The following is a 144179-nucleotide window of genomic DNA, read 5'->3' on the forward strand; positions in this document are numbered from 1 at the left end:
TTTTGGAATCTGGCACACTTCTGTCGGTTATGACAATGGAATTATAGCTCAAGACTTTTTGGTCATGCCTATTGGAACTATGGAGGGTAATATAAACCTAGGACGCACGTGGATGATAGCCACCAAATGCACTATTGATTGGGGGATTGGGGGTGTCACAACGCAAAAACCAACTCTTATCCCTACCACTCAAGCCATAGTCCCTGAGATATTGCCTAAGGAAATAAAACCCAAGACATTGCATGTCCAGGAGGTTGAACCATACGTCCCCATAGCCCAACTCTCTAGATCTTCAACTGATGTAGTTGAAAGAAAGCTTGAGACACACAAGAACCATCCTAATATAACAAAGAAAGCATACAAGTGGGTCCCTAAAGCTTCTTTAGTAACCATGGCTGATGCTAAAAAACGGAAGCCTCGTAAGAAACGTCCCACTCGCTCCAAGAAATGTAAGAAAACGTGGCGCTGGATTCCTAAACGACTATTAAAAGCCCAAGGATACTATGATGGAAATGAGCAAATTTGGGTACCTAAAAGTAAAATGTGTCCTTCCCTATCGACAACAAACCCATATGAGTCAAACAGTGTAACGCTAAAGCCAATGGCAGACCGTGGGAAGGGAAAGATCACAGAATGCTACACACCTAGTCCAGAGCTAGTTTGGGCTCCAAGGCAAACCCAATTTATTCCACCTAGCTCAGAAAGGGGGGAGTTCCATGAAGCTTCTAGCTCCTCATGTAATACATCCATAGAGGTAAAAGCTTCTACACAGCCTCCATCTATAGTAATGGACCTCAATGAAGCTACAAAAGAATCCACACCTCCCAGTGTTCAAGAATCACCTGATAAACCACTTCAAGTTCGATCCTGGGAGAGTACCTTACCACCCTTGCAACTTGACGAGGCACCTAGGGTAATAGAAAACTACTGGCAAAAATCCTCACCTATTACCAACTGGAACAATTGGTTTCAAAGGGTGACAAGCTCATTTCAAACGGTATGATCTACCCAAGGAAGGGGGGAGTGTTTGTGGACATCCATCATTCACTTGCTTCCCTCTCAACCTTTCTCCCTGACCTCTTAATCTCCGATCTTAGGGAATGTATATATAAAGCCTTATACTCACAAAAACAAGATAAAAAAGTAAAAGAGCAAGATCCATCACACAAATTATGCACAAGAACACGACCCTTGTAATATTTGCACTCTAACCATCATCTATTTGCGTGTACAGATATGGCTAGTACGCTAGAGTCATCCACTCCTGCCTTGGGTGAGAGGTACCCTCGTTACTTTTCACAAATATTTCACATGGTCTTTCCAGTGCTTGCATGTGAATGGGATTTGATAGGTACGCTAGCATGTGAGAGGAATTTTGAGGAGTTAGAATGGCTGATACGTCTCTTGACCACGTCTGATCCATACTTAGTAGAGAGCGTTTCTCCCATTGCACAAGCCTACCCTTTTGACCAAGATGACTATAGGCGTCTAGTGACCTTCTTAGTAAACATGGGCACCTATGATGAAGAAGAAAATTTACATGACTACACGGATGGCACATATGGTCTCATGGATGATGAATTTGTTTATCTCGACGACGAGGATAGGGGTTTAGCCTTAGGGTTTCCCCCCAACCTCTACAATATCCTATTCCCTTGACTCTTTAGAGGGAGTGCAAATAATTAGGTTAGGGTTCCTTATGTTTTTTGTTGTGTTTAATAAGTGTTGGTACCTTTTCCCACTAATGTGCCTCCTGGAGGTATTCCTTTTGTTCCCTAGTGTGTACAGGAGTGTGTTAATGTTGATAGGATTTGGACCTTCATGGAACCTTTCTCTCGTTCACACTTCAAATCAAGCGCGACCATCAACACAAACAGGTGTTTTATGTCCATTAACATTGCCCTTATCTTTTTGCATCCATGTTTGTTTGCTTTGATTGTGATTGGTAGCATAATATTCAGCGCATTTGCTTAATATCAAACATTTAATTCAATGTAATGTTTTGTCATAATCACTTGTCTAGGTTTAAAAATCAAGCAGTCCGACTAAGCTAGTTTGACCAAGCTAGGTATTAGAAATCTTCTCTTAATACCATGGGGAATGCCTTCCTAATACGCAATGGTTACTTAGGTTCTTAATCCGATTTAAGCAGCATTGTGTGAAATGTACTAGGGCTTTCTAGTGGGCTTAACCCTATTGACCTTTAGCTTAAGTATTATAAAGGGAGTTTACTAATGTGATGAGCCTGGGGAGGGTAACAGTGTTATATGACCCCCCAAAGTTACAAAATTAAAATGTTGAAAATGAACAAACAAAAAATCAAAGTGCCACAATATAAAATTTCAAGCTGGAAGAGAAATCCCTGCTTAAATTGATACTTCACTCACATGTATCGCCTATGGTACTAGAGCCCTAGAGGTTCCCAGTGTGGGCGCTTTTCCTTGAAAAGCAAAAAACCCAAGGCATACAAAATAAGCACACACATCAAAATTGAATCAATGTGAAAAGACTTTGGGGGGTCAAAGAAAAGGTAATCAGTCAGGCGATGATTTCATGAGAAATTCCTTTTATCGTAGCTTAACTACAAGGTCTTCTAGGTATAGCCTCTAGTCAACCCTCGAACATCAAATACTTGGCTCTCGCGATTAAACAACTTAATTGACCAGAAAAAATTAGTAAGTTACCCATGGTATTAATAGTCGAGCTCTAGTGCCTTTTGACCGTTAAATTAGCGACCCCGGACTTGTTTAATTTTTTACCTTTACATCTGTTTATGCATTTGATTATATTGCAATTTAATGTTTATTGCTGACAAATTGTCTAAAATTCTGTTACCAATCAATTTGTCGGTCTAAAATTGCATATGATTTTTAATTGTATATGAGAATGCAATTACTGTGGCAATGTTGTTTGATTTTGCAGTGATTGAAGAAGGCTATGCACATCCATGTCGACTGCTCTTCCATCTCGACGAACGAGCTTCAACTGGATAGCTTCCGAGGACGGAATCTACATCAGGAAGGGGGGCATGTTAACCCTCACGGCACACGGACACCCTATGATCTATAAACGTTGTATTGTTTAGAGTCAGGTACCGGGCTTGTCGGGCCAATAGGAACAGGGTAAGCATGATCACCGATGACAGGCACACTCTAACTGGAATATTCAAGGAGTTAGTTGGCTAAGTATGGGCGCCCAAGTGTGAATGGGGTGAGCTCATATAAAAGCCACTAAACCTAATATTTACTCATTCTCTCATTGTGTAATAGAAGCCGCTCTTGCTCCATCTCCACCTTCTCCTTCACCATCTCCTTGTGTGTGTGTGTGTGTGTGTGTGTGTGTGTGTGTGTACGTGTGAGAGAGAGAGTGTGAGAGTGTGTGTGTGATCGAGCGTTGCGGCGGCATGACGGCGGCGAGGCGGTTGAGCGCGGCGTAGCAGCGTCTCCCTCTTCTTCGCGGCACGGGAATCCTTCATTCGCAACTACGCAGGAAGGTGAGTGACACACCATTCTTCCTTGTGAGCTTGTCTGTTGTATGACTGTGTGCTAGGAGCCTTTGTGGCTCGCACACGGTGCGTAGCAAGTCCCTAGCCGTGATAATAAGGCTCTCAAATGTATTTTTGTTGGTTATAGTGCTGAAAGAAAAGGTTACAGGTTATATCATCTGCAAACAAAGCGTATTCTGGTTTCACGAGATGTAGTGTTTGTGGAAGATTCTGTTCAGCCCTTGCTGTCATGTACTAGAGATAGTACTATAAGCTCACATAACATTTATGACACTTTGTTGCCTCTTTTCAGTGGTGGAAATACGAATGTAAGTTCCAATGAGGCAAATGTACAGCCTATGGGGGTTTTTGAAAATGTTATAGATCAGCCTATTTCTGATGCAGATGTACATGATGAGGAAAGGGTTGAAAATGAGCAGGCTAGAGGTATGCCAAAATGGCTGGTGCACACATTGCGTGACAGTAAATTGGATGCACCTTTGTCTAGTCGTACTCGTTCAGGCTCTCGCCATGCATCTTATGCATCAGATCAGATTGTTATGCTTTTGTTGTGTCTAGCTTACATGATGTTGAGGAGCCTTTGTCTTTTGATGAAGCACAGAATTCAGAAAATTGGATGGCTTCCATGCAATCAGAATATGATGCACTTATAGAAAATGACACGTGGACTTTATGTGATTTGCCTCCTGGCAAAAAGGCCATTGGTACGAAGTGGGTTTACAAGTTGAAACGCAAGCCCGATGGTAAGATCGATCGCCATAAGGCTCGACTTGTTGCAAAGGGTTATGCACAGCAAAAAGGCATAGATTATGAAGAGACTTTTTCTCCCACTTTTCGTATGACTACTGTGCATTTTCTATGTGCATTGGCAACTCATTTTGGTTGGCATGTACATCAATCAGACATTGTTACTGCTTTCTTGAATGGTGACATATTTGAGGAAGTTTATGTAACGCAGCCTAGCGGTTTTGTCATAAAGGACAAGAGGACAATGTGCAGATGTAAGAAGGCTTTGTATGGGTTGAAGCAATCTCCTCGTTCTTGGTATGAGAAAGTTGACACTCATTTGGTCAAATGAGGCTTTCGTAACAGTCCAACAGAAAGCACATTGTATGTAAAGCGTGAGGGTGATGTACTTCTCATTGTGGTTCTTTATGTCGATGATTTGTTGATCACTGGACCAATTGAGAGACATATTGCTGAATTTAAGGATGATTTGAATGCTACTTTCAAGATGAAAGATTTGGGACTGTTGCATCATTACTTGGGTATACAGTTTAAGCAGTGTGATGGTGGTATTGCCTTGTGTCAGAAAAGTTACATAGAGACACATGCTATGTAAGTTTGGACTTGAGGATTGCAAACCTATTGCCACTCCCATAGAAACAGGTTTGAAGTTGAGTCTACATGATGCTGGCGATCCTGCTGATGTCACTCTTTACCAAACTGCTATTGGCTGCCTCATTTATGTATGCAACACGACGCCAGATATTCAGTTTGCAGTCTCACAGGTCAGCAGATTTATGCATAGCCCAGGGTCTAAGCATTGGCAGGGTGTCAAGAGGATTTTCCGCTACCTTAGTGGCACTTTACATCTTGGCTTGTTTTATCCCAAGGGGGGATCATTGCCGCCAGACTTACATGCTTTTTCGGACTCAGATTGGGCTGGTTGTTTTGACACGCGATTGTCCACACGTGGTTTTTGTTTCATACTTGGCAGTTCATGTATATCATGGTTGAGTAAGAAGCAACCTACTGTGGCCACTTCGAGTTGTGAGGTTGAGTACAAGGCAGTCTTCACAGCTACGGTTGAGTGTGTATGGCTCAGACGCCTTATGGCTGATTTGGGTGTTGGACAGGACACTGCCAACACTATCTACACTGACAGTCAGAGCGCATTGGCAGTTGCGAGGAACCCAGTTTTTCATGCTCGCACAAAGCACAATGAGGTGCATTACCACTATGTCAGGGAGAGGCTCTCAGCAGGAGAGATCAGCTTGGCTTATGTGCCAACACAGGACAACCTTGTAGATCTTTTCACAAAGGCATTGTCTCGTGAGAAGCTTGAAGCTTTCCGCAAAGCTTTGGGCTTACTCCCCTTTGTGGACTGATCATGTCCTCAGGGCATGGCACTTCCCTTTACTCATGTGCCAGCTCTCGTTCACCTCATCACTCCAAGGGGGATTTATTACCATATACATGTGGTAGTGATGTGTGTGAACACACTAGGACCGTAGGGGCATTTTTTCGCTCTTTAAGAGATTTTCCCCCGAGCATTGAATATACGCCCATCACTCTAGGGCTATTTTTGCATACTAAGTAACACACTCTCTATTGTGTGCCTTGAGCTTCCTTCGTCTTCTCCAAGCTGTGTGCGTTTCTCTGCAATCCTAATTCCAACATATATGTATGCGCTTGTCTTTGAAAGCTCATTCAATGGAGTCACAATAAAAAAGAATTGGAGTTATTTGTTTTTTGGCAATCACGTAGCCTTCTAACATAGGCCATATTGCTATATTACACATGCAATTTGATATTGACCTTCAATGCATATGGTTTTCCACCTTGCCCTTAACAATGATGCTCTCTCTCTCTCTCTCTCTCTCTCTCTCTCTCTCTCTCTCCTCAATGCATCCTCAAAGCTTTCCAAAGTGTTCTATGTTACCACCGTGATTCTTATGTAAAAAAACATATGCGACAAAAATTGCGAGAGTTGGCCAAAAAAAGAACAGGTTTTGGCTTTTAAGTGTATTATTTGATTCATTGTTAGAATCTACACCTTTCATATGTTGAATCAAAGTTAAGAACGAGCTGAACAATTGTAGACAAGCAAACAAGATGAGGGTCTTCCAAAGGGGTAAGCAAATGCAACACACACAAAAAATTCACGAGGGGTTTGTACATTGCAAATGGTAATAGGGTGTGAATCAACGGTTATCATAGAGTTGTCGTATGAACTCCTAGTATCACCATCTATAGGAAGCACCCCCATCATGAGGAAGGAACATCTTAAAGAGCACCTTGAGATGGATGTGCATGCACCATTTAAAAGAAAAACTGATTGGAAATAACATAAAATAGTGTCACAACTCAACTATTTAACAATCTGTACACAAGTTGCTGGGTCCAGAGTTATCCCTTTGCATGATATGAGAATGAAATGCTTGTGGTAAGGATGGCAAGGAAATCTTCTTTTTTGGTGATGGAGTAGCCCTTTTTCCCCTTTTGTACATTCCTTTAGACATTGAAAGGAAGAGGCTCATGTAGGATTGTATAACAAAACTCTAATGCTCACTTCACTCAATTGTAGGATTGTGGGCAGTAATTTACTTAAGCTTTTTCAACACCTTTTTGAATTGTAGAATGGGTGGTCCTCGTTCACCTTCTTTATGCATAGGAACACTCTTTAAACTATTAGGTGCCCATTTGAACTTCTATTGTCCATAAGGCTAGAGCTCCTTATTCCACATTTGAAAGCACATGAGGTACATCCTCAAGCACATCGAACATATAGGTGCGTACCTAGGAGCTCACGCATTTCTGTATAGTGATCTTAGAGTCGCTATTCCACATTTGGCCTAGAGATCATTTATAATTGGAGGATATATATCTTTTTTTCTCCGACAGTGCGAATGCATCAATTTGAAAAAATTGTGGACAAATGTGGCAAGAGATCTTGGCACGCTTTTGGGAATTACTTTCTAAGGTAAGGAAAAAAAAAAGAAAAAGAGGACAAAGGGGACGTGTGCTGACTCACTGAGTTTTGAGTGTGGTCAGGTTGCGTGTGTAGAGTCAAGAATGTTTTGTGCTTATATCAATTTCAACTAATGTTTTGTGCTTTTAACAATTTCTGTGTTTTTTGCAAGTATTGTGTTTGTGGCACGTTGCAAAGCATTGAGCCTTTGCTACAATCAAACTTTATAAGCCTAACATTGCTTTGAAGGCGTGTCCGCTGAGACTACTTAGCTCTTGAGACTTATGAGTTGTGCTAATGAGACTTGTTTTGCAATCTGATGCTTCGCATCAACTAGTTTTTATGGGATTGTGCCCACACATTCACACTCGCATGCCGCAGGGGTTGAACCATAGCAGGCACGCTTAAAGCCCTTGATCTTTATTGCTAGGTCAAGTCCCCTTGCCTCGAGGATGTATATCTTGAGAGATGGAATAAAGAGTTGAAATAGGATGTGTGAACACCCACTGGATTGAGGTAGCTTTGGCAGCTTTCAATGTGCTATGCTTTGACTCCTATCCCATCCTATTGGATTTATATGCTTAGCATATGATGTGGAGTAATAGCAAAGAGGTCCCATCACATGTTCATCAACAAGCTTCTCTTGTAAAGTTGTTGAGAACACACACACACACTTGCTGAGGTTTGTTGAGACAAAGGCAAAACTCAGTTTAATGTAATCATGGGATTAATTGGTGTAAGGTGGATAATTTACATGCTTTTCTACTTGTCAACAATTGTTCTGTTTGACAAAGTTGGGTTGATCCCAATCTGCCATTGATTGGGGTCCAACCTCTTCCTCGCTCCAAACTTCTCCGTGCTACATTTCAACACTCTCTCTCTCTCTCTCTCCCGCCCCCCCTCAGCCCCCCCCCCCCCCCCCATTTGGCATGCCACAGTGGCACCCTCATCTCTATCCTCTCTCTTGACTGCTTTTCACCATCGCCCTCATCTCGTCCCGGCACGCCTGCTACACTCTCACATGACTTGTTCCTACTGGGATTCGCTGTGTACACGACCCGAAGCCTAACGCTGTGCGCTCGTGGGAGCGTGCTGTCTGTGTGTGTGTGTGTGTGTGTGTGTGAGTGAGAGAGAGAGAGAGAGACAGAGACTCTGTGCTCAGCTAAAGGTAGGGGCAAAGCTTCATTGTCATGCGACCCAATTGTAGAAACCTGGCTGCAGCATAGGTTTTCTTGGCCTTCAAGTATCTCAGATGGCCTGCACAATTGTGTGGTTTCGGAGAGATCTAAGGGTGGAGGACAACCCAGCACTGGTTGCGGCGGTGCGGGCAGGCACCGTGGTGCCCCTCTTCATATGGACGCCTGAGGAGGAAGGACAGTTTTTACCAGGTCGTGTCTCTCGATGGTGGCTCAAACAGAGTCTTATTCAGCTGCATCAGTCCCTCACCAGCCTTGGAAGCCCCCTTATCATGCGTCGCGCCCAGAGTGCCATTTCTGTCCTCTCGCAGATTATCAAGCAGACAGGTGCTACCCAGGTCTTCTTCAACCACCTCTATGGTAGGTACCCCTTACTTGCTCTGATTCCCTTGAAAAGTTTTGACGTGCCATTGTAGCTCTGCAAAGTAGAGCGATATATGCCTATGAGCTTTCTAAACGTGAACGTTAGGGCCAAGATCGATATAGAATGGCTGAAAGTCCTGGAATCTTAACAACAATGAGTCTAGTAGGTCAGCTAAACAGCTTCTATGGGTACTACAAGTAGATTTGAGATCTCACACTGGTCAATGCTTCTGACATGACATGTTTGCGTAGAACTCTCCAAGTTTTGGGTTTGATGCAGTCTATGGCATGTAAATGAGCCGTTTCCCTGTGTGACATATGTGGATGCTGACACAATTATGAACATTTCAACTCTGATGAAGCTGTTTGTAATCATGCTTGAATATGGGTAGCAGCATTCTCTAACACTGGTTACCATATCAATCTAGTGTCTAAACGCATGATTTCACCAGTGTTTGGAGCCCAGGTTGGTCCTTGGTCGATTTTTCTGCCTTGCATTTTGTTTGAGCATCTTCTTTTGTTTTGTTGCTCCTTGTAGCGTGCTAAATATTTGTTGTCTCATTTGAGCAACATCTTTTCTTGACTGAGCAACTAAAAATGCTTAATTTTTTATTTCCAACTGCAGATCCAGTATCTCTTGTGCGCGATCACAAAGTGAAGCAAGAACTTCTGCAAGCAGGAGTGACCGTGACTACTTTCAATGCCGACCTTCTTTATGAGCCATGGGAAATCAATGATGAGCAGGGTCGCCCTTTCACCACATTTGCAGGGTTTTGGTCACTATGCATGGATATGGCGATAGAGCCAGAGGCCCCCCTTTTACCCCCAAAGAGGATCACCAAGTGGCCAGGTATTCCCTCAGTTTTGTGAAAGACTTCTGTTGTGTCGTGTCTCGTAAAAGCTGCAGTCTCACTTTTTTTTTGCCTTATAAACTGCCAGGGATCGCAGCCACTTCACCTATCGAGGATCTTGAGCTCGAGAACGAGTCTGAAAAGGGCAGCAATGATTTGTTAGCAAGAGCATGGGCTCCTGGATGGGCAAATGCAGATAGGGCTTTAGAGGCCTTTGTTAGTGGACCTTTGATGGAGTATGCAAGTAACAGGCAGAAAGTTGACAGTGCTACAACGTCTCTGCTTTCTCCCCACTTGCACTATGGTGAGCTCAGTGTTCGAAAAGTCTTTCACTCTGTAAGGATGAAGCAAGTGTTATGGGTGAAGGAGGGTAACGCCGATGCTGAAGAATCTGTCAATCTCTTTCTTAGATCTATTGGCTTGAGAGAATACTCAAGATATCTCTGTTTTAATTTCCCATTTACACATGAACGATCTCTGCTATCAAATTTGAAGTTTTTTCCTTGGCGAAACGATGAAGGCTACTTTAAAGTGTGGAGGCAAGGGAGAACCGGGTATCCTCTGGTGGATGCTGGGATGAGAGAACTTTGGGCCACAGGATGGCTGCACAATCGAATTCGTGTGATAGTCTCAAGTTTTTTTGTGAAGTTTCTTCAGCTACCATGGCGCTGGGGAATGAAATATTTCTGGGATACACTTTTGGATGCTGATCTAGAGAGTGATGTTCTAGGATGGCAATACATCTCTGGAAGCTTGCCAGATGGTCATGAGCTCTATCGCATTGACAACCCTCAAGTAAAACTTGGGCCTTTATTTTCTACTTTTTTCTTGTTTTTTGGGACTTGGTTGCTTATGGAGCTGATCTGATTCTGTGTTTTGGCCAGTTGGAGGGTTATAGATATGACCCTTGTGGAGAGTACGTTCGTCGTTGGCTGCCTGAACTCTCTCGCTTGCCCTCTGAATGGATACACCATCCTTGGGATGCACCTCCTAATGTACTTCGTGCAGCTGGAATTGAGCTTGGATCCAATTACCCGAGGCCCATAGTAGAGGTTGCGGCAGCGAGAGAACGCCTTGAGCAGGCACTTGCAGAGATGATGGAAAAGGAGGCAGCTGCGACGAGAGCAGCCTTTGAAGGAAGTTTGCAAGGTGTAGGACTAGAGCCTTCGCAGGCAGATAACATGGACATAGACAGGGGTCCTAGTGATGCCCCTGGAAGGAACTTGTCAGACAGATCACCACATGATCAGATGGTTCCTAGCATGTTTATGGAAACAGGAAGACCAGCGGCAGATGGGGTTGGTAGTCATGCATCAGAGAGAGGCGCTAATGTGCAAGAGGCTCATGACAATGGGAGTGCCCCTGTTGCCTCAAGAGAGGGAGGCAGGCTGCCGCCGCAATTGGCAGCCGTTCAAGGTGGGAACAGTGACACCGACTCTACTGCGGAGTCATCATCTGCGCACAGGGATCACCCTCAGTCTACCGCTGCAGGTCTACCAACTTGGTCGCGCTATAGGTCATCTCATTCAGCTATGCATCAGGATGACTCTCAGGTACCTTTAGTACCAGAGTTGCGCCATGGAGTCTTGTCCAGATGATGGGAAGTACACAGGGTTCATATGAGTCTGCCATCAGGTGAGGCTTTCCCAGCAGGCTTGAACTGTGAGCATGGGCATCATGTGATTGATGTTGTATCATTTTGAGTGTATGAGAGAGGAGTGCGTGTGTGCTTGCCGCAGACTCAACTCGCTCTTGGTTTTTTAGGTGCAGAAAAGCTCTGTGTGGGGTGGATTTGCATGGGATAGGCTTGGCAACGTACTCCAGTTCGTATGCAAGCTCAAAGAGGGACTCGGGCATAAATTCTGGAGAATGTGGCGGTTGGTTGGTTCTCTTTTGTGCCAGTCTTTTCCCCTGTATCATAAGATAGGTTTGAGATTGTCTCAGAAACTCAAGGCACATTGTCGTGTATGATGACTTAGCAGCCATTCAGGTTTATCATACATGTACTGTCTTCCCAAATTAACACATTGTATGATTATACACGTAGGGGCATAACATGGTGGTATTCATTGGATGATGTCCGTCAGATAGTGTAAATATGGCAGCTGTTTGGATTGTCAACATTAAGTTTGTCTTTGTATCATCCACTTATGACCTTTTATTGTGTATATGTTTGACTGTATTTGTTACGGACAACACCGATGTTGTGCACCATATGTAATGAGTGATCTGTGTAGGGTTTTGGTGGAATTGAAGATATAATCAGTCAGATCTGGTTGATGGCTTGTTCCGGGAAAACATTAGTGGTATACCACAGGTGACTTGCATCTTTCATATGTAAGATTCCTCTTTTCTTGTTTCAGCCTCTCAGGAGCTTAATTTATTGCCTTTGTGATTTCTTCTGGATCAGTAAGAATATATGTGAGTGATGAGTGTAGCTGGTTATGGACTATTTATCAGAGCCAATGAATGGCACTAACCAAAACATGGCATCAAGTGCCCAATAAGTCTATTTTGTCAGTGTATGACAGTTTCTCAGAAAGGCATAGATAAGAATGGGTTAATTTTACGCCTTTTTAAATGCCCTTCTACTACTCCATTCGTGCCTTGTTTAAAACCCGCCCAGATATTCTGATTCTTTGAGTTAGTGCATTGATGCTTTGATAAGTGGAAATATGAAGGAAAAGGACTCCCAGGATATGGCTCTCAACACTTATTTATTGTGGTCATAACATTGGGCCGGCCTCATAGACCCTCCACTGCAGAACTCTCAAGGCTACAGTGAAACCCTTGTGCCATTGGGATATGTTGATGTGAATGTTCTGGTTGGGCTCTTAAGGAAGGTGGCACTTTCTCATCTTGAGATAAGACAATGAAAATGCAGCCTATGAGAGGAGGTATAGATACTTTTTCTATTTGTTTAGATTGCTGTCAGGTCGACATCTCATAAAAAATCCCCTTAGATACATGGTGGAGATCGTTGGCTGGCAATCTCAAAGTTATGACCATAATCCTGCACCATTGGGAGATATTGACTCAGGTGTCCTTTTGGGTATATAAATAGCATTGAGATCCTTGTTTAATGAAGAGAGAACTGAAAGATCCCTCTTCCCAAACTGGCGCTTTGTAGGATTTGTCCATGCCCCCACTAGAGAGTAAAATGCTAATTACGGGGAGTACGTGCCAATATTCAAAACTCGTCTTGTTTCATCCCACGATGTAGCATGTAAGCAGGTATTTACCTTCCAAGTAGGTCTCTGTCTTGATAACTTCATCCATGAAGGGCTTTTCCTACATTTTGATGATTTCCAACTTTGCAGTCTCATGTAGAACCTTTATATTTGCTGTCGTAACTAAATCACTGTGTTACAATGTAGTTCTTTTTGGGAGTTTTCAAATTATCCTCCCATGGTACTGATTTTTACAATCATATGCAGAGCAAATCACAACACAGGGCTGGGCAATTTTGCAAATTATGATTCGACCTATCGAAGTGCAATGAGTAGTGCTGTAATAAGTAGCTGGCCCATGTACACCACACCCCATTGCATTCTGAAGGAGAGTTCCTAGCGAGCTGTGTTTTTTGTTGTTAGACTCTAGTTGCTAAGCCCAGTGTGATGGTCACTTTTCTATTGCCGAGGTGGAGGGAAAGGTATAGAGGCAAATTGGCAAGTTGTGAACCCTAACCTATAGGTAGCTCGTCAAGGTCGAGGGTCCTGGGGTATGCCATCTCGGCCGTTCCATGTCGTACCTATTATAGACTGTAAATTTGTATGTCAGACAAGTCAGCACACGTAATGTGCATGGCAATGATTGTCAATTATTGTGCGACACCTGAGCACACAAATCATTGCGTGTACTTGCACTGCAGGATTGCACATCCTTTGTGGTCATACACCAGTGCTTGGCCCCCCTCCCCTGAAACCTTGACGGCCGGGAAACGTCTTTACTGACCTTTCCGTCCGTAAAAACAGCTGCTCTTGGCTCCCCTCCGGTCACCATGGGGTTGCAGTTTTTACGGGGAAAGGACGAAGGTCAGTAAAAGACCGTTCCCTACCCCTTAGCCTTTTGGAACAAGTGATAAGAAGGAAAATCTGTCGTTTTCAAGTTGCAATTCTGAAGCAAGTTGTTGCTATTTCAGAAGAGGATTTTGCAACTCTACGAACTCATCACGACAATGAGTCGTCTTGGCTAATGCCGTTGTATATCAAGCAAGTAGCTATGAAGCAAAGGGATGGATTGCAAGGATTTTAGACTCCCAATTGTTTGTGTGGAGAATGTGATCCATTTGTGCACGAGCATTGTGTATGTTAAACAAGTAATTTTGAAGATTACAGATTATATCCGAGTATGCCCACCTTGCATTTACTTGTTCTGCTGATTGTAAAGGAGGATGGTTTGCACATCTTCAAGTCTGAAAGTGTAGACCCGCCTTGGTTTGTTCTACATTTTTCATGCATTTGCATGTTTTATGGAAGGGCATAAGAACAATTTCATCAAGGCAACAAGATGGGATATAGATCATGGTGGAAGGCAAAAAAGTACCCTTTTCATATTGTCAATCCATTTTTTTCTTATTTCTAGGCATTGATAGAGAGAGAAAGCAAACGGTTGGTATCAACATATAATGAGTTAGAATCAGGGTGGTCCATTGCGTGGATATGTGGTATGATCAAAAAATTCATGGCCTATATGGTATGTTGGGGCAAACGATGAAGAATGTAGCAACAGTTATTTGTGATCACTCAATAAGGCCAATGTGCACATATTGACCTCCTGTGCATTTAACAAATTTGGATGGAGAAACAAAAGCAACGGAAGTCACCTTGTCTATTATCGAGTAGGGGGCCTAATCTCCTCTCTATGCAAACCTATATAGGTGTTGTTTTCAAACCTATAATCAATTTTCCTATCATAAGAGATGGTGCACAGACTAAGCAACGCGTCCACCACTCTGAATCCACCTTGACTTTATAGCCACCTATTATTGTTGTCAAGCAAGATACAACAATGGACCTTACCAACAATTACTCAAATTGCTTAACCACAAAGTCGAATGGCTATACAAAGAAGTTCAGTTGCTTGCACAATTGAGGTGAATGGGTGTAAGCTAAACTAATAGGGGGGGGCGTGTGATAATGTCAAAGCTGTGTACAACCAAACTTAATACTCCACATAGACTAAGCAAGCACAAGAGCTCATCAACAAGTCACATTATGAAACATGCTTCTAGAAAATCTGCAATGACCAAAAATATGAACCTCACCTTGTTTTGCAATATAAAAATTATGCAGACATAATTGTCTCTCACATCCTAGCAAAGGTATGCTTTAGAAAACCTGAGACAGAACCAAATGCTTAAACTTCAAACACAATGACAATTACCATCAAAGTATTTATCCATGTTTCATTGGTCAAATTGCCTATAGTTTTTGTTTCGTTTGATGGCGACTGTTCCTCTTTTGCTGCTAAAATTGGCTACTTGTTAAAGTGAGCTAAATTGAAATAGCAAAAGTTCATCTCTTATGGTAGATGAAAAGAAAGCTATGGTGACAATATTGAAAACAAGAAGGGGATTTCCTATTAAAAAAATTTGTTGAAGAGAAAGTTGTTCTTTAGAAAACATTGATTGTATTTGGTTCAAATGCAAAACCGAATGGGCAACATTCCAAGCTCAATAGGCATTTAAATGTGCATGACCCAAGTGAATGCATACTACTATGGCATTTTAACACCTGCTAACCCAAGCTTCAAATGAACAAGAGAAAACGTATTTGTGATCGAGCCTACTCTTGTTCATAAAGTAGTTGAATACAGTGAGAACAGGAGTGAGGCTATCATTTCGACAACCCTGTATATCGCTATTTATAGCTTATGCAAGCAAAGCTCCGTGTTTACCATATATATCGCTATTAATAAGCTTGTGTAATCAAAACTTACATCTTTAAATGAATTTTTGAAGAACCTAACATTATCCAATCTTTTCCCATCTTATGTTTCCTAGTATCCAAATTTCCTTAGCTCCAATTCAATCTTTTCCAGATTGTTTATTTTTTTCATAAAAGGACGACCATGAAAAGCGTGGATTGATCAGAAAGAGCAAAGAATTCCATCAAGTGACCCAAGAAATGGGTTCAGAGAAGTATAGATTTTCCGGGTACCCAAATTCTATTTATAGCACGGAATGATGTTTTGGAGCATTTCATAACATGCTTCTAAGTCTATTACAACTCATGACTGCATGTGAAAATGTGGGTAGCAACCTTGTCTCTCTAGACAATCTAGCAAAACCTGTGTGTGTGTGTGTGAGAGAGAGAGAGAGAGAGAACGTCGAGCCATCTGAACCATCCCAAGACAACTTAGAGAGAGATTTGTGTGCACTTCACAATGCATTCAAAAGGATTACAGTTGTATAGAGATTATATTTGGACCATACATATCCAGAAAAAGTTCGCATTAAGCTACGTTACAAAACGTTCCCAATGAGAAGTGACTTGCCTACCTTCAGCCAACCTGTCTTTCATGAGCTACCTAGCCTTTTCACTGAGGGTCTTGTAGAAAATTTAGCAAAATTTGTTGCTGCTATTTCTACTCTGCCAATCAAAGGGAGACATTTAGTGTAATTAGTTTAGAAATATGCTAAGGTATGACCACCTCAATCCATGACAGAGGAATCGGTAAGAACTACAAAAAATGGGTCCGCCTAGTACAACATTTGTGGGAGCAAACAAAAAAGGCTCATTTCTGTCAAGGGCATCTGTGTTCCTCTAAACAGATATACGGAGCTGCAGAGCCAAAAACAAGATTTGACTATTTGTTACGCTCAAGCAACAAACCATCGAATGCTCTCCAATGAGGAAGTAGCAACCACTCACACAAAATGCTCTAAAGGACACACCTGTATCTGATCAGATTGATTATTATTCATTTCACGCTTCGGCACCCATCGACTCCTTCAAGGTTACTCTCATGAGCCCCGCCAGTTTATTGCATGCATCCAGACACAACTTCAACCCCTGCAAGAATATTCAGGGTAAGTAAATCATTCTCAACTCGCTCTTTACCTTAATTGAACCCAAACCTCGATATGAAGCAAAGCATCCTTAACTCACTTCATTACATCCCATATAATAAAGCTCCCCATTACATCACTTCATTACATCCCATACAATAAAGCTCCCCATTCATTTATATATGGACATCGAATTCACCTATGAAGGAAAGTGCAGCTAGTTTTCTTTTATGCAACCATGGCATACAAAATGTAAGCTCCTGCATAACTCTGCTGAAACACAAGTAACAAATGCAGTCACAAGGTGGTGGAGTTAACGCTTAATTCACTTGGATCCAAGCACATTTGATAAGAGATGACAGAGTTGGTTGATAGCGAATATACCATAACAGGTGCATCATGTCACCAAGACATCTGCTACCTCTAGACATAGCATCCAAATAAAGAAAAAAGAAGAAAAGGGGCTTTGGAGGAGTGAACCTAAGGGCTGAATTCACAGACTGGGGGCAGATCACACCAAATAGGTGTCGCTTTTGCTGAGGCCTGCCACCGAGAGGGCCGAGTTCCAAAAAACACTAGGGCTGAACCTGAAAAACGCTGAAGGGTATACCAAATCTAGCTCAGATTTGCAGTTCCAACAGTTGCTCTAGGTGAGGAGGGGCTGCCCTGCAAATATTCAGGAAGGGAACTCGAGTTTCCCACGGCAGAGAACCTTTAAATGGTAGGAAAAACGCAGTGTGCGGCTGCAAAACACAGACTTGACGCAATTTCCCGTGACAAAATTCCACAAATTACACCTCCAAGGAAGAAGGCTGCAAGTAAAGGTGAGAGATCCCGCCAAGACATGTGCAAAATACAAAGTTTTTCGCAACAGAATCTGCAACATCATTATAGAAAAATGACAAAGTGGCATAAAAAGCTAAAATTTGAGCCACCTTTACTTAAACACTTGCTACATCACGTAAAAAGCTACTAAATGGCCAAGAAAAATGGGCTAAAATGCATATGCAGGGCCATTGTGGCCATACAAACATGTTGTGCAACCTGGAAGGCCACCATCTGGTAATGACATATCTCCAACAGGAAAATCAGAGTCTACATTCTTTCTTGTCTACATCAGAGTTTTCCCCGACAAGCGGATGACATAGGACTACTTCGGTTACTTGATGCGGTAGCGACCGTAGCGGTAAGTTATGGGTAACGAGGGCTTTGCAGCAAAAATTGTTGACAGTGTCATAATTTAACCTTTGTTGGCACACGGGTGTTGAGGCCATGCTCAATGCCACACAGAGTTACTTTTATTGGCATGGGATCAAGGAAGATGTCAATGCTTTTGTGTGGACTCGTATGGTATGTTAGAAGATGAAGTATACATGCACAAAGCGCGAGGAATCCTACAACTTTTACCGATACTAGAGCGACTGCGGGGGAGTATTGCTATGGATTCTTTGATCTCCCTAAGACTTGGACTGGCATTGATGGCATCTGAACAATAGTGGATAGATTCAGCAAGCAGGCTCACTTTGTACTAGTGAAGAAGTCAATCACATGCCTACATTGCTCATTGCCTATCTTGTGCACCAAGAACAAGATCGTTGAGGCAGCGCCTTGGCTGCACTAGATCTTAAATCATTTTGATTGCACTTGATTCCCTCCCATCTTCATCTACTCGGATTCCCAAAATGCTATTGCATACAATCCAGTTGCTCGTGGACAATCTGTTCATTATTCTTTTGTTCATAATTGATTTGAAGAAGGCCATGCTTGCATGGGAGTATTTTTCTACCAAAGACGATGTTGCACATCTTTTTACCAAGCCATTTCCTCGACCTCTCCTGAACTCATCTAGGCAGATTCCGAAAAAGCTTCTTCTTCAGCATAACAATCAAATTATTCGTGGATAAGCTATCTATTACTATTTTGTTCGTGATTGGATTGAAGAAGCCCATGCATGCCTGGAGCATTATTCTACCAAAGACAATGTTGCACATCTTTTTACTAAGCCTCTTCCTTGACTTACTTTGAATCATCTTATTCAGCGTGTTGGTATCGGACCCACAATTAGTGCTAAGAGGTCATAGAGAGGGCTTCATAACCAGATGGTAACACTTGGGAGTGCATTGTATGCCTGTATTGCCCTGTGTGCCACTGCATATGCACTCTAGATGTTTAGCCCATAGGAGATGATTATCATTAACTTTGAGCATCCCCTTTTTTGGGCCATCCTCAAGTTTTGTAGTCAGCCTGCTAAATAAGTGACTGATTATTCTCAGCCTTTCATGCTCTCTTTGTTTTAGATGCAGTCATTGTCTGTGTGCCTCTACTTTGAAAGATAGAGCGTCACGATTGATAAAAGTCAAGTTGCGTTGTCATTGAAGATAAAACTGAACTTAAATTTATACACTACTGCTAACAGGCTACTCAATAAAATAAAATTCATTTGACAAATTAGAAATTATTAATGTCAACTAGAATGTTGAAGCTTCAGCAGAAATGGTTATGGGAATTCTTGTGTGACCAGTATTTTAGCCAAAAGATAATCCATTGCAGATGTATAAAGGGTCTATACGAGCACTAAAAAGGTACTGATACTGTAATTCTAAACGTTTTTAAATTTTTCCACATGGATCTCTCTCAATTGGCCTAACAGATGTCAAACTTTCAGGAGCTTAGAGAACAGGCATTTAAAAAAAACTCTTTCACAAATTTAAATTTTAGACAACTGATGCTTTCAGGATAACAATGAGCAATATGGTTCATCAGCAATACCTCAGAAAGCTTCCCTTGAGGCCACTCCCCTGATAACGATAGCTGAGTGATTTCATTTCGAGACGTCATGCACGCTAGCATCAAGCTTCCATCCTGGCTATTCTCTTCATCCAATGTTGCATCCAGAAGCAGCTTTGTGTCAAAAGAGCTCTGCATTTACTAACAACAAAATAAGTAAGATATTGGTACATATAATGACCGTAAAAGAAAGTAATTCCTCAGCACTCCACCCTTTGCCCTGCTCCTCTCAACTTCCCCATTCCCTAATTGATAGCTTCCAACACACCCATATTTCATGAGTAATGTACATAGTATTTTGGTCAAAAATATGTGCAAATTTTCATCCACACCCCTCTATTTAAATGAAGAGAAGAGGTGATGCTCATACAGATGCAAGAGAGCCATCCTACTTGAAAAGAGAAGCAACTTACTCTCAATAAGAGCTTTCAATGAGAAAAAGACTGTGACACTAACCAAGGAGACAGCTGAAACCAGGTCATACATAACAATTCCCGCATCAGCAAGAGCAAGTGATGCACACGTTATGACAACAGGAAGATCTCCTGTACAAAATTTTCAAAAGGAAAAAGCTGAAAGACCATATATCAAATCATGCACAACAAAAACATGATAGATGCAGTCTTGGCAAGAATGTAGCTTTTTTTGCGATGACCATTCACACGTTAAAAAATCAGTAAACAAGCGTACAGACCTATCTAGGAATAAACAGCAGGTCACAAATTCAGCTCTGCTTCCGATACAAGAAGACAGATGCGCCGCAAAAAGAGTTTTAACAATGATGAACCTACCGCCACCAGATTGCAAGACAAGTGCAAATACGTCCACAGTCGTCTTTGGAAAAGTGTGCAATGTGACGGCACCCTCTAGTGCTTTATATAGCATTTGCGAGTACTCTTTTTCCTCCACACCCTGTGAGTCCATCAATCAGACGATTCATACGAACAATATCAGCAACATGAAAAGCCCCAGTGAAGCACAAACAAGAACTGATGAGTTACAATCTACCTGGCCTGCCCTCCCCCGTACAGAACCAGCGAATGTTGCAAAACTCACATTGCAATTCAGGCGACCAATATCACTGTAGGCCTGTGCTTTCTTGCTTTCCCTAGGACCAAACCTGAAAAAGTACTCAACCCCAGTTTAGAGCAAACTGTGACATATAGAAAATGGAAGTGTAAAACAATATCAGACAATTAATCGCTTAGAAGCCAAACAGAGAGACCTGCGCTTTCTTGCTCTCCCTAGGACCAAACTACTCAACTCCAGTTTAGAGTAAACTGTGACATATAGAAAGTGGAAGTGTAAAACAATAGCAGACAATCAATCGCTTAGAAGCCAAACAGAGAGTGAAGAAGAGAAGTTTTGACATTGTCGGAACAATCCCGACCTCAAATATCTATCCAATAAGTCTTGAGCAGCAGAGAGATCTACCGAATGAGCCTTGAGAGACAGAGAGGCAGAGATGAGCGGATAGAGGTAGAGATGTTATGTCCCTAGACATCAGGATGGGCGCCTGCAATATGTCCAGCTAGTGTGAACGGCCCTTCGTGCCTAGCCGCCTCAAGGGGAAACTTTCCAAGAAACTTCTTGCAGGGAAGCTTCACTGCCCTTGGTGCTTGGCCGCCTCAAAGGGAAACTTCCCAAGAAACTTCCTGCGGGGAAGCGTAGTCGCCGTTGGTGCGTAGCCACCTCAAAGGGGAACTTCCGAAAAAATTGCCCCATTATGGCACAAAAAGCATCTCTCTCTCGTCCCCTATTCTTCATTAATAGCCTGCAAAATAAACATACTCTAGATTGTGAAATCCCTCTTATCATGACATACACAAACGGTAGCCGAGAGATAAGCTAAAACTTGAGACACACACCCAGCAACCATGTGATTGTCGCTAGCATCAACCTCCACACACAAGAATCCATGTGCAAGGAGGTTAAGAAATCCTATAAATATGACCGAGGTTGTCACAAGGCGGGCACCGCGTGCCAATAGAAAAGAACAGACTGAACAAACTCTTCGCACTTCAATAACAATTGAACTGAGAGAGAGAGAGAGAGAGAGAGAGAGAGAGAGAGAGAGAGACGACATGCGACACGGAGTGGCGGAATTCCACCCCAGAGAGTATTGGCCCCAAACCTTGCCCCCCTTTCGGTATTTCTTTATATTGCATCATCAAAGTACAAGCCGGTACTCCAGACTCTGCATCTTCTCCAGGAAGCATGCCAGAGAATGAGCCCTAGCCTCATATTTAAAGGCCCTTGGCCTAAAAAGTAGTTTACATGAAAAGCTTTCAAACTCAAAAGCTTCTGGTCCAAAAAGCAGTTTACATGAAAAGCTTTCAAACTCAAAAGCTTCTCGTCCAAAAAGCGATGCCAAAAGCTGCCAGCGTAAAACATTGAAATCCGTACAGACTGCCACGTCATCAGCCAGAGCAAAACGCAGAAATCTGCCCTTAGGGTTAGGGTTAGGGTTTTTGCAGTTTTAGGGTTTCTGGCACAGCAGAATTAGGGTTTGCAGGTTTTAGGGTTAGGGTTTCCAGAATTAGGGTTTCAGCAGTTAGGGTTTCTGGCAGAAATTAGGGTTTGCAGGTTTTAGGGTTAGGGTTTTCAGAATTAGGGTTTCAGCAGTTAGGGTTTTTGGCAGAAATTAGGGTTAGGGTTTTTGCTCTCGGGCAACCACGTCATCACTTCGTGACACTTCTTCGGGGCCCCATCGGATGAGGTCCCCATAAGTTGGTAGGACTTCTTCTTCTGTTACTTGTTCTTCTTAGGGTTTAGGCCCCTCGGCCGTGATCTGAAAGTTGGCTCTGCTCTTTACTCACTTGACACAACAATTTGTGACATCCCTCCTTCTTGAAAGAGAGTAATTGTCCAGGATTGCAGCATATCTGCAAAACAACTCAAGTTAGCTTTAAAAAATATACGAGGGTCATTCCGAGGGACAATCAGTTTGCTATTTTTTTGTTAAAGAGTTTGCTTCTCCTTTCGTCCAGTTCGGAACTCTTGATATGCTAGCGTAGTAAAATTAGCCATCACACTTAGACCGCACTGATCTTCCGCAAGTCTTGATGCACTAAAATTACATACCATACCCAGGCAATCTCATCCAATTAGGAATATTCAGTGGTTGGCACATCACAATGCAACACAAATGCTCACATATTCATGTTACAAGACATAGAAACATAAAGCCGCCGATGAACCCTCCCCCCGCAAATAACCATCCAGGTCCGGGCCATGAGCTGTTCAACGACTCCCTCATCACTCCTCCCGCAAATAACCTAAAAAGGTCCGGGCCATGAGATATAGAGGCCTTTTACAACCAAACGCCCCCCAAACCGCAGTCTGCGTCGTTTGGAGGTGCTGAGAGTAACCAATGCTCAGACTTCTTAATACTCCCCTTGTAAATAACCATGCAGGTCCGGGCCATGAGTATGTGTAACCGGCCCGTAGGGCGGTAGGCGTTGGCTTTCACCCGAAATTCTTTACTTTATACACACACACAGAGCACTTTGCAAAGAGAACCTGCTATGGGAATTAATACTTAATCACACACACAGCTCGGAAGCTAGAATGCTCCGAGCAGACGCCGACAACCTGTAGGCCCCAAAATTGGCGCCCCTTTCGGTATTTCTTTATTCTTTAGGAGGGTAAATTACAAGGTAAGGTCCTGGGAATCCTTCACGTGTATCCACCTAGATACCATTTGATTTGGCAAAATTTCGGCAGCATAACAGCCCCAAAACTTGCGCGAAACTAATTCCCCTGCTGGAACTCGCTTGCACTGTCGTATACCCTCTGATTCCTGTCCAAAAACAGTAAATTCAGCACGCTGTATTTACTGGTTTTTGCCCTGTTTTCAGCCCCAAACAGTCCCCTAACTGTCCTTTGCCAGTGGGGCACGATTCCCAATGATCCTGGCGTCCGTATGGCTGAAAAACAGTCAAATTACAGCGCATACACAGCGCTGATTTTACACCTGTACGGTGAGGTTATGACCCTCACCAGTGCCTGCTTTGGAGCAGCAGTTAGCTACCCCTGTTCCTGCTCAAGGAGGCTCTTGCCTCAGCACAAAAGCATGAACCCACACAACTGTACATCAGTCAAATGAGTAGCCCTCTTGTGGGGCATCACATAACTGCACGTAGGGGAGAAAGAGAGCAGTATGTAGCGTGCGGGGCATCACTCCCGTCACCATACTGTGCATAGAGGGCAAGGTAAGCATTCCATAGCTTCTGTACCTGTTGCAATCCGCCTGTGGCTGAAAATGGCGCCCCCTTTGATGATATGCAGCTCGTTTTTGCCTCCCAGAGTGGCAGAATCGCTCACAAGCTGACACATCGCCCAGTTTCCGAGTTTGGGCTTTCCCTGCTAAAAATATCTCAACTGGTGCGTCAGTTGACTTCGCGGCAGAGTTATAAAGTGTTCCCCTAGTCATACCGAAGGTAATGACGCGAACACATCTCGTGGCCCAAAATAGCAGTTCCCTAAATTTTAGGAGATGCTTCCGTTGGGCTCCCACTGGTCTTCTGACCATCTATCCTCATTGGGACCGCATCCAAAAATGCAATGTGGCCCAACTGTCGGATACTTTTTGTTGGAAGTCCCACCTTGACTTTACGCCTTAATTGAGTTCACTTCCTAGTATCCACCAACTTGCTAAGTGCGACGGGGGGACCTATATGATCTTGCTCTGAGCCTAGACATCCTCTTACCATACGAATTCCAGTGCCGACCACTTCCCGTATGCGGGTGAATCTACCGTTCACATTGGCCATACAATGTCCGACCGTTTGCTACTTCAAGAAGAGGGTCTTAAACAAATAAAATAAACCCCATTGGAAAGAAACCAACAACCAAGGTTAGCAGTTGCCACATCTCTGTGACATGGTTAATAACTGCCACGTCCTCGTGACATACCCCCCTCTTGAAATCGCAAACGTCCTCGATTGCATACCATAAATACATGCCACTGATGATCTTGTGCTATTAACACTCTTTTATCATCGCATGTATCCGCAAGAAAGGTCGTAACATACATAGATACAAATGACTTAATGAGGCCTTCATACTTTTTCCATCTATGGCACTGAATTCATATGTACATTTGATGTACTAGCTCTATCATTACCCCTCCTTTGCACACGTTGGGTTGGGGCATAAGTAGGCTGTAACCCAAAGGCTTCAAGGTAAAGCTGCAATACATTTGGTGACTCTGACAGTTCATGCTCTTCCATCCACTTTGCATCCATAGGCGGATAGTTCTTAAACTTTACCAAATAGCGTCTTGCAACTTGTCCTTTAACTTTTCTGTCCTTATGTGCCAAAACTTGCTCAGGTACCAAGATCTCATCAAGTTCTTCAACTTCTGGCTGATCCTCAACTGGCATATCTTTTGGCACATCACCCACGAAGGGTCTTAGAAGACTCACGTGAAACGCATTATGAATCTTCCACGCATCAGGCAATTTCAGCCTGTAAGCCACATCGCTGATCTTGTCAAGCACTTGAAAAGGCCCATAGTAACGCATGCTGAGCTTAGGAAACAGCCGTTCCTTACCCTTCATCTTCTTTAACCTTGCCTTTTCGAACCTTAAAAGAACCCAATCACCAGGTGATAGTAGCAATTCACGACGGTGACGATCAGCAGCCTTTTTCTGTTTTGCCTGAGTCTTCTCCAAGGCAACTTTAATCTTCTTATACATCTCATCCAAGTTCTCAACATATCGATCTGCCTCAAAGATCTTGTCCTTTGTATGCAAAATGGGAGGAACCTTTTTGCCGCCTTCAACAATTTCAAAAGGTGCTTTGCCAGTAGACGAATGCACCGTATTATTGTACGCATACTCAAGCATAGGCAAATACTGTTCCCACTTGCCCTTATTATCTGACACAGCATTTCAGCAGCTCTAAGACAGTAGAATTGGCCTCTTCTGACTGTCCATCAGTTTGTGGATGAAACGAAGACGAGAACTTGAGCGTAGTACCCATGTTCTCAAACAATCCTCTCCAGAACAAACTGGTCATGCGAGGATCACGATCACTGATAATCGATTGTGGCATACCATGGTACTTAAACACATTGTACATGAACAAGCGTGCCATCTGATCAGATTTTATCTTCTTCCTGACAGGGATAAAATGGGCCTGCTTGCTGAACCTGCAGATAATGGTCCATATACCATCATTCCCTGTTGGTGTCCTTGGAAGATCAAAGATAAAGTCCATAGCAATGCTTTCCCATGGCTTATCCGGAATCGGCAGTGGTTGTAACAACCCTGGTGCCTTTTGCCTGTCAAACTTGACCTTTTGGCAAACTATGCATGCTCGCACAAAGGCATCCACATCTCTCCTCAAGGTAGGCCAATAGAAGAACGTCTCTACCGCTTTAACTGTTGCATCAATGCCACGATGCCCTGCATACGGTGGGACATGACTCTCTTCCATGACCTTATGTCGCAGTGGCCTAGTGACACAAAAGTCTGCCATGCATCATCATAAAACCATCTCTGAGGAGGTAGTGCTCGTGATGTTGCCCCTCTTGTAACTATTCAAAGATCCTTGCAAAATCTTCATCAGCAATATACTGTTCCTTCATGTCATCTAACTCATGATGATAAGGAATTGACACAGCTGAAATTTGTGGCTTTCTTGATAACGCATCAGCCACAACATTCTTCTTGCCTTCCACATGCATAATCTGGAAGTGGAACATGGAAAGAATGTTTGCCCATCGCATATGCTTTTCGGATAACTTTGACTGTGTCAAGAAGTATCGCAAGGTCTGATGATCTGTTTGGACAACAAAATCAGCACCTAAGAGGTAGTGCTTCCAACTAGAAAGCGCATGAATCACGGCCAAGAGCTCTTTCTCATAGACTTGCATAGTCCTCTCTGGCCCTTGCAAAATTCGGCTTTCATATGCTACTACCCGTCCATCTTGCATTAGCACTGCTCCGATGCTACTGCCACACGCGTCACACTGGACCACAAATGACTTCCTAAGATCTGGCAAAACAATAACTGGATCTGAAGTCAACTTTTCCTTTAAGAGACTAAAAGCTGAAATCTCTTTTTGGGTCCATCTGAAAGTGACCTCTTTCTTTTGCAATGCGTGAAGAGGCGATGCTATCTCTGCAAAATTTCTGATAAACCTTCTATAGTAGGAACACAATCCCAAGAAGCTTCTGACATCGTGCACAGTCTTCAAGTCTGGCCATGTCTTGATAGCTTCGACCTTTGCGGGATCCATTCTAACACCATCCTTTGAGACTATGTGGCCCAGAAAGTGGATCTCTTCGAGGAAGAATTCACTTTTCTTAGGATTGACAAGTAACCTGTGACTGCGCAGCTCTTCAAACACAATGGTCAAGTGACCCTATGCTCCTCTTCATTCTTCGAATACACAATCATGTCATCGAAGAATGTTCCAACAAACTGTTGATGCGAGCGGAAAATCCGGTCCATCATTCTGTTGAACGTGGCAGGAGCATTTGTTAGCCCAAACGGCATCACTAGAAACTCATAAAGACCAAATGTCGTTCTAAACGCAGTCTTGTGCACATCCTCTGGGCTTATACGAATCTGATGGTACCCACTCTTCAGGTCTATCCTGCTGAAAATTACAGCACCCTCTAAACGATCGAGAATATCATCAATGCGAGGAATAGGAAACCTATTCTTGATGGTATTCTTATTCAACGCACGGTAATCAATACACATGCGCCATGAGCCGTCCTTCTTCTGCACTAGGAGCACTGGGGAGCAAAAGGGTGAAGAACTAGGCTGAATCAGCCCCTTCTCTAATAACTCCTCAACCTGGCCCATAATCTCTTTCTGCTGCGCCGCACTAACCCTGTAGGGAGGTCTATTTGGTGGGCTACACCCTGGCACCAAATCTATCCGATGGTCCTCAGGTCTCTCTGGCGGCAATTGCGACGGTAATGAATCAGAAAAACAGTCACTAAACTTTTGCAAAAATGCTGACCTTTCTTTATCTAACACAGATAAATTTGACTGATCCCTATCTGAGACATCACGTGCAAAAATCAAGTACACAGAAAGATGATTCTTTATTACAGAAGTGATAGCAGAAGCAGATACAATAGGGACTGACTCTCCTTTAAGCTTTACATCCAAGATGTGAGTTTTGCCCCTATGCTGTACAGTGATCTTTTTGTTGTAGGCATCCAAGACTCCATGCACTCGGAACATCCACGGGATCCCCAACAAGGCGTCACAACCTTCCAGCGGCATGATGTAAAACTCTTCAGTGTCCACATACGACTGAATATGCAGACGCAGTTTTCCAATGATAGGAGTAACACACTCTGAGTGGCCAGGACATGCCAACCCTGCCTCTACTGTGTACCCCATCTCTTCAGCTTTGATGCCGAGCTTCATAGCTAACTCTGGTGAGATAAAGTTGGCTTTGGCACCTGGATCAAAGAAGATGAGTGCCGTCTGATCCCTAACTTTACCCCATGCCCTGCATAACTCAGTGGCATCTGTGCTGGGCCTGTCACCCACCATGTCTGGCACTAAACCTGCCGTGGGTTTAGGCTTCTTGCCTTTCTGGTCTTCTTTATCCTCAGAGTCAGTTGGCCTTTTCCTTTGTGGACAATTGATAGAAATATGACCAGGCTGCTCGCATATAAAGCATTTGTTCTCAGCCATTAGGTCCTTCTTTTCCTTGAGCGACTTGCGCACAAAAGGCTTTCTTTTTTGTTTCTTTGCTTGCGCTCCAGAAGTCCCAGCTGAATCTTTGTCTTTGGTGGCCTGTTCTGACCCCTGTGATGCATCAGGAGCCGTTTTCACAAAGGGCTTCTTCGCTGAATTTTTCTTTTGCTGCCCTCCTTTATCACTGCTCGGAAATCCACTGTCCTCTCCTTTCAACAGGGCAAGACCAGTGTTCGCAACTTCCATAAGCTGAGTAAGGGTAGCCACTCTGTTCTTTGTACAGTAATCACGAAGCCCTTTAGGCAGCCCACAACAATACTTCTCTATCTGCTCTGTCAGTGGCACAAATCTGTAGGAGGTCACTGAGAGTAACGCTTTACAAAACCTCCTATTGTACTCCAGCAAGCTCTTGCACGAAGCTGAAGTAAGCTGGTGCCAATCTGTCAGGACATCGGCTTCAAATTCATTTGATAGCCAAGCAGATGCAAACATTTGCTTGAAGTAAACCCAAGTGGCGGGTGCCTGTCCTTGCATTAACAATGTCGTCCACCATGTAAGCGCATTGTCCTTTAAGAAAGTGGCAGCTTTCCTGACCTTCGAGGCCTCTGTAAAATTCCCTCCCACATAAGCTGTATCAAACTGCTGGAGGAAAGTGAGTGCCTTTGTCTTGTCCTCGAAACCACTGAAGGTACTGAACTTTACTGCTGCACCACCCTCTTTGTAAGCCTTCGGCTTCTCTAGTGCCCCCAAATTGTCATACGGAATGGTCTGCAACATGGGCACTGTACTAGGCATGATCGGCACGTGTTGGCCATTCACATTTTGCGTCAGAGGTGCGATATCTGGCTGCTGTCCAGAAAAACCAGCCATGCCAAAATGAGCCTGTGGCACCCCAAACTGGCCCTGGTTGCCGTGGAAACCTTGCTGCATGCCGATAGTACCATACATGGGGTTTGGCATGATGCCTTGCATACCCCCGAACACTGTTCCTGGCATGTACGGCTGACTTCCAGACGCATAACCAGCCATACTTTGGAACACTGATCCACCCCCGAAATACCCAGGATGTACCGTGGGTGGTGGAAAAACTGAGTGCATAGCCTGGTATCCAGCTCCCTGTCCATTCAAGACAGCATGCTGGCTCTGAAAGGTGGCGGGCTGAACTGGCATAACCTGTGGAATAGGCGTTCTAGCCACCTGTTCAAGCACGGGAGGAACCTGCTTTGGAGCCCCCGACTCCGCAACATGCGAGTGTTCCCTTTCCTCCTGCGCCTCATGAAGTACCTGGGCTTGAGCTTCAACAAGCTCCGTACGCGGCGTAGGTTGTCTATTTTGCTGTTGCACTGGTGGCGCTTGCAAGAATTCCATAAACCTCGGATTCTGCACCAGCTGCGAAAAGACATTCACCGCGGCAACTAACTGAGTCTTAAACGCATCATCCTCGAGTTGCCCTGTCATAAAGCCCTGTACTACTGGAGGGACATTCACATTGACAGGAGGTACAGACTGACGTGGCCGTGAGCTCTCGCCAATCTCAAAAACCATAGGAATCTCCTGCCTGTCCTTTGGAGAGGAACCCTCTTCCATAATTCCCTTCCCCTTGTCGGCCATAGTGTAATCCCCGCGTTCTTGCACTGTGTCTTTACCCTGAACAATCCAGGCTCACTCTTTGAGGAAAAAGTGATTGATATCCCGGCAACGGAACCATGTAACCGGCCCGTAGGGCGGTAGGCGTTGGCTTTCACCCGAAATTCTTTACTTTATACACACACACAGAGCACTTTGCAAAGAGAACCTGCTATGGGAATTAACACTTAATCACACACACAGCTAGGAAGCTAGAATGCTCCGAGCAGACGCCGACAACCTGTAGGTAGGCCCCAAAATTGGCGCCCCTTTCGGTATTTCTTTATTCTTTAGGAGGGTAAATTACAAGGTAAGGTCCTGGGAATCCTTCACGTGTATCCACCTAGATACCATTTGATTTGGCCAAATTTCGGCAGCATAACAACCCCAAAACTTGCGCGAAACCAATTCCCCTGCTGGAACTCGCTTGCACTGTCGTATACCCTCTGATTCCTGTCCAAAAACAGTAAATTCAGCACGCTGTATTTACTGGTTTTTGCCTTGTTTTCAGCCCCAAACAGTCCCCTAACTGTCCTTTGCCAGTGGGGCATGATTCCCAATGATCCTGGCGTCCGTATGGCTGAAAATCAGTCAAATTACAGCGCATACACAGCGCTGATTTTGCACCTGTACGGTGAGGTTATGACCCTCACCAGTGCCTGCTTTGGAGCAGCAGTTAGCTACCCCTGTTCCTGCTCAAGGAGGCTCTTGCCTCAGCACAAAAGCATGAACCCACACAACTGTACATCAGTCAAATGAGTAGCCCTCTTGTGGGGCATCACATAACTGCACGTTGGGGAGAAAGAGAGCAGTATGTAACGTGCGGGGCATCACTCCCGTCACCATACTGTGCATAGAGGGCAAGGTAAGCATTCCATAGCTTCTGTACTTGTTGCAATCCGCCTGTGGCTGAAAATGGCGCCCCCTTTGATGATATGCAGCTCGTTTTTGCCTCCCAGAGTGGCAGAATCGCTCACAAGCTGACACGTCGCCCAGTTTCCGAGTTTGGGCTTTCCCTGCTAAAAATATCTCAACTGGTGCGTCAGTTGACTTCGCGGCAGAGTTATAAAGTGTTCCCCTAGTCATACCGAAGGTAATGACGCGAACACATTTCGTGGCCCAAAATAGCAGTTCCCTAAATTTTAGGAGATGCTTCCGTTGGGCTCCCATTGGTCTTCTGACCATCTATCCTCATTGGGACCGCATCCAAAAATGCAATGTGGCCCAACTGTCGGATACTTTTTGTTGGAAGTCCCACCTTGACTTTACGCCTTAATTGAGTTCACTTCCTAGTATCCACCAACTTGCTAAGTGCGACGGGGGGACCTATATGATCTTGCTCTGAGCCTAGACATCCTCTTACCATACGAATTCCAATGCCGACCACTTCCCGTCTGCGGGTGAATCTACCGTTCACATTGGCCATACAATGTCCGACCGTTTGCTACTTCAAGAAGAGGGTCTTAAACAAATAAAATAAACCCCATTGGAAAGAAACCAACAACCAAGGTTAGCAGTTGCCACATCTCTCTGACATGGTTAATAACTGCCACGTCCTCGTGACAGTATGAATGAGCAAGCATTCTCAAACATCATTTGTCACTACTCCACTAGGGAGTAAAATCACCAATCAATGAAACCAGTATTAAAACCAGAGTCAAACATTTCAAATCGGCACCAAATAGATTCAAAACAGATACCATCCATTTCAAACAAATTCCAAACAGGATCATCAAACAAGTTCTCAAACAGATTTCAAACTTAAAAAGCAATCTCGACATAAGCAGAGCTCGAAAAGTAGACTGACTTTCCATCTTGAAACCTACACCAAAAATTAGGGTTAGATTCCTTTCATAAGGTCGTAGCCGACCATAGCATGGTCCACAACTCTTGGACAGACAGTGTTCCTGTGGCATTGATGGTAGTCCCAAGACATAGCAGTCACACCGGACCTCCGAGGTTATCAACAAGAGACACATGCTGAGAGATGTCTAGAAATTTCAAGTTATAATCTGCTAGGGTTTCCATGGCAAGCATTTCAGGATACCCCACTCTGCCAGAAGTTGCACTCCGAAGGAAGATGTCAGAAACCATATAACTTCGAGCAAAAATTTTCTAGAAAGCTTGCCAAGTACTTGGAGTGTGCTGCTTGGTAGCTATAGACATCAACATCTGCATGGCACTGATTTTGAGAAAACCAGTGACTTGAAACAAATCTTGGATCCTTCTCTTGCAAGTGATCTTTTTGGCTTATGCCCTGTAAGACATGAGCGGTGAAGACGGGAGCGCACCCAATGCGCGATGTATGAAGGGTGGGAGTGGCTAATCGATCCAGGGTCGGGACTCGAAGATACTTCAAATAAAACTCCAGTAGACTTTTGGAAGCGCCGGTTTGCTCTGTCTGCTCTTTGGTAGGATCGATATGCTTTTAGAAAAGCGCACGCCTGATGCTCTGATACCATTGTCACAAGACGGGCACCACGTGCCAATAGAAAAGAACACATTGAACAGACTTTTAGCACTTCAAATAACAACTCAATTGAGAGAGAGAGAGAGAGAGAGAGAGAGAGAGAGAGAGAGAGAGCGCACGCGACACGCAGTGGCGGAATTCCACCTCTGAGAGCATTGGCCCCAAACCTTATCCCCTTTCGGTATTCCTTTATATTGCATCATCAAAGTACAAGCAAGTACTCCATCCTCTGTACCTTCGTCGAAAAGCATGCCCAAGAATGAGCCCATGGCCTCATATTAAAGGCCCTAGGCCCCAGAAGCAGTTTACATGAAAAGCCTTCAAACTCAAAAGCTTCTGGTCCAAAAGCAATGCCAAAAAGCTGCCAATGTAAATCACGGAATTCCGTACAATTGCCACGTCAGCAGCCAACCCAAAACGTGGAGCGTCCGTACAGCTTCCACGTCATCAGTTTTTGCGGAAGTCTTGCTGTGTGTGTGTGGGTCCTGCTTTATTTTAATTCCTTTATGTCATTGGGGCCCCATCGAACGGGATCCCCCTAAGTTGGTAGGACTTCTTCTTCTGTTACTTGTTCTTCTTAGGGTTTAGGCCCCTCAGACGTGATCTGAAAGTTGGCTCTGCTCTTTACTCACTTGACACGTCAGTAGTTCGTGACACTGCGGCATGTGAGTGATTCCACCTCACTGCTAGTTCCCTTGGCCAGCTGCCCCCATTGCCACTTGTCACATTTGCCCTCCCGCTCCTTGTAGTCAACAGCCTTCATCCATGTAGTAGCAAACCACTCACTGTCACGTGTGCACTGCACTCTTGCCATGTCGACAAGCTTCTACTGCAGTCTAGCGCCAGTCTTAGCTTAGGACCTAGCGTGGCGCCCTTGTGAGCCTCTAGCAATACGTGCATGTCCACTGTCCAAGACGGTCATAGTTGCATACCCTCTCTTGCACAATACAACATTCCGGCATATATGCATTTTACCGCAAGTAAACCACCTCTTGTCAGGAAATAGTACGCATGTCTTTCTTAGGCTTTACATGAGGTAATCGTGTATGGATGGATACATTTTTCCCGCAAGCATAGTGTAATTTTGTGGAATATTAACGGTGTGAAGATTTGGATTCGTGTCGATTATTCATATGTCAACAACGGTAATTCTATTACCATTAATATCTATCTTTTATGGTGCGTCTGGGAGATCATCATCTACACCAGTAGCCTTTTCGCCATGTAGTAATCGGGAAAGGTGGTCTGCTCTTTGATGAGTTTTTCCTTTCTTTACTACTACCGTAAAATCAAACTCAGCAACACAATAAACCATTTTACACATTGTCCCGTGTTACAAGGTTTGTTTACTAAGTACAAAAGTGTCTGATGATCCACAAAAAATGTGAATTTGTTCGCAAGCAATAATGATGAAATTTCTTCACCGCGTATATCATACCCAATCCTTCTCTTTCAGTGGTGGTATAATTCTTCTCTGCACTGTTGAGTTGTCTACTAGCATAACTGATGGAAAATCTGTATACCCTCCCCTGGTTGTGCTAATATACAGCGTATTGCAAATGCCAAAGCATCTACATGTACATGGAAAATCTTTGACCAATCTGGTGCTTTTAGAATTGGTGCAGATACCAGTGCCTCTTTTAATTTCTGGAATGACTCCTCACATTCGTCGGTCCATATGAAAATCGTGATCAGACTATACAAGGGTTTTGCTATTACAGCATACATGTAGATAAAACATCGGTAGTATCCACAATGTCCCATAAACGATTGTACCTCTCGTACAGTGTTTGGTCTTGGCAATTCTATGATCACCTTTACCTTGTCTTCATCAATGGTAAGTCCATTAGCCGATACTATGTGGCCTAGGATCTTACCTTGCCGTACCATGAATACACATTTTTCTGGGTTGAGGCAAATCCTATACGTTCTACATTTTTTGAATACCTTTCTAAGATGATCTATATGGTCTTCTCTCAATAGAGAATAGACACACAAGTCATCCATGTAAATATCCAAAAATATCCTCAAGTATTCTTTAAAAGCATGTGTCATTAATCTCTGAAATGTGGCTGGCGCATTGGTCAAGCCAAATGGCATTACCCTAAACGCAATATATGCCCCTTTCTGTTGCAAACGCTGTTTTGTATTGATCTTCTACTTTGACCCCGAATTGGTTATAACCAGAGAATCCATCCATAAAGCTATAGGCCTGCTTGCCTGCTACTCATTCCAAGACGTGTTCCGTGATATGGAGAGGATAATTGTCCCTTATTGTTGCTCCATTTACCTTCTTGAGATTCGCACACACTCTTAATTTCCCGTTTTCCTTAGGTACCACCATGATCGGTGACACCCACTCTTTAGTGTGCTCTATCTCATAAATAAATTCAACATCCATAAGTTTGTCTATCTCATCCTTGATCCTTTTGGCGAATGTCCATTCTACGTGTATGGACGTTGTTTGCTTGGCTTTGTATCCGACTTCAGAGGGATCGAATGTTCACAAATGTTAGGATCCACCCCCTTCAAATCTTTGTATGACTAGGCAAATACATCACTAAATTCTTTAAGTGTTTTGATCAGTAAGTCCTCTTCTTCCTGGCTTAGATCTGTGGCAATGTAAGTAGGTCGAGGACTTTCTCCCGGCTCTACTAGGTCTATTTTCTTGGCGTTCTCTGGCCCATCATAGGACTCGTTGGATTCAGGCACTCTCATCGGTTGCTCGACCACCAATTTTCTCTCCTGAATGGTGTACTTACAATAGTGAGGAGGGACATCTATCTTTTTACTCCCATCACTAGCGTTCGATCCATGGCTGCTTTCCATTTCCGTTGTCCATACATTTTTCAGTTTTTGTTTCAAATCATTGTATTTCTTTTTCCGCTCAACTTTCATGATAATTGGATCTCCAAAGACATCCAATATTTCCCTTGCAACTCTTTTTTTTGCCTTGCTGGTTTTCTTAAGTTTTACCAGTCTTGCCTTAAAACCTGGATCTTCAGCAACCTTAAGAAATCTTCCTGACACTTTATCCTTAGCACAATCAATAGCATGAATGTTCATAAGGAAATGTGTTTTGCTCCTGAACTCAGGCATAGGTCTAAGCCTAGTTGGTCGACTGTTATGGTGTCGCCTACTCTTGTATCTTTTTTGGCGTCTTACACTTTGGTTCGAGAAGTTGTAAAAGACGTCATTGTCCTAATCCTGATGGTCGTCTTCCTCCGTATTTTCCGACTTCTCGTCATCCGCATTATCTTCGTTTTCACATTGATCAGAAGAATCATAAAATTCTTCTCCATCCTACTTAATGTTTTTAGTGGGGATGTCCACATAACCCACTATCTTAATATCAAGTTTTGTTTCCATTTGATTGACCCTCGTATTTTCGGTGTCTCCTTCGTTCTTGTCTTCCTCCACAATTTTGCTCAACATGTAGTATGGTACGATATCGTAGCCATTCTCATCACAAAATTTTGTGGGAGTGACTTCATTGACGCATACATTCAATGTAGCCAAAATTTGAGACCATTCTAGGGGTTCGAGCTTCTCTTCAGGGAAGGGTTCTCGTATATAGGTATCGTCCTCCAACACCCTCTCTAGTGTCCTTTCATTGTGGTCGAATTCACTACATTGAAATGCTCCGCACATCCATATCTCTTTTTTCTTACAGAACCATGCTGGGACTTCTGATCCACTAATGGTGTAATCTGAAAATCTGGGCCATCTATCAATCTCGCTAAGTGATCCGGCTTGAATGTTTTTCTTCACTGGAATGAAATGAGCCTGTTTGATATATCTGTTAATAACAGTCCAGATTACCATCGTGACCATTCTGTGTTCTCGGGAGATCAAAAATGAAATCCATCGCTATACTTTCCCAGGGGCGGGTGGGTATGGGTAAAGGCTGTAACAATCCCTGTGCTTTATGCCTGTTAAACTTGACCTTCTGGCATACCAAGCAACTGCGCACAAACTCTTCCACATCTTTCTTGGGTCTCGGCCACGGTAGTTTTCGTACGACGTACGGAACGTCTCGTTCCGTACTGCGGGTCACGTACCGTCCCATACGTTTCATACGTTTTGTACGTTTTTTTTTTTTTTTTTTTTTTCTTGTGGGGCAAAATTCACAATTGTGAATGGATTACATTGAGCAGCCCAACTCTCTCTCTCTCATGCTCTAGCCTCTTCCTATTTAAGCAATGCCTCTCCATCTTGTTCTCCAACACTTCCAAGCTCTCAATGCTCATTGCTCTCAAGCTCTCAATGCTCTCAATGCTCATTGCTCTCAATGCTCTCACTACTCAATGCTCCCATGTTCTAGCTCTCAAGTGACAAGCTCTAGAGACTAGAGTCTTGCCTCTCCATCTTCTCTCCATTGGGTCTCTCCCTCTCAAGCTCCCATTAAAGATCTCATAATGTCAAGTTTCTTTAAGTGTAAAGTTTAAACCCAAGGGCCTGAGCCTTAGACGTAAGAATTCTTTGTTTTTTTATTTTGAACGTACGTAACGTCATCGTACATCTTAATATTTTTTAGTTCGTTTAGTACCGCACATCATCGTACGTGTACAAAACGTACGGGACCGTACGAGACCACTATGGTCTCGGCCAAAAGAAATATCTCTCTACCCCTTTCATGGTGGTAGCAATGCCGCGGTGACCCGTAAAAGGTGGACAATGGCATTCAGTCATAACCTTTTCCCTCAACGGCTGTGTAACGCACAACATAGTCTTTTTCATCAAGTAGCCTTCCCGAAGGGAGTATCCAGCTACTATCTCCCCATCCCATATCCGTGTGAAAATATCTGCAAAATCTGTATCTGTGGCATACTGATCGACCATATCCTCGAAGCTCCTATGATGTATCGCGGAAATAGCTAGAACCAACGGTTTCCGAGACAAAGCATCTGCCACCACATTCTTCTGTCCCTGCACATGGACAATCTGGAAGTGGAACTGTGACAAGATGTTCGCCCACCGCATCTGTTTTTCCGAAAGCTGCTTCTGTGACAAGAAGTAGCGCAAACTCTGATGGTCTGTAAAGACAGTAAAATCCGCTCCGAGTAGGTAATGCCGCCACTGAGTAAGAGCATGGATAACCGCCAAAAGCTCTTTCTCATAGATCTGTGCTGTCATCTCCGGCCTAGAGAACAAACGGCTCTCGTAAGCTATGACATGGCCTTCTTGCATCAAGACCGCACCCAGACTACGACCACAAGCATCACAAAATACTTCAAATGACTTCTGCAAGTCCGGCAAAGTCAAAATAGGTCTCGTAGTCAATTTCTCTTTCAACGTCTGAAAGGCAGTCACCTCTGGGGGTCCCCACGAAAAAGGTACTCCTTTCTGTGTAAAGATATGCAAAGGGGAAGCAACCTCTGCAAACTTTCGTATGAACCGCCTGTAGTACGAACACAGTCCCAAGAAGCTTTTAACTTGATGGACATTCTTCAAGTCGGGCCAATTACGGATAGTCTCTATCTTGGCCGGATCCATTTGCACTCCTGCGGCTGACACAATGTGTCCCAAAAAGTGTATCTCTGGTAGGAAAAACTCACTTTTCTTTGCATTAATCACTAACTTGTGATCTCGTAATGCCCGAAAGACCTGAAGCAGTTGATCTCTGTGTTCTGCCTCATTCTCGGAGAAAACAATGATGTCGTCAAAGAAAGTGCCAACAACTAGCCTGTACTCTCGAAAAATCCTATCCATCATCCGGTTAAATGTCGCAGGAGCATTGGTTAAGCCAAAAGGCATCACCAAAAACTCAAATAACCCAAAAGTCGTCCGAAAAGCTGTCTTGTAGACGTCTCCCGGTGCTATTCTGATCTGATGATATCCACTCTTCAAGTCGATCCTGCTAAAACATGAGGATCCCTGTAACCTATCGAGTATATCATCGATCCTAGGAATCGGAAATCTGTTCTTGATGGTGATTTTGTTGAGAGCTCTATAATCGATGCACATTCTACAAGATCCGTCTTTCTTCAAAACCAACAACACTGGAGAGCAATACGGTGAAGTACTAGGCTAGACAAGACCCTTTTCCAAGAGGTCTTTCACTTGGTTCATAATCTCTTCATTCTGTGCTCGGCTCACACGGTAGGGTGGCCGGTTCGGTGGTGTACTACCAGGTATCAGATCAATGGTATGATCTTCAGGACGAGCAGGTGGTAACTCTCCTGGCAGGCCTTCTGAGAAGCAATCGGCGTGAGTGTAAAAAATCTTGGCGTTCTTTATCAAGTTTAGACATATTTGTCCTATCATCATCACTCAACTCTTTCATAAAGATCGAGTAAACAAACAGACTGGATTTCATTAATTTTGAAATGGCCAAAGCCGATATAATAGGGACAGACTCGCCCTTCAGTTTAATATCAAGTACAATTGTTCTGCCCTTTTCTGTAGTCAAAGTCGCTTTTCTCGCCCGATAATCGACCACGGCGTTGTTCTTGTGGTACCAGGGAATCCCTAAGAGAACATCACAACCCTCCAAAGGCATTATGAAGAAGTCCTCATGCCCCAAATACCCCTGACAATGCAACCGAAGTTTGCCAATGACAGGTGTAATGGCTACGTCCCTGCCGGGTGCCGCTAGAACTGCCTCTGCAAGTGGTCCCATCCGATCGGGAGTAATCTCGAGCCGCGCCGCCAATTCCGGTGAAATGAAGTTGGCCTTGGCTCCTCCATCAAAGAAAATCAGGGCCTCTTGATCTTTCACTTTGCCCCAAGCTCGGCAAAGTTCTGTACTCTCATCCATGGTGTCGGGATCAGTACCCACACAATTTGGAACCAATCCTGTTTTCATCTTGCCTTTTCGTACACAGTCCTCAGATGCTCTCGAACTCTCAGGCCTTTCGTCGTCCTTGTCATTCTATTCTTTCTGTGCCTTTTTAGGGCACTTCGCGGAGATATGTCCAGTTTCCCCGCATCCAAAGCACTTCCCCTCCCTGATGTAGCGAGTCCGCTCCTGAGGAGTAAGTCTGGGTCGCGCATCCTTTTTCTCTGGGTTGCTCTTTCTTTTTCTACTTTCATTCCCAGAAGTCTGTCCGGTTCGTTGTGTCGTGACCTCATCTGTGGGGTAGGTCAGACTGCCAGAGTGAATTGCAAAGCCCCGCTTCGCATGACTCATCAACTCCTGAATAGAAGCTGACTTCTGTTCCAAGCAGTGGTCTCGGATCTCTGTAGGTAGACCCAATGTAAACCGCTCAATCTGTTCTCTGAACGAGATCTTCTTGAATGAAGAGGCAGGTAGAAAAGAGTTCCAAAATCTTTCACAGTAAGAATTCACTGTATCGCTCTTGGTCATCCGGAGATGGTTCCAAGCAGCTCGTATATCTCGCTCAAACTCCTGAGTCAACCAAGAAGAAATAAAAAGCCTCTTGAATTTCAGCCATGTAATTGGCACAGTCTTGCTTAATAGAAGCGTGGACCACCAAGTGCGAGCATTCCCCTTAAAATAAGAGGCAGCTCTCCGAATCTTGGAGTGCTCTGAATAGCGTCCTCCCGCGAAAGCGATGTCAAACTGCTGTATAAAAGACACAGCCTTTGAAGCATCGGAGTATCCCGAAAAAGTATCAAACTTAAGTGCTTGGCCACCTTCCTTAAACTCTCAGACTTTCTTGCTTTTATCTTCGAGAAAGTCATACTGGTTGGCTTTGTAAAAATTCCTCTTGTTTGCATAAAAGTTTCCGTTGTCAGAGTCTGAACTGTCCGTAGACGAGTCCTCTGTAGAAGTGTCACTCACTGGGCGAGACCTAGATTTCCTTGCCTTTTTCTTGCCCTTTCCGAAGCATTGTTTCTTGCTTCGCTTTTTGCTTTTCCTGTCTTCTTTGCTCGAGTCTGAAGAGCTAGAAGAACTGTCAGAAGAAGAAGAAGAACTGGGTAGGCCTTCAAACTTGACGCGCTTCTTCAGTTTCTTTGCTTTGTCGAATGTCGACTGACGACCCAAATATCCCGGGAAGTCTGTACCTTTGTTCTGCTTTTTGCCGTGCTTTTTGCCTTTCTTTTGCACGTCGAAAAGCTGAGCAATCCGTGCATCAACCACGTTCTTCAGTTCCTTCTCCGTATATTTCTTGGAGGCAGAAGGTTTCTTGAGAGCGGGTTTCGGGAGTGGTGTTGTGGTTCTCTGCCACTCCCTCTGTACCTCTCCCAAAGAGGTCTCGTTCATATATTTTGCCATCTTCGGGTCCTTGGCAAAATTGAGCATCATCTTTGTTGCATCACCAATCAATTGACGACGCTCCATCTCTCTTTGCTCCGCCTGAGTAGGCCAAGGCGGGCCATACTCTCTGTTTGAATCTTCGTTGTGATCCCAGCCCGCATCTCCAGATGCAGAGGGAGTTGACTGATCATTGCCTGAAGCCATAGGTGCCGCGGAAAAAAAATTCGAGGATCGGATTTCCCGTAGCAGAGAAATCGGCCGTGCTCTGATACCACTGTAACAAACTTGGACACTCCAAGTCAAGAATCAACCGCGACAGCACCAAATAACCACTTCAAAACAATTTACAGATCACAATAGATTTGCACTGGCCCGGCGGAGTTCCGTGCCTAGAGATATTGGCCCCAAAGACTGGCGCCCCTTTCGGTATTTCTTTTTGTATTAATCAATCATCAAAGTACAAGAGAGCGGTTAGGGTTTCACTCTCAGACTCTGCGTCCAGTTGCCCTGAGAAGTGAGGCCCTCACCACTAATTTAAAGGTTACAAGGGATGCCCAAGAGCAGAGCCCCAAAAGCTTCAAATCAAAAGCAATTGCTCTCTCTCTCTCACAGACAGTCAAAACATGAAAACAAAAGCATTCCCTCTCTCTTTCTCATTTAAGTAGAGAAAAAGCGAAATTTGCGTCGCTCATCATTTTTCCCAAAAAAAAATAAAAAAATCCGCCTTTGCGATTTCCGAAAATTAGGGTTTCTGTTGTCTGCCACGTCATCACTTTGTGACATGGGCACAATTTTGGAAATTCTATTTGAAGAATCTTCCTGGCCCGACCATGGACTTATTAGCCACTCTCACCCTTACTTCATCGCGCATCGGGCGGGCTCCCGTCTTCATCGCTCTATCTTAAAGGGCACAAGCCATAGAGAATCCCAGATTACACATGGGTTCTCGTGGAGAATCTGACAAGATAACACCTCTCAACGGAAAGGCAAAGAAAAGTTGAAATCCAACATGGGAACTGAAGAAAAGAATGAAGATTTGGGCAATTTTTTTCGATAGAGAAATTTGCCAGACCAAAGTACAAGCATTAATTGCATGTTGACACGTGTGTGAAAAGGTTGATCAAGTACTCCAAAGACCTGAGAACATGTGAAATCAATGATAATGGATGATGAATTGGGAGCAATGATTGCTCCAAAATGAACCCGATAAGTAACATGAATTTTGAATGAAACTAATGTTTTATGGAAGATCCTGCTATTTGTGAACAGATAACAGGATTAAAAATGAGATAATAATGACTTTGGAGCAGTGACAACTCTCGAATGAACCTGAAGTGCAAGAGAACAAGGAGATACTTGTTCCGGAACAGATACTCGAAAAGAAAGAGAAAGGTAAAGTGAACGGTGGTTCTTAGTTAAGAACCATGCGGCATTGAATGCGAATGGATGGAGGAGGACCTAGCAAATACTCCTCAAATTTGGAACTTTACCTTGACGCTTTTGGTCTAGCATTGGCTATTCCAAGAGTTCCCGGAGATCATCGAGTTGAATCTGGTGCAGGTGGGATTGCACAAGAGGGGAGTTACTACCCTCCTTTGTCACAGAGTACCTGGATGGAATAAAGTCGTTGATTTCCCTTTGGACTTCAGGGATATTAATATGCAGACAGTATTCTACTGGATGACTTTATGAAAGAAGTACTTCGAAATGGGATTCCCGAAAATGATTACTCGCACACGACAGTGCTTGAGTGGAATGATTGACGAAATGATTGCAACATTTCGGTCTTGAAAATCTCTATACACATGATCGCAATAAGGATTAGTTAATTCGACATCAGTGAGGTCCGACAAGATGGATCTAGATGCAATTACTAAATACATTGTTGGCAATCATGGTCTGAGATTTACAATAAATTTTTTGGTGATTGATTTGATATGTCATGTGATGTGATGTGATATGATGTGATGTGATGTGATGTGATGACGTGACTGTCGTCCGTCTTTGTACAAGTACTGGATTTGTGTCGTCCAGTGCATCAGTACTTAGAGTCGGTGTCTACTGAACTGGTTAATGGTTTATGTCTGATTTTGCAGGCGTAATCAAGGGCGATTACAATTCTTTCAAGAGGGGGGTATGTCACAAAATAGTTACGTGGCATGACCACCTGCTGCCGTGGACAGACAATACGGACAGGATGACGCAGCAGTAGATGACGTGGTAGCTGTACGGACCTCCAAAATTCGCGTTGACATGCCACATGGACCAACAATACGGATTTCCGCTTTTAGAGCTAACATGCGGACGTGGCATACTGTCAGAATTCCGAAAATTACAATGGCTACTTTTTGGCAGTTTTTGAGAACCAACTACTTTCGGGGCTCTACTTTTGAGTTTAACTGCTTTTTGGGCTCTACTTTTGGCATCCCTTGTGAGAATAAAAAGGACCCAAGGGCCTCAATTTTCAGGGCATCTGGACGCAGAGTCTAAGAGCCGAGGACCACTACGGAAGTTGTATTTTGATCAAGCATTAATATAAAAGAAATACCGAAAGGGGCGCCAGTCTTTGGGGCCAATCTCTCTTGGCACGGAACTACGCCGGGCCGTGTCGACCAAATTGAACTGTGATTTTGAAGTTGTGAAGTATTTTAAGTGATTCTCTCATGTGTCGTGCCAGATTCCCGACTTGGGGTGCCCAAGTTATGTGACAAAAAGCCAGTGTTTCTCCCATCAATCACCAGCGTTTTCAGCCACCAAACGCCAGCAACCCCTCAGCGTTTTTGGTCAGTTTTCAGCCCTTTCGTCATCGCCAGTAGTTCCCCCATCGCAGCAGATTTCAGCCTTCAGCCCATTAGTATCACCAATGATTTCAGTTTTCAGCCCATCGCCATCCCCGGCGATAGCAGATCAGCCCACAACCTCGTCGTCGTCATCATAGACCTGTGTGAAGCAACAAAGTAGTGTAAATCTAACACCCCCTCTCAGCACCTGATGTTGAACAAACAGCATGAAGCCGAAGATGTGAGGCAAATGATGAAGTGGTTTGCTGCGATGTCTGCAACAGTCTGGGGTGTCCCACCTCCGAGAGATCTCCATGCCACATGGTAAATACTAAAGTACCGTCACAAGCAATGTAGCAAACTGTTGTACTCTGCCAATACAAGGTAAAGATACTGCGTGAAGGTCCCGAATTGAGTGTAAAAACAACTCCTTGTCGTAAAAGAAGTGCCAATAGACCTGCAAGTGTCTTGCCCAATAGGATCCATGGTGTTTGTAGTCAAACCAGTCTCGAGAAAATGGAGAAGCCAAAGAACCGTCATGACCATGACCGGAAGCTTGTCAATGCATGAACCTACAACCCAAGGTGGCCAGGTGGCTAAGCTGTGAAAACCTCCAGGAAGGCGAGATGTAGCACTAAACGTCCTCCGAAACAAAAAAGCCAGACTAAACAGTCTGCACTGTAGAAGCTACCGTAAGCTACAACAGTCACCGAGAGACTGCACGGACCACCACCATATGGTGTCCTGTCAATAGGTAGGGTAATCCAAAAGTCAGACTCAACAAGCTGCACTGTGAAGGGCCTCTAAGAAGAGGTGTGGTCAGACCAACTTGTCTGCACCGTAATCCTTCTGTATGAAGAAGGGAAGCCAGACTAAGCAGTCTGCATTGTGAAGAGCCTCTGAGAAGAGGAAAGGCCAGACTAATATGTCTGCGTCGGCTTGCCTGTATCTCCTGCCTCCAATCCTCCAGTGTCAACCAAAACATAATCCACGCCAACAACGTCACCAAACCGCGACTTGGTGTGGCTCTCAATGTGAATGAGTTGGGAGTGGCCTACTACCCAGGTCAAGGATAAGTCTGTTGTCACAAGACGGGGACCACGTGCCGATAGAAAAGAACAGATTGAACAGACTTTTAGCACGTCAATAACAACTAAACTGAGAGAGAGAGAGAGAGAGAGAGAGAGAGAGAGACGACACACGACACGAAGTGGCGGAATTCCACCCCAGAGAGTATTGGCCCCAAATCTTGGCACCCCTTTCGGTATTTCTTTATATTGCATCAACACAGTACAAGCCAGTACTCCAGACTCTACACCTTCTCCAAGAAGCATGCCAGAGAAGAGTCCATGGCCTCATATTTAAAGGCCCTAGGCCCAAAAGCAGTGTACATGAAAAGCCTTGAAACTCAAAAGCATCTGGTCCAAAAGTAATGCCCAAAAATCTACCAACACGTTTTGCATAAATCCGTACAACTGCCACGTCAGCACTGTCAACATGTTTTGCGAAAATCTGTACAGTTCTGCCACATCAGCAATCAACGAAAATCCGGGCTGTGTCTGTGTGTGGGTCTTGCTTTATTTTAATCCTTTAAGTCACTTGGGCCCCATCGAAAAAGGTTCCATAAGTTCTTCTTCTGTTACTTGTTCTTCTTAGGGTTTAGGTCCCTCGGCCAGGATCTGCAAGTTGGTTCCATTCTTCAGGGCTTTGACACGTCAGCAATTTGTGACATCCCCCATTCTTGAAAGAAAGTAATCGCCCGCGATTACAGCATATCTGCAAAACAACTCAGGTTAGCTCAAAAATTGAACACTCAATTCGCTCTTTTTGTAGAAGAGTGAGCTTCTCCTTTCGGCTCTTTTGATCAAGGAGTTGGCTTCTCCTTTCGTCCAGATCGGAACTCTTGATATCCCGGCGAAGTAAAATTAGCCATCACACCCAGACCGCATTGATCTTTCACAGGTGTCTTGATGCACTAATTAGGAATATTTCAATGGTTGGCACATCACAATGCAACACAAATGCTCATATATGCATGTTACAAGACATAGGAACATAAAGTCGCCGATGAACACTCCTTCTGAAACCGGCCTCTTAACTTCAAAAAGGGCGGTAGACTTTAGACTTAAACCTTATTTGCTTTCACCCATTTAATTCGTCGCCCACTTTACCTGTACTTTCAAGACACAACAAAGGCGAGAGGGATACAGGCTGCTAGATTGCACCTGTATGAGAACCGACACCAAATTGGCCCCTAACTTAGGCGCCCCTTTCGGTATTTCTTTATTGTTTAAAAGAGGGAATAAACGATGTGGTTCCCTACAAGCTGCCCCGCACAAGCTTGGCTGAATTTCAACTGTTCCGGCCCGATTTCGGCAGCATAACTATACTAGGACCCTTCACAATCAGTATTCCCACGCATTGAATGACTTTCCCGACACATACGGGCACTTTGCAAAACCTGGCGAGAATCTCCAGCACGCTGAATTCTCTGTTTTCAGCCCCGAAAATCGCCAGATCACCTGTACAACGGTCCCTTCGCGTCCCCGAACCTCATGGGGGTATTAGGGACTGTTTAGGGCCAAAACCCTAAACCTGCAAAAATACACAGCAGGCTGTAATTTACTGTTTCGGGCTCCGTTTCGCGTGCCGGTCGCATCCGTAGCAAGTCCTCCAGCTCCTGCATCTGTAGGGCTACTTGCCCTTTGAATCGGACGAGATTTCTGGCGTGAAACCTCTCCAAATTAAACTGTACCTGCGGGGGATTAGCCGCTAGCTAATCCAGTACCTGTGCAAGAGGCTCTTGCCTCGGCAATCGCGCATGAACCCACACAACTGTACATTGGTCAATTGAAAAGCCCACTAGAGGGGCATAACATACTGCCATAGAGGAGAGAGAGGGCAGTGCGTAGCGTGCAGGGCATCACTCCTGGCACCGCACTGTACATAGGAGGGAAAGGAAGCACTCCATAGCTCTTATCCTGTGACAAAATCTGCAAATGAGCCCCTCCTCCCTTCAAATTCAGCACCACTTCTTCATGCATGAGGAAAGTGCACAAAAATGTGCCACTTGGCACATTTACAGCCTATTTCCCGTTTCCGGGTTGACGCCTAAAAATCTCCCAACCGGTTGCCCAGTTCACTTCACGGCAGAGTAAGAAAATGTTCCCCTTGTCATTCCGGAGGTAATGACGCAAACACATTTTCAGGTCCCAAAATAGCAGTTCCCTAAATTTTAGGAGATGCTGCCATTGTATCTTTCTAGGTCATCTAACCCCCTTTGTACACTGCAGCCACACCCAGAACTGAAATGTAGCCTATGTAGCAAAGGATTCCACTTTGGCTAGTCAATGACCCCACTTTGGCTAACCATAGTCCTTGTCCAACCTTAGTGCTCTCTTGCCCCCAAGCCTGGACTCCCTCTGGACAGTTCCACACTAGCTATGCAATGCAAGGCAGTTAGATTTCCCGAGGGGTGTTTCCGAAAAGTGAAAGTAAATAAATAATAAGAAAGAAATCAACAAAAAGGATAGATAGTAGTCACACGCTGGTGACATACCCTCCTCTTGAAATCTCAAACGTCCTCGTTTGCATCTATGTCGTACATGCTCACAGTCAACACTGATGTATTCAACACCTGTCGACATATGTACGACACATACATGCTCATTGTCAACCTTGGTGTATTCAACACCTCGTCGACACATGTATTGCTTGCGTGTGAACCCTGTCCCAATGACATGGTGGTAGCTTCACACTCTGCCATTGATTTGAGTCACTAACTTTCCAATGACAAAATGGTAGGCACACATTTTGCCACTGTCTTATAGTACACGTTGGGCCCAGTAACACTTTCGAGCATACCCAAACCGACAGTTTAAGAATGCAGTTACACATGTACCCTTTAATAGAAGCAATTACTGTATCCTTGACAAACTGACAAGAAATACTCACTTCTATAGCACTAACCAAACTTTTGGACATTCCATAAGAGCAATTGCCAAACTGACAATCTGTACAGCTCTAAGATTCATGTAACAGGTATTTCATTTGAGCTCACTTTGAATACCATGTACATCATTTCTTTCAGAAGCCATTGTCACACTGACAATCCATGTAGCTTTGAAAGTCAAGGGGTCAAGGTAGGTTGCAAATCGAAGGCTTCAAGGTAAAGTGCTAGCACAGTTGGTGACTCTACAAGTTCACCTTCTTCCATCCACTTAGCATCCATTGGTGGATAGTTTCTGAACTTTACCAAGTAACGCCTAGCAACCTTGCCTTTCACTTTTCTTTCTTTATGTGCCAAAATCTGTTCCGGGACCAAGATCTCGTTAAGTTCCTCGACTTCCGGTTGATCTTCAGCTGGCATATCTTCTGGCACATCACCCACATAGGGTCTGAGAAGACTCACATGAAACGCATTGTGAATCTTCCAATTGTCAGGCAATTTCAGCCTATATGCAACATCACTGATTATGTCCACAACTGAAAAGGCCCATAGTACGCATGTTGAGCTTTGAAAACAATCTTTCCTTGCCCTTCATCTTCTTTAACCTTGCCTTTTCAAAGCGTAGAAGCACCCAATCACCAAGTGAAAATACCACTTCAAGTGATTTTTTTGGCTTATGCCCTGTAAGACATGAGCGGTGAAGAAGGGAGCGCGTCGGATGCGCGATGTATGAAGGGTGGGAGTGACTAATAAGTCCGGCGGCGAGACACGAAGATTCCAAATTTGTGCCCAAGTGATTTGTTTGCTCTTTAGTAAGACCTGTATGCTTTGACAAATGGAGCCGAGAGACAAAGATTCCAAATTTGTGCCCAAGTGATATGTCTGCTCTTTAGTAGGACCGGTGTGCTTTGAGAAAAGCACACGCTTGATGCTCCGATACCACTGTCACAAGACGGGGACCACGTGCCAATAGAAAAGAACAGACTAAACAGACTTTTAGCACTTCAATAACAACTGAACTGAGAGAGAGAGAGAGAGAGAGAGAGAGAGAGGACACGCGACACGGAGTGGCAGAATTCCACCCCAAAGAGTATTGGCGCCAAGGTTTCAGTGTTTCTTTATATTGCATCAACACAATACAAGAGAAGAGAAGCATGCCAAAGAGGAGCCCATGGCCTCATATTTAAAGGCCCTAGGCCCAAAAGCAGTTTACATGAAAAGCCTTGAAACTCAAAAGCATTTGGTCTAAAAGCAATGCCCAAAAATCTGTCAGCGCGTTTTGCAGAAATCCGTACAACTGCCACGTCAGCACTGTCAGCACGTTTTGCAAAAATCTGCCACGTCAGCACTGTCAACGTGTTTTGCGGAAATCCGTACAGTTCTGCTGCATCAGCAGTCAGCGGAAAATTTTGGTTGTTTAAGTGTGGGTTCTGCTGTATTTTAATTCTTTATGTCACTTGGGCCCCATCGGACGGGGTCCCATAAGTTGGTAGGACTTCTTCTTCTGTTACTTGTTCTTCTTAGGGTTTAGGCCCCTGGGCCAGGATATGCAAGTTGGCTCCATTCTTCAGGGCCTTGACACGTAAGCAGTTTGTGACATCTGTTGTAAGGTTACCGAGGGTGAGTGTTAGCAACTCTGAAGGTAGCAATCCAAATGATCAAGAGTGTAGAAGAGCAATTGCACTACTATCCAAGCCAAGCTCCGGGTGAAACCGAATGTAGTCGCGTAATGATGCCTGATCTCCAGCATCTCGCAGGTAAACTCTCCAAGAGAGTCTAAAGAACGGAAGTCCCACTCCAGTCTGTAGATCCAAGCAATGAACCTTTCTAAGAAGAGAACCAAGATCCTCTCCCTAAGCCCATGTAGATACTCCTGTGTAAGCAAGTGATTTGACGTGTCGAGGTCAAGTGGTAAGTGTGTCCACCCAAGATGGTGGTGTCTTCTCTAGGAATGTCAAAATCCCAGCCATGAGCATGGCCATATCTCGTGTAAACTCCTCTGATTAGTGCATAGGTGTGTCCATAGCAAACCACAAGTCACCACCCCCTCTGGAGTTTGCAACCTCCGAATGATGGCTGGAATGAATGAATCTCCCAAGGATCGTACGCCCGTAGATGATCAACCCGATGTCAAAGATACCATGTACTGCAACAATCACCAAGAGATCGCATGGACCACCATCGGATGGTGTCCTAGCAGGAGGTAACTTCATCCTCTATGAAAAACATAATCCATGTGGCTGTTGTCCACCCAAAAACGCAACTGCAAGGTGATGAAAATGCTGCTTTTCAGCGATTTTCAGCGTGCTCGTACGCTCCAAGTAGGGTCCGGAGCGATGCAGAGGGTTTCCGAGGGTGGTGAATCAAAGTCACAACCCCTGGTGGGCTGAAAAGAGAAAAGACAGCAGGTATGTATGGCTGAAATCTGATAATATGAAGAGGATTGTCGCCGGCAAAGCATTGGATGCAAAACCGGGAAGAAAGGCAAGATCCGAATGAGTATGGCTAGCGCTCCCCCTCTGTTACAAAAAAACTACCCTGCTGTCCTGAAAACGTAGATCTGGCTGTTCAAAAACGCAGGTGGAGCAAAGGGTTTTCCGGTGACGGAAATGTCCCAGAAGTGTAGCGCTGGCAACTAGGAACTAATCGCCAGGTGGAGGAGGTCCTCCACAATGAAAACTCTCCAAGTTCCATCACTTGTCTGGCTTTTGCAAAACGCTGGCAGATCTTCTTCCTGGTAATACGACACCAGAATGTTGTCACCCTCCTCCGAAGGCCCCCCACTCTCTATGGCGAGAGCGGTCTACTATTGATTGCACAAATCTCTACAATGCAATGGACTTGCTGATGATGTCAACGACAATGAGAACGACGACGAGACGGGCTGAAATATGAAAACGCTAAGGACTGAAATCTGCAAATCTTTATCTGTTGAATTCTGACTCTATGTCGATGACGACGGCAAGGCAACGACGACGTAGTGAAAACACAGATGCTGAAATCTGCGTTTTCCGGGCTGAAACTGTAAACGCTCGTTGATCTTGTAACAAACTTGGACACTGTAACAAACTTGGACACTCCAAGTCAAGAATCAACCGCGACAGCACCAAATAACCACTTCAAAACAATTCACAGATCACAATAGATTTGCACTGGCACGGCGGAGTTCCGTGCCTAGAGATATTGGCCCCAAAGACTGGCGCCCCTTTCGGTATTTCTTTTTGTATTAATCAATCATCAAAGTACAAGAGAGCGGTTAGGGTTTCACTCTCAGACTCTGCGTCCAGATGCTCTGAGAAGTGAGGCCCTCACCACTAATTTAAAGGTTACAAGGGATGCCCAAAAACAGAGCCCCAAAAGCTTTTAAAATCAAAAGCATCAGTTCTCTCTCTCTCTTAGAGAGTCTTTTCTCTTTTTTTTTTTTTAAAAGCAAAAGCAAAATTCGCATCGCTCATCATTTTCCAAAAATATATATATATATATATATATATATATATAAAATAATAATAATCCGCCTCCGCGATTTCCGGAATTTAGGGTTTTTGGCAAAAATTAGGGTTTGCAGGAATTTTAGGGTTTCTGCTGTCCGCCACGTCATCACTTTGTGACATACCCCCCTCTTGAAAGCATTGTAATCGACCGCAATTACGCCTGCAAAACCGACAAAAGCCATAAACCGTCTTAGCAGACACTGACTGTTAGTACCTACGTACTAGGAACGCACATCTAGCACATGTACAAAATCGACAGTCACATCACACGACATCACAGGACATCACCAGACATCACATGACATTCAACATTCATTCGGATCTTAGACCATGATTTATCGGCAATGTAGCTAGCAATCACATCTAGGTCCAATCGGGACCTCATCGATGTCCGATTGACTAACCCCTATTGCAACCATGTCTATTCGAGATCAATCAGACCAAAATGCTGCAGTCATTTCGTCTATCAGTTCCTGTACTCACAAGAAGTCAAGAACAAATCAGTATCATAATCAGGAATTCCATTTCATAAGTCATCCAGCAGAATACTGTCAGCTCTCAGTATCCCTGAAGCTCAAAGAGACATCAGTGACTTTAGTATCAAAATCGAGGCATCTGTTGACAAAGGAGTGGAGTAACTCCCCTCTTGTGCATCCCACTGCACCAGATCTTCGGCCAAGCTGAGTTTCTGGGTTCCGTTTGGAGTAGACTATGCTAAACCAAAACATCGAGGTAAAGTTTCACAATCCGAGGAGTATCTGCTAGGTCCTCCTCCTCCATCCACTTCGCATCAAATGCAGGAAAGTTCTTGAACTTAACCAAGAACCGCCTTCGGACTTTACCTTTCTTCGTATCATTTTGTGCCAAAATCTGTTTAGGAACAAGGATCTCCTCGTTTTCTTCCACTTTGGGTTGCTCATCAGGCTCCCCATCATCAGGCACATCACCCTTAACAGGTTTCAAGAGACTCACATGCAATGCATTGTGAATCCTCCAAGTATCTGGCAGTTTCAATCGGAAGGAGACATCATTTATCTTGTCAGTAATCTGGAAAGGTCCGTAGTATCACATACTAAGCTTTGGAAAAAACCTCTCCTTTCCCTGTTTCTTTCTTAGGCGTGCCTTCTCAAAAGTAAGAGCACCCAATCATCCTCCTTCAGTTTCCAGTCGCGACGATAGCGATCCGCTGCCTTTTTTCTGTCGTTCTTGAGACTCCTGCAAAGTCTCGCGAACCTTGGCAAAAGCCGTATCCAAATCTCGCGAATATTCATCCGCTTCAAATTTCTAATTTTTCGTGCTCAGGAAGGATGGAACCTTCGCAGCAGTTTCAACAATCTCACATGGCATCTTCCCCGTCGAAGATTGTATCGTGTTATTGTAGGCAAATTCCACCAAAGGTAAGTTCTTTTCCCATTGAGTCTTCTGATGCGAGATACAAGACTTCAATAAATCTAAAATCACTGAATTGGCAATCTCAAATTGCCCGTCAGTCTGCAAGTGGAACGATGACGAGAACTGCAACCGCGTCCCAATGTTCTCCCAAATTGCCTTCCAAAACAAACTCATAAATCTGGGGTCTCTGTCGGAGACAATCGTCTCAGGCGTGCCATGTAATCGGAAAATCATCGTGATCATTCTGTATTCTCGGGAGATCAAAAAAAATGAAATCCATTTCAATACTTTCCCAGGGGCGGGTGGGTATGGGTAAAGGCTGTAACAATCCCTGTGCTTTATGCCTGTCAAACTTGACCTTCTGGCATACCAAGCAACTGCGCACAAACTCTTCCACATCCTTCTTCAGTCTCCACCAAAAGAAATCTCTCTCTACCCCTTTCATGGTGGTAGCAATGCCGCGGTGACCCGTAAAAGGTGGACAGTGGCAATCAGTCATAACCTTTTCCCTCAACGGCTGTGTAACGCACAACATAGTCTTTTTCATCAAGTAGCCTTCCCGAAGGGAGTATCCCGCTACTGTCTCCCCATCTCGTATCCGTGTGAAAATATCTACAAAATCTGTATCTGTGGCATACTGATCGACCATATCCTCGAAGCTCCTATGATGTATCGCGGAAATAGCTAGAACCAACGGTTTCCGAGACAAAGCATCTGCCACCACATTCTTCTGTCCCTGCACATGGACAATCTAGAAGTGGAACTGTGACAAGATGTTCACCCACCGCATCTGCTTTTCCGAAAGCTGCTTCTGTGGCAAGAAGTAGCGCAAACTCTGATGGTCTGTAAAGACAGTAAAATCCGCTTCGAGTAGGTAATGCCGCCACTGAGTAAGAGCGTGGATAACCGCCAAAAGCTCTTTCCCATAGATCTGTGCTGTCATCTCAGGCCTATAGAACAAACGGCTCTCGTAAGCTATGACATGGCCTTCTTGCATCAAGACCGCACCCAGACTACGACCACAAGCATCACAAAATACTTCAAATGACTTCTGCAAGTCCGGCAAAGTCAAATCTGGTCCTGTAGTGAATTTCTCTTTCACTGTCTGAAAGGCAGTCACCTCTGTGGGTCCCCACGAAAAAGGTACTCCTTTCTGTGTCAAGATATGCAAAGGGGAAGCAACCTCTGCAAACTTTCGTATGAACCGCCTATAGTACGAACACAGTCCCAAGAAGCTTCTAACTTCATGGACATTCCTCAAATCGGGCCAATCACGGATAGTCTCTATCTTGGCCGGGTCCATTCGCACTCCTGCTGTGCTGCTGACACAATGTGTCCCAAAAAGTGTATCCATGGTAGGAAAAAAATTCACTTTTCTTTGCATTAATCACTAGCGTGTGATCTCGTAATGCCTAAAAGACTTGAAGCAGATGATCTCTGTGTTCTGCCTCATTCTTCGAGAAAACAATGATGTCGTCAAAGAAAGTGCCAACAAATAGCCTGTACTCTCGAAAAATCCAGTCCATCATCCGGTTAAATGTCGCAGGAGCATTGGTTAAGCCAAAAGGCATCACCAAAAACTCAAATAACCCAAAAGTCGTCCGAAAAGCTGTCGTGTAGACATCTCCTGGTGCTATCCTGATGTGATGATATCCACTCTTCAAGTCAATCCTGCTAAAGCACGAGGATCCCTGTAACCTGTCGAGTATATCATCGATCCTAGGAATCGGAAATCTGTTCTTGATGGTGATTTTGTTGAGAGTGCTATAATCGATGCACATTCTCCAAGATCTGTCTTTCTTCAAAACCAACAATACTGGAGAGCAATACGGTGAAGTACTAGGCTGGACAAGACCCTTTTCCAAGAGGTCTTTCACTGAGTTCATAATCTTTTCATTTTGTACTCAGCTCACACGATAAGGTGGCCGATTCGGCGGCGTGCTTCCAGATATCAGATCAATGGTATGATCTTCAGGCCCTCTCAAAAGCAATCGGCATGAGCGTGGAGAAAAAAAAATCTTGGCGTTCTTTTCTTCAGGTCAAAACATATTCAACTTTTATCCATCGTTCAGTTCTCCCAAAAGAATGAGTAAGAAAACTGAAGTTCATCAAGTACAATCTCTAAGCCCTTCATTTATCAAAGTCGCTTTCTCGGCCCGGTAGTCAACCACGGCGTAGTTCTTGTGGTACCAAGGGATCCCGAGTAGAACGTCACTCACGTGCCCTGAACACCCCTGTCATTGCAAACGAAGTTTGCCAATGCTCGGTGTAATGGCAACATCCCATCCGGGTGCCAGTCGAACTACCTCCGCCTGTGGCGTCAGTCTGTCGGGCGTAGTTCCAAATCGAGCCGCCAATTCCAAGTGAAAAGAAGTTGGCCTTGGCTCCTTCAAAAGAGCTTCCTGATCCTTCACTTTGCCCCAAAAAAAAACGGCAAAGTTTGTACTTTCATTCATTTGATTCGGTGCAAGTCCCACGCCATGTGGTACCAGTTCTACTTTTCTATCTGCCTTTTCTGCCACATTCCTCAGCTGCTCTCGAACTCTCAGACCTGTCGTCGTCTTTATCATTCTCTTCTTTCTGTGCCTTATCAGGGCACTTCGCGGAAATATGTCCATGTTCCCCGCATCCAAAGCACTTCCCCTCTCTGATGAAGCGAGCTCTCTCCTCAGGAGTAAGCTTGGGTCGTGCATCCTTTTTTTTTCTTTGGGTTGCTCTTTTTCATTCTACTTTCATTCCCAGAAGTCTGTTCGGCTCGTTGTGTCATGGCCTCATCTGTGGGGTAGGTCAAATTGCCAGAGTGAATTGCAAAGCCCCGCTTCGCATGACTCATCAACTCCTGAATAGAAGTTGACTTCTGTTCCAAGCAGTGGTCTCGGATCTCTGTAGGTAGACCCAAGGTAAACCGCTCAATCTGTTCTCTGAATGAGATCTTCTTGAATGAAGATGCGGGTAGAAAAGAGCTCTAGAATCTTTCACAATAAGAATTCACTGTATCGCTCTTGGTCATCCGGAGATGGTTCCAAGCAGCTCGTATATCTCGCTCAAACTCTTGAGTCAACCAAGAAGAAATAAAAAGCCTCTTGAATTTCAGCCATGTAACTGGCACAATCTTGCTTAATAGAAGCGTGGACCACCAAGTACGGGCATTCCCCTTAAAGTAAGAGGCAGCTCTCCGAATCTTGGAGTGCTCTGAATAGCGTCCTCCCGCAAAAGCGATGTCAAACTGCTGTATAAAAGACAAAGCCTTCGAAGCATCTGAGTATCCTGAAAAGGTATCAAACATGATCGAGTGGCCACCTTCCTTAAACTCTCGGACTTTCTTGCTTTTATCTTCGAGAAAGTCATACTGGTTTGCTTTGTAAAAATTCTTCTTGTTCGCATAAAACTTTCCATCATCGGAATCTGAGCTTTCTGTAGACAAGTACTCAGTAGAACTGTCAGTCTCTGGGCGAGATGTAGCCTTCTTTGCCTTTTTCTTGCCCGTTCCGAAGCTTTGTGTCTTGCTTCGCTTTTTGCTTTTTTTTCTGTCTTCTTCACTCTAATCCGAGGAGCTAGAAGAACTGTCAGAAGAAGAAGAAGAAGAACTAGGTACTCCTTCAAATCGAACACGCTTCTTCCGTTTCTTTGCTTTGTCGAATGTCGATTGACGACCCAAATATCCCGGGAAGTCAGTACCTTTGTTCTGCTTTTTGCTGTGCTTTTTGCCTTTCTTTTGCACGTCGAAAAGCTGAGCAATCCGTGCATCAACCACGTTCTCCAGTTCCTTCTTCGTAGATTTCTTGGAGGCAGAAGGTTTCTTGAGAGCGGGTTTCGGGAGTGGTGTTGTGGTTCTCTGCCACTCCATCTGTAGCTCTTTCAAAGAGGTCTGGTTCATATATTTTGCCATCTTCGGGTCCTTGGCAAAATTGAGCATCATCATTGTTGCCTCGCTGATCAACTGGCGACGCTCTATCTCTCGCCGCTCCGCCTAAGTAGGCCAAGGCGGGCCATACTCTCTGCCTGAATCTTCGTTGTGATCCCAGCCCGCATCTCCAGATGCAGAGGGAGTCGACTGATCATTGCCTGAAGCCATAGGTGCCGCGGAAAAAAAATTCGGGGATCGGATTTCCCGTAGAAGAGAAATCGGCCGTGCTCTGATACCACTGTAACAAACTTGGACACTGTAACAAACTTGGACACTCCAAGTCAAGAATCAACCGCGACAGCACCAAATAACCACTTCAAAACAATTCACAGATCACAATAGATTTGCACTGGCACGGCGGAGTTCCGTGCCTAGAGATATTGGCCCCAAAGACTGGCGCCCCTTTCGGTATTTCTTTTTGTATTAATCAATCATCAAAGTACAAGAGAGCGGTTAGGGTTTCACTCTCAGACTCTGCGTCCAGATGCTCTGAGAAGTGAGGCCCTCACCACTAATTTAAAGGTTACAAGGGATGCCCAAAAACAGAGCCCCAAAAGCTTTTAAAATCAAAAGCATCAGTTCTCTCTCTCTCTTAGAGAGTCTTTTCTCTTTTTTTTTTTTTAAAAAGCAAAAGCAAAATTCGCGTCGCTCATCATTTTCCAAAAAAAAAAAATAGAAAAAATATAAAAAATAATAATAATCCGCCTCCGCGATTTCCGGAATTTAGGGTTTTTGGCAAAAATTAGGGTTTGCAGGAATTTTAGGGTTTCTGGCAGAAATTAGGGTTTCTGCTGTCCGCCACGTCATCACTTTGTGACAGATCTGACCGTGGGGCGAGGATCTGCTGCTGCGGGAAGGTGAGATCTGCGAGCTTTGGGGGTTCTACTGCGGAATCTTGATGCTGAAAACTGAAAACGTTGATGCTATTCTGGGTTCTGTCGCGAAGGAACTGCAAAACGCTGGGCTGATGTGCTGCTCCAAAAACGCTAGGGATGATCTGATACCCGGTGCAAAAATGTTATGGATCTGCTGTGTGCTAATGCCGGGGCTGATCTTGCTGAAAGACGTTAGTTGTGTTGATGCAGAAAACGCTAGGGGTCATCTGTTGCAAAAACGTTAGGTGTCTTGTTGGGGTCTTGCTGAGAAGGTGCCTGTTGAACAAAGTGTTCCTGCTGCCTCTTCTGCCAAAAAGTGCTAGCGCTAGGTTTCTTATGTACTTGATTATCAAAATTGCCCTACCCAGTTTCCCAACAAAAGTCACTTAAAAATAATAAGTGAAAATTGGCTAAAATAGGGAAAATAGGTCTATGCACTGTAAAAATGCTCCTGATGGAATCTGATGATCATGTTGTGTGCAACCAGAGGATATGCATCTATTCTAAGTATCTGGACATGCACGGTCTGCGAACAGACTCACAAAAGTGCCAGAACACTTCCTAATCTAGTCCGACTGAACTGAACTGAACCCATGTCATAAAGTAGCTTGTCCACGTACACATAGGGTTAGATGTGCACGTCACAAGTGTACTGTAAGGTGCAACGGAAGTGAATGTTGAACTTTGCTCAAGATCAGTACTCCGAACTGTGCTCAAGGTTCCTTTTACTTACAGAAGGGGGAGCCTTCTGTTCCTTTAGTGAGAGCGTGCAAGTGGACACAAACAAAGTGGATGAAAATTGTGAATGAAGGTGCATGACACTGAGAGATAGAGAGAGAAGAATACGACACCAGAATGTTGTCAAACCCTCCTCCGAAGGCCCCAATCTCTATGGCGAGAGCGGTCTACTTATGATTGCACAAATCTCTACAATGCTTAGACTTGCCGACGATGTCGACGACGATGAGAGCGACGACGAGACGGGCTGAATCTGAAAATGTAAGGGGCTGAAATCTGCAAATCTTTATCTGCTGAATTCAAACTCTATGTCGGTGACAATGTTGATGGCAACAATGCGACGACGACGCGCTGAAAACGCAGATGCTGAAATCTGTGTTTTCCGGGCTGAAACTGCAAACTGCGCTAGATTTGACCATGTGGCGAGGATTTGCTGCAGGAATGTGATATCTGCGAAGTTCGGGTGTTCTACTGCGGTGTCTGACTGCTGAAAACTGAAAACGCTGATGCTTCTTGGGGTTCCGTCACGATGAATCTGCAAAACGCTGAAGGGTTATGTTGATGCAAAAACGCTAGGGCTGAAAACTGTTCTGCTGTGGGAAATCTGCTAACGCTAGGGCTGATCTGCTGCCTTATGCCAAAACGCTAGGGAGTCTGCTGTCCTGCTGTCGCCAGGTGGTATCTGCAATGCAAAACGCTGGAAGGTTTGCAAGGCTGAAAACGCTAGGCTTGGTCCTTAGCTGAAAACGCTAGGTTTACCGCCGATGGGGGGTCTTGTTGAGAAGATGCCTGTTGAACGCGAAGTTCCTGCTGCCTCTTCTGCCCATAAGTGCTAGCACTAGGTTTCTTTATGTACTTGCTTGCTAAAATTGCCCTACCTAGTTCCCAACAAAAGTCACTTAAAAATAATAAGTGAAAAATGTCAAAAATAGGAAAAATAGGTCTATGCACTATAAAAATGCTCCTAATGGGTTCTGATGGAAATCTGATAATCATGTTGTGTGTAACCAGAGGATATGCATCTAATCTAAGTGTCTGGACATGCACGGTCTGCGAACAGACTCACAAAAGTGCCAGATCACTTCCTAATCTAGACTGACTGAACTGAACTGAACTGAACCAATATCACGAAGTAGCTTGTCCACGTACACATAGGGTTAGATGTGCACATGACATCCCCTCCTTTTCAAAGTGAGGTACTGGTACCCAACTGTATGGCGTCGAGGGAGATCGCCAACAACGTCTGGAATCCTGGGAAGGACTCTTCGCCGGCCCACTCTAATGTATGGGTCATGCGATACTTGAACTTCATAAAGGTCTGCAACGCTTGCTTCTTTGGGCCGCGTCGAAAGCGACACAAAGTCTTATGTGGCTCCTTCAATGCTTCATCTTCATCTATGATCATGCGTCTACCTTCTTCAAGAATCTCAGAGGATGAAAATTCCTGAAACCACTTCCAACACAAAAACATGAACATACCTATTCTATGTAAAGTGACTGGAAAAAAGACTATTCTGTCGAACAAACTGTGCATGTAATGCAGATGAACGAAGTGACGGACTACCAAACCGTTCATCAAGCATACGCAAACAATGGGGCCGAATCTTGACTTTCCAATCTAAATCAATCAACTGTGGCAAATCACAATGAAAACGCCTATGCTTGATGCTCAATCTTTCTTGTGATCTTTCGGATACTGTGCCATGCCAAGGAAGAGACATGGAATGTGAATTCCTTGAATGCAAACATTTCATCTTTTCATGAGTAATCCGCATGCATCCGTGCTCATTCATGAGTGAATCGTGTTCAACGTACAATATGTCCTACCTATGAAAAGGGATCACAAAAGGACGGTGACGAAAATACACGAAAGCATCACGAATGAAACACTTGAACAATGCGTGCTGACTAATCATTTTAACACATAATACTTCCTGGGGGGGTTCTTTGGACTTAGGCTTGAGAGCCAAGATCGGTTCTTCCTGAGGGGGTTCTTTGGACCTAGGCTCGAGAGCCAAGATCAGTCCTTCCTGAGGGGGTTCTTTGGACGTAGGCTCGAAAGCCAAGATCGGTTCTTCGTGATTGATAGAATTTGCAATGAGGTTAGCTTCACTACAAAAAGTGTCAATGAAACCATCATCCTTGTGAACAATCACATCATCTTCCTGCAAATCATCATGCTTGTGAGAAATCACATCTTTTTCCTGCAAATCATCATGCTTATCGTCTCGCTTATCATTATCATGCAAATCCTGTGTGTCATGCTTTGGAAAAGAAGAAACTGAGAGAGTCTCCTTTTCTTGATCCTTTGCAATTTGTGCCTGCATACTAAAAAAGAGTCGCAACAACTCTTGCATATGTGGGCTCTCTGTTCGGCCGCCAAGCGCAATTACTCATGCTCACGCTCCAAGGCTACCCTTCTATCTTCGGCCTCGCCAAGCGCACTTGCTCGTGCTCGCGCTCAAAGGCTAACCGTCTTTCTTCGCACTCGCGAGCCAATTCTGCTTTTTTGTCTTGGTGCTCGCGATCCATTTCTGCTCGTATTTCTGCGGCCACCAAGCGTGCTTACTCGCACTCACGTGTTATGGCTGTCATTCTTTCGTTGTGTTCTGCCTTTGTTTCTGCTTTTCTTGCTTCCCGTTCTAACTTCCTGTCCATCATCGTCTTGTCGAAAGCCTCCATAGGAATTAGTGCAATCTTTGGCGTAGATGGGGAAGGGGGAGGGTCAAAAAAACCTCCTGGTGAGAAAAATTCTTCTTCGCCACTGCCATGCTCATCACCTCCATGCAAAGTATCCATTCCACTTCGGGTAATGACCATACACTGAAGTCATGGGTTCTTAAGTTCACGAGGAACTTGGATTCTTGAGATTCTTATGGTTCTTGGGGTTCTTCTTTAGGGTCTTGATGGTTCTTGAGGTTTTTCTTTCCCTTGCAATCTGTGTTAGAGAAGGATCTTCTCTTTACTCGAGCTCTTCTCTTTCACGCGGACGCACCCCTTGGCGGCCTTGCGCTCACACCAAGGTTGCTTTTTCCCACCTCATGTCGATTGGCCGGCCGCTAAGTGCACGGTCCGCTCTCAATGAGTGAAAAGAGAAACAAGGGGAGGTTGGACAAGCCCTTCTTTCTTGGGTTTCCTGTCACTCTTCAAAAACACGAATAAGAATCGACACGACCAAGAGGACCGGGGTTACGTGCGACCGCAACAAGCAAAAGAAAAAAAAAATTATGTGGTTCTTGTGGTTCTTTCCTTGAGTAGTATAGAACATTGCCAAAGCTCTAATACCAATGTAAGGTGCAGAGGAAGTGAATGTTGAACTTTGCTCAAGATAGAGCTCCAAACTGTGCTCAAGGTTCCTTTTACCTACGGAAGGGGAAGCCTTCCGTTCCTTTAGTGAGAGAGTGCAATGGACACAAACAAAGTGGATGCACACTATGAATGAAGGTGCATGAGACTGAGAGATAGAGAGAGAAGAATATGACACCAAAATGTTGTCAAACCCTCCTCCGAAGACCCCACTCTCTATGGCAAGAGCGGTCTACTTATGATTGCACAAATCTCTACAATGCTTGGACTTGCCGACGATGTTGATGACGATGAGGACGACGACGAGACGGGCTGAACCTGAAAATGCTAAGGGGCTGAAATCTGCAAATCTTTATCTACTGAATTCTGACTCTATGTCGGTGACGATGTCGATGGCGACGATGCGACGACGACACGCTGAAAATGCAGATGCTGAAATCTGCATTTTCCGGGCTGAAACTGCAAACTGCGTTGTATCTGACCGTGCGGCGAGGATCTGCTGCGGGAATGTGAGATCTGTGAAGTTCAGGTGTTCTAACGCAGTGTCTGACTGCTGAAAACTGAAAATGCTGATGCTTCTTGGGGTTCCGTCGCGGTGAATCTGCCAAAACGCTAGGGCTGAAAACTGTTCTCAGTGGAAATCTGCTCACGCTAGGGCTGATCTGCTATCTTATGCCAAAACGCTAGGGAGTCTGTTGTCCTGCTGTCGCCAGGTGGTATCTACAATGCAAAATGCTGGAAGGTCTGCAAGGCTGAAAACACTAGGCTTGATCCTTGACTGAAAACGCTAGGTTTACCGCCGGTGGGGGGTCTTGTTGAGAAGATGCCTGTTGAACGCGAAGGTCCTGCTACCTCTTCTGCCCATAAGTGCTAGCGCTAGGTTTCTTTACGTACTTGCTTGCTAAAATTGCCCTACCTAGTTACCAACAAAAGTCACTTAAAAATCATAAGTGAAAAATGTCAAAAATAGAGAAAATAGGTCTATGCACTATAAAAATGCTCCTGATGGTTCTGATGGAAATCTGATGATCATGTTGTGTGCAACCAGAGGATATGCATCTAATCTAAGTGTCTGGACATGCACGGTCTGCGAACAGATTCACAAAAGTGCCAGATCACTTCCTAATCTAGATTGACTGAACTGAACTGAACCCCTATCATGAAGTAGCTTGTCCACGTACACATAGGGTTAGATGTGCACGTGACATGTACCCCCCTTGCCACATATATATGAGTGCCCAAGGTGGGTACCCAGCTCAAGTGGGCGGTCGGCCCTAAACTCGGGCAGCCGGACAAGGTTACAACCTATGCTATGGGTGGCCAGCCCGAAGACACTAGTCGTACAAGGAAGTGCCCTAGAGTTGTCTGAAGCAGCAAAGTGGTGTAAATCTAACACACGTGAGAGTTGGGAAATAATACAAATACTAGTAGTTTGTGTCTTCATCCTTAGTTTTAATGGATTTACTTGGAGCGGTCAGCAACAGTGTCTTCTAGAAATGCTAGTTGTGCAACAAGTGAGTTGGTTGAGTTGACGAGATTCTTGATAGAGATAGATTTACTTTCAACGGACAACATTTTACTTCCCAGACGTCTTTCGCGGCTAGTGGTTAGATGGTACACTGGCCACGTATTGTTTGACTTCGGAGTCTTGTTGCAAATATCCTCGTCCACGAAACCCTCTCTGTCAAGTTGCAAATTTCTCACTCCAGCTTCCTAGTCTGTCTTCCTTTCCAGGAGCTAAGAGGGGGTGTTAAGAGTTATGGCGTCTCTCTTGATTCGTCTACTCGGTCTTGGTTGCTCCCAAGGACGTGTAACACAAAGTGAGGACCATTTTGTGGCCGTGCCCTGCGAATTTGAGGTAGTTCTCTCATGCTAGGATCTTCCATCCATGTGTAGCCTTGGGTTTTGGCTCTATTCCATGGCCGTGTAGTCTCCTCCAAGCCCTGTGTCTTTCTCCCTACCTTTTTGTCAAAAGTCGACGATGCGGAAGCGGGGAGCCAAGAGAGAAGCGAGAGAGAGAGTTGAACCAACCAACTCGGCAATGAAATAGATGATAATACAATGAGGTCTCGGTGTTTCTTATATACCAACTTGGGGGCCTTGAGCGCTCCCCCCCCCCCCCCCCCCCCCATAAGAGAATTGCCCTACCCGAAATCTTGTCAAACATGTAATATAAATACCTAAAAACAAAATAACTTTGGGATCACATTGGGCTATTCACTTGAGATGCCATAGCTTTAACACCCTCACTATAACTCGTAGTGGACTTATGTAGGAAGACCAAGTCAATGAAGGAGCTACCATGGACACCCTAGCAGAGGTCCGAGGATCAATCCACTGGATACAACTCGGCTATGGAACCACCAACTTGTTCCTGAGAAGAATTCCATCTTGAGCACCAATTGCCTCACAAAAATTTGAATTGTAGACCACAGTACGTCCAAGAATCCCTGTTCGTAAACTGTGAACACACCACCTCCATACTTTCCTAGTAAACAATGAGCTTTTGGAAGACGCCTGTTCATAATCCGGCTAGTAACAATGGATTTTGCGAACATCTATAGTTTTTGGTATACATCGTGTTGGTTCCTTGCCAGATGCATGTGCCTTGAACACAAACCCACAAGTTCAAACACCGATAACTTGAACTCCAACACATGGGTCCAAATCATGTATAGGGAGCTCCTTTTGCCCCCCTCTGCCACTCACAAGCCTCTTGTAAGGTGCAACGGAAGTGAATGATGATATTGCTCAAGATGAGAGCTTCGAACTGTGCTCAAGGGTTCCTTTTACTTACGGAAGGGAGAGCCTTTCGTTCCTTTAGAGAGAGAATGCAATGATCACAAACAAAGTGAATGCTATTGTGAATGAAGGTGTTGAGATTGAGAGAGAGAAAGAAAGATTTTTAACGTCTATGTCAAGCCGAAATCGGCCTATGAGACAAATCAAATGTACATGGTGTGTATGTCATCCGTCTATCGGAAAGACAAATGAAACAAAACTGATACAAAACTGAACTGAATGTAGGTAGTGGAGTATCTGAGGAGGGATGGAGCTCTATCTCTAGGGGTATATGCATGTCTATATGCTCAAGGTAGTACAATCATGAGAATGCATCAAGCTATCTAGCTCCATCCTCTACTAATGGGGGGATGTAAGATGTGGTACATGGGCGGGTCTGGTGCCAAGGCTACCCGGATGAAAGCTGTCGGGTCGGCCCTCATCTGAGCCACTCGCTCCTCAGTGGCACGGCGCTCCCGGGCTCGGATCTCCTCGATCTGTCGGTGGTGGGAGCTCGCGCCCCTGTAGCCTGTGACTCGTGGTCGTCGTCTAGCTCGGCTCACCTCCGCCTGTGGGAGTGTCACTCCCCTCTGAGTGTCTGGTGAGGGAGGGGCGGCAATCCTCTGAAAGAAGTCTGTGAGCTGCGACTGTCTCCCCTCTGTCTGTGTAGCTGTGTGTGACTGTAGTAGTGTGTCCCGATGGCTCTGTATCTCTAGTAAGAAACGTCCGAGCTGTCTCTGATCTCGAGAGTCCATGATCTCTCGGAGAGTGGGCTGTCCTCTGAATAAGGCCTCATACCTGCCTCTGATCTCAGTGTATGCTCTGCATCTACATACAAAGTGCTCCTCACTCTCCACCTCCTCTGTGCAGGCTCTGCAGACTCGCTCCTCCCTGGGAACACCAGTATGTCTCCCGATCTCAATCTCTAACCTATGTGAAGCCACTCTCAGCTGACCAATCGCCACCCGTGAGCTATGTGGCATATATGTGTCCATGTAGCGTGGTCTCTGTATGAACCCCCCAGACAATATGGTGAGAAACTGGTCTCTGTAATCTGACATCCTCGTCCCCAAGCCAGGTGACTCCCAAACTCTCCTAGTGTATAGCTGCCACAGATCCTGTCTCAGTACCAAGTTCCTCTCACTGCGAGAGAGGTGAACATATGGAGAGTGGGGGTCGTACTGGAATGGTGGTAGGCTCTCCATGTCAAGACCGTGTCCCTCAAACCATGCTCTGACCTGTGAGTACCATGCTCTCTCATGCCCACTCTCTGATAGCTGTATAGCTGCCTCAAATGCTCTACGAGTAAGTCTGTCAAGAGGTAGCTCTCTCATCCTCTGGATGAAGCAGACTGTCTGGAATAGTGCCTCTACAACCATAGGTGGTGTGGTGAGCTCGGCTCTAATAATGTCATGTGGCACTGTCTTCTTGCTGCGGAGCAAGCGTGAGATCATACATACCTGTGGCCTCTCAAGTTGTGTCCACTGGTCAGCTGTCAATCCTGGTGCGAGAGAGAGAGAGAGAGAGAGAGAGAGAGAGAGAGAGAGAAGAATACGACACCAGACGGTTCTCAAACCCTCCTCCAAAAGCCCCCCTCTCTATGGCGAGAGAGGTCTATGCTATAGATTGCACAAATCTGGTACAATGGTCTAAATGCAATGGACTTGCCGACGAGGTCGACGACAACGAGGACGGGCTGAAAACTGAAAACGCTAGGGCTGAAATACTGAACTCTGCAAATTGTTGACTTTCTGTTGAACTCTGACACTGTGTTGGCGAGGATGGCGATGACGACGACTCGACGACGATCGGCTGAAAACGCAGAAACTGAAAACTGAAAACAGCGAGCTAAAGCTGTAAATGTTGGCTGACTCAACGGTACGTTAAGGATCTGTTGCAAGTAGGTGAGATCTGCGAGGCTAGGGGCTGGATCTGCAAAGGCTAAGTACTGCAATCTAAAAACGCTAATGGTCTTGGCTGATCTGGCACCAGAAACTGCAAACGCGAGGCTTGATCTGGAAACTGGAAACGCCAGGCTGGATCTGCTGCAGAAAACGCTAGAGGGACTCGCCTCCAAAAACGTTGGCTGCTGCTGTTGGCTGAAAACGCTAGGTTGTCTTTTGTCAGTCTTGCTGAGGAGAGAACACTGCAAGTTGCTGGAACTTCTTCTATCTCTTCTGCTAAACTGGGTGCCCCTTGTCTGCTTATAAAGATGTAAAAAGCTGGGTAGAGCAGTCTTCCCAACAGCCCATGACCCTGGAAATTGATACATTAAATTAATAAAAATGCCAAACTGCCTGGAAAATGTATTGTCCCAAAACTGGCCAGGAATCGGACCTGCTTGGACAATGTATATGTTGGGTGGTACTGGGTGTGCAATCAGAGGATATGCAACTGCCTGGACATGCTCGGCCTGCTCACAGGCTCACAAAGGTGCCAAAACACTTCTTAAGCTGACATGAACCCTAGACCTGAGATAGCTTGTCCACATGCCCATAGGGTTTGATATGCACGTGACATCCCCTCCTTTTTAAAGTGAGGTACTTGTACCGAGCTGCATGGCTTCCTTGTAGTCTGCCAACAACTCTGGATAATCTCCGAAAAATTCTTCATCAACCCACACTGCCTCGTGGGTTCCTCGATCCTTTAACTTCAAAAAGTATTGTCTGACTTGCTTCGTAGCCATGGCGAAACCGATGCAGCAACACTTGCTCCGGCTTCATGACTTCAACTTCATCGATGATCTCGGGCTCTTCTTCTTCGGAAATGTCCTTTGGAGGTGTACCCTGAAACACTTTCAACCAAGAAACATGGAAAATGTTGTGCTTTGACCATAAGTTAGGTAATTGTAATTTCATAGAAACCTCGTTGATCTTTTTAATGACAGGAAATGGACCATACATTCTGCAAGACAATTTAGGACACTTCTTTCCGACTTGCTTAAGACGTTGCTTCATGATCCTTAAATAAACCCAATCCCCTTTCTTGATAGAAACATCCTGACGATGCTTGTTAGCGTGTCATGAGTAAGATTCCTGAGCCTTGCTTAGCCAAAGCTTGACACTCTCAGAAATCTCATCCAACGACTGACTTTCAGCATTGGCATCAAGCATTTGTCTGACCGAGCGAGTCAAGGGTTACTCGAACAGACGGCCAAAAGCTGCCTCATACGAATTTCTACCAATGACCAAGGCATAAGAGTCATTTAAAATTGCTCGGACTAGAGCTTCCAATGAGACTGTTGATCATGCACATATGACTTCAAAACATCAAAAACCAACTTATTGTAAATTTATGTTTAACCATCTAACTGTGGATGAAAAGCCGATGAGAAATTCAACTTAGTGCCAAAATTTTCAAAGAGAGCGCGCCAAAAATTGGATGTGAACTTAACATCCCGATCTGAAACGACTGACTTTGGCAAACCACAGAGGGGATACCAATGCTTTATAAACAACCGTGCTACATCTTGTGCAGTGACTGTGGAATCAACATGCAAAATTTACTGAAACGATCAATAATTGTCAAACATTGAGTGTTTCTTGAATGCAAACTAGGTGAAAGGTTAGTCACAAAATCCATAGAAATATCTTGTATAGGCCGGTCGGGAATAGGCAGCAAGAGGCCTTGCTGCTTACCCTGAGGAGCTTTTACCTATTGACAAATGGTGCACTGTGTGACATAACAAAACACATCTTTTCGCATTTTAGGCTAATAAAAGAAACTTTCTATTTTTCCCAAAGTGGTGTTCATTCCCCTATGCCCACCCGTGAGAGAGTCATGAGCATCATGCAATATGGCTGTCCTGAGAGAGGGCAACACACATAGACGGTGACGAAAATATAACAAACCTTCACGAATGAGATAGTTGTTGTATCCTTGGGAAGCAAGAGCATGCAACCAATGCTTACCAAACTTGGAATCTGAATACTAGTTCTTTATGTTGTTGAATGACACACCCTTAATAGAAATTGTGAATCTTGACTCGAGCTAGGATCTGTCCTTTGCGACGTTACACATCTGCGACAGGGTTAGCTTTACCAGGCATGTACTCAATCAAACCACCAAATTGCTCAAAAAATTGTGACCACGTGATCACTCCAATGTGCACTAGGCATAGACTGAAGCTGCTTGAGGGCTTGGTGATCTATGCGAATTGTGAACTCTCTCCATATAGAAAATGCTTCCAATGCTTGAGAGAGTGAATGACAGACAAAAGTTATTTGTCATAACCTGAATAGTTCTTTTTTGCACTATTTAACTTCCGACTAAGGAATGCAATTGGACGACCATGCTGTTGGAGCACACCTCCTATGGCAACAATTGCTCGCATCCGTCCATACCTCAAAGGGGTCGTCCCAAGAGGCAAAGATGAGACACGGCGCTTAGGCCACCATAGCCTTGAGAGCTGCGAAAGCCTCAATGGCTGCTTCGGGCAAATCCACGCGCTGTCGGTGAGTTTTTACCCGTTTCAAAACATCTGTCATGGGTGCAGCAATGCATGCAAAATTCTCTATGTGCGAACTATATGCTTGACATAAATCAAGAAAAGAACGCACATCATATGCAGTTTTGGGCAAATCCCAATCACGAACCTGTTCTACCTTCGTAGGATTGAGCTTGACGCCTTCTGCAGAAATGATCTAACCCAAATGAGTAACTTCAGTGAGAAAAAACTCAAATTTCTTAGCTACAATGTACAACTGACACACAACCAAACGGGCTAAAACCCTAGAAATGACAGATAAAGAATGCAGACCCTCTTCACCACGAATCATCATGGGAGTCACTTTTGGCATTTAGAAAGAGCGTATTGTCGGCCCAATCAATGAGAGGGTTCTGCTCACGAAACCATGTAATGTCCAAAATCATCACATCCTGAGTCAGGAGACATGACAAATTTTCAACAGAAGGAAGCTTGTTGAACAGTGAATAACACATCAAGGCACTCTTACGTAATAAGAGAATCCATATCGGGAGCGAAGCCCGACACCTCGAGAGAAGTTGTCTGGCTAACCTCTAAGCGGGGACTCTCTCTACAAGAGAGTCACCAATCACATCATGCATACTGTCTGAATCAAACAATATGACAAAACGCTGACCCTTCACATGAGCATAATATTTAAAGAGAGACTCATCAATGTGTGTGTCAGAAACATGTGGAGACTCAGATTGGTTAACTAAAGTGCTTGTGGTAGCTGTCGATGCTTTGGGTTCTTTAGGTGGTATTGTTTTAGGACAAGCCTTCTTAATATAACCCTTGATGTGACATTGATAACATCGACCTTCCTTAGAATAAATGACTTGTTCTTCTTGCGTATGCATCCTCCTATGATTCCTTGTGCAGCTTTTTCATCAGGGGTTAGCTTAGGTTTAGCAGGTGTTTTAGCTTTACCCTTAATTTCATTTTGAGAGTTCTTTTCTGAAGGATTAGAGGAAGATTGGCTAGAAGAGTTACCGTTCTTACCGTTCTGAGGCTTCAGAGGAGTCTGAGAGGTACTGTGAGAAGACTTGTTCTCCTTAGGCTTTCCTTTGTTGTGCTTCATCTCCTGTGCAAGAGCAATCGCTACCACCTTGTTGAGATCCACGGGGTCGAGTACTTCGACATCAAACTTGATATACTCATCCAACCCAAAAAGGAATGCTTCTTTGCGCTCATCATCCGATTTGCGTAATTCTTCCTTCAACCGCGCTAAGTACTGAGGTGGCATAAACCGCGCCTTGAGCTCGTCTTGCAAGTCGGCCCAATTGCAAGAAAGGGGCATGCCTTCCTCGGCTTCCTCTAGGTGTGCGGCCAATTGTGCCTCTTGCCATGCGCGATACCAATAAATGGCATCATCAGCAAGATACATGGCTGCCATTACAACTTTGTTATTTCCTGTTTTCTTAGTTGTCGCAAAGTAAGCATTAAATTGATGAAACCAAGAATAAATAACATTAGCATTCATCTTACCGTCATACTTACTCTGTGTCAACTTCCCAGTAACTCGATTGGTGGAGTCCGCATCTCTACTTGTGCTACCTGATGAACTGCCCACATCTTTGAACGGCTCCGATTTCGAGGTGAGTACTTGTAGGACCAACTCTTGCATGTTTTGGTCTCTCTGTGCCTCACGCTCTAACTCCAAGGCCGCTCACCTTTTTTCGGCCGCTATGCGTTGAGCTTCACCTGCTTGCTCACGCTCAAGCTTCATAGCTGCCCTTCTTTCTTCGTGCTCGCAATCCATGGTGGCGCGTTGCGCCTCTTGTTGTAGCATCATGTCCATCATCGACTTGACCAAAGCCTCCATAGGATTTGGTGCAACTCGTGGCGTAGATGGGAATGGGGGAGGATGGGAAAAAAGTCCTCCTTGTGGGGAAACTTCTTCGTCACCAACTCCATTGTCATCACCTTCACGTAAAGTATCCATTCCGCTTCGGGTGATGACCATACATTGAGATCTTGGGTACTTAAGTTCTCGAGGAACTTGGGTTCTTAAGGTTCTTGAGTTTTTGAGTTCTTGAAGTTCTTGAGTTCTTTAGCTTGCAATCGGTGTTTGAGAAGGCTTTTCTCTTACCCGAGCTCGACTCTGCCCTACGGGCGCACCCCTTGGCGGCCTTGCGCTCACACCAAAGTTGCTTTTTCCCACCTCACCTTGATTGGCCGGTTGCTAAGTGCACGGTCCGCTCACAATGAGTGGAAAGAGGAACAAGGGGAGGCTCGACAAGCCCTTCTTTCTTGGGTTACCTGTCACTCTTCAAAAACACGATTAGGAATTGACACGCCCAAGTGGACTTGGGTTACGCGCGACCGCAAGAAGCAAAAAATTTCTTGTGATTCTTTCCTTGAGTAATACAAAACACTGCCAAAGCTCTGATACCAATGTAAGGTGCAGCAGAAGTGAATGATGATATTACTCAAGATGAGTGCTCCGAACTGTGCTCAAGGGTTCCGTTTACTTACGGAAGGGAGAGCCTTCCGTTTCTTTAGAGAGAGAATGCAATGATCACAAACAAAGTGAATGCTACTATGAATGAAGGTGCTGAGACTGAGAGAGAGAGAGAGAGAGAGAGAGAGAGAGAGAAGAATACGACACCATACGGTTCTCAAACCCTCCTCCAAGGGCCCTTCTCTCTATGGCGAGAGAGGTCTCTCCTATAGATTGAAGTGTGCACAAATCCGGTACAATGGTCTAGATGCAATGGACTTGCCGACGAGGTCGACGACAATCGACGAAGAGGACGGGCCGAATACTGAAAACGCTAGGGCTGAAATGCTGAAATCTGCAAATTGCTGACTTTCTGTTAACTCTGATATTGTGTCAGCGAGGATGGCGATGACGATGACTCGACGACGATGCGCTGAAAACGCAGATGCTGAAAACTGAAAATAGCGGGCTGAAACTGTAAACGCTGGCTGACTCGACGGTACGGCGATGATCTACTGCGTGCAAGTGAGATCTACAAGGCTAGGGCTGGATCTGCAAAAGCTAAGTGCTGAAATCTGAAAACGCTAATGGTCTTGGCTAATCTAGCGCCGGAAACTGCAAACGCTAGGCTTGATCTGGAAACTAGAAACGCCAAGCTGGATCTGCTACAGAAAACGCTAGAGGGATTGGCCTCCAAAAACGTTGGCTACTGTTGTTGGCTCAAAACGCTAGGTTGTCTTCTGCCAGTCTTGCTAAGGAGAGAACACTGCAAGTTGCTTGAACTTCTTCTGTCTCTTTTGCTAAAACGCGGTGCCCCCTATCTGCTTATATAGCGGTAAAAAGCTGCGTCGAGCAGTCTTCCCTTCAGCCCACAACCTTGGAAATTGGTAAATTAAATTAATAAAAATGCCAACCTGCCTGGGAAATGTATTGTCCCAAAATTGGCTGGGAATCAGACCTTCTGCTTGGACAATGCATATGTTGGGTGGTATTGGGTGTGCAATCAGAGGATATGCAACTACTCTTAAGTGCCTGGACATGCACGGCCTGCTCACAGGCTCACAAAGGTACCAGAACACTTCCTAAGCTGACCTACTTTTCTTTGCATTAATCACTAACTTGTGATCTCGTAATGCCTGAAAGACCTGAAGCAGATGATCTCTGTGTTCTGCTTCATTCTTGGAGAAAAGGATGATATAGTCAAAGAAAGTGCCAACAAATAGCCTGTACTCTCAAAAAATCATGTCCATCATCCGGTTAAATGTCGCAGGAGCATTGGTTAAGCAAAAAGGCATCACCAAAAACTCAAATAACCCAAAAGTCGTCCGAAAGGCTGTCTTGTAGACGTCTCTCGGCGCGATTCGGATCTAATGATATCCACTCTTCAGATCAATCATGCTAAAACACGACGATCCCTGTAATCTGTCGAGTATATCATCTATCCTAGGAATCGGAAATCATATAATCGATGCACGTTCTCCAAGATCCGTCTTTCTTCAAAACCAACAACACTGGAGAGCAATACGGTGAAGTACTAGGTTGGACAAGACCCTTTTCCAAGAGGTCTTTCACTTGGTTCATAATCTCTTTGTTCTGGGCTCGGCTCACATGGTAAGGTGGCCGGTTCGGTGGTGTGCTTCCTGGTATCAAATCAATAGTATGATCTTGAGGACGAGCGGGTGGTAACTCGCCTGACAGGCCCTCTTAAAAGCAATCGGCATGAGTGTAGAGAAAATCTTGGCGTTCTTTTGTTCAGGTCAAAAACATATTCGACCTTAATCCATCGTTCAGTTCTCTCCCGAAAAAGTGAGTAAAAAAACTGAAATTCATGAAGTACTGAGCCCTTCATTTGTCAAAGTCGCATTCTCGGCCCCATAGTCAACCACGGCGTTGTTCTTGTGGTACCAAGGGATTTCAAGTAGAACGTCACAACCTTCCAAGGCAATCACGTAAAAATCCGCGTGCCCTAAACACCCCTGTCATTGCAAACGAAGTTTGCCAATGCTCGGTGTAATGGCAACATCCCGTCCGGGTGCCACTTGAACTACCTCCGCGTGTGGCCTCAGCCTGTCGGACGTAATTCCAAATCGAGCCGCCAATTCAAGAAGTTAGCCTTGGCTCCTTCAAAAGAGCTTCCTGATCTTTCATTTTTGCCCTAAAAACGACAAAGTTTGTACTTTCATTCATTTGATTCGGTTCAGGCTTCACACAATGTGGTACCAGTTCTGCTTTTTATCTGCCTTTTCTGCCACGTTCCTCAGCTGCTCTCGAACTCTCAGGCCTTTCGTCGTCCTTGTCGTTCTGTTCTTTTTGTGCCTTTGTAGGGCACTTCGTGGAGATATGCCCAGTTTCCCCGCATTCGAAGCACTTCCCCGACTTTAAGTAGCGAGCTCTCTCATGAGGAGTAAGCTTGGGTCGTGCATCCTTCTTTTCTGGGTTGCTCTTTCTCTTTCTACTTTCATTTGTCGAAGTCTGTTCGGCTCTTTGTGTCATGATCTCATCAGTGGGGTAGGTCAAACTGCCAGAGTGAATGGCAAAACCCCGTTTCGCATGACTCATCAACTCCTAAATAGAAGCTGACTTCTATTCCAAGCAGTGATCATGGATCTCTGTAGGGTAAACCACTCAATCTGTTCTCTGAACAAGATCTTGAATGAAGAGGCGGGTAGAAAAGAGCTCCAGAATCTCTCGCAATAAGCCTCCACTGTATCTTTCTTGGTCATCCGAAGATGGTTCCAAGCAGCTCGTATATCGCGTTCATACTCTCGAGTCAGCCAAGAAGAAATAAAAAGCTTCTTAAATTTCAGTCATTTAACTAGCCAATCCTGTTTAAAAGAAGCGTGGACCACCAAGTTCGAGCATTCCCCTTAAAGTAAGAAGCCGCTCTCCGAATCTTAGTGCTCTGAGTAGCGCCCTCCCGCGAAAGCGATATCAAACTGTTGTACAAAGACAAAGCCTTCGAAGCATCTCTATATCCCAAAAACGTGTCAGATTTAATTGACTGTCCATCTTCCTTAAACTCTCTGACTTTCTTGCTTTTATCTTCCAGAAAGTCATATTGGTTGGCTTTATAAAAATTCTTCTTCTTTGCATAAAAGTTTTTGTCGTCAGAGTCTGAACTGTCTGTAGACGAGTCCTCAGTAGAACTGTCTCTCACTGGGCGAGATTTAGACTTCTTTGCCATTTTCTTGTCCTATCTGAATCGTTGTTTCTTGCTTCGCTTTTTGCCTTTGCGGTCTTCTTCGCTTGAGTCAAATGAGCTAGAAGAACTGTCAGAAGAAGAAGAAGAATTGGGTACTCCTTCAAATCGAACACGCTTCTTCTGTTTCTTTGCCTTTTCAAGTGTCGATTGACAACCCAAATAGCCCAGGAAGTCAGTGTCTTTATTATGCTTTTTGCCGTGCTTTTTGGCTTTGTTCTGCGCGTCAAACAGGTGAGCAATTCGCGCATCAACCACCTCTTCTAATTCCTTCTCTAAATATTTCTTGTGAGCAGAAGGTTTCTTGGAGCGGGTTTTGGGGGTGGTGGTGTAGTTTTCTGCCACTGCGCATGCACTTCCTGAAAAGAAGTCTCGCTCATATATTTTGCAAATTTTGGGTCCTTCGCAAAATTGAGCATCATCTTTGTTGCGTCGCCGATCAGTTGTTGACGCTCCATCTCTCGATGCCCGAGGCAAGCCATACTCCTTAACGGAATCTTCGTTGTGATCCCTTGTCGCATCTCCGGATGCAGAGGGAGTCAACTGATCCTTGCCTGAAGCCATAGGTGCCGCGGAAAAAAATTTAGGGATTGGATTTCCTGTAGAAGAGAAATCGGCCGTGCTCTAATACCACTGTCTGTAACAGACTTGGACACTCCAAGTCAAGAATCTACCGCGACAGCACCAAATAACCACTTCAAAACAGTTCACAGTTCACAATTTATTCACACTGGCCCGGCGGAGTTGCGTGCCTAGAGTTATTTGGCCCCAAAGACTGGCGCCCCTTTCGGTATTTCTTTTTGTATTAATATGAGTTCAAAGTACAAGAGTGCGGGCAGGCGCTCACACTCACTCTGCGTCCAGATGCCCTGAGTTGTGAGAGGCCTGCTCACATTATTAAAGTTACAAGGGATCCTAAAGCAGAGCCCCAAAAGCAGAAAATCAAAAGCTTTCCAATAAAGCAAAGGCTCTTTCTCTCTCTTGCTTATAAAAATAAAGCAAGTGCCAAAAAGCTGTCCATGTTTAGCTTTTAAAAATAAAGCAGAAAAAGCTATCTCTCTCTCTCTCTCTCTCTCTCTCTCTCTCTCTCTCTCTCTCTCTCTCTCTCTCTCTCTCTCAACTTGCGTAGAAAAGCAAGTCCAGCAGCTGCCGCAAATCACGGAGGTCCGTACAGCTTGCCACGTGGCAGCTTTTCCGCGTTTACGCTGCAACCAACCAATCAGCAAATAAGGGCTAGGGTTAGGGTTAGGGTTTCAACAGAATTAAGGTTTTTGAATTTAGGGTTAGGGTTTTAGCAAAATTAGGGTTTTTGATTGTAGGGTTAGGGTTTCAACCAAATTAGGATTTCTGATTTTAGGGTTAGGGTTTCAACAGAATAAGGGTTTCGGACAGCCACGTCATCACTTTGTGACACTCTAACATGCTTCCTGGAGACGATGCAGAGTCTGGAGTTCCGGCTTGTACTATGTTGATGCAATATAAAGAAATACCCAAAGGGGCGCAAGGTTTGGGGTCAATACTCACTTTCAGTTCAGTTGTTACTTGAAGTGCTTAAAGTTGTTCAGTCCGTTCTTTTCTATTGGTACGTGGTGCAGTCTTGTGACGTGGTAGTTGAACGGAATTCCATGATTTGCGCTGGCAGCTTTTTGGCATTGCTTTTGCACAAGAAACTTTTGAGTTTGAAGGCTTTTCATGTAAACTGCTTTTCATAGGCCAAGGGCCTTTAAATATGTGTACTAAGGGCTCATTCTCTGACATGCTTCCTGGAGAAGGTGCAAAGTCTGAAGTTCCGGCTTGTACTGTGTTGATGCAATATAAAGAAATACCGAAAGGGGCGCCAAGATTTGGGGCCAATACTCTCTGGGGTGGAATTTTGACACTCCATGTCGCGTGTTGTTATTTGAAGTGCTTAAAGTTGTTCAATCTGTTCTTTTCTATTGGCACATGGTGCCCGTCTTGTGACATGATGACGTGGCATTTTTATAGGGGGCCCCATTATTATGGATCAAGGGGACGAGCAGAGTTACAAGGTCCCTATAAAGACACTCACGCTCCCATTATATTAAGCATCTTGAGTCACTTCCAGATTGCCAAAATTTTCATTTACACTAGTGTTTTCTCTTGCTCCTCTCTCTCTCTCCTTGTTAGTTGCAACGCAATTGAAATGGTGACAAGATCTAGACTTTACACTTTCCCAAATCTTTACTTCTTTCCTTGCTTGAATGTGTGCTACTTAGCACGAGAGATGGTTCCTTTTATTTCCTTGCATAGAGAGAATGAGAAGAGAGAGAGAGAGAGAGAGAGAGAGAGAGAGAGCACAATGACACCCGATGGGGTCACAACCAACCCTTTGCCGATGTGGTATTTGCTTTTGATTGCATAAATGGAAAGTACACACATGCAATACCTCAAGTGTAGACTCTATTGACTCGAATGGGGAATGTCGCCTCAGTACTAGGTAGGGCAAAACTAGAAGACAGTTAAAAAATAGATCAATAAAATTATTTATTAAATAAACTTGACTTCAATAAAGTTTTTGGGTGATATTGTGGCACATCTGCCCACCCGAGAATCCGATTGATGCGGGGAATGGCTCATTGGATTCCTCTAACCTAAAACTACATGCCCGTCGTGCCAAATGCCTACCTAGTGTAATAACATCTGTTAAAACACGTGCACAAACCATTTATGCAAGAGGGTTCTAAAACTGGAAAATTGAGAGAAAGGCTCCCTTGGGTGATGTAGAAATGTCCAAACACAAGGATGGTGATGATGCATCCACTTACAAACAATGGACTACCTCGTGGATCAAGAATGCCTCTATTGGTCAACGGCCAACAATAATCTTTGTTACCCCAACTCACATGGTGTGAATCAAACTGCAAACCAGATGGATGCCGTCGAGTGAATGGCGGGATATGCAAATGCCGATGTCCACGAAGGTTACCACCCAGCCTATGCTACCCCTACGCAGGAAGATTGGCAAGAACAACGCCAACGTGGAGATGAAGATGGATATGTCCTTTGGAATGTCCACAAACCATGGCAAGTCCTTTGTATGATGTCGCATGAAACCGCCAAATAACTCCTCAACGATAGAGGCTCCTCTTGGGGCTTCCACTAGACTGCCATATGATGGAAGCTCTAGATGAATCCTCGTCTCTGCAATGGATGTGGCTACGAATGTAGGCTCACGATGCTTGCGAACTCCTGCGGTGTTGCCTCGATTTGGAACCCTTTGGCTTTGGATTGAAGGATACCAATTACTAAGAGATGCAGATGGTGTGGACTTGATGTGTTGCCAAAGATGTGTACAGATGAATGATGAACAATGCCTCTTCTAGAATGATGGAATTCTCCAAGCAGACGGGAGAGACGGTTGTTTAAACAATGCCAAGACTTCAAAGCTAATAGGCTGATCTAGATGGCACCTTCCTTTGTCATCATAGGCCGCTAACAAATCCTGATATTCGCAATCAACATCTTCATGTTTCCAATGCATGTGCTCATTGATGTGAACTCTCATGTCAAAGAAGTTACGACTGCAAATATCCATGCTAGGATTCCTTTATATCAAGGTGGTTGAGCGCGCACACTAAGTCTACCCTCTCGCAGATTTCCTACGCTCAAGGCACACGGTCCTACACGTAATGGCAGGTCCTGCAATTCCTTGAGTGAGAGAAGCATCCTTGGGCGGAACGCTACAACACACACTCAATGCTCAGACAATAGAGAGAGAAAAAATTCAAAGCTCTTGGTCCATCGCCCCATGTCTAGTCCATACCCACCAATCTAGCCTAATGCTTTAGCCTTTTGCCTATAGTCTTTTAGTGCTTCCAAGCAAACAATTGTCCATTTCAACTGTATGTACATTCTGCTATAACTACTGTTGATTTCGAAGCTCAAGTTCTAGTTTTTAGCTGCCAACTCCATTATGTACATATCAAGTATTTTCTTTAAACGAAAAATTTATATAAAGGATAAAAACAAAAAAAAAAAAAACAACCTATCTACTTCTTTTGCCCACTCACCCTCGATAGCCCACTCACTCCCCCCTTGCCCACTCGCCCTCCTCTTGCCCACTCACCCCCTCCCCTTTAAAATTGCCTTCACTATCCACTCATCTCGTCACCTACACAATCACCCCCTCGCCCCCTAATATCCAATCATCCCACTTGCTTGCCCCCTCAGCCCACTCGCTCTCTCACTCCATTACTTTGCCCTCTCCTCCTCAACTCCCTACTGGTCTTTGCTGCCTACTCAGACCTCACATGCGTGCTCACCCCACAATCATGCGCCCCTCATCCAATGCTACCTACCAGCTGTTCAATAAAATACCAACACTGACCACCAGCGCCTCATATATTTACTCAACAAGCCTCATAAGGTGGGATTCATAGATGATTATTGTTGTTCCATAACTTTCATTAGATGTTATACTAACTCCAGGTAAATAACATGTCATGGCTGATCATTTGTCCACAATTGAGTGAAACAGATTGGCAACTGGAACTTGCAACCTCCTCCCAAACAACGCACCAGAGTGGTGCACAAATATTCTTCATTTTCTGTCCAATAGATCCTTCCACCTGACTTTTCCCCATTGGACAAATGTGCCTATTTCTCAAGAGCAAAATCTTTTTGGTCCTAGGTGGCCACTTGTACATAGCTGGCCTGGATGGTTCTCCGATGTTGAGTCAACCCTCAATGAAGTATGTTCCCATCTAAAGGCCATCCTCATTAACAAATATCCTATAAGAAGCTCACAGTGGTCCTCCTGGAAAATCATTATCACTGCCATGTCACTATTCAAGTTTTGAACGGGCATCTCTTTGGTTTATGTCCAGATCTAGGGAGTGAGGGTTTCTTCATGGTTGTGCCCAGCCTTACAGACTAATCTCTCTTATTTTGATCCCAGGCATGTCCCCATATTCAGTCTAGTTACAGTCACTTTCAAAGAGGGCGAACACTTATGGGATAGTGACTCTTCATATTCCATTACTTTGGGGTAGTCGGTGACAATAGGAGAGTCGAATGACCAAGTCGCTTGTTCCAACTATGGGAGAGGATTTCCCTCATCTGCCTCACCAGTGCAAGTATCTGACTACACGTTGCACCCAAGGAAGGCTTCAGGGGTGAGGATTGCTACTTGAGGAATAATGACCTGGATTGATGGCACAGGACGATGCTGCAGTCCAGAGACTTGGGGGTTTTCCACGGTCGTTTGTATCTTCGTTTGGAGCTTGTAGAAGGCTCGTTGTATGCATTGAGCCTTACAATGAGCCTTCCTCGTTGCATGCATTGGACCTTCCTCCAACAAGGAGACGCTGCCAACCATATTCACCCATTTTGCAGTAAAATCAATGTGACTTCAGGTTCCTCTTAGGCAGGAGAGTAACAATGTTTTGAATTTTTTAGATCCCGGGTAAGACTTCATTTTTTCACACTACATGCAGGCAGTCTACAGTGGGCACTACCCAGCCAGTCTCTCTTTAAACTCACTCCTCTTAGGAAGAAGAGTATCCCTTGTACATGCCTTGATTTTGTTTTCAAATAGTAGACGAATAGCAGAAGAGAAGCAGTGCTTACACTGAAACAATTACTTTGGTCTGACCAAATTCGGCATACGCTGATCCTGCTGCTGCATTAACTGCGCCAGTCTGCAAGACTGTCCAAAAGAGGACTCTCTCTCTCTCTCTCTCTCTCTCTCTCTCTCTCTCACACACACACACACACACACACAAAAAAAACGCGCATACATGCAGCCCTGCACTCGTGTAGAGTGCGTCCATCTTCTCGAGTGCCATGGGGAGAGATGAGAGAAGCAGAGGAGCCTCTAGCAAGAGAGACCCGCTGTGATTCCAAGGAATAGCTGGAGACTCTCGACTGAGCCATCTCCCTCCAGTTGCTCTTTGAAAATACTTCGCATGCTACAGAGGCCAAGGTTGAGTGTGAGACAGAGAGAGATGTTTTGGCCCCTTTCTTTTTAAACAACTGAAAGGGTCACGACGGCTTTCAAAGATAAGAAAGTGATAAAATTGTTACGTTAAATTAAACTAGTATCAATGTTTGGGAAAGGATTGCCTCAGCTTAATCTTGAGCCGATTGAAAATCAAGACTAGCTAACTGCAAACCATGGTAAACGGAAGAAAATCGATGAAATATGTGAAAAAATCGTCCATAAATTTTACAAATCTCAAAAATTTTGCTAGTATTTCTTATTTTCTTCTTTGTGAGGAAGAAACTTGATCAGCAGCCGCTTAATAAAAGAGACTTTCTCGAGCGTTAACACTGACTAGAATCAAGCTATAAAATGCAAAAAATGTAAAGCCATGTGAAGTTGTGAAATGAAAGGTGAAATAAAAAGAACTAATTAATATATGTGTGTGTGTATAGAATTTATTAGAATTATGCAAAGTGAAGCTTCACTTTAGCATTCTAAAACAGTAAAATGAAAAAAAAAATGTGTGTGTGTGTGTGTGTGAGTGTAAAATTTACTAAAATTTATGCAAGGTGAAGCTTCACTTTAGCATCTAAAACAATAGAATTCAACAAAAGTAAAGACATGTGAAGCTGGGAAATGAAAGATAAGTCTCCATCATGACAGGATGTGAAATGAAAGGAGTCTCCCTAACCCAACACAACACTAAGGGTTTCTTTTAGAAATCCAAAAAACATGCGAGAACTATATTAGAAAGAGGTCAAAATTACAATTTTCACGAGGCATAGCGTGATAAAAAAGGGGATACATAGGGCGAAACATTGAAGGTACATTTACTAGTCAGCTTTAACGCTTTCAAAGAGATGGGCATACATATTAGTGAGATGATCTTGGATGACATTCATCTCACTTAACATAGCCTCGACAGCTCTCCTTCCCACTTCAGAACAAGCCAACAAGGGTGCCTTCACATTTCTTTTCTTTAGAAACCACATATCTTTCAAGATGGTGTATATGTACCACTGTCTAGCTGCACAATTGACTTTTAGCTTCACAGGCCTGTGAAATAGCGCTAGGAATCCAATCATTGCCAACGAGTTGTAAGTGAGGAAAAATAGAATTACATCTTTTGATAAAGCGCTCTAATGGTGTTCCACATGACCAAAGGAAAGCCCATGAAATCTCCTAGTAGATTTGTTGCCAAGACAAGTTAGTGCATTTAATGTTACAAAATTGAGCTAAAATAAAGAAAACTTTTATGTTTTCTCTGTAGTTAATAAATAGGTGAAAAATATCTTTCTGGCGCCCAATTGCATGTGGGACAAATGCCATTCCCTAGCCCACATTTATGAGCATGTACTGCCATCCACGCAATTGTGTGGAGAATAAGCAAAGAAGTGCCAATTTTTTTGGCATGAGGGGTTTCACCCATAACCGAGAGAAGAGCCAACACCATTGCCGCATATCGTTAAAGATCGACCACCTTTTGTTGAGTTTATTGTGCAGCAGAATAGAGGTAGGCTGGTGGAGTCGAGGATTTTATGGAGAGTTGCCATCCTGGACATTCTAATTGCATCAGATCCAATTGGCCTCTGCATCCAATTTTCCATCTATGTCCATCAGGAAATAGGAAGGCGCGTTGGGTAAGGAATAGGGCATCTTTGGTTGGGATGCCAAAAGATGTAAGTTCTTCGGCTGTACAGAATCTCATTCTGTTTATTTCATCAAAAGACAATTGTCATTGAAGTTTTCATCAAAACACCTTGCTGAAACATTGGGAACCCTTAAACGCAAAGCTTTATTTTGTGAAACTCTCTCTCTCTCTCTCTCTCTCTCTCTCTCTCTCTCTCTCTCTCTCTCTCTCTCTCTCTCTCTCACACACACACACACACACACACAAAAGGACAAGGACAAACCCAAATCATTTAAGACTAAGATTATTTTTCACAATAGGAGAAAGTTAAAGGTTCTAAAATCAAAAACTATTCGAGCCAACTTTGACAATTTCAATACATTACAAAAAAAAGAGACAAAACTTTCCTATCATTGGGCTTCACTTTAGGTTTGGATATGTGCATTCATGGCCAAGACCACTATAGAGATCTGCTTTGCCTGGCACTTGTTGATGGATGAACATGTTTTCATTTTGGCTCGATCCGAACACTCTCAAGAAGATGAGTACAAGTGCTTGCACGTCAAATAGGATTTTTTCTTACTTTCTTTGTTAGTAAAATTGGGGCATGTGTAGTAGGCTCATCCTTGGATGTGCACCTCATGCACCCCACCATGTCCGTCTCTTGTATGCGATTTCACCTTGAAGACTTCATGTACATTGTCTGAGATGCATTTGTCTTCAATCAATCTGCGTTTCAAATTAAGAGCCAAACCAATTTTCTTTGCTGGCTCTTTTGAAATGGAAGCAGGAAATTCAACTCTTATGACAGGTCTTAATATCGAAACACTATTTTACCTTTGTCGAAACAAAAGAGGAATCGATTCCCACCCTTGGAGGAGTCCGCATTGTAGTTGTATCCATTTGATCTATCCAAGCTATCTCCACTTGAAATCTTCCTTCAAGTGATGCATCAACTTTTTCATCTCTGAGATTTGTAGGTGGAGGAGCCAGTTTTGGTTCTATGTTATGGTCCACCACATCACAATGAATTACATGTTTGGGAAATACCGACACCATTGCTTAGGTAGCCCATTTGGATATTTTCTACAACACTCAAATGATGGTACATAAGCCCCTTTGTTGCATGCCACAATACTTTGTCTTCTTCCACCATTGGGTGTGCCACTACATGTCACACGGCTATTGAGCGGTGTTCTTTGAATTGCACAATGGCTTCATTGACCTTCCATTCCAAAATACAAAGTTTCCCCTTCACCTTGGAATTCTTACTCCCATCTCCAATGCTTGAATCCTCCTTTAAATTTTTTTCTCATTGGCCTCCCTAAAAATGTATGATCACTTTTTTTTGCATCGTAATTGAGTCTATGAATGGAGTCATGATCAACATCAATCACAATTGATGGCCCTCGCTTTTGTAGAACGATTTTTCTCCTGACATGCTTCACACTTGTACATGCTTGTATGTATTAGTTTTTTTATGGAAACTTAGGGACACATTGGCCTTTAAGTGGAAGGTTGTTGGGATAAAGGCCACTATGGCCGGACAATCAGACATGGATTGCCCATCCTCGTACTAACACCCATCGCTAACACATTTTTCCATACTTTGTGGATAATAGAGAATAAGGAGACGCACAAATGTTGTGCTTGTGCTCAACCAGATCTCTCTCTCTCTCTCTCTCTCTCTCTCTCTCTCTCTCTCTCTCTCTCTCTCTCTCTCTCTCTCTCTCCATACAATCGTTCCTTTCATGTGCCTCATTGGCCATGAACTCGTAGAAATTTTTGTTATCACATCTATGCCCCTCCATGACTTGATTGATGCACTCCCAAAAAAGGATTTGGACTACCATTGTACTCTTCATTCATCTCACAAGTTGCAATAGTGAGTAGGTCCTAAATGTTGGAAAGAGAGACTCGTATTAGTATATATTAAAAAATATATATATATTGATGATGTACCAAGCTTGGGAAAAAAAGAACTTGGGATCATAGACATGGCAGGACATGGTCACCCAGTCTGCCAATCGGATGAGTGTGATCAAATTGCACCCACGCATGCGAAGATCTCGCAGTCCACTACTACTTATCTGATTGATCAAATTCATTCTACAAGCACGGCCAATTGTAGATATTTTGAATGCAAAGAATCACTCTCTTTTTGTTGCTTGCCTTGTAAATATGCTCCTATGGAGAAAATTATATGTGCAATCTTTTTTTAGTTGTTGTAGGGAATCAACATCAAAGTTGTCCTTTGTTGGGCTACTTTTGCTACAACCATGGACCTATAAAGGGTTCAATACCTTGTAAAGAAGAACCACATATACAAGTGACAAACAATTATCCTCACCAATTGTCCTCCATTAGGGGACCCATTTCTTTGGCAACGCTTTCATGCCCTCAAAGTTTTGCTTGCATTTTTTAATTTTGACAAATCTATTATCTATGTTAGAATTTCTTAAGGCATCAAATTGATAGAAATGTTGAAGATGTTAGAAGTGAAGGTTTCTTTGCTCAAGGATGTAGAGCTTGAAGTGCTAAGAAAGCTGGTCCAGACGGCTCATCAAATAGAGCTATGGAGTGACAGATATGGATGTTTGAATATGGAGGTGTTTACAGATCTCAGATGAGCAGAGCAGATGATGACAAGTGGTTGAACATGGTTTCAATTGATGGATTTGAAGTGCTTATGATGTGGATCATGTCGGTCTTTGAGATCGACAATCAGAGTCTTGGGGGCCAAGTTATAGAGGTTTGACGAGGGCCGGTTCTGAGCCGATTTGCCTGCTTTGGAAAATGTGCCATCTGATGGTTTTTTGGAGCTCAACAAGATTTGTGGGGCTAGTGCTTAGCATGAGGCGTTAGCAAAAAGTGAATGCTTGTGAAATGGATACCTAAATAGCTAGAAATTGCAAGTTGAGGTTGGTGCCAAAGAGCAGATAGTACGGTGCCATATGGTTTTTTCAAGTTTTGATTGCATTGTTTGGAGTGCTCGACAAAGTCAAAAGGCGGCGAGATCGGCACATGTTGGAGCCAAGAACCAAGGCTTCCACTAGGGTTTGACGGCTTGGCAAAGGGAGCCCTGAGCACCCGATGAAAATTCAGCAAATTGGGGAAAAAAGCTTGTTCAAGTAAATGTTTGGTGGAGTTTGGAGGCCATTGGGATGCAGTGTTTCTGGGCATGCCACGTGGGGCTCATAATTTCCCACATGCGGAGTTTTAAGGCCAAAAGTTGCACTATATGAGCCAAAGCGTGGCCATAACGGGGTATGCAAGGGGGAGAGAGAGCTCTCTCTGCTCCATGGTGATGGCAATGAGCCTTGGACATTGTGTGTAGGTGGGGGTGGCGGCCCGTAGGGCGCTTGAGGTGGTTTTGGTGTGAGTGGTGGTTGCGGCAATGCCCATCGTTGATGACGGCCGTCGAACGGCGGCTATGCGAAGTGGATGACATGGTAGGCAGTTGTGCTCGCGCCCGGTAGGGGCCCATATTTTGGGAGTCCCCACTAGCACTAACGCTAGTGCAGGGGGCCTTTCGTACGCGCGCGAGAGGGAGAGGAGGGGGGGAGAGAGAGAGAGAGAGAGAGAGAGAGAGAGAGAGAGAGAGAGAGAGAGAGAGAGAGAGAGAGAGAGAGAGAGAGAGAGAGAGAGAGAAGCCATTTAAGTGGCAGTTCACATGCAAACCTACCGAAAGAACTCGGACAAGTGTCCGGTGCTCAAGTACTTACTAAGCACAACCGAAGTAGTTATATAAATACCACTTTTTGGTCATTTTTGGGGGTTCTTTTTTCCGGTTTTTTTCTAGGGAGCAGTTTGTGAGTATCATTTGGAGGTTTAAAGGGGCATCAAGATCACCAAGGGACTCATTGGTGGCTCATTTGTCGGGAGGTTTCTGATCCGAGGGTTGCAATTCAAAGGGCATACCGAAGCGGGCGTATGCAACAGGATTGTAAAAGAGAAATAAATAATACAAAGTCGTATCACTTGTTAGTTGACAGCATCTCTTGTGACTTGGTTATATGCTTACCGCTTTAACAGTTAATATCGTTCTTATTTGCAGTCTTTTCTCTTAAAATCTCTCTAATCACCAGTAATACTTGTATTAAACATTAATTAAGTCTACAGGCACTCATTTATCCTAGTTTGAATGTTTGTTAAGCTCCGATCTACAACCAAAAGCCCGGTGCTTTCGCGGTCGACCCTCGAGAACGGCGCTCTCTGACAACACTTAGAATTTCTTTCTCGCCAAGGACATGGTATGAGCTCCCATCTTGTATCAAAGTTGTCATGATATTCTCCTTCACCATACACATTTATACCTTTCGTGCACCCGCTTGCATGTCTACATTGAGGACTCATTCAACCATTTCTTTGGTTTTATCAATGAGTCTTTTCAATGTTCCATCCCTCATGTTGTGTTGGCGACTTCCTTGATGCACCACCAACCTAGTCATGGATTCATCCTTTGGAATGACATAATAAATGAAGCAATCACATGCAAACAAGCCAGTGGATGGTTGTCCACAATATTGATAAGTAAGCTTGTCCCCAACACCATCACACAACTCACCCATAGATGGCAATTTAGGCATGCTATCATTGGAGTTTGTGTTGTTTGATTGACCAAATTTTACTAATTCTAAGAATCCTTCATTGAGACCACCTACATAGTGGCTTTTGCAACACATGCCAAAAAATGCAACGTTGGATGTTTGTGGTATGGTCCACTACTATGGGCCGCACTTGTGTTCCATATCATGCATTGGATGAGTCTTATCTAAAGTCGGTGGAAACTCAAACACTATGCTACCATTGTACTCTTTTGGGACTTGGTTGATCTTTAGTATCTTTGAGAGAAGCTTTGTTAAGGTGCTTGGCTTCATTATTGTACTTAAAAATATAAAATACTATTTCTTTCTCTAATTTTATCAAAGTTCTCCAATGCTTACCCCCCAAAACATTGTTCCTTCATTGGGCTTGTAAGGCCTATGCAGGGAGCATCTAACGAAGAAGAAGCCATCCCACTAAAATTTGAATCAATTTCATATTTTGACCACCACTACAAAGTTTGTAGAGAGAGACTCGTCTGCAATACAGAACTCCTCACCCAAATGATTATTATTCCTCTCTAGTGGCAATGGCGGTTCTTCGCTCCCGTCAGTAACAATGGCATGGAAAGCTCTCAATTTGAATGGTGCAACGTGTTCTTATAGTTACCTGATCCCCAACATAATCTTCTTGCTTGCAAAGGGAAAAACTCTCTCTTCAAGAGAGTTTAAGGGAATTGTGAGTAAATTATGCTAACCCTATAACTTATTTGCTTTTTTAAATAATTAAAATCCAAATCATCATTTTTAGGTTTTTAAATTTAAATAATTTGATTTTTATAAGTGAGAGGGTGTTTAGGATGCTTGATCACATTGTGGACCAGGATGTGCTAGTGATTAGTGTGCCATGGTGTTCATATGTTCGAATCCTCTCAAGTATACTACATTGCTATTGCCTTCTTATGCTCCTCCCTACTCAATTCTTTCATGTGGACAGTGTATAGTGATGACATGGGCTAAATGCCTATAGCTTGGCCCCTATGGTAGATTGATTAGAGAGACTTAATCACATCCAATGACTCATGGGATCTTAGACCAAGTAGCTAGGATGGACAATAGGGTAAATGGTGCTTTACTTGGGTTTCTTTTCCATGGTAGAGGCTAAATTGTAGTCTGAGCAACTCATTGTCGACCAGGATGTGTAGTGATTAGTGGGCAAAGCGTTCATTTATTCAAATAGCCTCTTGCATACTACATTGATATTGCTCTATTATGCTTTTCGGTAGGACATATGGGTCAAAGGGAATGAAAGTTTTGCAACGTTCTGGTTATATCCCTGTGTTAGATTACAACTTCTCTTTATGTGAGCATTGCATCTATGGCAAACAGACTAGGTTGACATCAGCACCTTTGGACAAGGAGTCCTCTAGATCTCATTTCATAGTGACTTGTGCGGACCTATGCCAGTCAAGTCTCTTGGGGGAGTGTCATACTTCCTAACATTCATAGACGACACTACTAGAAAGGTGTGGGTTTATCTCTTGACGCAGAATAGCGACGCTTTAGTGTCTTTCAAAAGTTCTTGGCATTGGTAGAGAACCGATCGGGTAGAAATCTTAAAGCTTTGCGCAGTGATAATGGAGGCGAGTACATCTCCTCTGAGTTCAAGTATTTTTACAATAAAAAAGGCATTAGAAGATAGTTTACCACTCCTTACTTGCCCACCCAAAATGGTGTGGCTGAGAGGATGAATAGAACCATTTAAGAACGGGTCACTTCTATGTTGTCTCTACGACCAACTTACCTCAAGAATTTTGGGGAGAAGCTGTTACGACGGCTGCTTATTTGATCAATTGGTCACCTAGTACACAACTAAAGTACAAGGTTTTGCAGGAGATGTGGACGAGCAAAGAGCCCAATTATGACAGAATACATGTATTTCGGTGTGAGGCATTCTCACATGTGCCAAAAGTACTGTGCGCTCCTTGCCGCACTGTCGAAGCAAGGGACTTGCCGATACACCGTATGCGAGCCACAAATGGCTCCAAGCACACAACAAGCCTAAACTAGCAAGCTCAAGAGAGCAAAGGGTGTGTCACTCACCGCTCTACGCTCGCCTTCGTGGTGGATTCCTCGCCGCGATGAAGAAGAAGCTGCAGTCGTGCCGCGCTCAACCGCTTCGCCGTCGTCGTGCCTTCGTAATGCTCGATCGCACACACACTCTCCCTCTCTCTCTCTCTCTCACACACACACACACACACACACACAAGGAGGTGAAGAAGAAGAAGATGGAGATGGAGCAAGAGCACTCTTCTATTGCACAAATGAGAGAATGAGTAAAATTAGGTTTAGTTGGCTTTTATATGAGTTCACCCCATTCACACTTGGGCGCCCATGCTTAGCCAACTAATCCCTTGAATGTCCCAGTTAGAGTGCGCCTCTCATCGGCGATCACTCTACCTTTTCCTATTGGTCCGACAAGCCCGGTACCTGACTCTAAATAATACAACGTTTATAGATCATAGGGTGTCCGTGTGCCGTGAGGGTTAACATGCCCCCCTTCCTGATGTAGATTCCGTCCTCGGAAGCTATTGAGTTGAAGCTGGGTCGTCGAGGTGGAAGAGCATTTGAGATGAATGTCCTTAGTCTTCTTTAGTCACTGCAAAATCAAACAACATTGGCACAGTAATTGCATTCTCTTAAAAAGCATATGCAGTTTTAGGTAGACACATTGATTGGTCAAAGAATTTCAAACAATTTGGTAGCAATGAACATTAAATTGCAATGTAATCAAATGCATAAACAGATGTAAAGGTAGAAAATTAAACAAGTCTGGGGTCGCTAATTTGACGGTCGAAAGGCACTAGAGATCGAATATTAATACCATGGGTAAGCTTCTTAATTATCTGTGGTCAATTAAGTTGTTTAATCGCGAGAGCCAAGTATTCATGTTCGAGGGCTGACTAGAGGCTATATCTAGAAAACCTTGTAGTTAAGCTACCATAAAAGGAATTTCTCATGAAATCATCGCCTGACTGATTACTTTTTCTTTGACCCCCCAAAGGCTTTTCACATTGATTCAATTTTGATGCGTGTGCTTATTTTGTATGCCTTGGGTTTTTTGCTTTTCAAGGAAAAGCGCCCACACTGGGAACCTCTAGGGCTCTAGTACCATAGGCAATACATGTGAGTGAAGTACCAATTTAAGCAGGGATTTCTCTTCCAGCTTAAAATTTTACATTGTGGCACTTTGATTTTTTGTTTGTTCATTTTCAGCATTTTAATTTTGTAACTTTGGGGGGTCATATAACACTGGTACCCTCCCCAGGCTCATCACATTAGTAAACTCCCTTTATAATACTTAAGCTAAAGGTCACTAGGGTTAAGCCCACTAGAAAGCCCTAGTACATTTCATACAATGCTGCCTAAATCGGATTAAGAACCTAAGTAACCATTGCTTATTAGGAAGGCATTCCCCATGGTATCAAGAGAAGATTTCTAATACCTAGCTTGGTCAAACTAGCTTAGTCGGACTGCTTGATTTTTAAACCTAGACAAGTGACTATGACAAAACACTACATTGAATTAAATGTTTGATACTAAGCCAATGCGCTGAATATTATGCTACCAATCACAATCAAAGCAGACAAACATGGATGCAAAAAGATAAGGGCAATGCTAATGGACAAGAAACACCTGTTTGTGTCGATGGTCGCGCTTGATTTGAAGTGTGAACGAGAGAAAGGTTCCATGAAGGTCCAAATCCTATCAATAGCAACACGCTCCTGTACACACTAGGAAACAAAAGGAATACCTCCAGGAGGCACATTAGTGGGAAAAGATAACTTCGCTAATCTCTCAACTCTAAAACAGAAACACTCCTATCGTACTAATCTTACCTACCCTCCATCACTCAAGTGATGAGGATCAAAGGTGTTTCATGGCATAGGTTTCTGTTTCACTGTACCAGATGTGACATGTGTAGGTCTGAGTCAATGTTTTGACTTTTATTGTGCATACTCGTTTGCTAATTGCTCTTGCTCTTTATTTTTATTTTTTTGTGAGTATAAAGCTTTATATGTACATTCCCTAAGATTGGTGATTGAGAGGTCAGGGAAAAAGGTTGAGAGGGAAACAAATGAATGAGGACTGTCAGCAAACACTCCCCCCTTCCTTGGGTAGATCATACCGTTTGAAATGAGCTTGTCACCCTTTGAAACCAATTGTTCCAGTTGGTAATAGGTGAGGATTTTTGCCATTAGTTTTCTATTACCCTAGGTGCCTCGTCAAGTTGCAAGGGTGGTAAGGTACTCTCCCAGGATTGAACTTGAAGTGGTTCATCAGGTGATTCTTGAACATTGGGAGGTGTGGATTCTTTTGTAGCTTCATGGAGGTCCACTACTATAGATGGAGGCTGTGTAGAAGCTTTTACCTCTATGGATGTATTACATGAGGAGCTAGAAGCTTCATGGGACTCCCCCATTCATGAGCTAGGTGGAACAAATCGTTCTTTCTTTGGTACCCAAACTAGCTCGGGAGCGGGTGTGTAGCATTCTGTGATTTTTTTCTTTCCACGATCATTGATTCGTTTTGGAGATACGGGATTGGGCTCACTTGGGTCAGGTGATAGGTAAGAGCACAATCTACGTTTTGGCACCCAGATTTGATCATTTCCTTGATAGTAGCCTTGGGCTTCCAATAGTCGTTTAGGGATCCATCGCAACATTTTCTTACTTTTCTTGGAGCGAGTGGTACGTTTCTTACAAGGCTTCTGTCTTTTAGCACTAGCTATGGTCACTAAAGAAGCTTTAGGGACCCACTTGCATGTTTTCTTCGTGACATTAGGATGAGTCTTGTCGGAAGCGATATGCATTGCTTGTAGCATATTTAAGGGTATAGGCATTTCATCCCCCTCAGGTGTTACCCAGGTCGTCCCCCTATTTCCCCAAGTGTCTATGGTTGATGCTAGGTGGACCCAATCCACATTGTCTGATTCCGTCATACCCGGTAACACATCCATATAAGGAGAATCTTGGCCAATGTCTGTATCCTTCTTACAAGTGTAACAATATTGTAGTGGGGCCGAGTGAACTGTGGTGTCAGAGCGATGATCAATAATGGTTTTACTCCCTAAGGGGTGTACCTTACCAGTCACCAAATCCACTCTAAGGACAGAGTCTTGGAATTGCAAAAAGACATGATTTTTAGACCAATCATGAACCATTTGTGCTTCCCTCATGAATGGTCGTCCTAAAATCATTTCATATGACATAAGGTGTTTAGAGAAATCCATTACAATGAACGTATGTCGTACCTTGTGTCCTAGAACTTTGATCTTAAGATCCTTGAGCATCCCCATAGGTTTGGCTATGGTACCATTTGCCATCTTTACCACAATGTTAGTAACACTGAGGCGGGGTTTTCCCATGGATCCCCAACAATCTTTTGTAACGATGCTAACTCCTGCACCACCATCAAGAATTCCCTTTATAGTTAATCCCTTGGTAGTGATGGGTAGGGTCTCATTAGACTCGTCGCCTTCAAAATACTGCCCTAATTCGTTAATGGGTACCTCGATCACAGACTCGTGTCCATCTAAGTCAAGTGATTGCACATGATTTTCCTCATCAATCATAATCGAGTCAGGCCTATTTGGTTGCGCAAACTGTGGTAATCCCATTCGTAGCTCTCCGTTAAGGAATGCTCGAAGTGCAAGGAATAACTCAGGATCTCCATACAGCTTTGCTATGATCGTGGTTCGGACCTCAGAAGACATGAAGTCCACTAGTTTGGCAACATTCATTGGCGTTTTGCAGGGTGTAGGTCCTTGACTAAGAACTGGTGAGGATGGAATCTCGTATTCCTCAATGGGATCAGGTATTCCTTCGTTAAACAACCTTTCCAACAAGAAAGGTGTATGCTCACTTTCTGATGTCCCGTCCTCACTCCCTTCTTGGATGATACTAGATATGGCTAACGGTCTATGGTTCATGTGGGGTGGATGAACTTGCGTGGGAAACACTGTGTCATGAATTTTGACATGCATGGGTTCTGGTTCTAGTTTCCTTTGAGTCTCCTCCACTAAACCTCTTAGATGTTTCACCTGCTTAATCTCGTCTACTGGGTTTGGGTACGTCCCAATCTTCTTTTACGATTTTTCCCTTTTTGCCCTTGCGGTTTATCTTGGGGGTCTTGGATTGGATTTGGAAACACTTGTGGTGTTTTCAGAGGCTCTTTATGATTTTCTCTTATTCGGTTTTCATTTGGTTCCATGTTACGGTTTTCTTTGTCGGTCTTTCTCTTTGTGGTATTGGTTCTAGTCCCCATTGTCTCGACTGAATCTGAATCATCCTCGAGGTCATTCATATACACGGGGTCATCTCCTGTTCCTATGTTTGTTTTGGAACTTGGCTTTGAATTTTCCGTATTCTGCGACTTCTTCCTTCGTGTCTTCTTTTTCTTTGCTTGGATAACTGAAATGGTATCCCTCTCTTCGAGGATATGGGCTGGCCCTTGAAGCATGGACCGTGTAATCGCATAAGCGGGTGCGACGGGTGGTATTGGCGATGTCACACTAGCAATTTCGACCAAATTTAGGGGTGTGATTTTAGGCGCATTTGGGTTATAGAGGCATTGGGCAATCAAGTGATCTATGCCACAACGATTACATGTGAGTATTGGCATTGCAGACGTGCTCCCTTGATTCATTTGCATCTGTGCAACATTCTTTTGCAGCCTAATAGGGCACTCCGCTGCTCGATGTGGTCCACCACACTCGTAGCATTGAAGAGGTGGCCTCCTAGCCTGGGTGTTGATATTTTGACCTCTGGATGCGAGAGCAGCAGCTTGATAAACCGGCTTGACTTGCCCCCAACAATCTTCCATGTAGTATATAGGACACTCTTCCAATGTATCAAGTCCGTAGGCAATACTAGTGTCTATTTCCTCCTCACAGCCATCTGGATAAGCATTTGATGGCTCGCAACCCACTTGGTTCATAGGGGCGACTCTTGGATGCGGGGGCTGCGGTCCTAGCACAGGAGGTGGTAGCGGTGTAGCTTGTACAACATTTTGAGGTCTACGGACCATGTGTTGCGGTAGTTGCTCAACAGGTGGAGCAGGCATCAATACAGGAGCTTGAGGTGCATCCGTCTAGGCTACAGGTGGTCTATTTGCCATCATACGTTTGATCATTAAACAATCCTTAGCTTGGTGACCATACCTACCACATGCGTTGCAAGTTCCATTAAATTTTACTCTAAACGTAGGGCACTCACTAGTGCTATGTGGACCTAAGCAAATGGAACACCATTGTTGCTCCCTTCTTGGATACATGTGACTATTTTGAGGGGGTCGATTATCCTTAAGAGACTCTTGGATTGCCTTGGTGAGGTTTGTCAAGAAGGTCTCAAATACCTTTGGCTCATTGGCAATGGGCTTTACAGTCATGGGTTCATACTCAATGGCTTGTGAGCTAGTGGATCTCGTGTCAGTAGACACCCTCATGCCTGCTATCATCAAGTTGTCCTCTAATTGGATTGCATTGGCAGTGACATCTTCCCAGGTTGTGATACCTCTAATCACTAGTCCATTATAGATTCCTTCATTCCTCAACCCTCGAATGAATCGATCAAGCAGTTGGTTATTGTTGAAGCGCTCATTTACAGGGCAGCGAGAGTTTAAGTGCTTTAGACGACTAATGAAGTCCTTACTGACTCTCCTTCCTTACGTTCGGCCTTCTGTAGCTGAGATGCTACACCCCAAAGCACACCTTCTCGTATGTACTCCTTTAGAAACAACCTTCGAAGGGTAGGGTAGATTGTTTGCTCGTCCACCCTTAGGGTTCTATACCAATCTCCAGCCTTCCCACTTAATGTCAAGCTTAAGGCATTGCACTTATGTAGTTCGTTGCGTTCCCCTAAGGAATCACATACTTGTTCAAACACTTCAATGTGTTTCCTAGCATCTTCATCCCCATTGAATTTTTGCGTGAGTTTGGCAATTTGTACTGCCTTACTTCTAGGCTCTCTATCAGATGCATGACGCATATTTTCCGCGATAGATCGACCTATGGTTTGAGCAAACGCTGCCAAGTCACCTATGTGAGGAGGTAGGGCCGGTGGAGGTACTCTTGGAATCATATGTGGGAGAGGGACGGGTACCGGTCTTGGCATATGTGTGGATGATGCAGGATATGGAACATAACCGGGCATAGGTCCACTCGGATAAGAGCTAGGGAACGACACTCGAGGAGCATAAGCAAGTAGTACAATTGGAGGTGTGGGGGCCATGTGTGCATAAGGGGCTAGAGGCACATACGGTCGAGGCCCCATATTAGGTACTACGACACTAGGTAGTGGCACTGCGCTAACCGTAGATGTCATCGGTACATTCTCTGTCAGGCTTATCCCTGGAGTGAGCACTGTGTTTTCCTTAATAGAGGGTTGAGCCAAGTTAGGGAAGCTAAAGTTTTCGCTCGGAGGCTCAGATTGCATAGAGACCCCAGGTGAAATGACGTAAGATGGGTCCATGGGGCTCATTAGAGGAGTCTTCATTTGTGATAGAGTAGGCTGTTGAGCCTTGCTCGTATCCAAAAATCTCATGGGGCCAGTTGAGAGTATATTTACCCCTCGGTTTTGCCTTTCTGATTGAATAATGCCATGGATAACATTACAGATCATTTTCTGTTGATCTCCGATGCTCGTGGCACTAGAGGTGGATTGTACAATCTCTATCCATCCTACATGGTAGGCGTGGCCAGAGTGTAGATCCGTCAACACCTCAGTGTGGAGGTCGTATGTCCAATGGTCATTAATGAACAATCCTTCTAGAGTCGACATGTTAACGGTTTCTTGTGAGGTAGAAGCAATGTTGCTCCCCGTGGTTTTACTTGTCACCAACGGTACTCTAGAGGGAACTTCTGAAGGAGGCAGCTCAACAAGGCCTTCTTGGTAAGAAGTTGGCAGGATATCCACATGGACACTCTTTGGGGGTGTGGGGTCCACGTGCGATGTGAAAGGAGAGTCCACTTCCCCACCCCCTTCGTGTGCTTCATTTGCATCAGGTTCCGAGCGAGTAGCTCTACCTAATGTTTCCATGAAACGGCTAAACATACTAGTACTAGGCTGTGGAGCTTCGGGAGGTGCATGGCCTTCTCTCTCAGTGTTTTGGGTAGAGTATGCTTCCATGATTTCTGAGTCGGAGGAGGAATCACTAGCGGCTATTTTAGGGTCTTGGGTGGTGCTACCTTGTGTCCCCGCTGAGGGTCTAGAGCTTATCGTGGATGGGTAATGGGTGTCCGTATGAACAGAGGCACCCTCAATATGCTCGTGTTCTAGCACCTGCCCAGAGCGTAAGTGCATGTGCTTTTGATACCCTAAGGTGTCAAAAGCTGCTCTAGGAGGCCTTGTGACTAGTTTTTAGCGTGTTTTTTGTTTGTTTTTTTGTTAGATTTTTTAGAGCGTATCGTGGAATGGGCCGTGTGATAGCTCGAAATGAGCGTATCGCTAGGAGGGACGCGCCGTGCTTTACAGCCCTCCGTTTGGTCACTCTATGCCCTCGGAATCCCTAAAACTGTCAATTTCCAGTAGGGAACTAGGCCCAAACTAGAAAGTCTAAGGGTGCAAGTGGGAAGAGAAAGGAGGAGAGTGGAGGACTTGTCCCACATGCTCTCATTCTCTCTTGAGGGAGTAGGGTATATATATAAGAGTGAGTCTAGTATATATCATAAGACTGAGGACTGGGCATGGGCCTGGGCTTGGGCTTGGGCTTGGGAAATGATCCCGATCTATCTTTTATACAAACCAGCCCATCCGTTTTAAGAGTCACGTTTTTTATTTTCGAAAAATTTCACCGCCCGCTCACTCGCGTTTTTATTTTTCGATTTTATTTTATTTGGATTTTTTTTCAAAAAAAATATATATATATATATATATATATATATTATAATGCAGAAAACGCAGAAAACACAGAAAATTGAAACCGCACAGAAATTGCAGGAATTGAAATGCAGAAAACGTAGAAATTGCAGAAATTGAAATGCAAGAAATGCAGAAAATTGAAAACGCACAGAAATTGCAGAAATTGAAAAAACGCAAGAAATGCAGAAAATTGAAAAAACACAGAAAATGCAGAAATTGCAGAAATTGGAACTTGACAGAAAATTTAACACAGAAAATTGCAGAAATTGAAACTTGACAGAAAATGCAGAAAATGCAAAAACGCAAGAAATGCTAACTGTGCAGTGCAAACCAGAAAACGTAGAAAACGCAAAAAACAGAAATCTCCACACAACTACACACCCTCATTCCCTGCCTTTCCTATGATAGAGATTGCACCACAAAAAAGCGTAAAGTGCTAACCGAGCTTAGTGTAGGGCATATCCCCGGCAGCGGCGCCAAAAATGTGCGCTCCTTGCCGCACTGTCGAAGCAAGGGACTTGCCGATACACCGTATGCGAGCCACAAATGGCTCCAAGCACACAACAAGCCTAAACTAGCAAGCTCAAGAGAGCAAAGGGTGTGTCACTCACCGCTCTACGCTCGCCTTCGTGGTGGATTCCTCGCCGCGATGAAGAAGAAGCTGCAGTCGTGCCGCGCTCAACCGCTTCGCCGTCGTCGTGCCTTCGTAATGCTCGATCGCACACACACTCTCCCTCTCTCTCTCTCTCTCTCTCTCTCTCACACACACACACACACACACAAGGAGGTGAAGAAGAAGAAGATGGAGATGGAGCAAGAGCACTATTCTATTGCACAAATGAGAGAATGAGTAAAAATTAGGTTTAGTTGGCTTTTATATGAGTTCACCCCATTCACACTTGGGCGCCCATGCTTAGCCAACTAATCCCTTGAATGTCCCAGTTAGAGTGCGCCTCTCATCGGCGATCACTCTACCTTTTCCTATTGGTCCGACAAGCCCGGTACCTGACTCTAAATAATACAACGTTTATAGATCATAGGGTATCCGTGTGCCGTGAGGGTTAACAAGTACTTAGACAAAAGCTAGACCCCAAATCACACAAGTGCATTTGCATTGGATATGGTGTAGACGGAGAGATGGGATATCGTCTCTAGAACCCGGAATCAAAGAAGATTATACGCACTTCACAGGTGATATTCAACGAGTCTAAGATGCATAAAAAGCTAGTGAAAGACATTGAGTATCGTAGAGTATGGTTTGAGGACATTTCCTCACCGCTAGTTACACGAATGTTGGACGTGCTAGTGATTCACCTTCCACTAGTACAGACACACATGTTGCTCCAAAGAGAGTGGAATCCAATAGTTAGGCACTTCAAAGATCTACTCGTACATCTCATGCACCTGAGAGTTTTGATCCACGATTAGACTACTTGCTAGTTCACTAATTTGCGGTGAACCCACTTGCTACAAAGAGGCCATTCAAATGGATGATAGCATGAAGTGGGAAGAGGCTATGCCAATCTGAGTATAACTCAATTTTAGCAAATGAAACTTGGGATTTGACAGGTAAGCATGCATTTCCATGCAAATGGGTGTACAAGAAAAAGTATATCACAGATCATCCAGAGCCTAAGTATAAGGCAAGATTGGTTGCAAAAGGGTTCAAACAAACGAAAGGCGGGGGTTTTGATGAAATCTTTTCTCCAGTGGTCAAGATGACTACATTGCATCTTGTGCTTGTTCTAGTAGCCATTAAGGACTTGGCATTGGTCCAAATGGATGTGAAGACAGTGTTTCTTCATGGGTATCTTGAAGAGGATGTTTTACATGAAACAGCCAGAAGGTTTTGCGATAGAGACTGAGAGGCCAACACGGCCAAAACTGGTGTGTAGACTCGAGAAAACTTTGTATGGATTAAAACAAGGCTCAAGGTAATGATACATCAAGTTTGATAAGTACAATCAGTCCCAGGGTTACGTAAGGAGCCAAGAGGATCACTACTTGTACACAAAGAGGTTGAACGGTGATTCCCTCATCATTCTGATTTTGTATGTGGATGGTATGCTCATAGCCAGGAAGTCAAAAGATGAGATTGCACTTCTCAAGGATGTCTTAAACAAATAGTTTTCTATGAAAGATTTGGGCTATGCACATCACTTTCTTGGTACGCATATCAAGAGAGATCACAAACATGGTATACGTGAACTTTCGCAGGAAGAGTATATTCACAAGGTCTTGCAACGTTTCAATATGTAGGAGGGGAAAGCATTGAGTACCCCAATGGCAGCATACAAAAAACTTATCAAGCATGATTGTCCCAAATCGGAAGTTGAAAAGGCAGAGATGGAAAAGGTGTCGTAGTTGACAGTCTCATGTTTAGCACACGGCCAGACACTGCATATGCAGTGGGAGTGGTCAGCAGGTTTATGGAAAATCTAGGCAGAAAGCATTGGGAAGCAATCAAGCACATCTTGAGATACGTCAAGGGCTCAATTAGCAAGTGCTTACGCTTTGGGAATAGTGATTTGGATTATGTGGGTTGTGTGGACACTAGGCAATCCACATCTGGCTACGTTTTCTTGTTCGCTGGAGCGGCAATTTTTTGGAGATCATGTATCCAAAATTGCACTTTGTCTTCCGCCACTCAGGTAGAGTATGTTGCAGTTTCTAGTTCCAGTAAGGAAGCTATGTGATTATCTCGTCTAGTGGGAGACTTTGGTATAACACCAGACTCCAGTGCTACATTGTGACAGTGGGAGTGCGATTGCGTTAGCAAAGAACCTCGTGTTTCACTCCAAGTTGAAACACATAGAGGTCAGGTATCATGTGGTACAAGATATTTTGGCTAGCAAACACATTGAGTTAGTCAAAGTTCACACGAATGAAAACCCAACAAATGCTCTCACTAAGATCTGAGTGATTCGCACATTGCATAGAGATGATGAGCGTAGGGTGAATCTAGGGTCATGCTTTACGTTTTGTACATTTGTACATAGTAGCCCCTACATTCTTTAGCCACTTGAGCCACGTTCCCGCCCACTTCTCTTGTATTCTTTGTTCATAAGGATAATAAGGAGGAAGAGAGTGGTCACTTTCTAGAGCTCCATCAAAACACAATGTCTCTTGCTTCCCCTTTCCCTTCCCCGTCTCTCCATCCCTTCTCTTGCTCACCGCACAGCTTCCACATGGCCAACATGACACTAGTTTTCATTTGCATTAAAATAATTTGGTTTATTGTGTGGTGGCAGTGCACAAGAGGTGTAAATTATAGCCATATGCAAGATGAAAGAGAAAGACAACACATCCCAAGTCATGTTTTTGAAAATGATGAATGACGTGATGTTAAATGATGGCCATCCTCCAACCAGTTTTTGTAAATTCATGGCAAACAAAGTTGCAACAAATTGGAGAGCAATTTGAATTGTTTTCAATGGAGGCCACGCAATGTTATGTGTGGGTTAGAGAAATCTTATTTGTTTCACTAGGAACAAAGCCTCCTTATTCACACTATTCAGTCTGTAAATAAAATCTCTTAGGATGAATGCACTCTTCATATACTCCTTGTGGAAATTCACCTCTTTTGTGTGAAGCGCCTTCAATGGCTTACCCACATTTGGGTGAGAAAATAAAAAATGATTGAGGGAATAATTATCTTTTGTCCTTTGCAACCACCCACCACACAAACTAATCTATGGAACTCTTTATTGGCAATCTATGTTCTTCTTACAATTAAGAATCAACTAATTGAACACATGCGCTCCATACATGTTTCCTACACTTAGTGTGATATAGATTGCAATGAAATACCTTCTATGATCACTCTTTATTGGCAATCTATGTGCTTCTTATTTAAGTATGTAGTATGGAACATTCAGTTTGTAATCTTGCCATAACTAGATTGAGGAATCACCAAGCATTGGTGGGCAATGAGCAATACATCATCCACATATAAGCCAACAATGAGGACTACATCATCCCCACCTTTCACAAATTCAAGGGTTATGCATCCGAGTTTCATGTGCATTTGAGTAGGCCTTTCTATTATCATACCAAACATCTACTACTTGCTACATATACAAAGCTACTTGTGCACTTTGTTTCTTGCTTCAAAATGTTATGAAATGTAATCATATGACAAGTGGAAGCAAAGTGTCATCAAAATCAATCTTCTTCTCATGGCATAACCTTTCACAACTCAACAAGACCATCAAACCAATGCTTGAAAGTGTAAGTAGTGCCTTTTTCCTTGAAAGAAAATCACATTACCATCTTCCTTTTTTAAAAAAAATGGTATCATAAAAAAAAAACCTTCATGAAAACCTATAAATTGCCTAATGCCCATTTTTCCTAGAGCTAGATCATAAAAGTACCATGTGCCATTTTTTTTTGGATTTTTGCACCATAGGTCCCTTTTTAATATAGATGCTAAACTAGTATGGGGCTAGGGAAAGGTGAAGAAGATAAAGAAGATAAAAGAGAAAATAGTTAGTTAATGCACACATGTTTGTATTTAGTAACTTGAGAGTTCTATTAAAATATATGGAGGATATGAAAGATAAGAAGAAGACAACTACGAGACTAATTCTACATATGAATCTAATAACAATGGATATGAGAAAAATAATTGGTAGCTTATTTTCCAATGAGCTTTCCTACTCGTTGCAAGTAGTAATATCTAGATTGGTATTGTGGCGTTACCCTTTCATTGTTGTAACCTTCCATTGCATCATTGGATTTTTGAATGTAGTGTGCCTCATGCATATTGGCTTTTGTCCTTGTTGATAAGTGTTGGAAATATTAAAGTCTCAAAGTTCTCTAAAAAATTTTGTACATGCAAGAGGGTTAGTATTGTGCATTTGTAGGTGCCTTTCTATGTAATTAGCTTGTCCAACATAACGCTTCTCGTTGTGAATGCATTGAATCTTGTAGTTTGATATCGTCTCACTTGGATGGATGTTATTATTTTTTCCCAGTTTCTTGTTTTGGTGTGAAGCTAGTATGCTCCTTGACTATTGATGGTATTTCTTTTTCCCTTGATCTAGTGCATGCTAGGCTTGAGGTAGGATAGGGGATACAATGCTCTAACCTACATATGCATGGTTAAGGGGACTCTTAAAATAGAAACCAAAGGTCTATATAGGGGTAATGATGGGCGGAGATGAGCATGTGGTAGTTCTCCTATCCTTTCACTGGTATTAGAGCTTGGGGCTCTTGCTCTCTCTTACCTTGAGGAAGGAGAAGAGGGTCGAGTGGAGCCTAGGCATGGGTGTTGTGGAACTCTCTCTCTCTCTCTCTCTCTCTCTCTCTCTCTCTCTCTCTCTCTCTCTCTCTCTCTCTCTCTCTCTCTCTCTGTCTCTGCTTCCCATGACGGGTCTGACGAATAACGGAGCCGCGTGGGAATACTTTTTGCATGGAGGAAGTGGGCATAGGGACCGTACAAAAATGCATAGGATAGGGTCCAAAGGTGGTCGCCTTGCTTTGTCACATCATTTTCATCTCTGCATGGAGGCCATCGATGGCACAGTGTGATCGCTACGAATGACTTTTTTCCTCCCGTGTCTTGTGTGTTGCTACAACATGATTGCAAGAAGATTCAAAGGGTTTTTTTAAAACTTTAGGGCACCCTCATCCATTAAGGACAAAAGCCCACATACTATACTCCCTTGAGCATGGCCCTCCTATGCAAAGCATCTTCACTCCTATGTGAAGCTATGCCAAACTAGGAAACCACAAAATTAGGGCATGACATACAAGCTTCCAATAGTATTGTACTTGCACTAGCTGCCATGTCTTGGAGGTAGCTTCTTGGACCAATAAGGCAAGCCACACAAAGGATTCCGCATCCATGGCTCTCAACAACACAAGCATGCAAGTCATGGATGGTCCAAAAAGCCATGTAAAGCATTCTAAGAAGCCATGGTAATCACGAGAATAATGCATTGAGTATGGAGTTCAAAAAGAGTGTCCTTTCTTCTACACAAAGGCTTATGTATAATAAGGGTCATCAAGGAAAAGTCCAACGTAGGCGGTGATATGTGTCTCGATGCCAAGGGCGGTGATTCAAGCCATGGTAATCACAGCATGCAAGGATGCTCCTGGAGTAATGCAAGCATCCAAAATACTCAAAGAGGGTTTTTTAGAGTCGATATTCTTTATACTTCCACTATGGAATATAACTTGACAAGATTGATTAGTTGTTGATAAGGTTTCTTTTGTCCTCACTCTGCCAGTTATCCATTGTTATGGTGAAGTAAGGCTCAATTGTCAAGCAAGGCTCAACAATAGAACATAAGAAAATGACAAGGTACATTGTAGTTTCTGCATTCTATTTAAAATTTTGGATTTACAGTAGTGTGCTTTCAAGATAGCTCTCACAGCTTGGACCTCGAAGAGTTTTATCATGCATGACATGTGAGAACTCAAAAGGATCCTAGCACAAAATCTTGACATGTTTTTATTATTGAGATGTCCTTATTTGAAGCAAGGCTTCGATTTTTAAATATGGCTTGCTTGCGTTTAGACTTTGTGATATGCTATTGAGGTGGTCCGGAGCGGGCAACAAGAGAAGCGACCTCTAAATACTCCTCAAGGATCCGAGGTTGCTTAATTAGGGATGGAGGAAACAAAAGCATTAAAAAAATTTAAACCCACATCCAAACCCAAACAAGAAAAGGGGCACCACCTAGTTATGGATGCAAACTAGGACATAAGAGAGTTTTTCTATGACCAAGAGGAGGCACAACAAAACACACACAAACATCCTTACGCAAACACACGCATCAAGTGGAATGCAAAAGATGTAGAGAAAATGGAAGAGAGAGTAATGGAGCTTGTACATTATTTGGTTTGCAACTTGTGTGAGGGGTTGACTATTCATAAGGGTATTCATGTGGGAAGAAGCCTAGGGATATGGAAAGTCACATGGAAGTCATGCGATTTGGGAAGTTGCAAATTCCTAAGAAGTGAGTCCCTTGTTGCCATGAAAACTCAGCAATGGTGACCTCTAGTTCCTAAGAAGAGGCTTGTTGCCATGAAAACTCATCAATGGTGACCTCTAGTTCATTCTATACAAGTGGATCTTCCACAATAGACAAAATTATCGCAACAAAAGGTGCAGCCAAAGTTGCGATCTGAATTTTAGACAACCAATGGCTTTTGTAGCAACAGGAATCATAGAAGGACGAAGGGCGAGAATCACATAAGGGAGTACGGGTGGAAGCATAAAAGGGAGCAAGGGAGATTGAAGTAGAAACAAGCTGGGATTTGTGTGTCAAGAAGCATAGATTTGAGGCTGGAGAGAGACGAAGCTAAACAACATATGGGAGGCGTCGTTCCCCTCAAATCACAAACAAAGAAATTTGAGCTTGAAAGGGAAGGGCAATGCTCTTAAAAAAGGCATTTTCTAGATGGGAGTGTGCAAGAAAGTCGATAGCTCTTGACAACTCAACATTGCAGGCAAATTTATCTATGCATTTAAGAGGTCATTCATACACAACAGAGCATCACATAATGGTCGGCGATTTTGGGGGTGGAAATTTTCATTGCATGACACAATTGTCGGGGGAGCCTCAATTTTTGAGGGGTAATCAATTATTTGGAGCAAATTTGAAAGTGGTAGCAAATTCAACATGTTGGAGTTTCATGATGGAAAGCGGATAATCCGGCATATCAAACCAAACAAATTCAAGGACGGTACCTTTTACTAAATTTTCCAATCACATAAAATACATCATTAAACTAAACAACGAATTACATGAACCCTTCGAATCTCGGTATAACATCCGTGGCTCTTTATTTAGCAAGTTTAATTGGTCTCGAATTGGTGTGGTGCACTAATCTTGAGGGCTGAACATGGTTGTTGTATTTTAATTGAAGTGTTTGTGATGGAGGGTAAAAAGAAAAAGAAGAAATGTGAGGTTTGCACGAGTTGGAAGCATGAGGTGGAGGATTGTCCATGTGTACTTGATGAGTGCTCAAAAAGGAAGATGCATGTAGGAAGTAATGCATGGTTGATTTGTGTGCAAAGTTTCATAAAAGCACTGGGAAGTTGCATGGAGCATCATGCTTGTAGGAAGATGGAAAGAGCTTTAGAGAAGTTAGATGAGGACGACTTTGAGAATGCATATGAATGGCTAGATGATCACAAAGGGGAGAGGAGGAAATCATGTCCTAGCAAAAAGAAGGTTTGCATTTTGCAAAAACCATGTGAGAAGTTGAGGGATGCATATGAGGATGAGTTCAAAGGGGAGTCGAGTGATGATGATGATGGCGGATGGGTTTTTATGTTGCTACTAAGCCATGAAATGGGGATAGCAAAGATGGAGAAGTAGTAGGTGCAAAAGGAGGTTAACCAAAAGAGCTATAAGAGCCCCAAAATACCCCTACCTTGCCGCTAGAGTATGCTCGTAAAGTGGAAGTGGAACATCCATTGACCAAATTAATGAGGGTCATGTCGTTTTCATATGGGAAAAGTAACCTTGTTTGTCAGGAGAAGCAAATCATACATAACAATGATGTTTTTCATGGTATTCAAAGCCCATTTGGAGAGGCAGATAGTGAGATGAATAAAGAGGAGGATGTGATTGAGTTGTTTTTATGTTCCATGGATGATGAATACAAAATTAAGGATAAAGAATCAAATAACTAAAAATAAAGAATCAAATAAGGAGAAATTCTCTAAAATCAACTTTGTTCAAGAGGAATTTCCATCAGAAAGATGCACAGGAGGAATTTCTTGAAGTGAGATCCACACAGGAGGATATGCAGCCAAAGGATGTTGTAGAGATTGTATCTAAACCATATAAACAAAAGTTGAAATAAAAATAACAAAAAGAGGAAAATCAGCAACAGCATGTGGACAATAAAAAAAAGCAACATGTGGAAGACCAGAAAAAACAACAGGTGGAAGATCAATAGGTGGGTTGATTGAAACCAATGATAGAATTTCAGCAATGAATAAAATGGAGTTAGAAGAGTTTGTTGAAATGCATTTAGATGGGTTACGGATTCAAGCGAAAAGCTAGACCATTATGTCTGATATTGCGGATGACAAGGAGGATGGAAACTTTGATTCTGAACATGTTGAGGAGTATATTTGGATGTTAGAGGTTGATTATGAGGAAGGAGAACATTCTGTTGTGGAGAATTTAACCAAGTGATTGATTTATGGTTAAATTTTGATGAGAATGGATCAGGCACAATCCTCACTGAGAGCAGTCAATGAGTGGATTGCCAAGTGCAAGTATTTGAGGAGTATGAAACATGTTTAACAGGTTTTGTGGAGCAACCAAAGTGTTTGAAATGTAGAACGATGAAACTTCAAGTTTAAGTTCAATAGTTATGCTTTCTAAATTGATGTGGGACAATAGGTTTTCAATCCAAACATATTTTTGTAAGAAGATGTGTGTTTTAAAGCTGACAAGACAGTAGAAGTGGATTCTTATAGGATGGACTATTAGATGTGGATGGTGGATTATCAGAATTCGGATTTTCATGTGTTGCAAATTTTGGACTTGCTAATTTTTGAAAGAGGAAGGTGTTCCAACGTACATAATGATCATGATTTATTGTTTATAGATCAGATTACAATTGAATAGGTTCAAAGGATCTCTGTGGATCATAAGCAACTTATTTACTTGATTTTTGTGGATCCACAGAATATTTAGGCGGACTTGATAAATAGATTAGGTGGAATGTGCCTTACACAGGAGGATAATCAGATTTTTAAAAGGTGGAGTTGAAAAATTTCAATGGATGTGTGAATAGTCTGCAGTGTGGAAAGTCATCATGCATTGGATCTATCAAAAATTTGTCGTTCAGTATTTTACAGATGGAAAGTCAGCGAATATGCAAAATTTCAAAGAGGATGTTCTGATGGAGTTTGTGTGGAATTGTTTCACCAAGGCAGAATGTTTGCCTTCACTTTATTTTTGGAGTAGAGAACTCCTGATTAAGTTTTGGTTCCATAAGTTTCTTTTGTATGAGCTGATTTGGATGTATTTGTGTATGAGAGGTTCCTACCCTTGGCATGCTTTCATAAAATGGAGTACTTTTATTTCACATTTGAGTGTGAGGAGATGCACTATATGAGATTGCACATCTATGGGACTTGATGGACCTAGGAGGTGTATTTGTGAATCTTGGATTAAGTTCTAGGCACTTTGCTTTGTACACTCTAGCCTATCTAGTTTGATTATGAATCGAGGGATTGTGGGAATCGAGTCAATTTTTGAGAAATTTCAAGCCACCAAGCAGTGCTTGTGTTAGGGTTGATTATTCGGAAGTTTATTCATGTAGAAATGTGGGCTTAGAAGCCTAGGGATATGGAAAGTCACATGGAAGTCATGGGATTTGGGAAGTTGCAAATTCCTAGGAAGTGAGTCTTTGCTTATTAAAAGAACCTTTGTATCTCACATTTATGAATCAAGCAATGCAACACATGACAGTTGGAAGGTGTGTGTGTCTCTCTTTCTCCATGTGTGTGCAAGGCTCAACAACTTGCAAAGTGACGTTGTCTGTTATGACACTATCACAGATCTTGCATAAAACTAAACCTGAATGATGCTAAATATTGCCATCACACATGCATTGTCTTAGGGTTATCGGAAACCTTTCACCACAATACCCTCTTACAATGGACAAGAATTAAGCAATGAAAACACACTAAAATGCTTTCACAACAAGCTCAAGTGACACAACTTAAAAGGTACAAATCACTTTGAATTCAGCAAACCGTGTTGCACAAGTGAATGGAGAGATATTTGAAAGCTAAATCATGCTTTTGAAGCACCAAACCTCAATTTTTATTGATGATGGAAGAGCATGTACAATAGTGATTGTAAGAAGTGGCACTCACTCTATTTCACTTGCAATGTGTAGCATCAGAAGCCATAGCGTACGAATATGTGAAACTCACAATATGGTGACCACACCTAGTCTCTCCTCCATGGATATAGTGTTGGTGTGCTATGTGATAGATGTTTACATGGAAGGAGAGGGATCTATTTATACGTTGGAGACTCATCATTAAGATTATTGATAAGCCTATTTTATAAACTAATAAACCAAGATTAGAACTTTTTGGAATATCAAAACATGGCGGGCCTCCCTTGTCTACTTGACTCATGGATGTGGGCTCAAGAGAAGGGCATTATTGATGGTAGAAGAAAATATAATTTGAAGCTAAAGTGGAGAGAGAGAGAGAGAGAGAGAGAGAGAGAGAGAGAGAGAGAGAGAGAGAGATTTTTCACTATGTACATATCTTGAGGTGAAGTGCCTTTTAGGGTTATGTCAATGGATATTTGTGTTAGTAGGTTAGTAACTTGAGAGATGAATAAGTTATGCACACAAGGTGCATTACATAAGAATTTTACAACGGGTAGGTTCTCAAGAGGGATGGACAATCACATGGAGTGTGTGAAAACTATAAAAGACTGAGAAACTTTACCTATGTACACCAATGGATGAAGCGGTTATTAAATCTAATACTCCTTGTTTCTTGTGGTTGCTGGAAAAGTTGCGTTGAAGTAGAAAACGTCAAAAACTTGATCCTAAAACTATCCCATTTGTAGAGGTTAAACTTGAGATTTTTTGGTAATTTTAAATGAGTTTGAAAAGGATGAGGAGCAATTGGAAAGATGGGAGTGATTTAGAGAGAGACATGGAGTTACATGTGTGTAGAGACATTGATTTGAAGCTTTAGAAGTGTGGAGGGAGGGGAATGGTAAGGAAGATGAGAGAGAAGATAGAATTTGCACGTTTGAGTGAGGGATGGATATGATGAGTGGGGACATGCAATTCTCAAGTGATCATGAACACGTGTATGGAGAAGGATTATTCTCAAATATGATATATATACATGATGGGATTAAAAAATCTAGTGCATAAAATTTTCATGTAATTCATCTTTTGAATGAATGAAATAAGCTCCTTGAAACTGTTGGGGGACGGTAACTCAATAAGAGCCTTTGCCTTTGAAGGATCCTCATGTTTGTAGCATTGGTATTAAAGTTGTGGTTGTGCTCCAATCAACCTCACATGGAGAAGAATACATACGCAAAGATAAGTGTATTCTATGCATCTCAATCATTTACAATTAGCTTGACTAATTGTGATTAATTAGCAATAAACCATGTTAAAAGACCCTCAATTATGATTATGACCATGTTAATCACGAACGTTGTGACTAGCAGGAAGAGGAGAAGCCTTGATGTGCATGATGACAAGGAGGCATGTGACATGAAGAGTAGACATGCATGCATCACGAGGACACAACCGGTGATCGTATACCTCATGCATGCAACACACGCCACAACGTGCACATTCCATGCAAGGAAGAAATCACATGTATACAGGGGAAGATGAGTTGCAACGCGTAGGATACTACGCATGCAAAGCTAAGCAAAAATTTGAAGCTTAATTATATAGCACATTTATGAGTAAAATTTTGTTGGTTTATGAACGACAATATGGCAAATTGATCAATCCCCTTCAATGAAATTATTTACGTTTATGCATCTCTTAACCCCAATGGGATTTGAATCCATATCTCCCTGTACAACACAAGAGCACTACCATTTGTGCTACGGAGTTTCAAGCCTAGAAACCAAGTAACTTAGCATGAGGAGGCACATGCATGCAAAAGCGGCCGATTAACACTCTCTACATAACACTAGATTTCTTGAGGCTCCGTGAAAATAGAGGGGTGGATAACGCAAGGGGGTGATGGAATCACCCACCCTCGACCCCCACACCAGCGCCCTGCTCCTTCTTCTCCCTCGCATGGCATGCCACCCCATATGATATGCAAAGCCGCCTCAGCAAGGGACCTGGCGACCCATGCTGCAGGCACGACCAGAACCCTCCCCACCCTCCTACGACGAGTGGACAACCACCTCACCCACCACCCCCTTGGTGACTTCGCATGCACCTCAGCATGTTCACTTCTGATGACATTGGTCACGCACGGTTGCAACCAACCACCCTCATCGTCTGTAGTGCCTGTGCATACAGGTGCCATGCACCACACTCTCCCCTATTTTTTCCCTAGATATGTACCCCCCCCCCCCCCCCTCCCCCATCCCAGAACTACTTTCAACAGTCGCCACCAGTTCACTGTCCCTCTTTTGTGCCTGCGAGTGCATCCCTTATTGGCTTTTGAGGGTCCTTTCCACAGAGCGGTGGGCTCATCAATCAGTCAGTTCTTTGTGCCCCTTTGGCCCGTTACCGGATATCGACAACCGTAGAAATCTCCTCATTCTACTTCTAGACCTATTCAACATTGGAGGTATAAAAATTTGATTTCCAAGTGCCAACATCAGTAGGGTTTATCATTGACCACAACCAAGACATCAACACAAAGCGCTTGCACATAAGGCTACGTTGACGGCAAAGGAACAATACATACACCATGGCAATGATCGATATGATCATAGAAGTGTGTACTATCACTCAAAGTCATGTCATTGGGCAGTCGAAACACCAGGACCCACAATGGATGCTACAAACAATACCTTTAATGAGCAATAGTCACAACAACGGTAATCGCTCAAGTGGTGATGATGAAAATCCAAGTATTTGTTGGGGTGTAGGCCAAGTGGCCGTGGGAAACTTCCCTTACTTACCTTCTTTCCCTTTAATCAATATAGGGAGAGAAAGTGAGAGAGTTGACTCACTCTCTCACTTTCCTCTCTACTAACCCAATTCCCCGTGCAGCTTCTCCTTCATCCCCTTCCCCCCTACTCCTTCCCTCTTTTGCACACTTGACACTGCTTATCAATTGGTATCAGAGCCCAGGCGTCCCGTCCTGAGCCTCGGCTACCCCACGTGTGTAGCCACCCTAAATGAGGAGGGGAATTTTGCGAGATAGAGAGCTATGCAAAAGGTCTTGAGCAAAGCTTGGAAATCGGGGAGCGACAGTAGGTGGAGAGTATGTGTGTATGTATGCACACACACCAGACAAGAGTTTTGCAATCAAGCAAATAGGGTGCAGCAGGAGAAGTCGTGAGCTCTCTCTCTCTCTCCATGTCTGACACACACACACACACACACAAGAGAGGAGAACCGGGCTGCAGAGGAGAGTCGGGTTTTCGTTGAGTTTGTTGAGCAAAGAAGAGCAAGGTCAACATCACATCTGAGGCCAAGCACGGAATAGGCACTGCAATTGAGCAGGCAAATTTGCAGAAAGCAATAGGGCAAAATCAGGGCATAGTCGGCAAACTTGAGAGCGGGCAACAGAGCTTGAGAACGTTCGGCAAAAGGCGATTGGCAAGCTTGTCAAGCTGGGAGGGAAATCAAATAGGAGCACCCAAGATCTTGCGGGGCATCGACATGTGCAGGGGGAGCAATCAATCAAGTCGACGGAGATTGGGGATTTGCTTGAGCAAAGTCAGCAGGTGCAGAGCTATGAGCTGTAGACAGCGAGCAAAAAGAGGGGGGGGGGGGGGGGAATCGGCCACGCAAAGCAGCACTATCAATTGGTGAAGGAGCCGTGAGCCGTAAATCTGAGCAGGATGCAGGGCCAAGCAAGGCATCCACACTCACACCCCCTTGACAGTCCTCGTTTTTCTACATTTTGTCAGTTTTTGACAGAGCATTAAAAAAAAAGCCCATACAATTTTTGTTTTGTTTTTGCCTTCACACACCCTTTGTGTGCAAGAGTTGCTTCCCACCATCCTCGACAACTCCCTCCTCCTCTCTCCCTTGCACTCTATCTCTGACCCCGTCCACATCGACTCCGAGTCCCAAGCTTGAGTAGAGAGAGAGAGAGAGAGAGAGAGAGAGAGAGAGAGAGAGAGAGAGAAGCAATTGCAATATCCGGCTCTGAAATCGACATCGATTTCCCGTCTCCGCCTCCGGACTCTCCGATTTTCACACACGCACACGCACACAATGTGTGCATTTTCTTTTTTGGCATTGATATCGACCTCGACCTCGACGAATTTCTTCGACACCGGCTTTGAGCATAGGCATCTGCGGCTACTCGGATAGCCACTCCCATCCGGCTGCGGGAGATGACATCAACGATTTACTGCTCCGCATTGGCACATTGATTTTCAACACCATTTCTAGCTCATCGGCTCGACATCCTTACACATTGCCGCGGATTTCTCGATATCGGACCCGACATCGGTTTCACGCAGACGATATTTTTCTGCGATCAACAGCTATACTTGCCATACGCACGGGTGAGGTGCCTCTAGCATAGAGGAATGTCACCCAGCATTGGCATCGAGCGCATTGATCGCGTTGTACGACATGATTTTTGGCTGCAACACCTTTGGTGGCTATTCGACTAGCGCAATTCTGCCCGGCGGTAAAAATCAGCACATAGCGACACTAACACGCAGATTACAAGTTACAGGTTACAGGGGGTTTTGCAGCCTATTCACACACAGATTCTCCAGATTACCAGACACAACGCTTTCACAGGCGATTTGATAGTCATTTCGACAATAGATTTTTTGCGAACAGATTGTTGTGAGCACAGCTAGTGCTACTGAGCTCTTTTGAGAGCAGATATCCCCGCAAGGATCATTTTTATTGGACGCAATAGTTCTTGGTGCATGTTTGAGCTCGGTATACGCATGTACGTTGACTTGTGGACACTACCCATTGTACTACGTGTGGAGCCATTTCTGGCTATTTTGGCAGTTTTTCCCGGCCGTTTCTGAGACTCGGACTGGAAGATCCCTTTCTGAGAATGTGTCTAGTCCATTTGTGTCTGCATTAGCCTTTGGAGGGTCAATAGCATGAGGTTTTCTTAGAGCTAGGGTGTGCTTGAATGTTGAGACACCTTCGGTGATACATGTAGTTGGAGTGCCCCACTTACGGTACCCTCGCCAAAGGATATTTATCTGGATGGATTTGTGTGCTTTTAACGTCGAGTTGGTAGTCACACAGCAATGGTTTTGTGTAGTAGATGCCCAATTAATACAATTCGCACATTTATGTGTATTTTGAGTTGAGTTTTCACTCCTCATACAAAGGAAACTCTGCCCAAATTTCTACCACTTCTCGCCATAGTTTGGAACCTCTCAAACCCTATTGTCAGTGATGGCTTCTTCTTCAAAAAAGAAGGAGTATTTCATTCACAAGTTCGATGGCAACAACTTCACCATGTGGAAAGAGCGCATGAAAGATGTTTTGACAAACAAAGGCCTATCAAAACCGTTGAAAGAGCGTGCAAAATATGATAACGATATGCAAGTTTAGTGGGAGCTTTTGGATGCGAGAGTCATGGCTATGATACGTCTATATCTAGCCGAGTCAGTGTTCTTCACTATCATAGGGAAGACAACAACCAAGGAACTTTCGAATAGCTTATGTTCAACATGGGAGAGCAAAAGTGTATCTAGCAAAGTTTTTCTCATGAAAAAGCTTATGAACCTCAACATGAAAGAAGGTAGCATAGTGTCTGGTCTCTTAAATGAGTTCACTCCTGTTCAGTCAATTGACATATCAGGGCTTTAAGGAGTTTGACAACGAATCAAATCCATTTGTACAGCTTCTTTGTAATAGGTTGGCTCTCCACTATCAGTGACCAAAATGTGGATTATACTCGGCTCAAACCACTTGGGTGCATGTGATACTCTTACAGAGCGTCTCAGTGCCTGACAGCTGGACTCTGCTCTATCTGGAGCAGTAGTAGTATCTTGCACTTGAGGAGTAGGTGCAATACTACTGAATTGAGTTGGTTCGGAGGATACATGCTAAAAAATAAACGCGTCTATACTCAACTTCTTTAATGCGCTGCATGTTTATTTATTTTTTATTGAAAATTACATGTGAGCTACGAATGACTTTGTTGGATTCTGGGTGCCAGAGACGATAGCCCATCTCTCCATTTGCACCATAATCTTGACAGAGGCATTTGTGTGACCTGGAATCTAACTTGCGATGAAGTTCTTTGGGCACATGTTCATATGCCTCACATCCCAATATACGTAAATGCTCATAGCTTGGCATTTTCCCAGTCCATATTTCCTCTAGAATTTTGAAATTTGAAGGAGAACTAGGTGACCTGTTGATGATGTGCACTACTATCAGTATAGCTTCGCCATAGACATTATAGAGATAACTCGCTCTTGAATCGTGCAATTCATTCTTTCAACTATCCCATTTTGTGTAGGTGTGTATGGAGCAGTAAACTGTTGACGAATGCCTCTTCGATTGCAAAAATCCTTGAACTACATGGAGACGTATTCTCCACCATTGTCCGTGCAAAAAGATTTGAGCTTTTTTCCTGACTGGTTCTCAACCATGGTGAGGAATTTTTGGAACGTAGAAAAGACCTCTTCCTTACAATTAAGGAGATACACCCACACCTTTTTGGTAGAATCATCTATGAACGTGAGAAAGTCGTTGTTCCCCCCTAGAGCTTTATGTGGCATTGGACCACACAAATCACCGTGCACTAAGTCTAGGGGTTCTCCTAGTTTCTTGTTCAATGGGCGAAGATGTCAACCTAGTCTATTTGCCATATAGACGATGCTCACACAATGGAAAGTCTGTGTAATCTAACACAGGTAAGTAGCCAAAACGCTGAAGTGTTTTCAAACCCTGAAGTCATGGTGGCCAATAGTGGCACCAGTATAGTTAGTCTATACAAAGTTGATGAAGTATCACCTAGGCTTCATCCTACACCCATAAGTTCTATGCAATGTGTAAATCGCTCCAAGGCTTCCTTGCTCGCGTCAGACGCAGTAACATATTCTACCTCAGTGGTAGATGAAGATGTGCAATCTTAGAGACACGATCTCCAAGAACCTATAGCCAGATGTGGATCTTCTACGATCCACGCAACCCGCATAATACGCATCCATGTAACCTACAATAGATGCATCACTGTTTTCGAAGCATAAACACTTGCTAGATGTACCCTTCAAGTATTTGAGGATTTTCTTCACTGCTTCTCAATGCTTCTTGCCAAGGTTCATGATGTACCTACTAACCACTCCCACTGCATGTGCAATGTCTGGTGTATTGGCCACCATGACCTTCAAGTGGGAGGTTGGTGGGGTGTAGGCCAGGTGGCCGTGCGAAACCACCCTTACTTACTTCCTTTCTCTTTAATCAATATAGGGAGAGAAAGTGAGAGGGTTGACTCACTCTCTCGCTTTCCTCTCCACTAACTCATTCCCTGTGCAGCTTCTCTTTCATCCCCTTTCCCCCTTCTTGTTGGAATTAGGGTTGCTGGAAAACAGACACAGCTTGGAGAAGACGAAGGAAGCTCAAGGCACACAATAGAGAGTGTATTACTTAGTGTGCAATGTAAAGATAGATAGCCCTAAAGTGATGGGCATATATACAATGCACGGGGGAAAAAATGTTCCGGCGGTCCTAGTGTTTACACACATCACTACCACATGTATATGGTGACAAATTCTCCCTAGAGTGATGCGGTGAATAAGAGCTGGCACATGAGTAAAGGGAAGTGCCATGCTATGAGGACATGATCAATCCACAAAGGGGAGTAAGCCCAAAGATTTGCAAAAAGCTTCGAGCTTCTCACGAGACAATGCCTTTGTGAAAAGATCTGCAAGGTTGTCCAGTGTTGGCATATAGGCCAAGCTGATCTCTCTTGCTGAGAGCCTCTCCCTGAGATAGTGGTAATGCACCTCAATGTTCTCTGTGCAAGCATGGAAAATTGGGTTCCTCACAACTGCCAATGCGCTCTGACTATCAGTGTAGATAGTGTTGGCAGTGTCTTGTCCAATACCCAAATTATCCATAAGGCATCTGAGCTATACACGCTCAACCGTAGATGTGAAGAATGCCTTGGACGCAGCCTCACAACTAGAAGTGGCCACGGTAGGTTCTTCTTGCTCAACCATGATATACATGAACTGCCAAGCATGAAACAAAAACCACTTGTGGACACTCACGTGTCAAAACAACCAGCCCAATTTGAGTCCGAAAAAGCATGTAAGTCTGGCGGCAATGATCCCCCCTTGGGATAAAACAAGCCAAGATGTAAAGTGCCACTAAGGTAATGGAAAATCCTCTTGACAGCTTGCAAATGCTTAGACCTTGGGCTATGCATAAATCTGCTGACCTGTGAGACTGCAAATTGAATATCCAGCCTCGTGTTGCATACATAAATGAGGCATCCAACAACAGTTTGGTAAAGAGCGACATCTGCAGGATCACCAGCATCATGAAGACTGAATTTCAAACCTGTTTACATGGGAGTGGCCATAGGTTTGCAATTCTCAAGTCCAAACTTACATAGCAATGTCTCTATGTAACTTTTCTAACACAAGGCAATACCACCATCACACTACTTAAACTGTATTCCCAAGTAATGATGCAACAACCCCAAATCTTTCATCTTGAAAGTAGCATTCAAATCAGCCTTAAATTCAACAATATGTCTCTCATTTGGTCCAATGATTAGCAAATCATCTACATAAAGAACCACAATGAGAAGTACATCACCCTCACGCTATACATACAATGTGCTTTTTGTTGGACTGTTATTACGAATGCCTCTTTTGACCAAATGAGTGTTAGCTTTCTTATACCAAGCACGAGGAGATTGCTTCAACCCATACAAAGCCTTCTTACATCTACACACTTTGTCCTCTTGTCCTTTCTTGACAAAATCGCGACGTTGCGTTACATAAACTTCCTCAAATATGTCACCATTCAAAAAAGTAGTAACAATGTCTGGTTGATGTACATCCCAACCAAAATGAGCTGCTAATGCACATAGAAAACGCACAGCAGTCATACGACAAGTGAGAGCGAAAGTCTCTTCATAATCTATGCCTTTTTGTTGTGCATAACCCTTTGCAACAAGTCGAGCCTTATGGTGATCGATGTCACCATCCAGCTTGCGTTTCAAATTGTAAACCCACTTCGTACCAGTGGCCTTTTTGCTAGGAGGAAAATCACATAAAGTCCATGTGTCATTTTCTATAAGTGCATCATATTCTGATTCGATTGCAGCTGCCCAATTTTTTGAATTCTGTGCTTCATCAAAAGACAGAGGTTCCTCAACGTCATGTAAGCTAGACACAGCCAAAGCATAACAATCTGATGCATAAGATGCATGGCGAGAGCCTGAGCGAGTACAACTAGACAAAGGTGCATCCAATTTATTATCACGCAATGTATGCACCAGCCATTTTGGCATTCCTCTAGCCTGCTGATTTTCAGTCCTTTCCTCATCAAGTATGTCATGTACATCTGCATCAGTAAATAGGTTGATCTGTAACATTTGTGGAAACCTCCATAGGTTGTACATTTATCTCATTGGAATTTACATTCAAACTTCCACCACTAAAAAGAGGCAACAAAGTGTCATAAATATCCTGTGAGGTTACATTATTGTCTCTAGTACACGACAGCAAGGGCTGAACAGAATCTTCCCCACAAATACTACTTCCCGTGAAACCAGAATATGCTTTGTTTGCGGATGATACAACCTGTAACCTTTGCTTTCAGCAGTATAACCAACAAAAATACATTTGACAGCCTTATCATCCAATTTTCTGCGCTGTGTTTGTGGCACCAAAGCATATGCCAAACAACCAAAAACACTCATGTGCTCAATAGAAGGCTTTATACCATGCCATGCTTCATATGGAGTAATAGACTGCAAAGGTTTCGTAGGACACCTGTTAAGTACATAAGTGACACACATGATCGCCTCAAGCCAAAAAGAATGTGGCAAGCTTGACTTTTGACCATACATTGTGCCATTTACATAAGTGACCTGTTTTTTCTCTCATCAATACCATTTTTCTGATGCGTATAAGGCACTGTACATTGGTGTTTTATCCCACAACTAGCCACAAATGCATTAAATTCATGAGACGTACACTCCCCCCCTTGATCGAAACAGAGGGTGCCCATAGTACATTTCGAGACATTTTCAGCCAAAGCCAGAAATTATTTGAAGCACATAAAAACTTCGGACTTTGTTTTAAGCGGAAATACCCATGCGTGCCTGGAGTAATCATCAATGAAAGTCACGAAGTAAAGGTAATTGCCCAAGGACGGAGTTTGCATGGGCCCATAAACGTCGCTATGCACAAGATGCAACCTGCATGAACGCTGCATCTTACCCAAAATACTGCCTTCACAAACATGTTTGACATGTGCTTCAAGAGGTGGCAAAGAAGCAACCATATCAGATTTTTGCAAACGCAACAAACTGGAAAAATTCAGATGATGAAAACGTGCATGCCAAAGTTTTGCATCTGAAATAGCCTTTGAATCCAAAACTGCATTTGCAAAATTTTGCCCACACTTTTCATACAAAGTGAGCTTATACAACCCACGACATAAAATGCCAGATGCAACAATTTCATCACCAAAACTGAGATCATGTAGTGTACATCTATCATCCACAAATTTGACTACAAGACCAAGTCTAGCAAGTGCAGATACATACAAAAGATTCTTTTTGATCCCAGGTACATAAAGTGCATCAACAAGTGTAAAAGAATTGCCATTTGCAGTAGTAAGCACAATCTTTCCAACCCCTTGAACCGGATAAGAGGCATTGTTGGCACAAGTGACTGAATTCCCATGAGGGACAGGACTCGAGAGAGGTTAACAATTCATGATGTGAGGTAATGTGCTTTGTAGCACCACTATCAAAATATCACACATGTGAATCTGCAGCAACTAACATGCATGCAGCATGGACATCAGGATTGTAAGTGCACTCTGCACTAAAAGCCCATCATGCATCAACATCAGCATCACAGTCTCCTTTCATAGAAGACTCAACAATGGCTGCATTTGTAGTGGAAACAGCATTTGTAGTGGAACCACCCTCTTTCTTATTAGCCTCTTTGGCCTTCAACTTAGGACACTGCTTGATCAAGTGATCATTAGCTTTACAATAATGGCAACACATCTTCTTTTTGCCCTTATCACTAGAATTTCCAGACAAATTGCTGCTAGCAAAAGCATTAGGAATAGATATTTTTCCACTCGCAGAAGAACCATAAGAAGTGACTGCATTGTTATTACCACCCTGCAGTAATAAAAGCCTGTTCAACTGCACGCTATCTAATCCTGTTTTTTTTGGAAAGTGACTCTTGCAATAGCAATGTGCATAATGCATCAAACTTGACAACTTCAGAATTTCTAGCAAAAGTCTGACAAGAATCTGGCAAGGCATCAAGAATAGTCTGCACAAGGGAATTGTTTGAAATGACTTCACTTGCAGAAATAAGTTGCTCATTGATATCCTTGATGCCAGCAAGGAAAGTGTCCATATCATCTTCCTCATGCATAATATTCGACTCTAGCTCTTTACACAACAATGCAAATTTTGCCTCATTGCGGCTTGCACCAACCAGAATATCCCAAGCCTGTTTTGCAGATTTCGCTGAACGAATGTGAGGAGTAATGGTGCGCTCACAAACAACACAATCAATGCATGAGCCTGCACATCCTTTACATCTCAAGGAGTTGTTCTGCCATAGGCAAAACAACTCTAACATCCGCAATCCTTGCAGCAAGACTTGCAACATCCTCAACATCGCCTACATCCTCAGGACCATGACGTACATCAATGCCCTGCACAATATTTCAGACACCCTTTGACACAAGAACATGTTATATCATGTAAGCCCACATAGGGTAATTGTCCCCATCCAGTCTGTCCTCAGCAACAAACATCTTGAACACATCTGTGTTGTTGTCAGCCATGGAAAATGCCAGCACCTAATGTGAAAACTGTCTGAAATGAGGAGAAACTGAGTGAGACCAACACGTGCTATATAGCACAACCCATAGTAGACTGTATGGGACCTATTATGCGGTATTTGGCACTGACAAAATTCTGCACAAAATGACAAAATTGCATGTGCAGACATGATGTAGTGGAAACGGAGGCCGAAATGAGCCCGGATCAAAATCTGAGTAGACTAAGCTCTACAAGATCTCCCCAAAATTTTTTCGACCTGCAAACGCTCGCCAAAGCTCACTAAATTTGAAGAAAGTGAGCAGGCATGTGCTGGAGCTGTTGGCGGCTAAGCACGGGAGGATGCAACCTACTATGATACCAATTGTTGGAATTAGGGTTGCAGGAAAACACACACAACTTGGGGAAGATGAAGGAAGCTTAAAGCACACAAGAGAGGGTGTATTACTTAGTGTGCAATGGAAAGATAGATAGCCCTAGAGAGATGGGCGTATATACAATGCACGGGGGGAAAAACCTCCTAAAGAGGGAAAAAATGCCCCGGCGGTCCTAGTGTGTTCACACACATCACTACCACATGTATATGGTAACACTTCTCCTTCCCTCTCCCGCACACTCCACAACGCTTATCAGTATTCATGTCAGCTCTAAAGAAGTTATCACAAGACATGGAAACCCTGGAGTATAGAAGGGATCCTGACTATCTAGATGATGTTAGTAGGGATACACACGATGAATAAACTCAAAGTGCTAATACTGATGACCACAATGACACTTCCTGTCTTCCTTACTACCCATACCTACACTTCCTCTTTCTCAATTATAGAATATCATTGCTATGAATGGTCCTATATATCTCTCAATTGTCAAGGTCTTTATGGGACTGCTCCACCCAAGGCTCCACTATAAACTCTTGGAGGATTCGCCCCGAAACTCTGGCACAGTACAGAATTGTATAAAACAATTGCATTCTTTTACAATCATTGTTTAAGCCCGCCCAAGGATCATTGTCCTAAAATCTCCAACTTCATCCGAGATCCCAAGCTTACCATGACCAAGCCTGATCCGGCTTGATACATTCAACAACACTACGTTTTCTTTTAACTAACCTTAGGCTAAGATGAGGCAAACCTTCCTTGTACATTGGTAATAGGCTGGTCAATTTCATGTCATTTTCCCACTGTCTTTTACAAGTAAAATTATGACATGTCTTATATAAATAGCCTTAGTTTCCAAAATATGTAGTATTTGTCACATTTGAAGGGATTAGGTGCAAATTTGACCTGTAAAGAGGATGGAGATAGTGACCATGTGGAGTTACAGAACAATAATTTGCTTCTCATGGATCATGTTGGCTCTTAGTTTATTTTGATACTTTCATGCCCTACATTGTAAACACCGTGAATAATCATAACGTGCTAGGGTAAAATTTTCACCCTCAAGATACATCAGACCGTAATATTCTAGCAATGGTGACCATAGGAGACCTCTGACTAGGTACACTTTTAGCTACCAACAGCCAAATTGAATGTTACCTGGATTATCAAAGCATAAACAAGAATCCCTCTCTCATCATTATTTGCAAGAGCCATTATCCCCGTAATGTAAGTTTATACCCATTAGCAATGATGTAATGTAATTAGATTTTCACTTTGATTTCTCTACAAATTGTCTTACATGTTACATCATATGTTAGTCAAATTGTTGTTGCATATTACTCAAAATTGCTCCATTTATTTTCTTCTGTATCACATCCCTACCAATGTTTCCAATACTCCTTAGCAGAGGACTATGTTTACTGAAGGATATGTACCTATACGCCAAAATTCAAGCCAACTACTTTAGGATACCTGCTTTTGGCCTATCCTAACATTTATACATTGAGTACTTGAAGACGTTTATCCACTGGTCATCCCCATCTTGTAAACGACCCTGTAAATTTAGATAACACCCTTGTTATCCGCTCGTCTGTACTTCAAGTTGTCTACTTTTGCAGGTAAAGCTAAGTACAATGCTAGCATATCAAAGAATCTTACGGTATGCAATTTCTTAGTATATTTTGATAATATCCCTCTAACAAAATCATTTCAACTACCCCTGGTTAGTAAGATCTTTCTTTGTAATAATAGATGGCTAACTTGTGTGATGACTAACCTTAACAACTCTCATTATCATCTGCACTTTGTATTAACCAGCTTCATACATTAGCAACACTATTTTCATTCTAGTGATGTGAAATTTATCCCATCACACTAGTTGAGACATTTTACATTGTTATGGCAAGGATCTTATCAGTTAGACTGAATGGGAATGGCAAAAATTTTACACATGTTAGAGCTCCTACGCCTGAAGAGGGTAGGACTCACTGCTCCACACCTTGTTATGGAAACTTGTGGTTAGAGTGCCTACACCTCATGAGCCAGGACTCTCCGTTTTGCACAAATTTTATGGAAAATTATGGATGTCGATACATGTGTCCTAGAATGCCTACGCCTGGTACGATAAGACTCTTCATGGTTAGGTTATATGTGGAACTGGCCCACCACAGTTGGTATGGATTGATATGAAAGGATATGATGGATTGATATGGCAAGGTGGAAGGGCGACCGATGGTGATCTATTTGGAACAACATTTCTGACTAGTGTTGCACTACACACCTATGCACATTTACTTTATTTTATGCACTCCCATCACACCATACACATACTACACATTTTTCCACTTTTTAATTGCTTCCTACTAATCATTGTTACTCTTTTGGTTTTTAGTTGCTCATTGTGCTATGCAAGCATGTACCTAGCGTCTTGTACCTTGCACTCGACTCCACCACTTATGTACCTCGCAATTGAGGGCAGTTGCTTTTTCAACCCCGGAGTACGTTATGGATAAGGGATATGTACATTTATTACTCAAGTGCTCATTTATGAGCTATGGCTATTTATGTACGACCGGCCAATGTGTATTCATTTTTTAGCATTGAAGAATCTATAAACAAATACATGCAAGAGGGAAATGCTCACTCTTGCACGGGGAGAAATTGCACCCAGTGCTCCTGTTATTCTTCTCTCCTCTCTTCCCTCCTCTCTCGACGTGCCGATGTAGCACTCTGCTCTAGGAGGTGTACTTGCACAATTTCTCCTATTCTCTTTCGCTCTCTTTCTCTTGATGTGTGCATATATCTCGATCATGTGTGTGTGTGCGACAATTTAGGTATCCCGATTTATCATTTTATGCATTGTAGCATGTTATTTACGTATCCGTTTGTAGAAGTAAAAACAACATTCACCTGAAAGAATAGGAAGAAGCCCTCCAAGCCATGTGAAAAGAAGGAAGAAGACCAAGGTTGCACAACACAAATCTCTTGTAAACAATATGGATAGTCATGTGTCATCTAAAGACGATGTTCACCCAAGGAGACGCCATCCTGGAAGATCACCTTCTTTTTCCCCTTCTACCATGAGATAGTCAAGCTCCAAATCCTCTCTTTGTTTAGAGAAGCGTGAAAACAAACCTGAGAGAAGCAACAGAGGAAGAAGAAATCATCAACCTCTCCTTCGTCTCACCATAAAGCTCATCTGAATTTCAAAGTTCTTCCAATTCAGATAGTAACTATTTAAAAAAATCCAAGCGAAGAGGCCATCAACGTTCTCATGCAACATAGGAGAGAGCTAGCCACTTGCAAAAGCTCAAGGAAAGAGGCAAAATTATTACAATCCTTTCTTTTGATGGAAAATGTGGAAATATTAACAAGGTGTTGAGATTCATCCAACAATTTGATGTGGCTTTAGGAGACAAGAATTTCTCGAGTCTTCCAAACTCCTACATGTTGCTATGCACTTTTAGAAATTAGCTTGCCAATGATGGGCAAGTCTATGCTCCAAAGAAGAGGGAGCAGAACTTAGAAGCCCGGGGGATTCACTGTGTATTTTCATATGGTACCACATGAGTGTACAAGCGGGGGCTTTTGAAGGTACATAAACATATACAATAGCGTGTGGCCCCCTATTATGTCATGCTCATACTGTATGTATGGGGGGGGGGATGCGATAAGGGGAGAGTTCAATATTAAGAGTCAAAGATTCTTCTTTGTGAGGGTGTTCTACTATACCAATGGGAAGTATACATATAAGCTCACCTACTTCCATGTTTTTGACCTTATCTCTGAGACATACATACAATTGTGGAAACTTAAGTTCTAATTTTTTTTAATATGAACATGAAACTACTTTGAAGAGACAAAGAAGTGTGTGTGTGTGTGTGTGTGTGTGTGTGTGTGTGTGTGTGTGTGTGTGTGTGTGTGTGTGTGTGTGTATGTTCATCTTTCTTTGCTTTACAAATTTTTTTAAATATGTCATGGGTAGCAACATCCGCTTGCTTAACCTTGGTTATTAGCATTAGTAGCACATGGAAAAGCATGTACTCATGTATTCCCTAAGTATACATGATCATGCCTCATGCTTTCTTGGCTAAAATATTTTGCCAATGCTTGATTGTTTGTGTAACCATCATCAAGTATGGTGGGGGGTTTTGTTTTCAAAAGAGAGAAACATGTATGTATGTGTATATGAAAATCCTTGGGAATTGTAAGTTTTTTCAATTTGAGAGTCTAATTGAAATGGAGTGCAAAACTTGTTGGGCTATGGCTCCCACCTTGAGGCCACGTGTTGAGCTCGCATTCAATAAATGTCAACTTTGTACTCCTAGGACATGGCTCACCTCATTAGAGACAAAGTGAGGTCCCATCACTCTGGCCATGTTGTCAGCAAGTTTTTGTCAATAGTACATGTGGTAGAAAACACATTATAACATTTTATATTTTAATGTAACCCTAGTGGAAATGTGGTACAATCACCCAAGGTGGAGTCACAGTGGTACAAAGAATTAAAAGTTGTTAGTTGCACTAAACAGGTTCAATTCCTAAGAAGCACACCTTTTATACATTGAAATTGAGAAATACTTTCCTTGGCTAGAAAGGGAGAGATTCAAGTCAACCTTGGAGAAAGCCCTACATAAGTTACATCTCAATACATTCCATGGCTTGGAGTTGAAAGGAGCAAGTAGGATGATTGAATCCAAATAGTAAAAGTCATTTGGTGATGTTTCCTTGCAAGCTCACTTTTTATGACTATAAAATACATTTTTGAATTAGAATCTCAGGGGTCATTTTGAAGGCTTTGGTGCCCTTCAATGGACTTGTAGTCCTTCAGTGAACGGGTTTTAAAAAAATAACTATGTCAAATGAAGGCTAGTTTCCAAAACTTCCCTTCATCATTGAAAGGTGGGTGTCAAAATATCCTTCCTCGAAAGGGTAGCACTCCAAAATGCCCTTTGAGGACTAGTAGTATACAAGTGTATACATATATTCTATATATTTCATATAAATATGCAAGCAAATAGTTTCATAATATAAATTAAATTGCTATAATTGTAATAATATATCAAACAAAGAGTTTATAGTCTACTATTATAACTTAGGTAGCGTTCAAACTACTCGCCAAAAAGCTTAGCCAAGGGGTCTGCATCAAGCATGGCAAGAAAACGTTGGCTGAGTGTGATCTTCTTACATGTTTGGACTTGCCAAACAGTAGGCAACTTCAACCCCCTAAAAGATGCAAGCTTCCTCCCACTTTTCAACTAAAAATCGGGTTGAGATTTGAGCTGCTAACATCTCGTGCAAGGATCCAAGCAGCTAACCATGAGGTCAAAGCCCATTGGATGATGCTCATGAGAAGAAACCTTCTAATGTTCTGATTCCATGCTCAATGTGAACCGAACGTAGTTGTACAAGTCTCGATATCCCCCCACACATGTGCACAGTCTAAATGGGGCCTTATACACATTGAATTCTAGTTGCTAAATAAGTCTAAGTTTTCCTAGTTGTTATCTAAGTCTAAGTTTTTCTAGTTGTTGCATTTTCAGGATGGTAAGATGGAGTCCTCAAGGTGATGAGCTTGTTGGCTTTTGTGGAAGAAACGTAGGTAACACATGTGTGATAAATTTTGTGGTGGTGTTTGGTGGAGGTTTAGTTGGATACATCGTTAATGCATTTGATGATAATATGTGATTGCACACTATGCATGGGTTTTGATTCAAAACCCTCTCATTGGTTGTCTACCAAAGCTCGTCCATGATCAAGAATGAGAGAAGTTATGATGGAGGTGATTTGTTGAGTAGTGTAGGGGCACTAAACAGAACTGTTGAGATCCAATCCAGCTCATTTTGCAACAACTCACTCCAAGCAAGAAAGCATATGGACTAATCATGAATCATGCACATGACATTCCATTAGCTAACCTTGGTGATTGCGAGCATGTCCCTAGTGATGGGGAAATAATAAGAGGTTTAAGAGAGGGTCTGTGTGAAGCAAAGAGTTTGTGTGAAATGTTAGGTATGCAAAAGAACCCTTGGTCCCATGGGAAGAGGGAGATCTTCAAGATGTTTTTGCCTCAAATGTGGAGGATTAGCTTTCAAATGACGGGGATGATTATGACATTTCTCAAGAGATCAATGAAGATGCTATTGAGTTAAGTACATATTTGGAAGATGAGGTGGTTGTGGTTGAGTGTCAGTTATGCCACGTGTTGAACTCTGTCATTGATGAAGGGGAAAATATTCAAAGTGAAGCATCACCTTTTGTAGAGATTGATGGTAACCAAATTTACAATACCCTTGTGACTCAACTAAATGGAAACCCCAAAATTTCTAAGGATAGAATAACACGAGTGAAGAGTGAGCTCTATTATGTAGTGGACAAAAATGTTAGTCGTCTTCAAACAGGGCCATCTCTTGTAGTAAGTAGGCTCAGATTTTGTTGTTTTATTCAAGAGCTCACCTTCTAAGGAGAACAGAAGATGTAAAAGGAAAGTAAAGCTTTGAAGTATTAATGAGGGAGTTACTAAAGGTGCATGGAACCTAGGAATGATTATGTGCTATGAGGGAGGCTAGAGGCCCCATTGATCTCCTTGATCGGCCTGAATATGTAGAGGTACATCTCACATGGTATCAAAAAACCCAAAGAGAATAAGGAGCTACACATACAAGTTTGTGGACAATCAATGTGTTCCCTTGGAATCTATAATGTCTCTTTTCAATTTAGCATATGATTTGGAGACTAAGAAATATCAACTTGATGCTCATGACTACAAGGTCTTCGAAGAGTATATCAAAGGTAACTAGACTTTTATGTTATCATTCTTGAAATGGTTCGTTTTATGATATTTATTGCAAAAAAGCTAAGCAATATGACAAAATAAAAACAATCTTTTTAATTTTAAAGCTATCATTGTCTTAATTTAGTTAGAGTGAGTTATTTGAATCTTGTAGGTTGACATTTAATTTGGATCCTCAATGACAAGGATGGGAGAACACAAAACATTGTGCGGATTTAGATGTGTGTATCTTAGAAGTTGCAATAAGAGTAGGTTGGTAGTAATGCGATCATGATAATATTTTGTTATGTTGAACAATCATTGCCCATGTAGCATCTCAATTCTATGTACTAAGTGTTCATTGACATGTTTGTATGAAAAAGTGGAAGGTTACAACAATCTTTTGTTATTTGTTATCAAAATTTAGTTGTTATTTGTTATCAAAATTTATTCAAATTATCAAAATTTGTTATATGTACTAAGTGTTCATTGACATATTTATATGAAAAAGTGGAAGGTTGCGGCAAATTTTTTGTTATTTGCAATCAAAATTTATTCAAATTATCAGTGTGGAGGTTGGTAGTCACTAGTCTTTGAATCCGTTTTTTTCTATTGAGTGGGGAGTCCATAAGTGGTGGGTTTTTTACGATTGTTTATTTTAATAGAGCTTTAGTATTATTGTGGTCATTTATTTCCAATGTTTTCAATGATATTTTATTCAAGAAAGTTTTCTAAATTTTAACTTTTGTTGCCTTAAATTCCATGTGGAAATCCTACTAAGTAGGTTGCACATGTTTTGATTTGAAATTTATATCCTTGTACGGGGGATGCTACCAATTTTTTTGCATTTTATCAATATGTATAAGATAGGGAGGTTAATTTATTGCATTGTTGTTCATACAAAGAGGGGTTGGTTAGTATGGAAGGAGTTGTATATAGGGGGGTTTCTCTAATCTGGTGATACACATGTGACATGGCTCCATTACTTATAGTGAGTCCCTCGTGCTTGGAAGACATGCCAAGTTGCTATCATGAAGAAACTCCCATCAAGTGGGGTTCCATATCAAAATATGATAGCATGGAGAAGTCTAAAGCTGGAGGATGGAGAGAATGGTGCACGTATAAGCGCATCAAATGCTCCAAGCAAAAGCAACACTTTTGTGATGGGCTCCCAAAGGATTGGAGAGATTATGGCAAGAATCAAAGAGCTGGCACTATATCGAAGGTTATCCATCATTCAATCATAGCCTCCAACCTTAAATTTCAATATTTGGACAAGGCATTCAAACAAAAGAATGGGAGAGAAAGCTAGTGGAGAAATCATAATACTTTTGTCAAAATTAGTAAGCCCAAAGACAAATCTGGCTACCGAGGAAAAAATCAATTATCTTTTGAAGATATAGAGGAGTATCGTAAAGCTAACTAATATTTTAAATGTGGTCAAAAAGTCCAATCTTATCATGCATGCGCTCAAAAGCATGTAAAGAAGGAAACCCCTAGATCTACAACAATGGAAACTGCTCAAGAAGAGGGAGGTTTACTAGTTGGAATTCCTCTATGCCATGCATGGGGCAAAGTCCCTGATCATGACACACTAATCCTATTCGATTTTAGTTCCACACACAATTATATATTTGTGGGATTAGCATCAAAATTGGGAATACATGCTAATGAGATGGAAAAGTCTATCAAGCAGAAGGACACTTTTAAGGCCAGAGACTCTAGTCACTCCATTGATTTGAAAGTTAAGGCTATATATGCAAGGTTATAAGGATCACAAGGATTTACTAATTTCTCCATTAGAGAATGAAGATGTACTACTTGGCATACCATGATTCAACTATGTGGCTGCCTCCATAAAATTTTCTGAAAGGTTTGTTAAGTTTCAGCATAATCGTAGAGATATGACCCATTGTATCTCATGACTCCCTTGACAAATCAATAAAGAATTTCATTTCTACTTGATATTTGTAAAAAAATGCTTGAATGAATAATTCTATCTCTTATCATGATGCACTAAAAGCAGAAAGTGATCTTCATTCATTTCTAAATGAGCATGTTGAATTGCTCATAGATGACATCCTAGGAGATCTACCTCCTAAAAGGGGAGATGATGGTCACAAGATTGATCTTATTCTAGGGAGATCACCTTTTAATAAGCCTCTTATCGAGTCTCACCAGCTTAACAAGAGAAAATTATGATGCAAATTAATGAGCTTTTACAAGAATGCTAAGACCTAGCTCTTCACCATTTTGTTCTCCTATTTTATTACCACACAAAAAAGGATGGTACATATGGATGTGTGTAGACTATCATGCATTGAATGAATTAATAGTAAAGAATAGATTTCTTATCCCAAACATTGAGGATTTTTTTGATAAGCTACAAGGTTCTATCTACTTTAGTAGAAAGTATATGGGTTTTAGCAACTATTGCAGAGGCAACTCAGTGAGAGAAGATTCAAAGCCAATGAACATACAAAGCCTAGAGTTAGACTGAGAAGAAGTAGTGGAGTATTATGCACAACAAGTTGAGAGAAGACTACTCCAATTCAATGACCACATGACAAATAAAGGCATAGATAAGGGAGGCTTGGTCCTCAAGTATGACAATAGCTTTAATTATAGACATAGCGACAAGTTTTTGGCGTGGTGGCAAGGTTATTTTTTGGTGAAAGAGAAGTTAAATTATAGAAGTTATTAGCTACAAGACATCACAAGGAAGGATCATCCCATCAGAGTCAATGGTTGGAGGTTTAAACCCTGATTTTGTAGAATAAAACCCTAGTCTATCCACAAATTGGGGACCCTATTGGATTTTGCATCCCAGCAGTCTATCTAGAGGCATGAGTGCCATAAGCTATGGGGGGAGGACTGAGCTATAAATAAAGAAGCAACAAGGACTAATCTTGTGCCCTAGGAACTAGATATGGTGCTTTTGGTTTGCTTAAGGCTTTTAGAAATCCAACAAGATTCAAGAAAAACAATAAGGCCTAGGTGTTGCTTTTCCAAGGGATGTGGATTGATTTTTGTTAGGGTTCAAGCCAACTGGCTGGACACCCATCACACTGACCGTACTAACTTTATCTATTCTTTTGATCATATAGAACAATAAGGAGTAGTGAGGCATTCTGATCCTCACTAAGAGCTCCACTAACACTCCGTGTCTACTCTTCTTCTCTGCTAGCAAATGGGCCCAAAGGGCACACTCCCAATCGGCCACATCTTGACCAAGCTATCATTTTTGTCATCCTTTTTTTTTTTTGAAAAACCCTCATAAAAAAGAGGAACTATGATTATTGAGCCGGATTACTCTTGAGTCATATCACTATAAAAACTGAATTGTAATCTCTTGTTTTGAGTTTTGAGCGTGGTAAGTCGGCCATTGGCCAAACGAGCCCTAAATATAAAGTTTGAATTCTGAAGTTTGAACACACCCTTTGTATCATTATCTAAAGTTTTGGAGAGTTGTTGAGCGTACGACTGAGAGCGACTACTCTCAAGCACTTTGTAATCCATTTTCCTCAAGCTCTGGTAATCAAATTTTGATTTTGACAATTGCATTGTGTTCCTTGTCTCTTACTCTTTAAGTTAAGTGTAATCATTTTCAATTTTGGTGTGGTTTGTGATTGCATATCTGTGAGCTAAATCTGCTATTTTGAGTGTATGAATGGTTGTTTAGGGGTGTTTCGACCATAGGAGAGTGTTCCTAAACCATATGGAAACCTTTTTGGATAGGTTTGTTATAGTTTTTAGGACTCTGATAATGATGGATCATGATTTTGACACCTTGTTAGATTGCGACCAAACATGGTAGGATAGTGCCCCTAGGCTTCTTAGACCTCCTCTTAAAGTTTCATTGCATTTCGAGTTATTTTGAGTGCCGAAATGGCGTGATGACCTAGAGTGGTGATATTGGACATATGTAGATTGCATGAGTAGAGAGTGATAGATTTGTTAGTGCTATAGATAGCTTTGTTTTGTAGATTCACTTCTTGAGGTTGACACCCTGAAAGAGTCTCTGTACCCGATCTAAGTCGCTTCTTTGAGTATTGACAGTATGTTAGTGCCAAACAACTATGCTGCAGACGTTCGATCGTGACAACCTGCTAACATTGGCACCGTTGTCGAGAATAATGATCCTTAGGTGGTGAGTGACCTAGTCGTAGCCGTAGTCAATATCCATTTTGTTTACACCTTAGCAATCAAAAAACTAAATGTGGGGTTTAGTGCTTGTTGGTAGAGGCTAGAAGTCAAGGACTTGCTAAATCTACTCTTGATAGGCATAAATTTTTGTGAGTGAGATTTGAAAATAATTTAATTCTACATCTTTCTTGATGCTTTGAAAGTATTGTTCCATCATCCATTCCAATTTCAATTTTGCACCGTTTGTTTGTTTTTGTTCCTAAATTCATTTTAGTACCTAGGAGTAGGTTAAATAGCAAATATAACCATCAAATTGGGCTAACAAATTTAGGGCAAAAATTGCACAAAACCATATTTTGTAAGTGAGACCTTAACTTTGGAAATTTAATCATCAGAGCTTTAAAGCTGATCAAAATCCAAAAATTTGTATAAAAGGGGGATAACCAAACCCATAAGAAGCAATCTTAAAAATTCTATCCTGGTTGGTGGAGGAACATGGATTGCGATTCTCTGACATTTTGACTAGAGACTCATACTAGTCGTTCAAGGCTGGTTCTTAGCAACTGAATATATCATTGTGAAGTGAAATTGACAGTGAAAACACACTCAAAATCAAGAAATTACAAAACTTGCAAAATCTTGGGAATTAGACCAAAATTTGGAGTTCTTCAACTTTTAGAAATCCAAATTCAAAAAGGGTTGAGAATTGGCCTCTACTAGATGTAAACATTCTGTTGACCAAGTTTCATGCCAAAAGACTCTCAAACATGGATTGCAATCCATATACTGTAAGTATTTGAGGCTAAAATTTCAGCAGTAGATAGTCGACATCATTTCAAACAATGTTCCCAAAAGGCACCATAGCAAAAAGTGCAAAAAAGCTGGTCAAATTATCAGAAGACCAGTACTTAGTCAAAAACCACAGGAGGGCAGACACAAAAATTTTCTTTTGATTGCCAAGTAAGGAAAATATGAACCCCAAAAGGGCCCTTTAGGATGAAAGATGATTTTGGAATATACTCTTTACACCAATGGGAATGGGATTGTGGCCACGGTCCCCACTAATTTTTGCATTTCTTTGAATGGCCATAACTTGAGCATTTTAATATTAAATTTGTCAGACAATAGTGCATTTGGATTGCATTGCCGAGCTCTTTCCATAGATATGTTACATGATACAGTTTTGAGGTATGTAGATATGGGCTATCCGTGCCCCCCCTTTTATGTCCTATTGTTCATTGAAATATGATTGGTTGCTCTTATAAGGCCCCTTTGGGGTTCATATTTTTCCTAATTCAGATAAAAAGTTTTTCAAATAAAAAACAAAGTGGTGGAATAGAATACTGACACTGCAAGTAATCAACATGCCAATTTGGGATCCAAATCTGAGGGACCATGGATCGCAATCCATGTACCTTTTTTTATTTTTTGGATAATAGAGACCATACAAGCTTGTAGCAGAGGCCATTGGAAACAAAAATTCCAAAATCAAGGTAGCCAAAAAAGTTCAAAAATTGAATTAAAAGGGGGCAAAAGTACTTCAAGACCAAAAAATGTCAATCAAACGTAGGGTTTGACTTTTGGGTGACGTAAACTCATTCGAATCACATAAAAATCATATAGCTGGGATCAATGGACTAAGGAGAAGCTATGTACCAAGTTTTTGCTAGTTCTGACACAAAGGTACATGGATCACAATCCCATGTTCCTTTGTCACAGATTGAGCTCAGACTTTTACCATAGCTAGCACTTGTCCCTAAGAACATAGTGATCATTTCAAAATGAAATTTGGAGTTCAGTTGTGGATTTTACAAGAAAAACAAGAATTTCTACCGAAAGTGCTAGAATGTGCGGCTCAAAGTGCTTTCAACCGGAGGATTTGGATGCATCACACAAGACAACATGTTAGGGTTTTGCAAGAGTGTTTTCTTGATGTATTTACAATCAGGTAGACTATACTAGAATAGAAACCTTATTCTGAGAGACCAGGTTAGTCATATCTTGAATGAGGAGAGTGTCAATCAAGGACCTTTGTTGACGTTAGAGCCCACCATAGAGGAAAGTCTTTCTGATACTTTATATGAAAGATCTTACACATACATGGTTGACGATTTCAAGATCGTGAGTTTCAAAGGGGGAATAACCATGGGAGTGGGACCATCCCAACCAACCCCAACTATGAAAATTTTGCACTTGAAATTTCAATTTTAAAACGAACAAGGTGCAAAGATTTAGAAAGATGGTCTGGATTGCTACTGTGTGAAACTGGAAGAGAGACCTAGGGAGTTCAAGGACATAATTCCTGTAGACTATAGCAACGATCTATGCTTTGATGATGAGGGAACCATGTATTTAGTTGTGAATTTTTTGAAATTGTGGACAAGTGGGGATTAACAGGCACCAAGAATAAAGTTGACGTCGAGCCTGAGGAAAAGATGCCAAAGTTGGACATCATAATGCAAATCTTATGCGAGTGAATATGGCAACTCGAGTCAAACATAGACACTACACATGTGGGTTGGTACAAATACGACAATGGAGAGAAAATTCTCTACTATAAGTGTGCCGAGCCCAACATTGGGGAATTATCGAAAGAAAAATGCTTATATGTCTTTACATACGAAGAAGGTAGAGATACCCAAGTGATAATGCTTGATAAGTATGGACGATGGTACTCTATCATAGACCGCAGGGAGATGGAGAGATATATGTACTTTGGAGGACCTCTTCATTGTACATGTCACTTCTAGCACTCACATGCTAGTTATCTCTAAGATGAGACCAAAAACCTTAGGAGTGAGTCCTATGATAACTAGAGTGGAGGATTCGTTTAGTCGACCATATTTTTGTATACCTAGATTGATGGGATCCTTAAGTTAGTGTTGGAATTAGGGTTGTAGAGAAATGCACACAACTTGGAGAAAACGAAGGAAGCTCAAGGCACACAATAGAGAGTGTGTTAATTAGTGTGCAATGGAAAGATTGGTAGCCCTAGAGTGATGGGCGTATTTACAATGCTCGGGGGAAAAAACCTCCTAAAGAGGGGAAAAATGCCCCGGTGGTCCTAGTGTGTTCACACACATCACTACCACATGTATATGGTAACAAATCCCCCCTGGAGTGATGCGGTGAACGAGAGATGGCACATGAGTAAAGGGAAGTACCATGCCCTGAGGACATGATCGGTCCACAAAGGGGAGTATGCCCAAAGCTTTGAGGAAAGCTTCAAGCTTCTCCCAAGAGAATGCCTTTGTGAAAAGATCTGCAAGGTTGTCTTGTGTTGGCACATAAGCCAAGCTAATCTCTCCCGTTGAGAGCCTCTCTCTGACATAGTGGTAATGCACCTCAACGTGCTTTGTGCGAGCATGAAAAATTGGGTTCCTCGCAACTGCCAATGCGCTCCGACTGTCAGTGTAGATAGTGTTGGCAGTGTCCTGTCCAACACCCAAATCAGCCATAAGGCGTCTGAGCCATAAACACTCAACCATAGCTGTGAAGACTACCCTATACTCAGCCTCACAACTCGAAGTGGCCACACTAGGTTGCTTCTTGCTCAACCATGATATACATGAACTGCCAAGCATGAAACAAAAACCACTTGTGGACACTTGCCTATCAAAACAACCAGACCAATCTGAGTCCGAAAAAGCATGTAAGTCTGGCGGCAATGATCCCCCCTTGGGATAAAACAAGCCAAGATGTAAAGTGCCACTAAGGTAGCATAAAATCCTCTTGACAGCCTGCCAATGCTTAGACCCTGAACTATGCAAAAATCTGCTGACCTGTGAGACTGCAAACTGAATATCTGGCCTCGTGTTGTATACATAAATGAGGCAACCAACAACAGTTTGGTAAAGAGTGACATCAGGAGGATCACCAGCATCATGTAGACTCAACTTCAAACCTGTTTCCATGGGAGTGGCAATAGGTTTGCAATCCTCAAGTCCAAACTTACATAGCAATTTCTCTATGTAACTTTTCTGACACAAAGCAATACCACCATCACACTGCTTAAACTGTATACCCAAGTAATGATGCAACAACCCCAAATCTTTCATCTTGAAAGTAGCATTCAAATCATCCTTAAATTCAGCAACATGTCTCTCATTTGGTCCAGTGATCAACAAATCATCGACATAAAGAACCACAATGAGAAGGACATCACCCTCACGCTTTACATACAATGTGCTTTCTGTTGGACTGTTACGAAAGCCTCGTTTCACCAAATGAGTGTCAGCTTTCGCATACCAAGCACAAGGAGATTGCTTCAACCCATAAAAAGCTTTTTTACATCTGCACACTTTGTCCTCTTGTCCTTTTATGACAAAACCGCGAGGCTGCGTTACATAAACTTTCTCAAATATGTCACCATTCAAGAAAGCAGTAACAATGTCTGATTGATGTACATCCCAACCAAAATGAGCTGCCAATGCACATAGAAAACGCACAGTAGTCATACGACAAGTGGGAGCAAAAGTCTCTTCATAATCTATGCCTTTTTGCTATGCATAACCCTTTGCAGTAAGTCGAGCCTTATGGCGATCGATCTCACCATCCGGCCCGCGTTTCAACTTGTAAACCCACTTTGTACCAATGGCATTTTTGCTAGGAGGCAAATCACATAAAGTCCATGTGTCATTTTCTATAAGTGCATCATATTCTGATTGCATGGCAGCCATCCAATTTTCTGAATTCTGTGCTTCATCAAAAGACAGAGGCTGCTCAACATCATGTAAGCTAGACACAACCAAAGCATAACAATCTGATGCATAAGATGCATGGCGAGAGTCTAAACGAGTATGACTAGACAAAGGTGCATCTAATTTACTATCACGCAAAGTGTGCACCAGCCATTTTGGCATACCTCTAGCTTGCTCATTTTCAGCCCTTTCCTCATCAAGTACATCATGTACATCTGCATCAGTAATAGGCTGATCTGTAACATTTTCAGAAACCCCCATAGGCTGTACATTTGGCTCTTTTGAACTTACATTCGTATTTCCATCACTGAAAAGAGGAAACAAAGTGTCATAAATGTCCTCTGAGCTTACATTATTGTCTCTAGTACACGACAACAAGGGTTGAACAGAATCTTCCCCACAAACACTACATCCCGTGAAACCAGAATACGCTTTGTTTGTGGATGATACAACCTGTAACATTTGCTTTCATCACTATAACCAACAAAAATACATTTGATAGCCTTATCATCCAATTTCTTGCGTTGTGTTTGTGGCACCAAAGCATATGCCAAACAACAAAAAACACGCATGTGCTCAATAGAAGGTTTTCTATCATGCCATGATTCATATGGAGTAATAGACTACAAAGCTTTCGTAGGATACCTGTTTAGTATATAAGTGGCACACATGATGGCCTCAAGCCAAAAAGAATGCGGCAAAGCTTGACTTTTGACCATACATCGTGCCATTTCAGTAAGTGACGTGTTTTTTCTCTCAGCAACACCATTTTGTTGAGGTGTATAAGGCACTGTACATTGGTGTTTTATCCCACGACTAGCCAGAAATGCATTGAATTCATGAGACGTATACTCCCCCCCTCGATCGGAAGGGAGAGTGCCCATAGTACATTTCAAGACATTTTCAGCCATAGCCAGAAATTGTTTGAAGCACATAAAAACTTCGGACTTCGCTTTAAGCGGAAATACCCATGCATGCCTGGAGTAATCATCAATGAAAGTCACGAAGTAAAGGTAATTGCCCAAGGACGGAGTTTGCATGGGCCCACAAACATCACTATGCACAAGCTGCAACCTACATGTGGCCCGAACTGAACCATCCTTTGGAAACTTAGAATGCTACATCTTACCCAAAAATACAGCCTTCACAAACATGTAGGTGCTTCAAGAGGCGGCAAAGAAGCAACCATATTAGATTTTTGCAAACGCAGCAAACTGGGAAAATTCAGATGACCAAAACGTGCATGCCAAAGTTTTGCATCTGAAATAGCCCTTGAATCTGCAACATCATTTGTAAAATTTTGTCCACACCTGTCATACAAAGTGAGCTTATACAGCCCATGGCACAAAAGGCCAGATGCAACAATTTCATCACCAAAACTGAGATCATGAACTGTACATCTGTCATACACAAATTTGACTACAAGTCCAAGTCTAGCAAGTGCGGATACAGACAAGAGATTCTTCTTGATCCCAGGTACATAAAGTGCATCAACAAGTGTGAAGGAACTTCCATTTGCAGTAGTAAGCACGATCTTTCCAACTCCCTGAATCGGATAAGAGGCATTGTTGGCACAAGTGACTGAATTCCCATGAGGGACAGACTCGAGAGAGGTGAACAATTCAAGATGTGAGGTAATGTGCTTTGTAGCACCACTGTCAAAATACCACACATGTGAATCTGCAGCAATTGACAAGCATGCATCATGGACAACAGGATTGTAAGTGCACTCTTCGCTAAAAGCCCATTGTGCATCAACATCAGAAACATTGTCTCCTTTTACAGAAGACTTAGTAATGGCTGCATTTGTACTCGAACCAGCATTTGCAGTGGAATCACCCTCTTTCTTCTTAGCCTCTTTGGTCTTCAACTTAGGACACGATTTGATCAAGTGATCATTAGCTTTACAATAATGGCAACACATTTTCTTTTTGCCCTTATCACCAGAATTTTTAGACGACTTACTGCCAGCAGAAGCATTAGGAACATAATTTTTTCTACTTGCAGCAGAACCATAAGAAGTGGTTGTATTGCTATTACCACCCTTTCTCTTAGAAGCAATAAAAGCCTGTTCAATTGCACGCTGCCTAGTCCTGTTTTTTCTAGAAAGTGACTCTTGCAACAACAATGTGCATAATGCATCAAACTTGACAACTTCAGGATTTCCTTGGGTCATAAGTCTCCAAGTACTAGCAAAAGTCTGGTAAGAATCTGGTAAGGCATCAAGAATAGTTTGCACAAGGGAACTGTCTGAAATGACTTCACCTGCAGAAATAAGTTGCTCATTGATATCCTTGACACTAGCAAGGAGCGTGTCCATATGATCTTCCTCATGCATAATCTTCGACTCCAGCTTTTTACGTAGCAAAGCAATTTTAGCCTCATTGCGACTTGCATAAAGACCAACCAAAATATCCCAAGCCTGTTTTGTAGATTTTGCTGAACGGATGTGAGGAACAATGGTGCGCTTCACAGACAACGCAATCAATGCATGAGCCTGCGCATCCTTTACATCCCAATGAGCTCGTTCTGCCGTCGACAAAACAACTCTAATAGCAGCAATCCTTGCAGCAGGACCTGGAACATCCTCAACATCGCCTACATCCTCAGAACCAGGATGTACATCAATGCCCTGCACAATATTCGAGACGCCCTTTGACACAAGAGTGTGTTGCATCATATAAGCCCACATAGGGTAATTGTCCCCATCCATTGTCCCCATCCAACCTGTCCTCAACAGCGAACATCTTGAACAGATATGTGTTGTTGTCAGCCATGATAAATGCTGCACCTGATGTGAAAACTGCCCGAAAATAGGAGAAATGGAGCGGGAACAACACATGCTTTATAGCACAAACCGTAGAAGACTGTAAGGCACCTGTTATGCAGAAAATGGCACTGACAGAAATTCTGCACAAAATGACGAAACTGCCTGTGCAGACCTGCCTGTAGTGGAAACGGAGGCCAAAATGAGCCTGAATAAAAAATATATGAGTAGTCTAAGCTAAACGAGCCTTCCCAAAAATTTTATCGCCCTTCGAACGCTTGCGAAAGCTCAGTGAAATCGAAGAAAGTGAGCAGGCATGTGCTGGAGCAGCTGGCGACTAAGCATGGGAGGACGTAACCTGCTCTGATACCAATTGTTGGAATTAGGGTTGCAGAGAAACGCACACAGCTTGGAGAAGACGAAGAAAGCGCAAGGTGCAAAATAAAGAGTGTGTTACTTAGTGTGCAATGGAAAGATTGGTAGCCCTAGAGTGATGGGCGTATATACAATGATCGGGGAAAAAAACCTCCTAAAAAGAAGGAAAAAATGCCCCGGCGGTCCTAGTGTGTTCACACATATCACTACCACATGTATATGGTAACAGTCGGAGGGTTCCAATGACCACACATCAAGGTAGTGATGCTCTTAACACCATCCATAGTACGAGGATTACAGATACCTGGATCGAAGCTAGAGAGGTACGACCTACTGAGAGAGCAATTGAAAGGACTTCCACTAGAGTTCCCAATGATGGATATGAAGCGAGAGATGCCATATTAAAAGATCCTAGAGTAATGAGAATGGTAGTAGCTGAAACACAAAGAATGCAACCATCTCAAGTTGCAAAATGTGTTGCCAAAAGTACAATGGGTGAAGGGATCGCACATGTTTCACTCTTTAAATTTGAAGTTGTAGGGCTTTAAGTTCTCTCATTTTCTCTTTGTGGTCCCGCACTAGAGTTTGGATTCCAATTTTCTCCATGGGAAATTTCTATAGCTTAGTATAACTATTAGTCTTAAGAATTGATTTGCCCTTGTTTGAACCCTTTAGCTGTATCATATGTCTTTTTGCCTATCTATTGGTCTCTGGCCTCTATGGGTTCCTGATCCCACATTTGACATTGCTCCTTGCTTCCCCATGATCTTTGGAACCTATGTGAGGGGTTTGCTCCCCCATGGTCTCTCGAACCTACGTGAGTGATTTTGTCCATTTTTTGATGATACGGTGGCCATTTTGGTCTCATTTTGGTGATCCAATTACATACGAGTGTTATACCATATGCTTTGGAATTGTTGGTAAAGTCAAAATCATTTTTTGAGGCATCAAGCATTCAAAACTTTCCATGATGGTCATGCTTGCACTTTGACCAAAGTGATCTTTGTCACCACAAGTTTGCCCTAAACCATGCCTTGGACCCATAGATTAAATATGGTGTGATTTGGCCATAGATTTGTCCCCTATGCCATTTTTTCTACCTAGAACCTATAGCCTTTTGCCTATCATATTCTCTTCTCTCCCAAAACTTGCTAATGCACAAGCAAGAATAGAAATTCTCTTTAAATTACTAGAAAGTTATCCTTTACACCTTCTCAAAGTAAGAGGTCTCAAGGTGTATGTGCTAGATCAAAGAAACTCTCTCTCTGTCTCTCTCTCTCAAGCAAATGACACAAATGAGCTTGGAAATTGCCAAATTGACTATATGAGCTAAGTACTGTTTGACCTCAACTTGCCTAGATCTACCTATCCCCCTAACAAATTGTGCATATATCCTTGATTTAGAAATTGCCTAATTTGGACCTGTAGAGCACTACCTACCTTTGCTTTGCCACTATTGCTGGAGTAACTGATTAGGCTCTCCATTGGCATGCTCCAAATTCCTCCAGATTTTTATGCCATGATGACCTTCACTTGGAGACTATTTGTAGTTCTTTTGTTCATCATACACTAATGGGACCATTTTTTTGTGAGTGCGCAAATGCGGTGAATGCACACGCACACACACACACACACACACACACACACACACACACACACACACACACACACACACACACACACACACACACACACACACACACACACACACACACACAGAACACGATGTGGATGGAGAAGCTCAACACTCTGTGTGTGAGAGAGCCCCTTATTCTTCTAACTTGTAAAGAATAAGGTGTATACAAGTAATGGGCGGTCAAACATCTCTAGCGCGTCCGATCGGGGTAAGAGACACACCGCATTTACCCCAACAATCTCCCACTTAAAGACGAATGTGTTGATAAGTGGTACTACTTTATGACCTAGTAGTATATATAGTAAGTAAGGGAGGAAACTTGTCTCAACCTATGTCCACTAGCTCTCTCAAAGCCAATGCATGCTTTCGTGTGGGCTCTAGTGATGTGCAAAAGCGTATATCCCTACTAGAACCAACATGCATACTCTACAAGTATCCTGTAATGATCTGCACCATTGCATGATGCATCATGCTAGTGTCAATCATCACACGAATGACAACCCCAACTGCAAACGCTCCCATTACAACTGCTATGTCGGGTCTCAACATTAAGAGATCATACATGAGAGTCCCAAAGGCTGATGAAATCCATGCAACCTCGGCTAACCTATCCCTTTCAACTATCTTTGCACTATGTGCAATCCCTGCACCATTATGACTAGAAACAATTGGATGTGACAAATCAGGGGTTCTCAACACTGCGACTATCCCTACATCCATCGTACCATGCTCTACCTATCCTATCATCACCATATTAGTCTCTAGCAAGAGCATTTCAAAGAACTCCATATCGCTCATCTCTGTGGTAGGAGGCATCTCTGTCCTAAGAGAATCAATCCATTGTGTCTTGCGAGACATGGCTGCTTGAACTCCGTATCTATAGGCATGTCATGCATAGCACTCTAGAGCTCATCCGCAAAAGTACATGTTTGCAAAGTCATAGAAACTACACTATCTCGCACATGTGACTCACTGCTCTGCTCTTTGACTGGCAAAGCATCAAAATATGTCACCACCACTGGTGACTGCTCTATCGTGCACTCAAAGAGCTATCCTACTCTACATGTCTTTCTTGAACCCTGCATACACAACAAGCGAAGTGTCATGCTACTCATCAGTAAAGTGTACTCACCTAGACTGCAAACATCTGCATGGCAACGGACTCACAGAGACTATGGTGTCTCTGACACCAAGAACATAGAGAAGAGTCAAACGGGCACCACGATGGCCTCGTGCTATCACAAGAAAACCTCTTATCATCAAGTAAGACTCATAGATCAATTGAACATGACACCCATGATCTTTGAGTTGCGAGATGGAGATCAAACTCCTATGAGCATCAGACACATATTGAACATCATGGAGCACAAGCATACTCCCACTCGCAAAGTGCAAATGAATGTCACCCACACCATGAACACCATCCTATCTCAGAGCAAAAAACGTGCTAAACCACTCCCTGCAAGGAGTAACATGGTGTAAAGTACTATTGTCCATTTGCCAATCGTGAGACAAGTACTCTCAAAAACAACCAATGGAATCCTACGCTTGTCTCCAATGCCTGAAACAATGTCTTCTCATGTGCCTTGGTCTACCATACTTCTAGCAAACCACATGTCTGCGCCTCTAAGATCTGCTTGATACACCAACTTTTGTATCCAATGAAGAACTTCCACTGCAAGATGCCATAACTGAGCACAAAATGAGTCTACAGATAGGCCCACACAAAGCATAAATGCACTGTCCACAAGAGCATAACCTCTCAACACAATGCAAAAGAAAAGTAGTTGATCAAACACTTGCCACTAAAACTATGGCAAACATCACATAAAGCACAAAACTCTCTGCCAAAACCAAGAACTTATCATGCATAAATCATGAACGTATGTAATGAGAGTGCAAGCAAAATGACCATCTGCATAGTCACAAGCCAAAACTTGGTGAAAACAACTCTCTAGCACCTGTCACAAAATGCATAAAACTTGGTAAAAATCCAACAGAGTCTCCTCTATAAATGGAGCAAAATGTCACCAAAAACCGATGAGATAACAATACCAAAACACTATGGCACAATGCCAAACACAATGGAAAACAATCCAAGAATCTCTCTATCGGAATCAATGAGCATAAAACCCTCGCAATGTCAATACATGAGCTATACCTCCTAGACAAGACACTACAAATCTATGAACTAATCGCCAAGCTCATCCATAAAATCGCATTTAAGATGCCAAAGTGGGAGAAGCTCTCGACCACTACAAATTGACAAAAATATGTTAGCTAAAAGTATGGCAAAGTGGGAGTAAACCTCGACCACTATAGTCTCCAAACGAGGACATTAAACTATAAACCATAACACTACTCAATGCCAATGAGTAGAAATGCCAAAATGGCTCCACAGTTTCACATACAATGGAAATCCTCACTCACCGTATATCCACAAAGTGACCATGCATAAACAAGCGCCAAAAGAGTTGCAATCCAGAAACTTGATCATTGCAAAAACAATGCTCTCAAGAGAGCTCACCGACACTCAAAAGTGCTCGCGAAAATGCATGTATAATGGGCATCAACCATGAACCACAACCATTGTAAATTCATTCACAAAGACCATGAACCAAAGCCAAAAATCGATGCCAATGTCCCATGAAATTCTGTGAACGAAGCTCCACCTGTGGGTAGAAAAGCTAGAACAATTGGATGAGCAAAAGCTAGCAACCATTGCTCATATATATGCACATAAATGGAGACAAAAATAGTTCTTCAACTCTAACCTCATTACCAAAGAGTTCACAAAGGGAGACATAACAATACAACAACTTGGGCTTGAAATCAAGGAGAGATCATTTCAATTACAAAATCGTCTCTTTGGAAGACAGACACTGGAACAAGATGCCTCAACATCAAACACCTGCTAAAATTTCTCAAAACCATCCTTTTCCACCTCATCTTGTTATTAATTACATCATCTTTGGCTGCATGATGGGGCCAATAAAGGCTATGCATAGGCATGCTCCTTCAACCCATGCAATGCATATCCTGATATGTCTCTATCATTCAGAAGGACTTTGATTAGGAGGGGGAGGAATTCCAAGTACGGGCCCAATTTAGGTAAAAACAAATGGGTATGCACATTTATTTTTTATACCAAATTGCCAAATTTTTGAGTTTTGGATTTTAATTTCTTCAAGTTTTTCCACATATGCCCATTCGGCTAAGTTCAAACAAAGATATGGGGACCAAAGCCAAATATGAGTCCCCAAGTGTGTGTAAATATACATATTAGTGATTTTTAGATTTATTTTTTCTACTTTCTGATTAGAAAATTCTTTCTACTTTTTGAGTGGAAAATTGGAGCAATCCACCAAAAAACTGCTTGCATAGTATTATTAGGTCACTTTTTGAAATTTTTAGCATGTATTTGATAATTTTGGTTTTATTTTTCTATTTTATTTTGCTTTTACAATAAAAAAGTTGAAAACAAATAAAAATGTTGGGGTAAAGGCGGTGTGCGTCTTACCTTGGTCGGACATGTCAAAGACATCCGACCACCCATTACTTGTACACACCTTATTCTTTATTAGTTAGAAGAATAAGGGGCTCTCTCACACAGAGAGTGTTGAACAGATCCACCCACATCCTGTGTTCTCTCTCTCTCTCTCTCTCTCTCTCTCTCTCTCTCTCTCTATATATATATATATATATATGCACCGCATTCGTGCACTCACAAAACTGGTATCAAAGCTACGACTTGGTGATGGCGGGGAGCACGACGGCTTTGAGAGCTTCAAGGCGATAGCTTGCTTGTTGTCGGCGGTGGAGAGATCAAGAAAGCTTGGAAGCTTTGTGACAATCCAATGGGTGCTTGTGAGCTTAGTTGAGAGTGATGTATACTGTTGTGTAAGCTTTAAAAAGAGTGTGGGAGTTTGTGTGTAAGTGAAGGTGCTTCCCTAAAAATTGTGTGCGCTGCATCACTGTTTTCAAATTCATTTATTTGCTTGTAAAATGAAAGTCTTAATATTTTGCATGTGTTGGCCCTATGTTTCAATGTGGTCTACAACTTTATAGAAAAAATATTTTTCAAATTCCTCACCATTTTGCTGATATTCAGCTTAGACTGACTATATCTAAAAATTTCAATTTTTCTATTTTCGCATAGTGTGTGAGTTTGATGCACTTTTAAAAGCATCGCACGTGCTCAATGTTGGGTGCATAATTTTGAGCTGAAGATGAAATTGTTGCTTGTGCAAAGCTTGTAGTTTGAGGGTTTTTTTGGTAGATTTGGGCAAAGAATCACGGAGGCATTTACACATCATCAAAACAGTCTCTTGAGAGACACGATTTTCTTTGCTACTCTTAAGGTAGGTAATAAAAATTCCACTGGTATTATGGCATCTAGTCTATAGGATAAATCGAGTGGAGTAGTGTTCAAGGCAGTCTTGTAAGCAGCTCAATATTCCCATGACATAGAATGTAATTGCATACCCCAAACACAAGCCCCAAAAATTGTTTATTTGGAGACCAAAACACACAAAAAAGCTTTATTGAAATCATAATGCTAGGGTCTGTATACCCAAATTTTCCAAAGGGAAAAAACTCTAGGGTAAAAAAGTGCCTTTGTTTACAGACATGATGCTCTATGGATATCAAATGTATGCATATATGTCAGAAAATGAGAGAATAATGCTTCAATATAAGCATTAAAAGTAGGTTAATCACTAGCATGTCAAAAAATGAGAGAGATAATGCTTCTACATAAGCATTAAAAGTTGGTTAATCTCTAGCTCAAATGAAGAGTTTGAATCTAAGTTAAGCCATAAGCTAGACATTCAACTTTAAATAAAATGAATTGGCTCTTTAACGACCAATTTTTCAATTTAAAGCTTCCAAAAAGCTAGCTAACACTAGCTCAAATGGAAAATTACACTTTTAGGTCAATCTAATGAGCTAGAGATGATTTCAACTTTTGATGAGTGAAATTGAATGGCTCTTGGAAGCCAAATGTTGCATTATATAGCAACTTTGTCTC

The 144179-nt window shown here is 42.9% G+C and overlaps 2 protein-coding genes across 3 annotated transcripts; one reads left to right on the forward strand and one right to left on the reverse strand.

Annotated features, from left to right (window-relative positions):
* Positions 1-8109: 8109 nt before the first annotated feature.
* On the forward strand, positions 8110-11765 carry LOC147457912 (cryptochrome-1-like). 2 transcript variants are annotated; one of them, XM_086512689.1, is made up of 5 exons: positions 8110-8755; positions 9384-9608; positions 9698-10404; positions 10494-11244; positions 11374-11765. In XM_086512689.1, exons 1-4 carry the CDS (start codon positions 8452-8454, stop codon positions 11205-11207), a joined length of 1950 nt encoding a protein of 649 aa, XP_086368815.1. In that variant the 5' UTR covers positions 8110-8451; the 3' UTR covers positions 11208-11244; positions 11374-11765. The 2 variants fall into 2 exon arrangements, with proteins under 2 accessions (XP_086368815.1, XP_086368816.1); XM_086512690.1 differs by having other exon boundaries at positions 11380-11765.
* Positions 11766-15968: 4203 nt separating this feature from the next.
* Positions 15969-79648, reverse strand: RRP41L (3'-5'-exoribonuclease family protein). Its single transcript, XM_086512691.1, has 8 exons — positions 79430-79648; positions 79260-79338; positions 20417-20528; positions 20200-20320; positions 19865-19953; positions 19391-19540; positions 16508-16625; positions 15969-16394 (listed from the first exon to the last, which is right to left on the reverse strand). The coding sequence occupies exons 1-7, from the start codon at positions 79563-79565 to the stop codon at positions 16539-16541; spliced, it is 774 nt and encodes a 257-aa protein (XP_086368817.1). The 5' UTR covers positions 79566-79648; the 3' UTR covers positions 15969-16394; positions 16508-16538.
* Positions 79649-144179: the final 64531 nt, after the last annotated feature.

This window comes from Adiantum capillus-veneris, chromosome 5 (genome assembly GCF_014529385.1).
Source record: "Adiantum capillus-veneris isolate H3 chromosome 5, ASM1452938v2, whole genome shotgun sequence".
NCBI classification, from domain to species: domain Eukaryota; kingdom Viridiplantae; phylum Streptophyta; class Polypodiopsida; order Polypodiales; family Pteridaceae; genus Adiantum; species Adiantum capillus-veneris.

Coding starts and splice junctions, on each gene's coding strand:
- LOC147457912 (XM_086512689.1), top strand. CDS start 8,452: ATGGCCTGCACAATTGTGTGGTTTCGGAGAGATCTAAGGGTGGAGGAC. Junction 8,756..9,383: donor CTTCTTCAACCACCTCTATG/GTAGGTACCCCT, acceptor TTCCAACTGCAG/ATCCAGTATCTCTTGTGCGC. Junction 9,609..9,697: donor GAGGATCACCAAGTGGCCAG/GTATTCCCTCAG, acceptor ATAAACTGCCAG/GGATCGCAGCCACTTCACCT.
- RRP41L (XM_086512691.1), bottom strand. CDS start 79,565: ATGGCTCAGTCGAGAGTCTCCAGCTATTCCTTGGAATCACAGCGGGTC. Junction 20,529..79,259: donor ACCAAAGTAATTGTTTCAGT/GTAAGCACTGCT, acceptor GTACTTTTTCAG/GTTTGGTCCTAGGGAAAGCA. Junction 20,321..20,416: donor TACGGGGGAGGGCAGGCCAG/GTAGATTGTAAC, acceptor ATGGACTCACAG/GGTGTGGAGGAAAAAGAGTA.